At 33.5% G+C, this 144,179-nt stretch overlaps 2 protein-coding genes across 2 annotated transcripts in view; both read right to left on the bottom strand.

Moving 5' to 3' along the window:
- Window positions 1-36,653, bottom strand: part of LOC134840307 (uncharacterized) — a 107,917-nt gene extending 71,264 nt beyond the window's left edge. The window contains exon 1 of the mRNA XM_063856059.1: window positions 36,108-36,653. Within this exon, the coding sequence (XP_063712129.1) occupies window positions 36,108-36,298 (191 nt within the window). The 5' untranslated portion in view covers window positions 36,299-36,653. The remainder of the gene's footprint in view (window positions 1-36,107) is intronic.
- Window positions 36,654-50,446: 13,793 nt separating this feature from the next.
- Window positions 50,447-109,489, bottom strand: LOC134840232 (galactosylceramide sulfotransferase-like). The gene is made up of 6 exons (XM_063855969.1): window positions 109,271-109,489; window positions 76,993-77,285; window positions 75,607-75,701; window positions 75,069-75,132; window positions 54,803-55,030; window positions 50,447-51,105 (listed from the first exon to the last, which is right to left on the bottom strand). The coding sequence occupies exons 1-6, from the start codon at window positions 109,287-109,289 to the stop codon at window positions 50,485-50,487; spliced, it is 1,320 nt and encodes a 439-aa protein (XP_063712039.1). The 5' UTR covers window positions 109,290-109,489; the 3' UTR covers window positions 50,447-50,484.
- Between the last annotated feature and the right edge of the window lie 34,690 nt (window positions 109,490-144,179).

Here is a 144,179-nt window from a genome sequence, read left to right as displayed (position 1 = left end):
TTCTGAAATTGAACAAATTTTTCCAAAGTTTAAGATTATTCAATAGATGTTAGAAGGTAGTCAATCGGATCATTCAGTGAGAGAAGCTTTATTAAGTTTTGTCGACACATCAGATTCAAAAGAAAAAGCAAAACCAAGTAAAACGAATATCGAATAAACAAAACCTGAAAACTAATGACATAAGGGCAAGGAAAAAGTTAACTACAAACCAAAAAACGAAAAACTTTAAAATGATCCTATTTATATATATATATAACACTACAATACAAAATAAATACAGCAAAACAGCTTCAGAAGGTGAAGGTATGCAATAGAAGCACAAAAAACTTTCACAAAACAGCAGATACAAAGAATGGGACAACATGGAACAAAAAATTTTGTGTATTTTTTCGCTAAAAACTCATTTTTGATACCTAGATTTGATTGTCCTCAAAACCGGTGTCCTCAAACAAATTTAAAAACTACAAAACACACTAGCCATAAATAAAACAATCATTAACAAGTGTTGCTCATCAAAATCCTTATTTAAACCAACAAAGAAAAAAAATACCACTACTGAAACTAAAAACTAATGAGAAACTATGGTAACCGAAGCAACCCGCCATAAAATTACATTTGTTTCCCGCCATAAAAAAAAACATCTTAAAATTCAGTCGGTTATGATCCTGTTCTTAAAATTTAATCAGGATGGTTTCGTTCCCAGCTTGGCAGTTAGCAAATCGTTCCAAGTTGGATTGAGTCGTGATATTGATTGATGCTATTAGTCTGAATAAAGGTTTGATGTTTGCAAAACTTACCATTTTGTACTTTTCACAGATTATGGGTTAGTGTTTATTGAAAAAAAACTCACAAAATTATTTTTTTTTATTCGTCTCCGGATTTGAATAAATTTTCTCAACGCTTAACATTATTGAATGGAGTTTGAAAAGTAGTAGTCATTCGAATCATTCAGGGAGAGCAGCTTTGTTAATTTATGTCGGCCCATCAGATTTCAAAAAGCAAAAGCGGAGAAAACGAAAATCAAATAAGCAAAACCTGAAAACGAATGGCATAAAGGCAAGGAAAAAACTAACAACAAACCAAAAAATAAAAGAACCTTAAAATGATCTTAACTTTTACCTAAATTAAACCTTTTGAACTTAATAGATCATCAAGGCTTTCCTTGGATCTCCATTTCACTTTTATCTAAACTAATTTATATATCATTAAAATAATTCTTGATCATCAAGGCTTATCCTTGGATCTCCCCCACACACTTAGCATAGTGTCTAACGACCTAAAACTTCGATTCACTATCCAACCCTTCCTATGACCCAGGGCTAACAGAAATTTTTCAATAACACTAACCATTCTAATTAGGATAAACAGTGAAGAACTTCGGTTATTCTTTCTTCACTTGATCCCCCCTCTTACCTCAGCCAGGATAGTACTTAAACTTAGTAAGTTTAAAATAGTATCTAACAAACTACTTGTGTTCTAATTATACCTGAACCTTGTGAATCGATTTACTATTCTCCAACCCTTGAACACAATCACTACCCCTAAGTAAGATTAAGTAAGTTAACACCTTAACTTAGACTAGTCACCAGAAAGTAACAATCATTCTCAGGAGTCGATATATACTTTTCTCTCCAATCCTAAAAAACAAGACCCAAGTTAGGCTAAGCCGAAAAAATTGTAAGAACTAACAGTTTATGCATTAAAAATCAATAATCCAAATATTACATCCGTAATCCTAAACCTTATGTCACTAGACAATTTAGGAAATAAGCAAACAATCATATTACACAACTGTGAAATAAACAACGAGAAAAATGATCTCGTAATCACTCCACACAGACAGTCAATAGGATATATTAGAACCAAACGACAAACAATCAAACGAAAAATTTTAAGCAAACAAAGACAAATTACACGAAAAGGATTTTCAAAACAAAGAAACGCATTCTCCGAATCCTAGATAACTGATACCTAGATTTGATTGTCCTCAAAACCGTTATCAACAAAAAAATTTAAAAACTACGAAACACAATAGCCATAAATATAACGATCATTAAAAATTGCTACTCATCAAAATCTTAATTTTAACCAACAAAGAACAAAATACCACCACAGAAACTAACAAAACTATCTAGAAACTATGGGCAATGAAGCAACTCGCCATAAAATTTACATTTATTTCAAATAAAATGACTACAACTGACAAGTTAGTACTCATCCTATCATAACATTAACCACAGCTTTTTGATCAATCAGTAGTTAAGTCATTCTTGTTTTGTATAATATATAAACTGAGCCATACAGCCGCTGGCAGGGCCTCAGAATCTAGAGCATGGGTTAAATTTTGTCTAAAAGCAGAACAAATCAGCTCGGTCTAAAAGCAGAATAAAACCTACCTAGGGTGCTGTTTAGGGTGTTTGAAGTAGTTTTGACTCGAAAGCTCGATAAAAGCTGGAAACTTATATACAATTTTTTTTCGAAAATCTCTCCCACACGCGCTTTAAATTACAAAGCGATACTATTCGCCATCACTAACACACTGCTCGGAGCTGAATTTTTGTTCCAATTTTTGAAGCGAAAGTAACGGAATATTTGTGCTCGGGATGGGTTTTTTTACTTCAGACAAGTTTCGACTTTTAAACTAGCCATTTTTGTCGGAATTTTTTATATCATTCAAAAGTCATTGTTGTCTTGAGCCTAAATTTGAAAAAATATTTCAGCTGTGATTATTTTTCGTAAACTTATGAAAAAGGTTTAAAGATTGCCATTCTGACCATTTTGACCAATTTGTGACAATTAACGCGCAATATAATCCGCGCTATTAACGAGTAAGCGGAGAGTTAATCCGTCTTAGAAATCTTTCCAAATTGGTTGAAAAAAGTTTATTTGACATAATTGATTTATTACAAGGAGCGAAATCTATCCTTTTACACTTTAAACGACGTTTGGGGTGATGATTTTCATTTAAAAATTTCAAGTTTTAGAAGAAAAAAAAATTTCATTTCGTTTTATTTCAATTAATTTTTAAATTTTATTAGTGCTTCATAAACCTTAAAAGGCAGTTGGAACATTCAGGGCTTCGCCCCGATACGAGCAGTCTTGTCATTACATTTAATTTTATAATGTTATTACTGCTCCATAAAATCTTAAAAGGCAGTCGAAACATTCAGGGCTTCGCATGTTTGTATTTGAGCTTAGAGTGTCCATACTTGTTAGATCATTGTCTGTTGTTGCAAATTGTTATGTTGAAGACAGGTCGAAGTAAAGCAGATGAAAAAATATTTCGAGCACAATTGAATCGTTGCTTTCTTCGACAGTGAAAACTAGACGTAATTGTAACAGGCAAGCTGAAAAGGGGTAAGATGACACAATGTAAGTAATAACAGGTGGTGTGGAGCCTGATCCAAACTATATATTATTATTGGTTATAAATTAGATATTTTATCCCTATAAAATATTGAAGACTAACCAATCATACTCTATCTAACTAACAACCCATTTATTTGTAAGTGATGAAATTACTTGTAGTTTCAGCACCAGAGCATTCTGAATTTAACTTGCAGCTTAGTTGCCATTTCCAAGAGACCAACTCGTAACTAACCAGTATACTCTAGATCTATTGAGACTAAGAGATAAAAGACTAAGATTAAGATCGGTATTAGACTAAGAAGTTGCACGAATCTATCCGGCCGAAAACAAGATAGCGTGACGAGCAAACGGTGTACCTTATCTGAAATTACTCTGTGAGTTAAACCATCCGTTCCAACTCATCTGGTGCGACCATAAGTCTCGAATAAGACATTTAGGAATAAAATAGCTTAGAGCTAACCAAAAATAGATTAAAATTAGACAAACATTCACAAAAATGTTACAAGACAATAATTTAATTGAAATGTCTCTACGACTCAAAAGATCAGAGCCGTCATTCCGAACAATACGAGAACTCCCCGGTATTGGAAGAAGACCTCGAACAAGAGACAATATACGACTACAACGGAACTTACCCATAAGTTTCATGGTCGTACGGCAAAAGCCAACGCAAACTGTCATTTTTAGAGTATTATTAGCAATGATGTTACATTTTCATTTACAGGCATAGTTTCATTGAAGAAAATTCTTCACCGATAATTACAGGCGCTAAACCTATTATTGTACAATAATAATTGATAAAATCTCCCCCACACACTTAGCATAGTGTCTAACGACCTAAAACTTCGATTCACTATCCAACCCTTCCTATGACCCAGTACTAACAGAAATTTTTCAATAACACTAACCATTCTAATTAGGATAAACAGTGAAGAACTTCGGTTATTCTTTCTTCACTTGATCCCCCCTCTTACCTCAGCCAGGATAATACTTAAACTTAGTAAGTTTAAAATAGTATCTAACGAACTACTTGTGTTCTAATTATACCTTAACCTTGTGGATCGATTTACTATTCTCCAACTATTGAACACAACCCTTGCCCCTAAGTTAGATTAAATAATTTAACACCTTAACTTAGACCAGCCACGAGAAAGTAACAATCATTCTTCGAAATCGATATATGCTTTTCTTTCCAACCCTAAAAAACAAGACCCAAGTTAAGCTAAGCTGAAAAAATTGTAAAAACTAACAGTTTATGCATTAAAAATCAATAATCCAAATATTACATTCGTCATCTTAAACCTAATGTCACTAGATAATTTAGGAAATAAACAAACAATCATATTACACAACTGTGAAATAAACAACGAGAAAAATGATCTCGTAATCACTCCACACATACAGTCAACATTATATATTAGAACCAAACGACAAACAATCAAACGAAAAATTTTAGGCAAACAAAGACAAATTACACGAAAAGAATTTTCATAACAAAGAAACGCATTCTCCGAATCAGAAACAAGTCATTTACAAGAACTTTATAGATAAAAAGACTCAATAAATAAGTATTACCCAGTTAATGATACATTATTTTTTTCTGACTCAGAAACCACATCACATTCATCAATACAAGGAAAACGAAGAAAAAAAACACATACAAAAACAGACCAGTACGATTATACAATTGGAATCAACCAAAAAAATACACAGAAAGTTACAAATTGACAATCATAAAGCACAAAAAAGAGTCAATATGAAGAAAGTGAAGATGAAAACTCCATCATTCCATTTATAATCACTTCCCTCACTGATGATAGAGGACAACCAAATTTTTGTCAAAATTTAAAAGCAAATTTATTTAAAACGAGGAGTTAGTCCATGCGCAGCAGAATTTCCAGAAGTAAAAATCAAAAGACAAATTGTCGACCACTACCTCAAAGGAATATGTACACCAACACAACACACGGAATCTAAACCATAGAATTACAGAGCACAAACAAATTTCATGGTCGGTATCTACTTCAAACAGACGACGTAGATATAGACTTTTCAAAAGTATTCATAAAATACATAAAAAATATAAAACCAAAATTCACAAAGAGTAAATTCAATTTTTACTAATGAAGTATTTCGAATAATTTATAGCTATTTATCTATATTAGAAAAACCAGAATCCTAAGGAACTTCACCAGTTCAAACATCAAAACATACAACTGTAAGACACAAAATCACGATATTTTCCGAATAATTAAATACAATCCGTGAAAATTTAACCAGTAACGACGGTTCACAAAATGTTAAAATGTTAAACACGATTTACAAAAAATCTTAGCATGGTTTATCATAGATTATTTCGCACATAATCTTGATTTAATCTCACAAGCAAAAAAGAATTTCAGACCCCAAAATTCAACAGATGATTAGCAGAAGATTCAGATTATGTTTAGGACTCTGAATGGTCTCATACATTATTCATTAACATACCAACAGATATTTCAAGTCAAGCCATTGGCACAATATCTATAAACAAAGACTATTTTAAGGTATATCCAATCACTACTGATTCAACACCTTTAAACTATAATTCATTTCTACCCGATAGAACAGGCAATAATAGTTTAAATTCAACTGTCTCACAACAAGCAAGTTTAAATGGAACTAGGAATCTCACACAACAAGATATTCAAACATCATCACATTTCACAAATGAAGAAGTAGTTACCACAGTAGTAACAACAGCACAACAAAGTATCTCACCAATACATCCAAATCTTACAACTCCAAGACCAAAAAATCCAATCTTACCACAAGTAACACAACAATCTACGGTTAAGCCCACCATTGAACCAAGATACCCACATGTGAGTTATCAACTATTTAGACCAATGATGAAACCGATACAAAAACAAAGAACATTCACTAAAAATAACTTTGCAGAACACAATTATAATTATGAAATTAGACCGCAAAGATCTAAATCTTTTCGCCCAAATAAAAAAACTCGAAATCATATATTTTCACAAAGACAAAATTTTGGACAACCAATAACAAATTCAGTAAATTCTCATGACTACACACGCAATTCACTACACCAAAGTGAAAACTATCCATTTTTTCAACAGAGTAAAAATAATGAACAAAACCAAGGTAAACACAATACACCTTACTATACACCTAATTATCTATCATCAAATGATGATGATTATTATCAATCAGATATTTTTGCACCATATACACAAGAATACCGTGCAAAACCACCTCGACCAAATCAAGCATCCCAACATACAAATTTTTACTCACAAAACCTAGCTAATACACAAAATCACTAACCATTGCAAACGCAAAACCCAATCTATACACATCATATCAACCAATATTAAGGCAAAACCCAATTAACACAGATTATTATCAACCAACACAAATGCAAAATGAAATCTCACCACCCTATTATTTACAACAACACAAAATCACAAAAAGTCAACTCACAAATTTTTCACAAATGCCAAATGCCGTAGAATCACTACAGATGACTATGAATCCATACCTCATGGGTGGATCATCAATACAATCAAACAAGCCTTTGACGGTATTCACTGGCACAGATCCTGATTATTCTGTAGAAGATTATTTAAATGCATTCACAGCAAATTTAGTTTTAAACATAGGACCTGAACCCATAAATACGCCACTTCACCAAAATTGGATACATAGACGAACAGCGTTAATACAAACCACGATTGATGGCGCAGCTCAAAAATGGTTTTCAGTTCTACCTATAGAAATAAAATCATATTGGAAAAGATTCACACAAGAATTTTCAAAAATGTTTGATTCAGAAAGGAACAAACAACATCAAAGAGTTTTATGTAATGAAATTCGTAGACTACCTAATGAAACGATCAAACAACTAGCAGTAAGGATCGAAACACTAGTCCGAAAAGTATATTCACAAAATACTCATGATTATAAAAACACAAAAATGAGAGAAATTTTAATGATGACTCCAACACCTCAATTACAAAAAAATTCAATTAAAAAGAGAGCATCACATCCTTCCTCAATTCGAGAACCAGATCTAGATTTGAGAAAACTAGTAGATAAACTAGAACAAACAGAAATCACTATGAAACTAGAAGAAACAGAAAACCTCAAATTACTGTACGTTAATAATATTCAAACTACAACAACACAAATAAATAATATACATAATTTAGACACAGATTTATCCAAAAAAAATCACTGAATTTCTGAATATATATGAGAAAAATCCAAATTTTAAAGGTAAACCATCATTTACAAGATGGTGTAACTATTGCCAAAGATAAGGACACAGTATTGCTGAATGCAGACAAAAACAGCAAGACAATCAAAATAAACCACAAAAGTACAAAGAACCAAATAAATCATTCTATCAATACATGAAAAAAGATCAAATGTTGCCGAACAAAAACATTCATAGTAACAATAGCCCTAGAAAACCACTACCAAATGGCTCAAATCATTCAAGAAATCAATCACCTTATAGTTCTAACTACAGAGTTAGATCACCAGGTACACGAAATTCGCGAAATTCCTCACAAAATCGTTATAGTCGATCACACAGTAGAAATACCCTTTTAACGAAATAATTATTCACAATCAATTTCAAACTGACAGAATTACTCGATTGATACCAGTTCTCATTCTTATCCTAGGAACAGACCTTATTCAAAGGATAGATCAAGAGACTCATCATACAATAGACATAGACAAGTCCACCAGTACGACAAAAACCAAAAAAACAACATCTCCATATATTAGACTTTGAATTTAGACCGATTCATAAGTTTTTTAGAATAACAATTTCTTCCATAAAATAGATGAAAAACTCAAATTCCGATTTTATTTCTCTACACGTGTATAACAGTTCACCATACAAAATCAACTTACTTTAGGACTCTTAGGATATTGCAAAACTAATGCAACAACTTTTCCCACAAAAGAAGTAGCATACAGAGTGAATAATATATTACAACTACTAGATATGTGTCAATCAACAATTCTCGATGAAGAACTATCAAAAAATAATATAATAAGTGATGAAAAAAGGAACACAAACCATTTCAAAAAACACCTTATTTTCAACCAACATTCAAAATATCACACTATACAGAACTACAACAAAAATTCTTGACAATGTTCAATTTTCAACACTCCCAATTAACACAGAATGAATTTGAAAAATTAGCCGATTTACTTTTAAGATATCCAACAGTTTATGCAACATCTTAATTTGACGTTGACTACGTAAATTCACTACTACATTTACAATTGAAACCTGACGCAGGTTTCAAAAAACAAAGAGCAAGTAAAAAACCAATTCATTTACATGACAAAGTCAATAGACTACTTGTCATTCTAGATTAATACGAAATTATATCTCCAGTAAATAAAGGAGAACAACCAAAAAGAAACACCGTTATTAACCCTGTTTTTATCCTCGCCAAAGGAGAATCATTAAAAATAGTTCTAGATGCTAGTTACCTCAATTCACTAATTGATGAATCCAAATGTAATTGGCCAATAGAACCAAGCCAAATAATTTTAACAAAAATAAACGGTAAACATTTCACAACCGCTGAGATGAATAGTGCATATAACCAAATGCCACTAGATGAAAAGTCACGACGATTAACCGCAATTCGTTATGGGAAATCAACAAAACGATTTTAATCGATTAGTCTATGGCATATCCATAGGACCAGCAGATTTCTCAGCCTTCATAGGTAAAACTTTTAGACCACTCATACTTAGTAAAAATGCAATTACATTTTTAGACCATGTTTTCATGCAATCACAAACAAAAGATGAATTGTTCATAGTTCTAGAAAAATATCATCAAACTCTACAAAACGAAAACATGAAAGTAGCCCCAGATAAATCACCTTTTTTCTTAACACTCGTAAAATTTCTTGAACACATCATAGAAAAAGACACTATAAACACACTGAAATCACGAAATGATGCAATTCAAAAACTCCGACTACCATCAAATAAAAAGAAAATCCAAGAATTTCTTGGAATGTTAAACTTCTTAAGTAAATACGTATATAAAACGCAATCAAACTTAAGACCATTTTATAACATTCTTAGACAACAAAATAATTTTGAATGGTCAACAGAACATCTAACACGATTTGAAGAAATCAAAAACTTCTCACAGAACAAATTTCAAACACAACCCCAGATCCAAATCAACCATTTTATGCAATGTGCGATGCTTCAAATTTTGGCATCGGAGCAGCATTATTACAATCTCCCAATGGCACAAACAAAATGAATCTTATATCAGTAAAATCTCGCCTATTTACACAAGCTGAATTACGCCTCTCTACCCTTATGAGAGAGTGCACAGCTATCATACACACTTTTACAGAATATGAATTTTTAATACTTGGATCCAAACATCCAACAGTTCTCTTTACAGACCATAAACCTATCATATTTCTTTTTACACAAAAATCGAATCCAAACCATCGACTTTATAGATTTCAACTAATTTTAATGAAATTTCCAAACTTACACAGAGTATGGACAGCAGGAAAAAACCTTGAACTACCTGATACTCTTAGTAGAAAAACACCACCTGAACTATTAACAAGAAAAACAACAGTTGAAATACCACAAAAAAAAAATTTTTATCTCGCCAAAGATGAAACTTCACCACGATTAGAATGTAAATATGCAGTAAAATTTGTCATAGATCAATCACAAATAAACAATCTACAACATTTTCTACTCTATTTAGATTGTCAAAACAATCATTATGAGTTTGATTTATTAGGAACATCTACATTCAAGCCAATTCCGTATTCATATTGGATCAAAAATAATACTCAACAAATACGACTTAAGCAACAACCACATGAAAGGTACCCATTCCGTTTAATAGAAAAGGAAAACCTAACTGATACCATAAATCTATCAGGATCGCTACCAAGCGATTCAAAATACACGATAAATCAAGTTTTTGATCTTCATGACCCACTTGATACAATACCCCTATCAAAAATATAAGTAGAAAACATTTTCCTACCAACAACTGGAACTATTACAAAAATACCAAAATCTTGACCCCGTCATCAGACAGCTAAAATTATGGCACAAATACAAAACGAAGCCAACAAAAGCTGATACCACAATCTTAGGAAACAAAACACTCCTTAGATACTTCTGAAAATTCAAAAAAACTACTATACGTGAAAACACAGACATTTTAGAATATCAAACACCTGATTTTAAAGTACCATGTCTACTCTTAAGTACGATGTTAATAGCATTCAATACTTCACATACCCTCCACACTAAAGGACATTCAGGATCAGAAAAGACAAACTCTAACTTTATCCAAAAGTTTTATTTTCCCAAAGCACCAATTTGGATCAAAGTATTATGCAATGGTTGTAAAATATGCCAATTAAAAAAAACCCTATCCAAATCAAAATTGTATTAACATAGGCTATAGAGTATCCGGTCCGCACCCTATGTATTAACATAGGCTATAGATTTCCCAATGTATTAAGATAGGGAATAGGTTTCCCAATGTATTAAGATAAGAGGTTTCAGATGGTAAGATGATAAGTTTTTTTTTTCGGCGCCCGAATTTCCCATGTATAGCTTTCCGTATGTATAAGAAATTCCTTGTAGGGAATTAGGAACTCATTAGGGAATAGATTTCCCTATGTATTAAGATAGGGAATAGGTTTCCTATGTATTAAGATGGTAAGGTTTCAGATGGTAAGTTTCAGAAAAAATTTTGGCGCCCGAATTTTTTGAACTCGATTTTGCCGATACTTGCGTTTCTTAGCTAGCTTCTACGGTTTAGATGTTTTGATTATTGTTTTATAGGTTTGATTCAACGAGAAAAATATCTAAAGCTATACTGAAACCTAACGAAACTTCGAGAAAAAAGTCATGTTTTTTGAAAAAAAAATTGGTTTTTGCGTGGAAATTTCTAGTTTTTTTTCGCAAAAATTTTGGCTCGCATTATCTAATTGGTAATTAATACTGTCTCATTATGTGTAGGTTTAGAAATTAAGGTTATGTATTCAGTTTAATTGTACATGGTAAGTCAATGTTAAGAGTTTTTGTTCAAAAACTTGGAAATTTTGTCACAAAAATTGAAAATTTTTCATAAAAACTTTAAAACACTATAAGTTTTATTGTAATTCGATCTAATTTATTGGATAATCTTACTTTCTATCTACCTGAATTTATGCCGAAACTTACTGAAACTTCAAAAAAAAATCCAATTTTTGGAAAAAAAAAATGCAAAAAATTCAAGTTTTTGGGAAAAAAATACAAAAATTTCAAAATTTTCGGAATAAATTGCAAAAATTTCAAAATTTTTGGAACAAACTGCAAAAATCTCAAGATTTTGGCTAGTTTTTTGTTGCTTCTGATCTAATTGAATAAAAAGTAAATACGTTTACAGTTTAAAATTAAGCTCAAATTGTATTTCAATTGGCATCATGTTGAGACACTGATACAAAACTTTGAATAGAAATATGGATTTTTGCAATTTTTTCAAACAAAAAATTGAAATACGATAAATTTTAGCATTATTTGAGCAACAAAGCGGGTTATATAATGCTCTCAACATTAACAAGAGAGCTCATAAAAGCTGAATTGAAATTGAAACTTGTGGAAGATAGTGAAAATAACCGTAATTTTCAAGAAAGTAAATTAAAAATTATTCAAATTTGTCAAAAATTTTCCATTTTCAACCTTTTAATTGGATATTTAACTAATTTTTTGTCCAATTCAGGGAGAATTGAAATAGGACTCTCAATACAAATGAACATTAAGAGCAAAATTCCATAAAATTTCTAGATTTTTGCTCAATGATTAACCCAAATTTGTACAAAAATTACAAATTCAGAGAAGTTATTCACCTTAATAGTACAAATTTTCAGATCAATGATGAAAAATGAACAGTTAATTGCTACAATTGACTAAAAATGAGATAAATTTTTATTAAAAATTTATTCGATATTGGCTCAAATTCAACAAAATCTTCTTCATAAGTGATGATTATCTCTCTGTTGCTTCTGCAACATAATTTTCACGATTTTCCGTAGAAATGTTCTATTTTTAAAGGTTATTCTTACTTTCGGCTTAATACATGGTTTCGCTAATGAACACACTTTGCAGGAAAATTTAGTCAGAACTGGAGAATTTAGGGGGAAAATAGTATCAATCGAACGAACAATTTGCTAGCAGAGATGAAATTAGAACTGATACCGTCTAATTATTTTGATAAAAATTGTAAATGTCTTCCTCAAGTTTCCCTCGTTAGGTGCTACAGTAAACTATTTAAGCAAAAATACAACTTTTGGGATAAATGTCTATCACTTTTCTGGAAAAATAGTCATTTTTTCATGATTTTCTGTAGAAATGCTCTATGCTTTAAGGTTATTCCTGCTTTCTACTTAATACATGTTTTCGCTATTGAACACACTTTGCAAGAAAATTTAGTCAAAACTGGAGAGTTTAGGAGGAAAATTGTATCAATTGAACGAACAATTTGCTGGTAAAGATGAAATTAGAATTGACACCGTCTGATTATTACGATAAAAATTGTAATTGTCTTCCTCAAGGTTGTCTTGATACAGTAAATTATTTAAGCAAAATTACAATTTTTGGGTCAATAAATATCGTTTTGCTTGCAAAACAAATATTAAATAGCTTTTTTTCTTATTTATGAGGGACTTTTTCTCAAAAATCTCCAAGTGAGAAAGAATCGGTGCTGCTTAAAACATTCAAAAAAAATGTAAAAAATGAGAAAATAAATATTTTTACAATTTAAGAACAAATTAGGAGCACATTTATTAGTTATATTCTGAAAACCTCCGGAAATACGCAAAGGAACCTAGTTTCTAACATCTACAATATCTAAAAATTTTTAAAAGAGCGCGTCTCAAAAAATGATTTAGCAAACGAAATCAAAGTGCAAACTGGAACAATTGTGTAATTTTCGGATTTTTATTAAGCAAAAGAAAACTCTATCTAGTTTAAAAAAATTGTGAAATGTAGATCTTAAAAGCTGTCTTTGCTTTATGCTTCATGTACTTCTTCCAAAAGATGTCGGATTGAGTTTGTTTTACAAAAATTATCCTCAAAACATCTGATTTTTCATAAAAAGTTACCTTATATATCAAAGGATAACAAACTTTTCTAATGAATTACACATAAATACCAACCTTTGACCCTTTTTATGTCGGAGTTTTTCTCAAAATATGGTTTATAAGCTAAATTTTAGTAAAATTATCTCAAAATTCCCAATGAATTTAATTGAGTTTCTATCTCATTTTCTCAGTTTCTGCTTCATCTTCTATTTATCAAATTAATTCAATTTGAACAAAAAATATTATTTGAAAAATGAATTTTTGATGGAAAATGTATCTTTTCAACGAACGTTCAACAATCTGAAGCTGAATTAATACCATGAATCCTTTGCGAAACGTCTTCAAATGATTTTCTCTTCTTGATAATTTTATATTGCTGTTTCAACTCTGAATTTCGGTTTTGAAGTAAATTTTTGGTTGAGAATGATGTATATTATTATCTTGAAATTTTCAGATGTTAGCAGAAAATACATATTTTCCAGGACAACTATCACTTTCTTTTCTGAATCGTAGAAAAAAAAGCAAAAGAAAACCATAATTCTTAGTAAATCAATCCCCAATATCTGCTACGCTCTATTCTATGATTACTCTTACAAGCACTAAGCAATAAAATTTTAAAATGGTTACTAGGTAAAACCTTTCAATAAATCAATGTTACATAAATATCCAGTTTTTTTTTAAAATTTCATCAAATACTTAAGCACTCCTTAGCGTATGTGATTCACTTTTACTACAAATTTATCGCAACAAAATCCCCGCAAGCTGGCAACCCATGGAGTTTTCACAGTAGATGGAAGATTTTCGGATCGATTTCCATTGAAAGTTTCAAGACAATTTGAACTCGGTTGTTGCTGGTTTTATCATCAATCAGAACCTTTGAATATGACAAAACAACAATAATGATGATAAAACTGTAAATTTTTTACTAGATGTTTTTCAAATTTAGTGTATAGTCTTTTCAGATTCAGTAAAAATTATTATCAAAGTATTTTCTACTATGTTTTAATTAAAAACATATCAGTTTTACCTTCTCTTGGAGTGTGTTTTGAGACTACTGAGCACATAATTCAACATTATGTTGACAATGCTTCTTCTTGATATGATTAGTAAGTTCCTTGCTGCTATATGTATGAAAGTTACAATTGGAACACTTTAAAACGTCACAGTGCTTTCGATGTCTTGATGCGTGTAAGCGAGTGTATTCTCTTCCACATCAAGACTTGCAATTCTTTCGTTTCTATTCAATGACGTCATCTCAATAAGTAGAAGAAGAAAAAATGGGCGATTTAGAATGTCCCACATTTTTAGAAAAAAAAATTGAATAACTTCAAAAAATGAATAAAACTCAATAGTAAAAGCAAATTTACCAACCAATTGCTTTTAACGTGAAAAAAATCAGAATGGATTTACTATTTAGTCTAGCTGAAATTAAATTTATCCAATCTAACCATGGAGTTTTCAAAAGTTTTGCTATCAACCAATCAGAGTCGAGCATTAATTATAAGGAAAATTTTATCTTTTCTGATATCAACCAATCAGAATCGACTTTCAATGTTCATGGAAATTTCAATAAATTTTATGTCAACCAACCAAAACTGAGTTCTACATCTCATGGGTCTTTCAACAATTTCAATATCAAATGATCAGAATTGAATATTCTTTTAGTAACACAACAGATTAGAATCAAGCCTTTTGTAAAAGTGAACTGTTTATTATTTTAAAAAAAACTTAAACAATATTTGAAAAATTTCTATCAAAAAACATCTGAATTTTCTCGATTTACTTTACAAGAAAAAAGGAAAAAAATCCAATTGATTTTCTTATTGATGAAATAGATGTTGAATCTTACTTTCTTCACAATTTTTTGGACGTTTATGTTGTCCAAAATAGAGTTCTCTGACTAAGTAAAGGACTCTTCAGAGAAACTTACTCAATCAAAGAGTTTACTTGTGATCCACATATTGCGTGTCAAAGCTTCAAACTTACGGTTGAATTACACATCACAAGGAAAGAAATTTTGTTTATTCTCGAGAATTTGAAAATAATCAAAAAGTCGTACGATAATATATCAAAAAGTCTTTTTATCTCCTACTCAATACCCAAATTTGTAAAAACTCCCCAGCAAAGTTCTTTATTCCTTCATTTCTTTAAGGATTTTCAAAGTTGAAAATCCTGCTTGATTCGATTTGGAATCAGATTTCCAGAGATTTGCTTTGAAAAATTCATCAAATTTGAGTTATCCTCCCAAATTTACATCAAAATCAAAGAAATTGACTATCTACTTTAAAATCAAGAATTTCTCATTGATTACATAAAAAAATTCAATTATCTTGATGAAAAACTTTGTAGCGATGCTACTTGTTCGCTATTCTTTTGTTACTAATATCAGCAAAATTTCTTATTTTTAAGGTAAACAACATTTGGTCATTTTTTGCTGCAATTGATTTTGTGTATATTTTTACTGATTTGGAAGGTTTAAGTCTTTAAACATTTCTCTGATTGAATACGACAACTAGAACAAAATAAACATTTTTGTGAGTGGAAACGACAATATCCAAAATGGAGCTTTGTTTCCGATTGGACACGACTTTTATCCAAGAACGCCATAAAAGGAAGCTGAAATCTGATTGGACACGACTACAATCCAAATAAGGAAAATCAATTCTGATTGGTCAAACCCACACATTCGAGTTGAAGGTACCCCTAACTCCTAACTAAAAATCATTTTATTTTCAACTTAACTACCGTCAACTACCTCCTTTCTCAGCTCTAACTACCTTAATTTCAACTTATCTTCCGTCAGCCACCCTTTTATCAGCTCTTTCTTGTTTTTACTCTTTAACTCAGTTTATTGCTCAAAATGATCTTCTCAGTGCAAAACAGCAACCTTATGTACTCTGTAGAATTTTCGCAGTACAAATTCAAGTGCGAGAAACAGTCTCTGGAGTTTTTCTGGCACGAATGGACATCCCAATCCAAGTCTGGCACATGGTGGAAGTGATGCGAAGGGATTTTAACGAACATCATATGACACAAGTACCCATGACAGAGAACCAACTTGAAGAAATGCAAATGATGGAGGAAGTTTCTGATCATGTGGGAATGAACTATCCCGAGATTCCGGACTCAATATTTGTGGCTCAACCAGTCGACGACTTCCTCTTTCTTTGGGAGGTGGAAGGATCAGACGAAAACCCCATCACAATAGATGAAGATGAAGGTTTCTCAGAAACAATGACACCTCCAGCTCCACAACAACCACCAGCAATGGAACCTCGTCCAGCTCTGCGTTCTATAGAGTACCTCCAGAACTCTTCTGCTGCTCGACAGCTCTTTGATTAAATGTTTTTGTAAATAAAGGTTGTTTGGTATTGACTTCGTTTTCTTTAATTAATTATTTTCTTCAATTTCATTTTAATTATGAGAACAGATGAGAGGTTCAAGGTAAACCATTGAAAAACAATTAGAACTTAATTTAGAGCTCCGAACTAATTTTTGCACACATATTCGGAAAAACACTAAAAAAATTGTACACAAGTAAAAAGTTACCTAATGGTTTTTGCATCATTTACACACTTTTAACACTTTGTAGAAAAAATTTAAACACTTTTCGCATTTTATCGAAAAAAAGTAAAAATTTTTTCGCATTTTGTCGAAAAAAGTGAAACACTTTTCGCATCTTGTCAAAAAAAATTGAAACACTTTTCGCATTTTATCAAAAAAAGTGAAACACTTTTCGCAGCTTGTCAAAAAAAGTGAAACACTTTTGGCATCTTGTCAAAAAAATTGAAACATTTTTCGCATTTTGTCAAAAAAAATTAAAACACTTTTCGCATTTCGTCAAAAAGATTGAAACAATTTTCGCAATTGTACAAAAAAAATGAAACAATTTTCGCATACGCTTCAAAAAATTGAAACACTTTTCCCATCTTGCCGAAATAAATCATTACAATTTTTCTTGCACAGTTAATTGCTAATCTTTATGAAACTTTTATTCAAAATTATATCCTTCAAAAAACTAATTTTTAAATGTCTGTTGATCAGAAACAATTGAAAACCAGGGTATTAGAAGTTTTCTAAGCAATAAGTCAACATGCTTTTTACATTAAAGTTTTGCGTTTTTTGCCTTATCATTTACAAAAAAAAAAAAAAATTCAACGTAATTTTTGAAAAAACCAAGAAAAACGTGCATTTTCCTAAAAAACAAATTCTTAGATAGATATACGTAAAAAACGTTATTTATAATGATATGTTAAAAACTGTTCAGGCTAGAAAAAATTGTTTTTGACAAAATTCTTGTAAAAAATATTCAATTATCTTAAGAAAAACTATTTGAAAAAGCCATTCAGAGGGTCTGACATGATTCCTCTACAGAGCTAGGAAGGTAGCTTTTGAATTATTTAGGTAATAAAAAAGTAATTCTAGCTGAGAAAATGACGTCATTACACTTTAACTTTTATAGAACAGTAAAAGTTGTGGAATATTTCCACCAGAAATTGACGTCACTATTCATTAAATTCTAGAATCTTCTAATTTTTAGAATCGACAGACTAAATCCTTGAATTTTATAAGAAGTCATTACACATTAACATCCAAATTTTTCTCAATCTTCAAAATTCTAGAAATAATCACTAAAAATTAACCAATCAGAATTCCAGAACTAACTCTAAGGTGATGACGTTGATTAAAAAATTTGTGGATTTTAGTTATTTTGCTAGTTCTTTAAATCTAAATAAAGATACGCAACCAGGGTTGTAAATAATAGGAATAATTTTCAATGAAATTCTTCCCTTTTGAAAAATCTTTGTCAACAAAAAATTCTTATTTTACAAAATCCTTTATAAACAATTAAAGTCAATCAAGTGTTGCAAAATTTTTGGAGTTCATTTTTTATGAGAAATTCAGCAAAATCTACAGGTGAAAAAATATTTATTTCATTTCAATTGAAAATCTCCCACAGTTCAGTTCATTTTACCGACATGAGAAGAATTTTTAGAAGAAACTGAAATCTATCTCAAACTTTGAAACCAATCATAATAGAACGGGTGAGTTACTGCATCCAGTTTGAAATTGGCACCGAAACTGTCAAAATTCTCAAATTTAATAAAATGTCCCAAGCTAGTGAGCAAATTATAATAGATCTTTCGGAATGGAGAGAACTCGAGAGTAGAAGAGTTAGGGAATTTGGAAAAGAATTGGCTATGTCTAAGTCACCTTCGAGAAAAAAATACGGGTTTTCATATGATTCAAATGAAAAATACTTTGATGAAGTTGTCGATCTGGGATACGGAAATAGTTTTCGTTTGCTTACAAGTGAACATTTACTACAAATGACTATTTTTGAAAAAATGGTTGAATTTGACATCTTCTACAGAGATCCGAAGGAGTGTTTCAGTCCCTTAAGAATTTCCCTACATGATTGGCGAAAAATTGAAACAATTTGTGATAGAAGGTACAAGAAAGAAAAATTGAAGGTTCAACAGGATAACTTAGCTCTGTTTAGAAAGAAACATGGTGTGGCACATGAAGAAGAAAGTGACAAGGACTCGAAAATTAACTCAATTTTTGATTTTTTACACATTTTTTCAAGTTTCCCATTGAATTTAATTTTTTTTTTATCATTTGAATAAAGTGTTCCTGAACTAAAGCTTAGTTTTTAAAGATTAATCAGTATAAATTTTTAAGAGCACATTTGAAAACAATTGATTATTTTATCACAAAGTTTACATAATCACTATGCACAGAACCATGACAATCAATAAAGCAATCAATAATCTTAAACAAATCAGATTCATATTTTGAGTTTTGAATTTTTCGAATTCTATCCAGAAACGCTGAACCAAGAGTTTATGCGGAAGCCAGTTTCTGGTTGGAACATAAATAATGTCTCTTGAATTTTTTCCGAATTAGACGTTTCTTTGCAATACTATGCAACTTTTCGGCTCCTCTCCATCGTAAGTTATGTTGAACAGCTCGTCTAAGCTGATTGAAAATTTCTCCGCTTGACGTAACAATACTTGAATAGAATCTGTGTTTGAACAAATTGTAAAGACAGTCAATTTCTTGATATATGTATACTTATTTATCTAATCTCTGAAAAATTTGGCTAAGAGATATTCCTACTAAAACCAAATGGAACTTAGAATTTTCCAAAGAACATAAAGAATTGTGGGTAGAGAAACAATAATCCTGTGTTACTATGTATTTTTCGTAAAAATCACTGGTAACGGAAATAAATAGCGATTTTTTACAATCATCTGAATAAAAGCTGGGAAGAGCTTGACACATAGCAGCAGCCATTGGGAAGAATGATTTTTGCTGAGAATTGTGGATTTATATAGAAGAAGTAACGCCTACGTGATTTCGGTATATGTAAATTTCATACAAAACATTCCTTATTTGGTATTACTTCCATAAATGGAAATCATGATGAGTCATACATTTACTTCAATTTTCATTTAATCTCAAAATCATTTTTCTCATTTCTCTTGATCTGATCAGTCTGTTCTTCAAAAATGTGTTCAAGAAAAGACACTAGTCCCAATTATATTGAGTTTTCAAAAAATCAAACAAGAATTGGGAGATTTGTTTGGTTCCAAAAATCCTACAAGGGGAAATTTTATTTTGAGCCCTGCTTTCAACTATTAAACATTAACGATTTGGGACAATTTGAAAAGTCCCAACAAGTCTATCTTAGTGAAAAAGAAAGTGAAGCATTATCGACACTCCGGAATACTGTTATTCACGATGCCGAAAACCTTGGACTCGTACCTATATATGAAGCCAAACCTGGCAAAGAATCAACTATGGATCAGGAGCTGGAGATCTGTAATAGAGTATATGAAATAGCAACATACAACATAAGGAGGGTGTGTGTCACAATCAAGAAGTACAATATTAACAAACCTCCCTACATTCAGATTCGACTGTTCACCGCAAAAGAGAATGAAGCAATGAAACAAGTTGCCTATGTCAACCATACTTTGAACGAATTCAAAGAACTGTCCCAAATTTTGGGAGACTTTTTGTTTGTTGATAATTGTTAGCCTCAGTAATGCTTTGTGATGTTTTGTATATTGGTTAATTGAAAAAATGTTGGTTCAAAGCTATTTTTTGTCACTGAAGTTCACATTTAGAGCTGGGATATCTGAGGAAAAGTCAGACAAAACATGAAAATTTAATCAAAATTGACATAAAGCACTATCCAATTATCAATAGATTTTCCAGTAATATTTTAGGAAATTACAGAAAAATTTATTTAATTAATGCTTTCATCAAAAATTGAGTAAAATTTGTCTTATTTGAACAACATTACAAACAAAATGTATAGTTAGCTGTAACATTATCATTATTTTTCGAAATTCTGAATTTCATTGGTTGTTTTCAATGGCCTTAATTTGAGGTTTTGATTGGCTGCATGAATTAACTTAAAACTAATCAGTCTCTAAATAAGGGAATTACATTTAATTTTGGTTACAAAATAAGTAAAAATGGTTCAACAAATCGAGTTTTTTCAAGTTTCTTTGTTAATTTCAGTAAGAAATTTGTTTCTATCAAAAGCGTTTTCAATGTTTGAAATGAACATTTATCAGATTTTAAGGTTGAACTACTACAAAAAACAAAAAGAGTGGTGGACAGATGACGTCGATGGAGATTGTATTAGTTTTAACTTGTATAGAAACACAGAAAGTTTAATAATTCTGTTAAAAAGATGGAGAGGAGATTTCAGAAAAGAAGAATACTGCCAGATTTATCAACTATGATTTTATTTAGAAGAACTAACTCAAATTGAGTGGTCGATCAGTAAAAAAAAGAATGGAAGATTCTTTGAAACAAATATTGAAGATAAGGAACATCATTTCGATTACTGTTTTGAATTTGATACAAATGCAAAATCTAGAGTTGTCAGATTATCTTTTAATCGACTATCCAAATTTAAAAAACTTCCGGTTGTTTATATTACAATATACCAGAAAAAAACCACAAAAAAGTAAATTTTGGTAATTTCTCTTTTCACTGGTTAGAAATAGAACAAATTGAAAAAATTTTGATTTAAATTTCAAAATTTGAATTCAGCATCAAAAAAACAATATAAACCAGACAAGAAATCTCATTTATCTCACTTTGGTGTCAATTGTATATGTTAGTTAGTTATGTTAGAACAATTCAATTAAATCGATTGATTGGGAAGTTTCATAAACATAGTTTGGTTCTGATCTACAAAGTATTTTAAAATCTGTGAATACTTCATTCTGATTGGTTATTACCACAAATACTACCTGTGAAGAAATCCTTGATATCTACAAACGATAGCAAAACTATTGTAAAACCCATGAGAAGTAGAACTCAGTTTCGATTGGTTGTCATAAACTTTATTAAAAATTCCATGACCATTGAAGCTCGATTCTGATTGGTTGATATCAGAAAAAAATAAAAATTTCCTTAAAATGAATGCGCAATTCTGATTGGTTGATAGCAAATTTTTGAAAACTCCATGGTTAAATTAGATGATTTTCATTTCAGCTAGGCTAAATAGTGTATCTATTCTGATTTTCTTTCACGTCAAAAACAATTGTTCAAGACATTTGCTGTTTTTATTCACTTTTACTCATTTTTTGAGCCTATTCAACTTTTCTTTACTGAAAATTTGGGACATTCTAAATTTCCCATTTTTTTTCTTTTTCTTCCTATTGAGATGCCGCTACTTAATAGAAACAAAAGAATTGCGTGTCTTGAATGTGGAAGAGAATACACTCGCTTACACGCATCAAGACATTGAAAGCACTGTGACGTTTTAAAGTGTTCCAATTGCAACTTTTATACATATAGCAGCGAGGAACTTACTAAGCATATCAAGAAGAAGCCTTGTCATTATAATGTTAAATTATATGCTCAGCAGTCTCAAAACACACTCCAAGAGAAGGTAAAATTGATATGTTTTTAATTAAAACATAGTAGAAAATACTTTGAATCATAATTTTTTACTGAATCTGAAAAGACTATACACTAAATTTGAAAAACTTCTAGTAAAAAATTTACAGTTTTATCATCATTATTCTTGTTTTGTCATTTTCAAAGGTTCTGATTGATGATAAAACCAGCAACAACCGAGTTCAAATTGTCTTGAAACTTTCAATGGAAATCGATCAGAAAATCTTCCATCTACTGTGAAAACTCCATGGGTTGCCAGCTTGCGGGGATTTTGTTGCGATAAATTTGTAGTAAAAGTGAATCACATACGCTAAGGAGTGCTTAAGTATTTGATTAAATTTTAAAAAAAAACTGGATATTTATGAAACATTGATTTATTGAAAGGTTTTACCTAGTAACCATTTTAAAATTTTATTGCTTAGTGCTTGTAAGAGTAATCATAGAATAGAGCGTAGCAGATATTGGGGATTGATTTACTAAGAATTATGGTTTTCTTTTGCTTTTTTTTCTACGATTCAGAAAAGAAAGTGATAGTTGTCCTGGAAAATGTATTTTCTGCTAACATCCGAAAATTTCAAGATAATAATATACATCATTCTCAACCAAAAATTTACTTCAAAACAGAAATTCAGAGTTGAAACAGCAATAAAAAATTATCAAGTAGAGAAAATAATTTAAAGACGTTTCGCAAAGGATTCATGGTATTAATTCAGCTTCGGATTGTCGAATGTTTGTTGAAAAGATACCTTTTTCCATCAAAAGTTCATTTTTCAAATTTTTTGTTCGAATTGGATTAATTTGATAGATAGAAGATGAAGCAAAAACTGAGAAAATGAGATAGAAACTCAATTCAATTCATTGGGAGTTTTGAGATAATTTTACTAAAATTTAGCTTATAAACCATATTTTGAGAAAAACTCCGACATAAAAAGTGTCAAAGATTGGTATTTATGTGTAATTCATTAGAAAAGTTTGTTATCCTTTGATATATAAGGTAACTTTTTATGAAAAATCAGATGTTTTGAGGATAATTTTTGTAAAACAAACTCAATCCGACATCTTTTGGAAGAAGTACATGAAGCATAAAGGAAAAACAGCTTTTAAGATCTACACTTTTTTTTTAACTAGATAGAGTTTTTTTTTGCTTAATAAAAATCCGAAAATTACACAATTGTTCCAGTTTGCACCTTGATTTCCTTTGCTAAATCATTTTTTGAGACGCGCTCTTTTAAAAGTTTTTAGATATTGTAGATGTTAGGAACTAGGTTCCCTTGCGTATTTCCGGAGGTTTTCAGAATATAACTAATAAAGCTGCTCCTAATTTTTTTTAAATTGTAAAAACACATTTATATTCTCACTTTTTACGTATTTTTTTGAATGTTTTAACCAGCATCGATTCTTTCTCACTTGGATATTTTTGAGAAACGTCCCTCATAAATCAGAAAAAAAACTTTTTAATATTTGTTTTGCAAGAAAAACGATAGTTATTGACCCAAAAATTGTAATTTTGCTTAAATAATTTACTCTATCAAGACAACCTTGAGGAAGACAATTACAATTTTTATCGTAATAATCAGACGGTGTCAATTCTAATTTCATCTTTACCAGCAAATTGTTCGTTCAATTGATACTCTTTTCCTCCTAAACTCTCCAGTTCTGACTAAGTTTTCTTGCAAAATGTGTTCAATAGCGAAAACATGTATTAAGCAGTAAGCAAGAAAAACCTTAAAACATAGAGTATTTCTAGAGAAAATCATAAAAAAATGACTTTTTTTCCGGAAACGTGATAGTTATTGATTCCATAAGTTGTATTTTTCCTTAAATAGTTTACTGTAGCACCTAACAAGGGAAACTTGAGGAAGACATTTACAATGTTTATCATAATAATCAGACGGTATCAGTTCTAATTTCATCTCTGCTAGCAAATTGTTCGTTCAATTGATACTATTTTCCTCCCAAATTCTCCAGTTCTGACTAAATTTTCTTGCAAGCAGAGATGAACGAACGAACAATTGAACGAACAATTTGCTGGTAAAGATGAAATTAGAATTGACACCGTCTGAATATTAGAATAAAAATTTTCTTGCAGTATTTTTGCTTAAATAGTTTACTGGAGCACCTAACAAGGGAAACTTGGGGAAGAAAGCATTGATTTTTTCTCACCTGGATATTTTTGAGAAAACGTCCCTCATAAATATTTGTTTTGCAAGAAAAACGATAGTTATTGACCCAAAAATTGTAATTTAGCTTAAATAATTTACTGTATCAAGACAACCATGAGGAAGACAATTACAATTTTTATCGTAATAATCAGACGGTGTCAATTCTAATTTCATCTTTACCAGCAAATTGTTCGTTCAATTGATACTATTTTTCTCCTAAACTCTTCAGTTCTGACTAAATTTTCTTGCAAAATGTGTTCAATAGCGAAAACATGTATTAAGCAGAAAGCAAGAAAAACCTTAAAACATAGAGCATTTTTAGAGAAAATCATAAAAAAATGACTTTTTTTCCAGAAAAGTGATAGTTATTGATTCCATAAGTTGTATTTTTCCTTAAATAGTTTACTGTAGCACCTAACAAGGGAAACTTGAGGAAGAAATTTACAATGTTTATCATAATAATCAGACGGTATCAGTTCTAATTTCATCTCTGCTAGCAAATTGTTTGTTCAATTGATACTATTTTTCTCCCAAATTCTCCAGTTCTGACTAAATTTTCTTGCAAAATGTAATCAATAGCGAAAACATGCATTAAGTAGAAAGCAGGAATAACCTTAAAGCATAGAGGATTTCTACAGAAAATCATGAAAAAATGACTATTTTTCCAAAAAAGTGATAGATATTTATCCTAAAAATTGTGTTTTTGCTTAAATAAATTACTGTAGCACCTAACAAGGGAAACTTGAGGAAGACATTTACAATTTTTATCAAAATAATCAGACGGTATCAGTTCTAATTTCATCTCTGCTAGCAAATTGATCGTTCGATTGATACTATTTTCCCCCTAAATTCTCCAGTTCTGACTAAATTTTCTTGCAAAGTGTGTTCAATAGCGAAACCATGTAATAAGCCGAAAGTAAGTATATTTTTTAAGAATAGAACATTTCTACGGAAAATCGTGAAAATTATGTTGCAGAAGCAACAGAGAGATAATCATCAGTTATGAAGAAGATTTTGTTGAATTTGAGCCAATATCGAATAAATTTTTAATAAAAATTTATCTCATTTTTAGTCAATTGTAGCAATTAACTGTTCATTTTTCATCATTGAACTGAAATTTTGTACTATTAAGGTGAATAACTTCTCTGAATTTGTAATTTCGGTACAAATTTGGGTTAATCATTGAGCAAAAATCTAGAAATTTTATAAAATTTTGCTCTTAATGTTCATTTGTATTGAGAGTCCTATTTCAATTATCCCTGAATTGGACAAAAAAGCAGTTAAATATCCAATTAAAAGGTTGAACATGGAAAATTTTTGACAAATTTGAATAATTTTTATTTTACTTTCTTGAAAATTACGGTTATTTTCACTATCTTTCACTAGTTTCAATTTCAATTCAGCTTTTATGAGCTTTCTTGTTAATGTTGAGAGCATTATATAACCCGCTTTGTTGCTCAAATAATGCTAAAATTTATCGTATTTCAATTTTTTGTGAGAAAAATTTGGAAAAATCCATATTTCTATTCAAAGTTTTGTATCAGTGTCTCAACATGATGCCAATTGAAATACAATTTGAGCTTAATTTTAAACTCTAAACGTATTTACTTGTTATTCAATTAGATCAGAAGCAACAAAAAATTAGCCAAAATCTTGAGATTTTTGCAGTTCTTTCGAAAATATTGCAGTTTGTTCCAAAAACTTTGAAATTTTTTTTGCAATTTTATCGAAAACTTTGAATTTTTTGCTTTTTTTCTTCCAAAAATTGGATTTTTTTTGAAGTTTCAGTAAGTTTTGGCATAAATTCAGGTAGATAGAAAGTAAGATTATCCAATAAATTAGATCGAATTACAATAAAATTTATAGTGTTTTAAAGTTTTTATGAAAAATTTTCAATTTTTGTGACAAAAACTCCAAGTTTTTGCCCAAAAACTCTTACCATTGACTTATCATTTACAATTAAACTAAGTACATAACCTTAATTTCTAAACCTACACATAATTTACCAGTATTAATTAACAATTAGATAATGCGAGCCAAAATTTTTGCGAAAAAAACTAGACATTTCCACGCAAAAACCAAATTTTTTTTCAAAAAACATGATTTTTTTCTCGAAGTTTCGTTAGGTTTCAGTATAGCTTTAGATAGTTTTCTCGTTGAATCAAACCTATAAAAAAATAATCAAAACATCTAAACCGTAGAAGCTAGCTAAGAAACGCAAGTATCGGCAAAATCGAGCTCAATAAATTCGGGCGCCAAAAATTTTTCTGAAACCTACCATCTGAAACCTTACCATCTTAATACATAGGAAACCTATTCCCTATCTTATTTAATAGGGAAATCTATTCCCTAATGAGTTTTTAATTCCCTACAAGGAATTTCTTATACATACGGAAATCTATACATGGGAAATTCGGGCGCCGAAAAAAAACTTACCATCTTACCATCTGAAACCTCGTATCTGAATACATTGGGAAACCTATTCCCTATCTTAATACATTGGGAAATCTATAGCCTATATTATTACATAGGGTGCGGACCGGATACTCTATAGCCTATGTTATTACATGGGGGTCCGTTTATTACAGGAATATCTCAGATGTATCATTAACGGAAATGATACCCGATATACTGAATGGTCAGCAGATGAAACAATTATTTCCACTTTCATATAACTCACAAAATACAACAACATTAGGAATGTCACCATATGAAATGGTATTCAACCAAAAACCATGTAAAACAATAATGTTTACAGCAAACGTCCATAAAAATGCACAAGGTTATTGTAAACCAAACAAAGATTCAATTTGTTATAATCTACCACTGCATACCCATGATGAAGACCACTTTCATCATCCACAAACTTTAAAATTAGCTTCCAGTACCCACACTGAATGGATTTTAAATAAAGATAAAAAACACAATGAAATTTATCAAAAAATAACAAAAAAAATTGCTACAAAGACAAAACATAATACCCAAATAAATTCACGCTTTACACCAGCAACAGAATTGAAAATAGGAACATTTGTTTTAGTCCCCAATTTTACAACACAAAAGCAATTTCTAAAAATTTACAACCACTCCGAAAAAGACCATACCAAACAATTGAGAAACCCACTGATGTCACATACAAACTGATTGACACAAATAAAAAAGAAATTATTCAACACCGCAATAACCTATTACCCTATAACCCAAAAGAATATGCACTCCGTGAATTAACACAATCATATTCTTTCAGAGGTTTAAAAATTGTTCAAAACAATTGAGAAACTAAATTGAATCACCACACCGATAAACAAACAAGCTCAAAATTAGATCAACAAAAATAAATTGTTAACCAAACATCCCCAAAACAAAAAACACGAATATCTCAAAAAGAAAGAAAAAATAGGAAAATGACAGAAAAAAATTCTACCACAAGATCAAAAAGAAAAATCTCAACATAGAGAATCATCACGACTCAGAAGTCAACCACGAAAAAATTGTAAAACCTTCATTCCACAATCTAAAAAATTGAAGAAAAAAGAATTTAAAAAATAACTTTCATTTCCGTTTTCCATCATCTTCTTTTAATTATTTTGAACAATCCACATTTTCAAAAAAACATGCTGAAAAACAATCGAACAGATCTAGTTCAAAATCAGCTAATAGAAACCATCCCGAATAAGACACTTTATTTATAGCAATACGATTTTATTAGCCGACACATATTCACCTCTAGGCTTATCTATAACTGTAACTTCAAGACCTCCAGGTCAAAAATAAGCAAACTGCTACAAAATGACAACTAAAATAATTATAATCTCAATATTACAACCCTCCCCTATCAAGCAGTACAAAGATAAACAATATTTTCCCAACTTAGCACTCATAAAACCCTCAAGCAAAATTATTAAATTATCCTAAAGAACAAAAAGCACATGATCATTTAGCCTAAAGTACGAATTTTTCTTGGATACCCCCAATTATTACATAAATAAAAACAAAACTACGAAGATCTCCCCGACATCTCAAAATAACCCCTCAACAACTTTTGACGAAATCCAATCCACTTGTCAAAAAATCAATAAATAATCCGACCGCACTGGAATTTCGCCACAAAAAATTTTTAAAAATTCGGCAAACCAAATCACTTCCTAAATGTTTCTCTCAACAACGGTCTCTAAATTCAAACAAATATTTTCAAACCTTTTAATACCCCTTTCAAATCTTCGACAATTTTTTACAACATTTTAACTAATATCATAGAAACCCTATTCATACTTTTCATTATATTTTACAATCTGATTTTAGTTTTCTACTCAATTTTTGAAGTAAATATATCCCTTTTCACAATACTTGATAACCTCCTCAGGTACGATAATTTCATAACTATTTAAATGTTTCGTAATATATTTAGTAGAACAGATATCTTTCTACTATTTGTTATTTTTCTCACATTTTTAACATCACTGATTATGACAAAATGTAAATGTATACAAAAGGCAACCATCACATTTGCATTAGCCACTATTCTCTTGTTTCTTTTCATTGAAGAATACTGGAACAAACATAAATTTTCATCATAAAAAACGTCAATCAAAGAAATTTTCCAAGCTTGCTAATCAACAACCCCCACCACAGTCCCCACCAACAACGTCCCAAGAAAATCCAACAAAACCCACAAGTACCAAGAGTCCCTATTCATCTACACGCTTTTCTTTTCAAGAAAATCCATGTACTTTTGAAGAAAGACACGCACGATTATCTGAACTATTAAAACCAGTTGTCCGCCAAGCAACTTTAAGTGATCCACAATACGAACCAACATATAATATGTACCCACACCTACAACAAGATTTTAACAGAGTAAGACACATAAGTCAAAACCAGAACACACTCAAAATAAATAGACAAACTATACATCCAAGACGAAATGGAAATTTTTATACCCCCAGAGTTCGATTTAACATACCTCAATCACCAACATCAAGTCCCTTAGACCTTTCAAGTAGCACATTACCAGAAACACCTCCAACTGCTTCACAACAAAGCATTTCAAATATTCCATCTGATTACTTAGGTTCAACCCCTACAACAGAATAAATTAGAGAAAACCCTTTTAAGAACCCAACAACCACAGAACGCCCTCCATATTGGGTGACAAACAAATACCCTCACGGTGAACCAAATTTAGTAAACAACCCAGTTGACATTTCTTTCGGTACAACACTATCTACATTACCCAAAACACTTTCTCTTCCCTCAACACCTTCTTCAAGCCAAATATCACCATCAATTTTTCCCCTAAATTTCCCTACCAACCTTGACTCACGATATCAAGAACAATCATCTCAAAATATACCACTACGATTAGATCGGAATACATTCGTAGCAACCCCACCATTATTTGCTTAACATCAGGCAAGTAATAGATTACACAACTGGGAATTAAACAGATTACAATATCGACACGATTTTAACAAAAATAAACAAGTTTCCCGAAGAAACCTGCACAGTTTTTCAAGAAGCAAAAATACACGCTGGAATGATCAAATTTCACCAAAAATGTTTTATCGAATCAATCCCATATGAAAATGTAAACACCGACCAAGTTAGATCTACAAACCACAAATTTAGAAACATCCACAATATAGAAAACAAATTAACACGATTTCAAATATATCCAGAAACAGAACTTGCTTGTAAATACAACAAGCCACTTTATAAAACACAGTATTCAGAAATTTTGTCGAATACGAAAATGGTTTCGACAAGAAAACAGGACATTTAACCGTAAACCCAATGGCCACATCTCGCTCACTTACCGACGAAAATCCCTAAGTTTTAGTAAATTTTCAGAAAAACACAGGACACATAAAGTACGCAATTACAAAAATTGTCACTTATGAACAGAACACATTTTGGCGCAATTCACTATGATATACATTTAGATATGAAACTAAACTACACAATAAGCAGAATTTTTAAAGAAATTTTACTTTCAGAATTAGAAACACTACACCAACTATGTGAACTTGAAAGAACACAAATTTTACAATCACTAGCACTAGCAGTTCTAAAAATACCATATGCAGAATATTTGTTATCCAGCAATAGATCAAATTTATTGATTATGAAGGAAACATCTTATGGTATTACACTTGTACCAAAAAAGTATCACCTTTATACGTTTTTGAAGATAAACGATGTTACAAAAGAACCCCATAAATTTACAAATATATAGTTTTTTTTTTTTGAAACACTCTCACGATGAACATATTTTGGGGCTACAGCAGTACCATGTGGATCAGAAAATAGCCACAACGTTGTACATTTAAATCCCGATGAAGATAAATACTATCTACTTACACCATATTCAACTTTTAATGCCGAAAGCATAAGAGCTATAGCCCGAAACCCAAATGTCGATTTACAATCGATAGGCATCTATTCTAAATCCGTCATACAACACCACAAACGTACACAACAATTTCAAGAAAAAAATACAAAGATGGACCTATTCAACGACAATCAGTAGATCAGAAGTTACGAAAACTTGCAGAAACAGCAGGATTTTCAGACATTTACGCAAAAGATTCCAGTGGATATTTTAAAGACATAAAAGATTTTATTTATCTAAACGGCGGAAAAAATCGACCACAGGATAAATCAACAATCAATATTTTTAGTTTTTTAAATTTGAAAAACGAAATTTTAGCCTTTCTAGGATGGCCATATTACATCTTAGAAAGATTGACAGTATTATACGCAATGTTTAATTTTATTGGATTTATTTTTCTTTATTAAAAGGAATTTATTACACATGCGCGATCCAAACACAAGTCAAAAGACAAGCGAGCGTAGCACGCATACTTTTTGCAGGATTTTTCAGAATATTTAAAATGCTTTTATACTATAAGTATACTATACTATTTTTATACTATTTTATACTATAAATAAAATACTTTTAGATGCACAAATAAAAGAATACAATATAAAATTATCAACTACACCAAACACATATGACGAATCACATAATAACACAAATACATTACCTACAGCACCACAACTCCCAAGTTTAAGTCGTAACCATCCATTATCACTAGTACCACGGAATTTCAGAAACTTAGCACTAGCAAACATCGCAAATTCAAGACCAAATCATATACAAAGTCCAATTCAACACATTGTAACACAATAATCTCAAAATGACGATACATATGAACAAATAATCGAACAGCCACATACAAGAAGTTTTCAATCTCAGAACAATAATTTTTTTAGCCCACAATGAGCCGACAATTTGGATCCCTTCACCGTTCCATTTCCCACCCAGCCAACCTCCAAAACCCAATTCCCATCATCCCTTTTTTTGCTTTCCCGCCACCTGAATCACCCCATGTTAACACATCGTCCGGCATGGATTCTGACACTAATTCAGACATCACCGTTTTTAATACAATTTACCAATTTAATAACTCAGAAATCGAAACCCCAGACGAATTTGCAAACTCCGAATCCAGCCCACCAGCATTTTCCCAACCCCTTTTCGACCTTTTCACTCCCAGTCCACAAATGCTTCCCCTCATCCGTTTCACATATTTCCCAAGCAACTCCGACATACTCCCCCTTTACCAATGACCATTCCAACAACGATTCCCCAGAAACCACACAAATTTCACAAGAACTAGATAATCTAATAACACTTCAACAACAAATACAACATCCTCACACTCTAACTATTCACCAATTATCATCAAACATAACATCATCAAACCCATCAACTCCTACACCCTCTTCAGATTATACCCCTTCTTTCGATCAATCCTCAACATCAACCCATTCATCATCCACAAATAACCGTGCATATAGAACGTTCAGAAGAAAATTTTCTAACCACCCGCTTCCCTCCACACACGGAGCAGCCCGCGATTATGTAAGCTACCCTGACCACACTAATACTCCAGCCTTTCTCCAAACTTCCCTACCCCTCTTCCCTCAATATACCCTTAGTCATTCCAACCCTCACACTGAACAACCCCACTATGTCAATGAGCACGTACTAATCCCTACAATTCACTTGACATCATTTTATTATTTCTCCAATCCACTATGTATACCACAAAATAACACACCTCACGAAATTTAAAAAAGTAAAATTGACTTTTTTAGACTAACCACAGCACTAACACCTAGACAGTTTACTCACGTAGGATATAGAAAGCTGCTAAAAACTTTCACTGCACCCCGAGCTAATGATTATTCTATTGAATATTATGATCACAAAATCCTCAGACCTAACCAAGACCAATTTCTCGACAAAGATAAGTTCGCTAACCCACAACTAACAGAAAAATTGTTCATCCAAACACCCTACATCTTTACACTAAGCTCACTAGACAAAAAACAACCACCTTATTTCCGAAGCACTAATCGACATCCAGGCTTATGAATCATTTTACGATAACTTTAAAATTTTTTCTCACTCAAAAAGAACGAGATCTGCACTGTTTACACGACATCATGTTACGAACTAAACAAACGCACACTTACTCATATTATAGATTCATTCAAAATCATTTTAATTTACACACACCTTCACGACAACCCCACCATCGTTTTCAGTTTATTAATTCAAAATACATTTCACCATTTTTCTTAAAATTCGCATACTGTATTAAAGACACTAACTTCCAAGGAATCCTCAGAAGTTATGACCCTATAACCCAAATGTAAATATTTTGTCCACTCACCAAGACCTTTAATGCAGAAGAATCCCGACCCTTCATTGTCCCGCATGAACATATTCAACCTATAGAGATCCCAATATTAGAATTCATTAACAATACTAAATATAATCACAAGCTTTTTAACCTCATTCAACACACCAATCACTTGTTTTCTGTAGGCACCGAAGAACTAAACACCATAAAAGCACTTCAACTGCTATGGTCACTACTCGAAACTAAAAACATCATTCGCATATTAGCAAAATTACTAACCACATCAATTTCAATTCACGATATCTTCCCTCATGGCTTCTTCCCCGATAATTAGGTAAGTATAAATTAAATAATTTACACTAATAAATTCAAAACAGACTAACCATTTCTTATTAAATGTTTCTTCATTAGTCTTTACATCAGCATCATCCACGAAAACAGAAAACAGAAATAAAAATTGCAAACTCTTTTATACATTATAAACTTACTTTTCAAATAGCAAAATCTTTCATAATTCATAAACTTTTATGAACTAACAGCAATAAATGACGCAGTAAAATTTTCTCTCCACAGCAATAAACTCATCTATAAATTCTTTTCCCCAATGTAGTAAACCTAAATACATTGAAAAAAATTTAATAATTTCAATCCCCTCAAGTTAGTAAATTTAAAATTTTCAGCAGTTAAATTATACAAATGTCAGCTTTACTAACCTTTTCAAGAATCAATCGCACACAAATTTTATCCACACTCGCACAACTCGCCCACGACGAATTGTTTAAAATGATGATTTCAAGTTTCAACTTTCACTGATAACAACTCAAACTAATAATAACAAGTTTCAAACCGGTTGGAAAGGAATTATATAATAATCCCAACTAACCAACACAGCTTACAAACACAATGAAACACAAACTAACAGCATGACTAAGAAAAGAAAACCCACAGTACCCAAACTGGATTAAAACAGCTTAAAAAACCGATAATTTATTCTTTTGAAGACTTTTGATAAGGCAAAAAAAGAAAGCATAAAACGCCAAAAAGTCGAAAGACAAACCCAAACCAAACAAATTGATTTTTAAGAAAAGGACAAAACTAAAACAACAAAAGGAAAAAACCAGAAACAAACGCGACACAAAAAGTTAACACAAAACAGGACCCCAAAAAAAACCAGCATGAAATCATACCCTCACTCCTGGCCTAACCCACCAGAAGAGGACGAAGTCCTGAGCATGCTTAATAGCCGGCCTAAACCACCGTGCTAGAATCCACGCTTTGTGACCAACTCCTTAATTTTGATAAGAGGTACTCAAGTGTGAGTAACTCTTTTAAAATAACTGAACTAAAAATAAAAGCTTTTGCGATACAAACTAATAAAAAACCATAACTAAAAGAAGGACTAACGAAACATTTAATTATGTAAAATATATATTGCAGTAATATAGATCATACAAAATTACGAAGACGAGCATCAAGCAGCTAAGACGAGCTCATCACGCATAACCTACAGAATGGCTAAACACAACCGATATGCCGCTCACAACCACAACTCAAAGGATTTAAAGTACGATTTGACTCCGAAGCAAAGGAATTCATTGAAACAGACCAATGACCACCTCGATGTTCAAGTATACGTACAGATCCGTGTTACAGGGCATTTCCTCCAACTCGAACTTCACGCCATTCCTAATTCAGATCGAAACATAGTTCTCCACACCGATCAAGAACAGACGATCATAACAAACCATCTTGAAATCAGACTGATTTTGTTAACGATCTAAGTCATCGTTGAAGGACAAGATGAAATCTACGATTCCAGTTTCCTGGAGCTTCCTCCTCCAAGAATGGAAAAGAAATGATGCTCGCGAAACACGAACAATCAATCATCCATCCTCCCCTACAGAAATAAGTCAAAGAAACAAAAACTCTGTAAACCCCGGATAAGTGGAACCTGATCCAAACTATATATTATTATTGGTTCTAAATTAGATATTTTATCCCTAAAAAATATTGAAGACTAACCAATCATACTTCATCTAACTAACAACCCATTTATTTGTAAGTGCTGAAATTACTTGTAATTTCAGCACCAGAGCATTCTGAATTTAACTTACAGCTTAGTTGCCTTTTCCAAGAGACCAACTCGTATCCAACCAGTATACTCTAGATCTATTGAGACTAAGAGATATAAGAGTAAGATTAAGATCGGTATTAGACTAAGAAGTTGCGCGAAGGCCGAAAATAAGATAGCGTGACGAGCAGACGGTGTACCTTATCTGAAATTACTCTATGAGTTAGACCATCCGTTCAAACTCAGGTAATGCCCTGTCAGCGTCAAAACGCGGGTAATTTTTTACTAACAGTGGGGATGGGGAAGAGGAAAAACACGTTTAATCGAATTCTCAACTTATATGTGACTGTCACTATTGATTAAAATATTTAATAGCGAAACATCTGGTCCAAATAACGCGTTCCTAGTAGAGAAACATTTCACTTCGTACTTGAAACTGCATGTTTGAATATGAGAGAGGAGAAGATATGCCGAAAAAATCTTTCTATTGGAATTTGTCATTTTTTAACCAAAAACTACCTCAGATACTTACAAGAACTGTTAGAACATTCAGGGCTCATAAGTTTAAAGGGCAGTTGAACATGCCTCGATGCGAGCAGTGCGTTTTTACATGTGGTTAAGAATCTGCAGCACTTTACTCGGACGGTATATGAGCTGTACTGTAGTGTGTGTGTCACTGTTGTGTACTGACTTGGGACTTTTTCTGTGTTTTCTCAGGAGTGAGTATGTGGAGAGTGCACTGAGGATGAAGCAGATGAGTTGACTGCACACCATCACAGGGAACACGAACGACTCCGAGTAGCGCACTGCCCTGCACAACACCCCAGACTCCTCCTGTCCCATTTGCCCCCCATCGCCCACGTCGTAGTCCTCATGCGCCATCGCACTACAACCTTTTCGATTGTTTATTTATAAGATAAAACAGCAATATTTAATTTTTTTGGAGATCAATTCAATTTATGCACTTTCTATGCGACAATGAGAAACACTAATCGTTTCCTGATCGGTATAGAAAGAGGAAACGACTGTAGTTTATGTGATCTTGGATGATTTTGAATAATGAAATTGAGTCAGAAAACTTAGTCGAGATCTATTGTAATCAGTAATTGATGAAATGGCTTGCGCGAAAGTATAATATTTTCCTAAACTATTGAACGTTCTTGACTGAAAAGAGATATCAGTTCAGAAGGTCAATCGGAGAAGTTCTCAATACAACAAACCAATCTCGCGCCTGCTTCTGCAGTTACTGATCAACTGCGCAAATATTGAGGTCACTTTGCATCCTTCTCATATGTCCGCGTCTTGAATGATATGCAAGTTCTCTCTTATCAGCTGATTGTTGACCTTTTAGCTCTTTCGTGTATTTCTCAAACCGAGCCAAGTGTCCTGCCATTTTGCTGTATTTTGAAAACTCCATTTAGGTTCAGTTCTGAAAATTTTTAGAAATTGTATTATTCTCGCTAAAAAAACTGATGCATTGAGAAAAAATATAGATGAAACAAATTTCAAGCCACTGAGGAGTTTTGCTTAAAACTTATCAAACATTGAATAAAAAGCGACTTTCAATCCTTTCGAGGTAAAAAGAACTTTTGTTTCATAGAAAATTTAAAATTAAGACTTTTAATTACTGTCGCAAAATTTTTAAGGAAACTTTCGAAAGGTTTTGAAACGTGTTTTTTTCTAGGTCCAATACTCATCATAAAATCGATATCATCCAAACAACAAGTTTCAAAATCTGAGGGCATTCAGTTTTTTATGTTGGAGTATAAAAGAATAGTAGAAAAACCTTATTTCAACGATGTTTGTCCTTTTAGAGATTGTATCAGGAATTTAGGCATATTACTGCAGCTTAAAAATTACGAAAAATTGAGAATTGTGAAAATTAAGAAAAAAGAAGAAAAAAAAGACAAAAAGAAAAGAAAGGAAAAAAGAAGCTTAAGAAAAAAAAATATGATGATTTTTTTTCATTGATTTTCGCGTTTCTCACAATGGTTGAAACAAGAAGACACTATCAGGCAAACTAGAGAAGCTTTCAAGTGAATTAGTATGATTGCGGTAAACGGTCCATCAGATTTGCTGCAAGGAAAATGATAGTATAGAAGGACAAAGCCTCGAGTGTCCCGACTGTTCGTCAACTTGTCTCAAATAGTTTTAGTACAGAGATTTTGAAAAATTTTGTCCTACAATGTAACCTTAGAGATTGGCATTTGACTTGTTTAGGAAATTAGTATGACCAGCTAGCTCGATCGACTTTGAGCAGTTTTGAGTGCGAGACAATTCGCCTCGCAAAACTAATTCGCGTCATACATTCAAATATAAAAACTTTCAAATACCCTTAAATGAGTCCAGACATGGCCACTATGATTTTTTTAAAAACCCGAAAACACCACAAACAGTTCTTTGCATTTTAAAAAACATTTAACCTCTTGTAGTCCATATCCTTTTTGGTAAGAACTGTTCTCATAAAAACTTTTTGTTTGCTTAAGTTGGTTTGAACCATCCTAAACAAACACTTCCTTATTTCTTTTCAAAAATCTCAACCCTTGCAATTGATAAAAATTTTAAAAAAACACTAACAAAGTGAAAAAACTTTGAAAAAATTGAAAATTACTCTGCAACCCCAGCTTTTTCAACTTAGATTTTTTGTTAAGAATCAGAGTTAGAGCAACAAAGATCAAAGGCATGGTTTAGAGACTGAGACATATTCTGAGGTTTGAACTAAGGATTGAGAAGAGGTAGTGATTGATGAAGAATGAAATGAGAAAGTGAATATCAATGACATGACAAAATGAGCATCACAAAGTACCAGTTAATAATTACCAACTTAATAAAATGTTTGTGATCTGAGTTTAGTCAGTTTTGACTGCTTTAATCAGTTTTTGCCTCCAAACTGATTCGTTTCAATTTCAAATATTCTGTCAGACTTTGGGATGGTCTGCCTCCAACACTCCAACTCAAGCTGAATTGGCTTTGTCTAAAGTCAGACTGCAACCCATCAAAGTCCAACGATGTTGGTCCAACTTAGCCTTGCTCTGGGTTTTCGTCAACAATTCAGCTTCATGATCTCATTAGGGCAATACTGGAGTTCAACTGTCTCAGCTTACACTCAATCTCGAAGAAAGTGGTATTTTACATCGATTTGCTTCGTTCGCTTCTGCATCACAGGAATCTTGTACATCTTGATTCCAGAATCTTTTGATTTGTACAGCGCTGGTTTTCATTCTTGATGACTGTTGGCCCGTCATAAATCACGCCGCCCATCTCATCGATAAGTGATCGCAGACAAGGCGCCTTTTGAAAAGCTGCTGCCCCTGCTTGGTACTCAGCCTCACTGGTAGATATAGCTTCAGTTGTTTGCTTCTTGCTGCTTCAACTAACTGCTGCTCCTGCTATCTGCAAATGAAAGTTGTAGCCAAAAATTTTTGGGGATGTCAGAATTTGCGGATGATCAAAAGAGTCTTGCATGATCAGTGCCTTTCGTGTAGCACAAATTTAATTCTTTGCTCCCCTTCGGGTAACAAAGAAACCTCTTTGCAGCCACCCAGTGCACCCTTTCCAGACTCTCCCGGAAACGGGAGCGTTGCGTCACAGAAGTTAGGGTATCTGGGCTTGTTTGATTAGCTATGTATAATAATGAGCCCGCAATGTCTCTGTAGTACACAGCTTTCATGGACACTGCCTCTGCTGACCCAGCTTCAGAGCAGTCCTTCCTTGACTGTTGCTCGTTGATTTACACTGCTGTGCCTACTTGTTTGCAGTGAGATAGGCGCAACTCATAGAGACTTCGCTAGTGAAGTACACTTGACTATCGCCGCCGTTGATCCCCTCTCACTGCTCCCTGTACACTGTTTCTGTTTGAGGAGAGTTCGGGAATTACAAGGTTATCTTTTACCCCCAGAGCCAGCAGTATCCTCTTTGTTTTGCATTTGTATGGCGAGCAAACGTCTAATTGAGGTCAATTTCCTACTTGAACCCTTTTACTACATATCTGGCGTCAACCGCTCCATTTGTCTCATCGCATCTCTCTTCACAGCAAGTGACCATTGTCCAGGAATAAGTTTTCAGGATCGTGGTCTAGGAAGTGTCCATGTTCCCATTGCATCTAGAGTTTTTTACTCTAAAGCCATCGCTACCAGCCACTGCTCCTTTTGGTTCCAGTTTCTGCTTCTAAATAGCTCCTTGGCTGTTAGATTCCAGTAACTTAAGCCAGTACTTATTGAAAGGGTGTGTTACTTGTCCTCATGAACCTCTGCATCTACTGATTCCTACTCAACCTGATCAACCTGATGATCTTCAGTAGCCCCACTGAAAATGCTGTATTAACCTCAGTTGGTGCCCTTGCCGCTTCCCTCGTTAACGTCGTGTTTGGTTGCTCATTAGCAATGCATCCGCCGATTGATAGCTTCAGGCTTTGTAATGATTCAATTTCAACCATAAACTCATCTGGAAGTTTTTTCTTTGAGTTTCACGCTTCTTGCTCACACCACTTGTCTTGTCTCTAGATCCATCAGCAAGTAGGTTTTGCTCTCTTCGTCCTAGCCAATGAACTTGTTTTTCTTGCCATTTAGATTCAATTTCCGTCCATTGCCTCGATCTAGATAGAATGCCAGGCATCCAAACATACGCAAGCAACTTAGCTTTAATGTTTTCCCAGTAGTTCATCTCCGTCGGTGAAAGGCGTTTCTCATTGCTGGATGTGGGAAATGAATTGCGAACCCTCACAGATGTCAATGTTGCTGCTCGCAACCAGAACATCTTCGGTAGTTTTGCTTCTGCCAACAGACATTGACTCATCGCGATGACCAATTTGTTGTGGCGCTCTGTTGTTATGGGGCATAGTGAACTATTGCTTCACCTGGGATTCTCTTCAAAAACTTTTATAATCGTTTGACGAAATTTCATCTCCATTATCAGTTCGCAGGCCTCTTGGTGCCCCATGATCAGCTATAAACTCCTGAAACTTCAGTAGAGCATCACTCACCAGGTACTAGAGCATAACCAGCTGGCGGAAGTCGTCGATAAAGCTCAAAGCATAGCGTGCACCATGCACACTCGGTACTTCAAATAGTCAATGGATGTCACCGAAGACCCGTTTCCCCAGTGCCAATGCTTTGCTGCTAATCTTCATAGACACTGCTTCTTCATGCATCGTGCAAACTAGATGCGCGCTGACAAATGACAGGCAATGAAAGATTCTACCGATTGAGGTGCCCCACGCCCCCGAGTCGGTTCAACAAAGTTACATCACTGATATAGCTCTTTGTCTTCGTCACTAGTGTTATCAGATTCCTCCTAAATTTGCACTCAGAAAGAAAAACTTGCCGCGTCGCCTCACAGGTAGCTGTGCCCTCTCTGGTGCCATTAGTTCCCAAGCATCAGCGGTGAAAACGAAACTTGACCCACAAGCTTGTGCTGAGCTCACTTTCATCAAGTCCACAGTGCAGCCCGGCACAAACAGCACCTTGTGAAAACTTTAACTTACACAGCATCATGGCAGTACCCGATTTCCACTTCCACTTCCACTGATATTTTGCCTTCAATCCTTGACAAAGTGCCATTGCCCTTCTGCTTCTGCAAAGTTGTCCCTCCGTTCCAGGTCTCAAAGCTAGAAAAAACAGCCCTTTCGCGCACCACATGATCAGTTCACCCCGTATCCACAATGATGTCGTCTCTCTTCATTGAAGTTGTAGCACAGCAACTGAAGAACCCTGTCCTCCCCTGCTTGCACTCGCTTGTAAAAAATCCAGGTTGCCTACAATTGAAGCATCTTTGCTTCTTTGCTCCTGGCTCACTTGACCCGTTCGACCCACTGCATCGAGCACTAGATTTATCTTTGTCCTTTTTGATTTTGCAGTCTCTTGTTTTATGATTTTTTTGACTGTATGCATACCAGCCATTACTTGACACTCTTTTCTTTTTCCTATGTATGAAAAAGAATGGCTCTGTATGAAAGCCATCTAAAGCCATTGGTATTAAAGTCATATAAACCTGATTCAATGTTTTCCCATAGTTCATCTCCGTCGGTGAAAGGCGTTTCTCATTGCTGGATGTGGGAAATGAATTGCGAACCCTCACAGATGTCAATATTGCTGCTCGCAACCAAAACATCTTCGGTAGTTTTGCTTCTGCCAACAGGCATTGACTCATCGCGATGACCAAATTGTTGTGGCGCTCTGTTGTTATGGGGCATAGTGAACTATTGCTTCACCTGGGATTCTCTTCAAAATCTTTTATAATCGTTTGACGAAATTTCATCTCCATTATCAGTTCGCAGGCCTCTTGGTGCCCGATGATCAGCTATAAACTCCTGAAACTTCAGTAGAGCATCACTCACCAGGTACTAGAGCATAACCAGCTGGCGGAAGTCGTCGATAAAGCTCAAAGCATAGCGTGCACCATGCATACTCGGTACTTCAAATAGTCAATGGATGTTACTGAAGACCCGTTTCCCCAGTGCCAATGCTTTGCTGCTAATCTTCATAGGCACTCCTACTTCATGCATCGTGCAAACTACATGCCCGCTGACAAATGACAGGCAATGAAAGATTCTACCGATTGAGGTGCCCCACGCCCCACGAGCCGGTTCAAGAAAGTTACATCACTGATATAGCTCTTTGTCTTCGTCACTAGTGTTATCAGATTCCTCCTAAATTGGTACTCAGAAAGAAAAACTTGCCGTGTCGCCTCACAGGTAGCTGTGCCCTCTCTGGTGCCATTAGTTCGCAAGCATCAGCGGTGAAAACGAAACTTGACCCACAAGCTTGTGCTGAACTCACTTTCATCAAGTCCACACTGTAGCTCGGCACAAACAGCACCTAGTGAAAACTTTAACTTACAAAGCATCATGGCAGTACCCGATCTCCACTTCCACTTCCACTGATATTTTGCCCTCAATCCTTGACAACGTGCCTTTGCCCTTCTGCTTCTGCAAATTTGTCCCTCCGTTCCAGGTCTCAAAGCTAGAAAAAACAGCCCTTTCGCGCACCACATGATCAGTTCACCCCGTATCCACAATGATGTTGTCTCTCTTCATTGAAGTTGTAGCACAGCAACTGAAGAACCCTGTCCTCCCCTGCTTGCACTCCCTTGTAAAAAATCCAGGTTGCCTACAATTGAAGCATCTTTGCTTCTTTGTTCCTGGCTCACTTGACCCGTTCGACCCACTGCATTGAGCACTAGATTTATCACTGTCACTTTTGAATTTGCAGTCTCTTGTCTTATGATTTTTTTGACTGTATGCATACCAGCCATTACTTGGCACTCTTTTTTTTCCCTATATATGAAAAAGAATGGCTGTGTGTGAAAACCATCTAAAGCCATTGGTATTAAAGTCATATAAACCTGATTCAATGTTTTCCCATAGTTCATCTTCGTCGGTGAAAGGCGTTTCTCATTGCTGGATGTGGGAAATGAATTGCGAACCCTCACAGATGTCAATGGTGCTGCTCGCAACCAGAACATCTTCGGTAGTTTTGCTTCTGCCAACAGACATTGACTCATCGCGATGACCAATTTGTTGTGGCGCTCTGTTGTTATGGGGCATAGTGAACTATTGCTTCACCTGGGATTCTCTTCAAAATCTTTTATAATCGTTTGACGAAATTTCATCTCCATTATCAGTTCGCAGGCCTCTTGGTGCCCCATGATCAGCTATAAACTCCTGAAACTTCAGTAGAGCATCACTCACCAGGTACTAGAGCATAACCAGCTGGCGGAAGTCGTCGATAAAGCTCAAAGCATAGCGTGCACCATGCACACTCGGTACTTCAAATAGTCAATGGATGTCACCGAAGACCCGTTTCCCCAGTGCCAATGCTTTGCTGCTAATCTTCATAGACACTGCTTCTTCATGCATCGTGCAAACTAGATGCGCGCTGACAAATGACAGGCATTGAAAGATTCTACCGATTGAGGTGCGCCACGAGTCGGTTCAACAAAGTTACATCACTGATATAGCTCTTTGTCTTCGTCACTAGTGTTATCAGATTCCTCCTAATTTTTCACTCAGAAAGAAAAACTTGCCGTCTCGCCTCACAGGTAGCTGTGCCCTCTCTGGTGCCATTAGTTCCCAAGCATCAGCGGTGAAAACGAAACTTGACCCACAAGCTTGTGCTGAGCTCACTTTCAACAAGTCCACACTGCAGCTCGGCACAAACAGCACCTTGTGAAAACTTTAACTTACACAGCATCATGGCAGTACTCGATCTCCACTTCCACTTCCAATGATATTTTGTTCTCAATCCTTGACAACGTGCCATTGCCCTTCTGCTTCTGCAAAGTTGTCTCTCCGTTCCAGGTCTCAAAGCTAGAAAAAACAGCCCTTTCGCGCACCACATGATCAGTTCACCCCGTATCCACAATGATGTCGTCTCTCTTCATTGAAGTTGTAGCACAGCAACTGAAGAACCCTGTCCTCCCCTGCTTGCACTCCCTTGTAAAAAATCCAGGCTGCCTACAATTGAAGCATCTTTGCTTCTTTGCTCCTGGCTCACTTGACCCGTTCGACCCACTGCATTGAGCACTAGATTTATCACTGTCACTTTTGAATTTGCAGTCTCTTGTCTTATGATTTTTTTGACTGTATGCATACCAGCCATTACTTGGCACTCTTTTTTTTCCCTATATATGAAAAAGAATGGCTGTGTGTGAAAACCATCTAAAGCCATTGGTATTAAAGTCATATAAACCTGATTCAATGTTTTCCCATAGTTCATCTTCGTCGGTGAAAGGCGTTTCTCATTGCTGGATGTGGGAAATGAATTGCGAACCCTCACAGATGTCAATGGTGCTGCTCGCAACCAGAACATCTTCGGTAGTTTTGCTTCTGCCAACAGACATTGACTCATCGCGATGACCAATTTGTTGTGGCGCTCTGTTGTTATGGGGCATAGTGAACTATTGCTTCACCTGGGATTCTCTTCAAAATCTTTTATAATCGTTTGACGAAATTTCATCTCCATTATCAGTTCGCAGGCCTCTTGGTGCCCCATGATCAGCTATAAACTCCTGAAACTTCAGTAGAGCATCACTCACCAGGTACTAGAGCATAACCAGCTGGCGGAAGTCGTCGATAAAGCTCAAAGCATAGCGTGCACCATGCACACTCGGTACTTCAAATAGTCAATGGATGTCACCGAAGACCCGTTTCCCCAGTGCCAATGCTTTGCTGCTAATCTTCATAGACACTGCTTCTTCATGCATCGTGCAAACTAGATGCGCGCTGACAAATGACAGGCATTGAAAGATTCTACCGATTGAGGTGCGCCACGAGTCGGTTCAACAAAGTTACATCACTGATATAGCTCTTTGTCTTCGTCACTAGTGTTATCAGATTCCTCCTAATTTTTCACTCAGAAAGAAAAACTTGCCGTCTCGCCTCACAGGTAGCTGTGCCCTCTCTGGTGCCATTAGTTCCCAAGCATCAGCGGTGAAAACGAAACTTGACCCACAAGCTTGTGCTGAGCTCACTTTCAACAAGTCCACACTGCAGCTCGGCACAAACAGCACCTTGTGAAAACTTTAACTTACACAGCATCATGGCAGTACTCGATCTCCACTTCCACTTCCAATGATATTTTGTTCTCAATCCTTGACAACGTGCCATTGCCCTTCTGCTTCTGCAAAGTTGTCCCTCCGTTCCAGGTCTCAAAGCTAGAAAAAACAGCCCTTTCGCGCACCACATGATCAGTTCACCCCGTATCCACAATGATGTCGTCTCTCTTCATTGAAGTTGTAGCACAGCAACTGAAGAACCCTGTCCTCCCCTGCTTGCACTCCCTTGTAAAAAATCCAGGCTGCCTACAATTGAAGCATCTTTGCTTCTTTGCTCCTGGCTCACTTGACCCGTTCGACCCACTGTATCGAGCACTAGATTTATCACTGTCACTTTTGAATTTGCAGTCTCTTGTCTTATGACTTTTTTGACTGTATGCATACCAGCCATTACTTGGCACTCTTTTCTTTTTCCTATGTATGAAAAAGAATGGCTGTGTATGAAAGCCATCTAAAGCCATTGGTAATAAAAACATATTAACCAGATTCAATGTTTTCCCATAGTTCATCTCCGTCGGTGAAAGGCGTTTCTCATTGCTGGATGTGGGAAATGAATTGCGAATCCTCACAGATGTCAATGTTGCTGCTCGCAACCAGAACATCTTCGGTAGTTTTGCTTCTGCCAACAGACATTGACTCAGCGCGATGACCAATTTGTTGTGGCGCTCTGTTGTTATGGGGCATAGTGAACTATTGCTTCACCTGGGATTCTCTTCAAAATCTTATATAATCAATTGACGAAATTTCATCTCCATTATCAGTTCGCAGGCCTCTTGGTGCCCCATCATCAGCTATAAACTCCTAAAACTTCAGTAGAGAATCACTCACCAGGTACTAGAGCATAACCAGCTGGCGGAAGTCGTCGATAAAGCACAAAGCATAGCGTGCACCATGCATAGTCGGTACTTCAAATAGTCAATGGATGTCACTGAAGACCCGTTTCCCCAGTGCCAATGCTTTGCTGCTAATCTTCATAGACACTGCTACTTCATGCATTGTGCAAACTACATGCTCGCTGACAAATGACAGGCAATGAAAGATTCTACCGATTGAGGTGCCCCACGAGTCGGTTCAACAAAGTTACATCACTGATATAGCTCTTTGTCTTCGTCACTAGTGTTATCAGATTCCTCCTAAATTTGCACTCAGAAAGAAAAACTTGCCGTGTCGCCTCACAGGTAGCTGTGCCCTCTCTGGTGCCATTAGTTCCCAAGCATCAGCAGTGAAAACGAAACTTGACCCACAAATTTGTGCTGAGCTCACTTTCATCAAGTCCACACTGTAGCTATGCACGAACAGCACCTGGTGAAAACTTTAAATTACAAAGCATCATGGCAGTACCCGATCTCCACTTCCACTTCCACTGATATTTTGCCCTCAATCCTTGACAAAGTGCCATTGCCCTTCTGCTTCTGCAAAGTTGTCCCTCCGTTCCAGGTCTCAAAGCTAGAAAAAACAGCCCTTTCGCGCACCACATGATCAGTTCACCCCGTATCCACAATGATGTCGTCTCTCTTCATTGAAGTTGTAGCACAGCAACTGAAGAACCCTGTCCTCCCCTGCTTGCACTCCCTTGTAAAAAGTCCAGGTTGCCTACAATTGAAGCATCTTTGCTTCTTTGCTCCTGGCTCACTTGACCTGTTCGACCCACTGCATCGAGCACTAGATTTATCACTGTCACTTTTGATTTTGCAGTCTTATGACTTTTTTGACTGTATGCATACCAGCCATTACTTGGCACTCTTTTCTTTTTCCTATGCGTGAAAAAGAATGGCTGTGTATGAAAGCCATCTAAAGTCATTGGTATTAAAGTCATATAACCCTGATTCAATTAAAGTTTTTTAATTTTTTATTTTCAAAATCTTACCTTTCTGATTACAAAAATGCTTTTCAATTATGTTTTTCCTTCACAAAAAGTGTAGTTATTTTTTTTCTTTTGTAAGTATAGACATTAGCCGAAAAAAATTAATCATAGATTCCGAAAAGATAATCTCGATCGGAATCCCAATTAGGGCAAGGAAACCGAAGCTTTTCGAAAAATCGCTTTTCCTATGGTAAGAATTACGAGCTACATGCAACAAGCACAGCAAAAAGTGAAGTGTAACTTTGAATATCATAAAGAGAAAAAATCATAACTTCAAAACCGTTTTTCAAAACCTTTATTAAACAAATTTTTGCGTTTGAAAAATGAATGAAATAACAACAAAAACAAGTTGCCTTTACAAATTGAAGGAAAATTGAAAAGAGATGTATAAAAAGATCCCTTTACTTATTTCTTACCAATGTTCTGCTGAATCAGCTCAGTTTTTAGAAACATGGGATGAATGAGCTTACGTTTGGAAAAAAAGCTGATTGAAGATTCGATAAGCTTATAAAATTTTTCTTCGTCCCTGTTGGATGCATATTTAGCTACAGACTTTTGTGGAGTATTGCATTTTATACATTCAACTGAACATTCAACTAAGACAAAAATGACTAAGTGAGCCCAATTGTTTCAGAAACTTTTCTCATTCATCCCCATTTTCTCGTTCAAACCTTATTACAAGTGATCTGAACAAATATACTTCATAAGGACTGGTAATACAAAGGTGAAACAATTAAATTTTTGGCTTCTAGGTGATAGGTTTGAGTCACAGTTTTTGATCCCAAATTTTGGTCTCAAGCTCAAGTTGCCACTAAAAATGGTGCAACCGGTCACACTCTGCGTACTGGTTGGCTCTCTGTGCATATTGGGTCACGCCGTTTGCGCCATTTTGACTTGATTGCAAAGCTTGGACATAAAACCTCGACCTCGACCCGGAAAAAAAATCAAACAGCTTTTTATGCTGTGCTGTATCTCGTGGAAAAATGCGATCAGCTAAAACTAAGACGGAGCAAATGGCGGAGCAAGCTTTTTTAAAAGATAAAGAAAAGACTATCCTCCGTCAAAAAAAACAACCATCATCTGTTTGGATCATATCACATCAAAGTTTGGAACACAGAAAGACCAAGTATCAAACTCCTAGCCCCATAGAGTCTAACTAACCCATCCGGCCGTAAGTTAAAAGATTGACAGGTAGGCGGCGCTTAAAAACTGAAACTATTCAAATTAATAATTTATCCTTTTTGCCTTACACCAAAAGAAAAGCATTAATTGAAATTGATTATCTTGAACTACTCATTTTGAGAATATGAAAAAAAATGTGTCACTCAACTTGCACAAAAGTTCGGATATAATCAAAACTCTTAGACTTTCTTTCGAGAATTGCGCAGACTATGTTCAGACTATGCTCTCTCTATTTTCAGATTTTGCGCACTATTTTTTGAGACTTTGCGCACACAGGTTCAGATTTTGCGCAAACTGTGTCCAGACTTTGCGCCGATAATGTTCAGTCTTTGTTGAGACGCTGTTCAGAGTTTTTACGGACTATGTTCGGAATTTTTACAGAAAATGTTCAAATCTTGAGCAGACTATTTTTAGACTTTGCGGATACATTTCAGACTTTGTAGTCAATTTTCAGACTTCAATCAGAAATTTTTCAAATCTTTCGCAGAATATGTATATTTATATATATCAAGGATAGCCGGTTGCTGCGCAAGTGGCGCAGAAATTTTAGAACACATTCTTAAAAAACTACCAAAACAAACTATATAAATGTATACCTGATGGTATTTGGTTTTGCGTGGAAAACAAAAAGAGAGAGAGAGAGAGAGAGAGAGAGAAAACTAAAACATACCCAAATACAAATTCCTCCACAATTTTCAAACGGTCGGAACAACAAGCATTATTAATAGTTCATAAATTTCGCAAATTAATTGGGCTTCAAATGTTTCGAGAGCCGTCGGCAGTCAATATAACTCCCTCTCAACTAGTCTCAAGTAGTTTTGGCTAAAAATAATTTTGATAACCTATAAATTTTGGATTGTCAATGACGAATAGTAGGAGCAAAAATCGTATGCAGAATAAAATGACAGTTTTTTTATTCTATTCAATTTGGAACAACGATGAGCGCAGTTCAACATTGCAATTAAAATGAGCACATCTCAAATTTACCCAACCAAAAAATTTAACAAAAAAAGATATCCCGACTTTGCAGGACGCAAAGTATTTTATGCGAATTGGCTTGACCAAAAGTTTTCTTCGCGACGCACAAACACATCGTATATTGTAATTATTAATATCCAACTATCAGTTTTTACCGCAGTTAGACTATTGCGAGAAGCCCCGCTTAGAAAACTGAAGAATTCAGGATTCATACTAAAGAAGTCAAAACTTTCATAGTTAAATTGTTCTGAAACTGATTGCATCATTTTGCATCATAAACATATATACATTACGATGATATATTCAGGCTCAGAAATGATTTTAAGCTGATTTGATGCACGCTATTTGGCCTTATTGTGGTACCTTTAGTTAGAAAAAAAATCATTCTGTACTGCGGCTAAGGTTTTCTGTCGGGTAAGAAATAATTCTGTACTGCATCATAAACATATATACATAACGATGATATATTCAGGCTCAGAAATCATTTAAAGCTGATTTGATGTACGCTATTTGGCATTATTGGTGATACATTGACTTAGAAAAAATCATTCTGTACTGCCGGTAAGATTTTCTAAACAGTGAAACAAATGCGCGCCTGTGATGTGTGAACTAATCGAAAGCTGTTTTCAGAGACGTCGGCAGTCAATATAAATAATTATTTTTATACTATTTACAAAATCTTACCGGCAGTACAGAATGATTTTTTTCTAAGTAAACGTACCGTCAATAATGCCAAATAGCGTGCATCAAATCAGCTTAAAATGATTTCTGAGCCTGAATATATCATCGTTATGTATATATGTATATGATGCAAAATGATGCAATCAGTTTCAGAACAATTTAACTATGAAAGTTTTGACTTCTTTAGTGAGGATCCTGGATTCTTCAATTTTCTAAGCCAGTGTTATCGCAATAGTCTAACTGCGGTAAAAACTGATAGTTGAATTTTAATAATTACAATACACGATGTGTTCGTGCGTTTCGAAGAAAATTTTTGTTCAAGCCGATTCGGACAATATACTTTGCGTCCTGCAAAGTCGGGAGTATCTTTTTTGTTAAATTTTTTTGTTGAGCAATTATGAGACGTGCTCATTTTAGTCGCAATGATGAACTGCGCTTATCTTCGTTCCAAATTGAAAAGAGTAAAAAAAAAACGGTCAAATTTTTCTGTATACGATTTTTTGCTCCTTCTGTTTGTCATTGGCAATCCCAAATTTAAAGGTTGTCAAAATTATTTCTAGCCAGAACTACTTGAGACAAGTTGAGAGGGATTTGCAACATTCAAGACTTTGCTCTGATATACCAGCAGCATTGTTATTCTTTACGAGTGATTCATATTTAAGATATTTCCTTTCATCTATAATTTCGTCAATGTTTTCTAGGAAAAAAGGAAATTGTTCTGTCCGATTGAAACCACTGGAGTCACAAAAATTCCTATTATAAAAATAGGAAGGGCGGGGTTTGATATCCTGGTCATAAAGTGTGCTCGTAGTCAGGTTTGTAATTTTCCACCCTGATCATGAGGCGAAGTCCACCATTGAGTATTGGGATCCCTGGAGTATCTACGCTCCATTACATCCTCAACATACGCTATCAAATCGCTCTTCATTCGCGCGCAATCCATGGCAGAAAAGGTTATGCCATCAGAGTCATAGCGGGTTTCGATATAAGTTTCATTGAACTCTTTCCCATTATGCTCCATGCACCATTTGCTGATTCTAGCCTTTAATATTTTGAATTCATTCAGTTGTTCCTCAAAATGTTCAATGCTTTCCATGTCTTTGTGCAGTTTTTGAAGCGCTTGTTTGTAAAGAAGAAAATCGAAAGGTGAAATTAATTTGTAGTTTATCCTGCGCTCAGCCAGCACACTTTGGTTTGTATGGTCGAATGAGTACTTGGCCTGATTCACAGGCACGTAGACAACATCCGACCAGTCCCAGCAGAGTTTGTTCTTTAGAACAACTAAACTTTCGTCTAAGTGTTCGGCAACTACGATGGCTGTGAAGTTGGACATAATCTGTTTCACATAAGAATCGAATGCCTCACTTGAGGTCAAGTTGCCAGCTCCGAAATCAGTCATCATGGGGTTGTGAATGTTCCACTGCACATTAAGCTACAACATTTTAGATTTTGGTTAACTAAACTTTATAAAGAGCGATTGAATTTGAAATATAGACACTTTTGAACTTTGAAAATAGCACCACCCCATTATGAAGGGTTCCGCCGTGAACCACTGGTGTGCCTTTTTTTAAATTAAACTGCTGATCAGCCTCAACAACAGCAGCCTTCCATTGGAGGTTGGGTCGGAGGAAGGGGAAACGAGGTCTGGGGAAAAACATGTAATTTTTGAATCCAAATATGTAATTTTTTGAGAACATTTTTTGACGCAGAAGCTTGGCTGAGGTTTTGGCTGATCTAAATCCTTAAATTTAACAAAATGTTTGAGTTTCCAAAGAATTTTTTGGCTTTTTATTAATCAATAACTTTATAAAACATTGGATAACTATCCTCCTTTTTGGTGCTTTTTTACCTTGTAACGAATCTCATCCCCACCTTTTTGCAAAGGGGAAAATAATCGAAAAGATCCGGTTCAATATGCAAAAATATAAAAAAATGAAATACAGTGCTGATTTAAATTAACCGGACAAAACGCGTTAAACTTGAAATTTAAAACGCGTTTTTCTCAAATTGGTTGAGTTTAGGAGAAAACTCATGAAGACAAAAGTTGTTTAAAATTTTAGCAGAATTAATATGATGTAATTTGTTTTGCGAAATTCGGGCCCAAAATTTTACCCGAAAAATGGGTCATTTTGGCTTTTCTAAGTTTCTCAAAAATTACGCAAAAAATACCCAATCGATCACAGACATAACTTTATCAAAGTGAGCTTCTTACAAAGCCCAAAAAAACAATTAAACAATTCAAATCGTTCGAAATTTGTTTTTTAAAAAAATTTGATAATTTTTATAGTAAAAACGATCTTTTTTGTCTATCAAACAGAAATAAATTAACTTATACAAAGTTTTGGAAAATATATCCTGCTTTAAATTTGTTGGGCTACGTAAGAAGCTCACTTTGATATAATTATTTCTGATATAATATCGATTGGGTATTTGGCGTGATTTTTGTTTAACTAGAAAAAACGCCAAATGACCCATTTTTGGGGTAAAATTTTGGCCCTAAAACAAATTACACAAAATTAATTTTAAACAAGTTTTTTCTTCATGAGTTTTCATTTAAGCTCAACCCATTTTGAGAAAAACGCGTTTTAAATTGCAAGTTCAGCTCGTTTTGTCCGGTTAATTTAAATCAGCACTGTATAAGGTAGAAGAATTAACCTGGAATATTCATGCAAGAATTTTGTACCTTGTAACGAATTCAACCCCCGCCCTCACAAACACACACCTTTTGGCAGAAGGGGGAAAAAGTTGAAGAGATCCGATTCATAATCAAAAATTTAAAAAAAATGAGTTATACGGCAGAAGAATGAATCTGCAAAATTCATGCAAGAATTCAACCAGATTGTGTTTTGTGAACCACTACACAGAAAATATGAAGTTCTTAATTTTCTACTTACGAGCTCAAAACACAAAATCTTAGATAGAATTGCAAGGTTTTTAATAATCTGCCGTGTAGTTACGTGAGGCGACAGTTCGTAACAAAGGACAATTCAAACATTCAACCTCTCGCCGGATGTAAGCGAAGGGGAGAGAAGCGGAGGAAGCGTCTTCTAATTCGCAACGCCTTGGTACGAATTGTCGCTTGTTGCGAGTTACCGCGCTACTGCTTAGTTCAGAATGAAAAACCTTCAAAGATGTTTGCTATGGTATTTAGAAACGAAAAAGACTACTCGTATCATGGCAAAGCCTTGATTGTTCCGACCGCCTTTTAAGGTTTATGAAGCTGTAATAACATTAAAAAATCAAATGAAATAAAACAAAATGAATTTGAATTTTTTAATGAAAATCATCCCCCCACACGCCATACAAAAGGATAGATTTCGCGCCTTGTAACATATCAATTATGGCAAATAAGCTTCTTTCAACCAATTTAGAACGATTTTAAAGACGGATTAACTCTCTGCTTACGCGTTAATAGCCCGAAGTATATCGCGCGTTAATTGTCCCAAATTGGCCAAATTGGCAATCTTTAAACTCCCATAACTTTACAAAAATTGATCACAGGTAAAAGATTTTTTCAAATTTGAGCTTAGGACAATATTACCTTTTGAATTAAATTTTAAAAAATCCGTCAAAAATGGCTAGTTAAAAAGTCGAAACGTGTCTGAAGAAAAAAACACCCCGAGCATAAATATTCCGTTACTTTCGTATCGAAAGTCGGAACACTAAGTTAAAGTTTTTGCGATCAGTTGGTTTTTAGCGCTATTTTTAAACTCTAGTTTTCATCGTCGCCAAGTATGACCTCCAAAAAATGACATTCAATTATATAAATATACTCTAGATTGAAGTAACCTAATCAATTGCGTTTTAAAAATTCAACTTTTATTGAAAACCCTTGGTCATGAAAAATATATATTCTTTCCACAATATAGGACGTTTCAAAATCTAAAATACATAAAAAATTACCTAAATGAAATGTTTAAATTGCACATTATTCGAACATTCGAATATATTTAAACCAATAGTACAATTTGTAAGAGTTGCTGTTTATTTCAACCAATTCTGGTCGCCATTTGTCGCCAATTTGAGTCTTTATTATTTGATAAAATTAGATATAAGGGAGTTTTGAATCAAACCATTAAAAACTATCAAATTTTTGAAAAGCAATGTATTTTGCGGTATATGGGATAATATGCGCTTAACAAAGAAAAGATCTACTGCCGAGCATCCTGAAGGCTGATCTAAATTAACAATTACTTAAGTATTATATCTTCAGTTACATTGCAAACAGTTTATTATTGTTCCGACTTTCGATACGAAAGTAACGGAATATTTGTGCTCGGGGTGGGGGTTTTTTTTCTTCAGACAAATTTCGACTTTTTAACTAGCCATTTTTGACGGAATTTTTTTATATCATTCGAAAGATATTGTTGTCTTGAGCTCAAATTTGAAAAGATATTTCACCTGTGATCACTTTTCGTAAAGTTATGGGGGTTTCGCGCTATTAACGCGTAAGCGGAGAGTTAATCCGTCTTACAAATCGTTTCAAATTGGTTGAAAGAAGCTTATTTGCCATACTTTATTTGTTACAAGGAGCGAAATCTATATTTTTGTACTTTATATGGCGTGTGGGGGGGGGGGGTATTTTCATTTAAAAATTTCAAATTTTTCAAAAAAAAATTTCATTTTGTTTTATTACTTTATTTTTTTGATGTTATTACTGCTCCATAAACCTTTAAAGGCAGTCGGAACATTCAGGGCTTCGCCCTGATACGAGCAGTCTTATGATTACTCTCATGGGTCGTGCACAGTTTCGTCATACCCTTTTTTAGATCGGGCAACCGCGCAGAATTTTCTTAGTCTTGCAAAGTATCCGCATACCTCTGTTCGATCGCGCAAGTCACGCAAAAGTTTTTGGTCGAGCAAAGTCATACACGTTTTGGGTGACTACCGTTGCGACATTTTCATTTTTATAGAAACGGCGCATATCGGCCCGAAACGAGTCAAGAATTAAGAATTCAAACCAAAAATTTCAAAAATCTCTTTAAACAGCTACGTTAAAGTTGTCAACCTCTATGCTGCTGAAAACTATGGTAACAGTGGTCCGTAATTTCGGACTGTTCGCAAAGCAACCAGCTCAGCTGCTGGTGATAATAACACGACATTTATTGCAACTTAATCGTTAGAAGTACCGATTGCCACGTGCTGTTGTGTGGGTTGTACTCTCGGATGAAGAAATCGAATGCATTCTTTTCGGTCACATTGGGGAAGAGTGATTTGACTGAGTCGGTCATCTGGAAAAAGTTGAAGTAGGACTGAAATTGGGCCAGAGGCTCCCTCACTAAGCCCACCAGATCAAATGGATGCTCCATCAGTTGACTCCAGTGCTCAAAGTTGTACACGCAATGGAGTGTCATCATCTGCAGATAAATACAAATTCGGCACCTTTTCTGAATAGTGCTAAAGAGTAGCTTCAGCATTTTAATCGGTCAAAAACTAGTGCTTTTCAAAATACATCAGATTTTTTAAACAATTTTTTATGAGTCGGATGACGAAAAAAGACATTTTAAACAAATATGATGTTAAGATTTCGGATTGAAAAGCTAGCTTCTACAAGGAAAATTTTTCTGAAATTGTCTATTCACTCTTTTTAGTTTGCGTTTTTAACAGTTTTAACTTTTTGAAAAACGTTTTTAAACTTTTTTTAGCGAAATACTTGCTACTAAACGCGAGACTCGCATTGAAGTATGTCTATCGTATTCAGGTATGTCTTTTTTGAGCAGATTTTGTTGCTCAGTTTCTAGTTTAAACGTAATTAAAGTCACGTAAAAAAAGTTTGAAAATTTAGGACATGCTCGACCTTTGTTTGGACTTGCTCGAACTATGTCTTCGACTGTGCTCGACCTGTTTGTCGAATATGATTGACCTATGTTCTGACTTTCTCGACTTTTCAGTTCATTTTTTGTCATGATGCTGGAACTGAAAATAAACTATAAAAATATGTGAAGTGCAACTCTCCGGCAATAAACACTTTTTTCAATTTAAATCATTTAGTTTTGCTTTTATCCTTCTTACTAAACTGAACTGAAACTGTTAATCTGAAAAGTTATATGGAAAAAATTGTTTGAACTTACTTTTTCTTGCCGTTGGAACATTTCTATCTCAAAATATTGAAATATTTCATCTGAAACTTCTAGTTTTGCGGTAAAAAAACTCTCCTCAAATGATTGCTTCTGATCGCAAATTTCAGAGGCCTTTCATGAGCTGATTATTCAGCCCATTTTCCAATTGAAATTTAAGTAATCTCTTCAAAAACAAATAAAACGTAAGAAAATTTCCGCTGGGCTCGACCTCGACCTAAGGTTTGACCTGGCTCAGCCTATTTTCCGACTATGCTCGACCAAACTCAGAAAGTTTTTGACTGTGCTTAACCTACTTTCTTAACTTTCTGGATCAAATAGCAGATTTTTGGGTTGTTTCGACTACGGTCGACCAATTCCGTTATCTTCTTGACCAAAGTCGGGTAATTATGACTGTGTTTGACCTATGTTTTGACTTCGTTTTTGACTTGACACTGTGAGTTATGTCCGATGTGGTTAACTCATAGAGTAATTTCGGATAGGGTACACCGTCTGCTTGTCACGCTATCTTATTTTCGGCCGGATAGATTCGTGCAACTTCTTAGTCTAATACCGATCCTAATCTTACTCTTATACTTTCTAGTCCCAGGGTGTTTAACTAGTCTCTGCTAGGCTCAAAAGATCTAGGGTATACTGGTTTGTTGCGGCTGCTGAAGTTCTCTTGGAGAGACAATTAATTTCTAAGTTAAATTCAAATCTCTCTGGTGCTGAAATTACAAGTAATTTCAGCACTTACAAATAAGTAGGTTGTTAGAGATGGATCATGATTGGTTAATATTAAATACTTTACAGTGGTAAAATATCTAATTTATCCAATCATAAAATATAGTTTAGATCAGGTTCCACCCATCCGGGTTTTACAGAGTTTTTTAGAATTATCTTTCTGCAATTCAAAGGATGGATGATGAGCGTTGGTATTTGGCGAACATCGTATTCTTGTCCGGTTCCTCTTGTTAGAGAAGTTCCAGGACGCTGGAGTTAGTAGCATCAATCGTTGTGTCTTCTTGTGACAACGACTGTGTTTCCCAACGAAATCAATCTGATTTCAAAATGGTTTGCTATGACGGGTTTTTCTGTATTATGTAGAGAACTTGTTTTGTGTTCAACCTCGTCTGGGAATGGCGTGGAGATTGTGCGTGAAGGGGATGCCTTGTAACTCGGATCTGTACGTATACTTGAACATCGAGGTGGTCATTGGTCTAGTTCAATGAAGTCCTTTTCTGCGAAGTCAAGTCGTACTCTAAATCCTTTGAGTTGTGATCGTGGACGGCATATCGGTTGTGGTTAGCCATTCTTGTTTTTGTGTAATGGGATCATTTTGTCTTTGGATGTTCGTCTTTGATGTTGTGTGTTGATCTATATACTGCAAGGTACGATTTACATTTTATAAAATTTTTATGAGTTCATTTTTTAATTATGAATTTAGTTAGTTGTTTTCACAAAAGCATTTTGTTTTAGTTCGGTTATTTTGAAGAGTTACTCACCCTTGAGTACCTCTTATTAAAAATAGAAGTGTGGTCACAAAGCGTGGATGTAGCGCGGTGGGTTAGGCCGGCTATAGAGCATGCTCAGGACGTCCTCTCTGGTGGGTTAGGCCAGGAGTGGGAGTATGATTTCGTGCGGTTTCTTTGAGAAGTCCTGTTATGTGATAACGTTTTATGTTGGGATTGTGTTGGTCTTTCTTATGTTCCTTTGGTTGTGTCCTTTTTTCAAAAATCAAATTGTTTTTGTTATGGGTTTGTCTTTCGACTTTTTTGTGTTTTATTATTTCTTTCTTAGACTTTATAATAGTCTTCAAAAGAATAAATTATCCAGTTTTAAACTGGGTTATTCCGGTTTGGGTACCGTTGGTTTTCTTTTCTTAGTCATCCTGTTATTTTATGATTTGTGGTGTTTAGTAAGCTGCGTTGGTTAGTTTGGTTTAGTATATAATTCCTTTCCAACCGGGTTAAAGGAAAGTTTGAAACTTGTTATCGTGTGTTAGGTTGTTGAGTGTGAAAACTTGAAACTGAAATTCATTATTTAAACAATTCTTCGTGGGCGAGCTGTGCGAGTTTGGATAGAATTCCTGTGCGAATTAATGAAAATATCAAAAGGTTAGTACTGCATTTTCATTTTATCAATTTATTACATAGATTTTCAATTTTACTGCTAGTTTTTCTGGGGGAAATTTAAAGTTATAAATTTTCATCATACTTAAATTTACTGTTTTATGGGGGAATAATTTATAAATTAATTTACTACATTTGGTATAAATTTTATCAGATTATCTTGTGGAAAATATTAATGAAGTTTAGAATAATTTTAACAAGTTTTTATTTTTTATTTTTCTTTTCTGTTTTTTGCAGATGATCGTGGTATGAAGACTAAAAATCTAAAAAAACATGAGTAAAGAATGGTTAGTTATTAATTTAAATATATTAGTGAAGAATATTTGTAAATTATACTTACCTGTTAATCGTCTGGGAAAAAACCGTGGGGGAAGATATCGTGTATCATGTCTAAATTTGTTAGTAATTTTGCTAGTATGCGAATGATGTTTTTAGTTTGGAGCAGTGGCCAAAGCAATTGAAGTGCTTTAATAGTTTTTAGTTCTTCGGTGCCTACTGCAAACTCATAAGGTGTGTTTTGAATGAGATTATAAATTTTGTGATTGTATTTGGTATTGTGAATAAATTCTAATATAGGGATTTCTATAGGTTGGATAAACTCATGTGGGATAAGGAAATGTCTGGATTCTTCGGCATTAAAGGTCTTCGTGATGGGACAAAATATATACATTTGGGTTATTGGGTCATAATTGCGGAGGATGCCGTGGAGGTTAGTATCTTTGATGCAATAGGTGAAATTTAGAAAAAATGGTGAAGTGTACTTTGAGTTAAGAAAATGAAAACGATGGTGTGGTTGTCTTGATGGAGTATGTAGATCAAAATGATTTTGTATGAAGCGATAGTATGTATATGTGTGAGTTTGTTTAGTGCGTAACATAATGTCGTGTAAACAGTGCAAATTGCGTTCAAATGGTGCAAGGAAGTGGCAGGCAAAGGGGATTAGTAAAATGGTAATATGCTGTCCAATGAAGTGTTGGCATTAAAACATGTTCATCTACGAAATTGCGTGTGTCATTAGTATCGTTAGGTGTGTTTAATTTATATTGCGGAAAGGAGGGTAAGGTGATTTCAAGAAAGTTTTTCGTGTTGGTGTGTTGCGGGCGATTAATATATTCGCAGGCTGTTCCTGGTTTGGTCGGGAATGGATGGTTTGGGATTTTTCTTTTAAAAGTGCGATAAGCTCGGTTTGTGCTAGTTGATGATTCGGTGGATGTGGATGATTGTGCTAACGATACAGTATAGGCTGAGGAGGGTGTAGGAGTAGGTGGGTTTGAGGATTCTATTGTGGATGAAATTTGATTTATAGTGAGGGTGTTAGGGTGTATTAGCTGTTGTTGTAGGGTGATAAAATTATCGAGTTCTTGGGAGATTTGGGGAGTATCGGGAGAATTAGATGATCGGTCGGAATGAAATGGAGAATAGGTTGGGGTAACTTGTGAAGCATAAGAGGGAGTAGAAACAGACGGGAGTGGATTATTGAGTGGGATCGGTTGAAAAGGGGGCTTTAAAAAAACTGAGGAATTGGTTTGAAAATTATTGGATGGAGATGGTTCGGAGTCTGCAAATTCGTCAGGGGTTTCTATATTAGGGTTATTAAGTTGTGAAATGGAGTATAAAACTGAAATATCTGAATTAGTATCCGAATTCATGCTTGATGTTATATTAATAGATGGAAAATCGGGTGGCGGGAAAGCAAAAAGTGGGATTATTGTGATTGGAGTGTTGAGGTTGGTTTGATGGGAATTTGAGCGGTGTAGGGATCCAAGTTGTCGGCTCATCGTGGGCTAAAAAAATTATTATTTTGAGACTGAAAAGCGGTGGTATGAGGTTATTCTATAATTTGTTCATATGTATTATCATCTTGTGAATGATGTGTCATTATATGTTGTATGGGACTTTGCGATATGTTTGATCTAAAATTTGGGTTATGTGTTATTGCTAGGTTTCGGAAATTACGTGGGACTAAGGATAATGGATGGTTATGTGATAGGGGTGGCAACTGTGGTGCTGTAGGCGTTACTTCTATGTTATTATGTTCTTCGTTGTATGTGTTCTGTGTTGTCGCTATTTTTGTATTATATTCTTTGATTTGTGCGTCTAGAAGAATTTTGTTAATTGATGATGAAAAAGTTCCAAAGAATCCTGCAAATAGTATGCGTGCTACACTTGCTTGTCTATTTACTTGTGTGTGTATAGCGCATGTGTTATAGATTCCTTTTAAAAGTGAAAAAAGAAATCCTATAAAATTAAACATTGCGTATAGAATAGTTAATTTTTCTAAGATGTTATAGGGCCATCCTAGAAAATCGAGAATTTCATTTTTTAGTGTAACAAAGCTAAAAATATTTATAGGTGAAATATCTTGTGGTCTGTATTTTTCACCGTTTAGATATATATAGTTTTTAATGTCTTTAAAATATCCGCTATAATCTTGTGTATAGATATCTGCAAATCCTGCGGTTTCGGCAAGTTTGCGTAAGTTTTGGTCAATTGATTGTCTTTGTATAGTGTCCATTTGTGTTAATAATTCCTGGAATTGTTGTGTTCTAATGTGGTGTTGGATATCGGATTTTGAATATATTCCAATTGATTGTAAATCAATATTTGGGTTACGAGCAATAGCTCTGATGCTTTCGGGTGAAATTTTTTTGAGTGATTGCATTAACGTGGAGTATGGGGTAAGAAGATAATATTTATCTTCATCAGGGTTCAATTGTACTACATTGTGGCTATTTTCTGATCCACAAGGGACTGCGGTATCCCAAAAATATGTTCGTCTTGAAAGTGTGTCAACAAAATGTACTTTATTTTTATAAAAGATAGGGATTCTTTTATAGCATCTTTTATCTTCAAAAACATATAGTGGTGACACTTATTTGGTACAAGTATAAAACCATAAAATGTTTCCTCCGTAGTCTAGAAAATTTGATCTATTTCCTGATAGTAGATATCCTGCGTAGGGTATTTTTAACACTGCTAGTGCAAGTGATTGTAGGATTTGTGTCCTTTCTAATTCGCATAGTTGGTGAAGTGTTTCTAATTCGGAGAGTGACATTTCTTGAAAAATTCGACTAATCGTGTAGTTTAACTTCATATATAAGTGGATATCATAGTGGATATTACCAAAATAAGAATTATTCATTAGTGATAGTTCTTGCAAACGTGTGCTTCTAGTGTCATGTGGCTTTAGATGTCCACCAGGTTGACCATTACTTTTGAAAGTTAACTGGTATATATGATGCTCCTTCGTGTAGAGGGTGACCTGTGGCATAAGGGTCAATTTTTATTTTTCCAGTGGCCATGTCGAAACCTTTTTCGTATTCAACTAATATTTCAGAATATTGTGTTTTGTGAAGTGTATTTCTGTATTTGCATGCGATTTCTGTTTCTTGATATATTTGAAAACGTGTTAATTTATTTTCTAAATTATGGATATTTCGAAAATCAGTACTTTGTTTTCGTGATGGATGGACTTGTTCAAATGGAATTGATTGTAAAAAATATTTTTCGTGAAATTTTATCATTCGAGCGTGTATTTTTGCTACTTGAAATGTTGTACATGTATCTTCGGGAAACCAAACAAATGTTGCTTGTGTCCGGGTTGTAGGATCACAATAACTTTGATCGTTTTTACAAGGTAGTCTAATTCCTTGATAGATCGTTGTGTTGTCAGATAAATCTCGTGTGAGTTGTATTTTTTTCGAGTTGTATTTTCCAATCGAAAAACATTATTTCTTGATATCCTTTATTTTTTGTGTCTGCTTTGCAGTTTGATGGATTATTTATGCCAATGTGTGGGATCCAGTGCTTATCGTGTATGTCATAAGTTAATCTTCCGTGTGCGCCGTTGTATGGATATTTTTCATCTAGTTTTATATGTCCTTGATATCTTTCAAGTTCTGCTTGATGTACAGAATCGGCAAAGATTTGAAAATATACTATTTTTCTGTCGGTGTTTTTATTTCTTGTGATGTTTAATCTGAGTAGCTGGTCTTTACAATCATCAGGATTTAGATGTAAAAGTCGTTCTATATTACTTTGGTAGAATGATTCGTGGTCAAGTCGGTTTTTATTTCCGTTTGAAACTTGTGAACAATGTACTTTCTTTTCGGAAAATGTTGCTGTAAATTTATATCCTATGACTGTTGTTGCTCGGGCTTTTGAATATAGTGTCGCTATTATATTTGTAGTTTCTATAGCTTGTGGTTCTGTTTCGCATTGTGATACTTGATTTATTGCATATTTGTGTAGTGTTTTTTGTTCATTTTCTTCACAATCGTAATGTGTTACTAATAAGTCTTGGGGTCCTGTGCGGGGAGAAGGATTTATGTTCTAATCGGAGATTATTAGAAAAAGGAGATGAAGAAATATCAATATTTTTAGAATATACATGTGTATGATAATCCTGAGTACGGGTTATAAAATGTGATGTAACCAATTGTCTTTTTGGTATGTCTCTCGTATTTATATTTTACTTCAGTTGTTATAAATGGTGGTGGTAGCGATTGAGCTGTTATATTTGGTGGGTTTAATGGGTAAGGATGTTGAGCAATGTTGTTTAGTTTAACCGTGATTTCAGTTTTTAATTGTAGACTATTTTGTTGGAGTATTTGGATGTTATGGTCACGAATGTCTTCGTGGATGTCTTGTCTATACTGTAGTTTATGGAGTGCCCAGTTGTGGAGTCGGTTACTTTCCGGGTGTTGTCCAAATAATGGTGGGGGTGCTGTGAACGTGTTGCAATCTAATCTTAAAGGGATATTTGTTGATGATTGTTCTCGATATCTAGCGTCGAGATTATTTGGAAAATTTTAGGGGAAAGGCGTCGGTGAAATCTGGCTTATTGATGGTGTTGACGGTAGTGATAATGTTTCTAGTAGTGATGATGATGTTGTTGTATCCGTAGAAATATCTATTGGGTCATATATTAAATTTGGTTCACCTTGTGTGAATGATTGTGTTGTCCAATATGGTAGTCGTGATGTTTGGTTTGGGGGGTTAAAGGGATTTTCACGTATTTGTTCAGATGTTGGTGTTGAACCTAAGTAATCTGAGGGTATACTTGAGGTGCTACGTTGTAAAAGAAGTGTAGGGGTTTTGAAAATTTCGTCCTGTAATATGCTAATTGGGTTTTCTGGAGTACTTGGTGATGGGGATTGGGGTATATCAAAATAAACTCGTGGGGTTTGAAAATTTCTATTTCGTCGTGGATGTATAATTTGTCTATTTATTTCAACTGTATTTTGGTTTTGACTAAAATTTCTTATTCTACTTAATTCTTGTGGTAGTGTTGGGTACAAGTTGTATGTTGGTTCACTTAGAGGTGCCTGTCGCTGAACTGGTTCTAATGGTTCAGATAAGCGAGCGTGTCGTTCTTCAAAAGTATATGGGTTATCTTGGAAAGAAATTCGTGTAGATGTTTGGGGATTTTGGGTAGTTGTAGGTATTGTCGGGTTTTCTTGGGACGTTGTCGGTGAAGACTGACTCTGTGATTGTTGGTTAGCAATTTTTGAGGGTTTTTTGATTGATTTCTTTTAGTGAAAAAAATTATGTTTATTGTAGTATTCTTCAAGAAAAAGATTTAAAAGGATTGTTGCTAAGGCAAATGTTATGATTGCCTTCTTTATACATTTGCATATTGTCAATATTAGGGTGATAAAAATGTTACAAAAATTACAAATAGTAAAAAAATATCTGTTCTACTAAAAATGGTTCGTATCATTTAAATAAATTTTGGGTTTTCGTACCTGTGAATATGGTCAATGACTTGGGAAAGTTGGAAATATATTTCAAATAGGGAGTAGAAAATTAAAAAAATATTGCAAAAAATGATTAAAATTATTATAAAAGCTTCAAAAGTATCAAAGAGAAATATGAATAAAAGTTTAAGTATTGTTAAAAAGTTTATGAAAATGTTGAAAATTGTGTTGACTGATCGAGAGAAGAGCATTTAAGAAAAGGCTTCTTGGTCGAATATTTTTTGTTGTCTGGGGCAATTTTCAAGTGTGGTCGAATTATTTATTGATTTTTTGACAAGTGGGTTGAGTTTTGTGAAAAGTTGTTTGGGGCGAATTTTATGGTGTTCAGGAGGTCTTCTTTTACTTTATTTTTATTTGTCAGGTGATCTGGGGTATTTTTGAGATTTTTGTACTTTAGGCTAAATTAATATGGTTGTTGTACTTTTACTTTAGGCTAATTTAACATTTTTGTTTGGGGGGTTTTTGAGGTCTGAGTTGGGAAAATATTGATGATCTTTGCGTTATTAGATAAGGGAGGGTTATGATATTATGGTGGTATTTATTTTAGTTGTCAAGTTTTAGCAAGTTCCTTATTTTTGACCTGGAGGTTGTAAAGTTATAGTTATAGATATGCCTGGAGTTTAATATCTTTCGTCTAATTGGTTTGTGTTTTAGTTATAGAAGGTGACGGATTGAATGAATCCTATTGGCTAATTTTGAACTAAAATCGTTGCGTGTTTTTCAGCATGTTATTTTGAAAAATGAAAGTTCAAAATGTTTCAGAGGTGCAAAGATTATTAATTTTAAAATTAAAGCTGTTTTTGAAATTCAACTTTCTTTAATATTTTAGATTGTGGGATGAATGTTTTGTAGTTTTTACGTGGTTGATTTCTAAGTCGTGATGACTCTCTATGTTCTGATTTCTCGACTTGATCTTGGGGTATAATTTTTTCTATCATTTTTCTGTTTTTCCTTTCTTTTTGAGGTATTTTGTGATCTAGCTCTATTGTATTGTTTTGGGTTGTAGTTGGTTTTTTATTTTGTTTTTCAAGGTGAATGTCGTTTTGTTCATTTATTTCATTTTCCGTATGTGGGTGATTTTGAGTAACTTTTAAACCTGTGAAAGAATATGATTGACTTAGTTCGCGTAGTGCGTATTCTTTTGGGTAGTAAGGCAATAGATTGTTTCGATGTTGAACACTTTCTTTTTGGTCTGAATCGATGATTTTATATGTTACGTCAGTGGGTTTGGCAATTATTTGGTATGGTCCTTTACGAAGGGGTTGTAATTTTTTAGAAATTCCTTTTTGTGTTTTAAGATTAGGTATTAAGACAAATGTTCCAATTTTTAAATCTGAGGCTGGTGTAAAGCGTGAATTTATTTGTTCGTTAATGTTTTGCCTTTGTAACAATTTTTTTGTTACTCTTTGGTAAATTTCATTGTGTTTTTTATCTCTATTTAAAATCCATTTGGTGTGTGTACCGGAGGCTAATTTAAGGATTTGTGGGTGATGAAAATGATCTTCATCATGCGTGTGCAAACGTAGATTATAACAAACTGAGTCTTTATTCGGTTGGCAATGACCTTGTGCATTTTTATGAGAGTTTGCTGTAAACATAATTGGTTTACGTGGCTTTTTATTAAAAACCATTTCGTATGGTGACATTCCTAGAGTTGTCGTAGTTTGTGAATTATATGCTACGGGAAATAATTTTACATCTGCTGACCATTCTGTGTATCTTGTATCATTTCCATTTATGATACATCTAAGATATTCTTGTAGTGAACGGTTCATACCTTCGACTAAACCGTTTGTCCAAGGTGCATGAGATGTACGTGGTTTGTGCTTAATGTTATATAAATGAAATAGTGTGATGATTTCATTATTTATGAATTCTGTACCGTTGTCTGTAACTAAAATTTCGGGTAGTCCGAATTTTGCTATCCAGTGTTCATAGAGTGTTGTGTAAGCATAATAAGCGTTACAAGGTGGTACTGTGTTGAGTGCTACATAATGAGTAAATGCGTCAACAATTACCATAATGTAGGAGTTTCCTTCAGAAGATGGTCCAATTGGTCCTTTTGTATCGAATGAAATACGGTGGTTAAAATATAAACTTTGTCCTTTAAAATCTTGTTTTTGTGCTATTTGTTTTTGATTTGGATAAGGTTTATTTAGCTAACATACTATACAATCATTGCATAGTACTTTTATCCAAATTGGTGCATTTGGGAAAAAAAATTTGTGTAAAATTTGAATATGTTTTCTCTGATCCAGAGTGTCCTTTAATGTTTTGTGTATGTGAAATGTTAAAAGCTATTAGAATCATACTTAGAGGGAGACAGGGAACTGTAGAATCATTTGAATGATATTCTAGAAGGTCTGTGTTTTCATTAATTGTTGTATTATTAAATTTTCGAAAATATCGGAGGAGTGTTTTATTTCCTAAAATTGTGGTATCTGCCTTTACGGGCTTAGTTTTGTATTTGTGCCATGATTTTAGTTGTCTAATTACTAGGTCAAGATTTTGATATTGTTTCAAGATATTAATTGTAATTTTATCTGTTGGAGGGAGAAAAATGTTTTCGATTTCTAATTTAGATAAAGGAATTGTGTCAAGTGGGTCATGGAGGTCAAAAACTTGATTTATTGTGTATTTTGAATCATTTGTTTGTGGTCCTGATAGAACTATTTTATCAGTTAAATTTTCTTTTTCAATTAACGGAAAAAGGTCTTTTTTATACGAGTGGTGTTTTATTCGTTTTTGTTGGGTGTTATTTTTTATCCATTGTGAGTATGGAATTGGTTTGAAAGTTGATGTTCCAAGTAGATCAACTTCGTAGTGATTATTTTGGCAATCTAAGTAAAGTGGGAAGTGTTGTAGATTTTTTATTTGTGATTGTTCAATGTCAGTTTTTACTGCATATTTGCATTCTAGTCGGGGTGATGTTTCGTCTTTTGCATGGTAAAATTTTATATTTTTTGGGTATTTCAACTGTAGCTTTTCGTGTAAGTAAATCAGGTGGTGTATTTCGACTTAATGTATCCGGTAATGCAAGATTCTTTCCTGCTGTCCAAACTATATGTAAGTTTGGTAATTTCATTAGTAATATTGAAATCTATAAACTCGATGATTAGGATTTGATTTTTGTGTAAAGAGAAAAATGATTGGTTTATGATCTGCGAATAGAACTGTTGGATGTTTTGATCCAAGTATCAGAAATTCATATTCTGTAAGTGTATAAATTATAGCTGTACATTCTCTCATTAGAGTTGAGAGTCGTAGCACTGCTTGAGTGAATAATCGGGAATTTGCTGATATAAGGTTCATTTTATTTGTACCACTGTGTGATTGTAGTATTGCTGCGCCGATGCCAAAATTTGAAGCATCGCACATTGCATAGAATGGTTGATTGGGATTTGGGATTGTATTTGAAATTTGTTCAGTTAAAAGTTTTTTAATTTCTTCAAATCGTGCTCGATGTTCAGTGGTCCATTCAAAATTGTTTTGTTGTCTGAGGATATTATAGAATGGTCTTAAATATAATTGCATTTTGTAAACGTACTTGCTTAAGAAATTTAACATTCCAAGGACTTCTTGGATTTTCTTTTTGTTTGTTGGTGGTTGAAGTTTTTGAATAGCATCAATGCGTGATTTTAATGGAGTGATTGTGTTTCTTTCTATATTATGTCCTAAAAATTTAACTCGTGTTAAAAAGAAGTGTGATTTATCGGGGACGGCCTTCAGATTTTCGTTCTGAAGTATTTTATGATAGTGTTCTAAAACTGTAAACATTTCTTCTTTTGTCTGTGATTGCATAAAAACATCGTCTAAATAGGTGATTGCGTTTTTCTTGAGTATTAGTGGTTTAAAAATTTTGCTCATAAAAGCTGAAAATGCTGCTGGTCCTATGGATATTCCATAGAATAGGCGGTTGAATTCATATTGTTGATTTCCAATAACAATTGTGTTAAACGTCATGATTGTTCATCTAGTGGCATTTGATTGTATGCACTATTCATATCTGCGGTTGTAAAGTGTTTTCCGTTTATTTTTGTTAAAATAACTTGTATTGGTTCAATAGGTCAATTGCATTTTGATTCGTCTATTAGTGAATTGAGATATCTAGCGTCTAAAACTATTTTTAATGATTCTCCTTTTGCTAGGATGATAACAGGGTTAATAAATGTGTTACCTTTTGGTTGTTTTTCTTTGTTTACTGGTGAGATAATTTTGTATTGTTCTAAAATGTCAAGTAATCTGTTTACTTTGTCATGTAAATGAATTGGTACTTTACTTGCTCTTTGTTTTTTGAAAACTGCGTCAGGTTTTAACGGGAGATGTAGTGATGAACTGATTTTTCCAACATCGAATTTTGATGTTGCGTAGACTATTGAATTTTTTAACAGTTGTTTTGCTAGTTTGTCAAATTCGATTTGTGTAATTTGCGAGTGTTCAAAGTTAAACATCGTTAAAAATTGTTGTTGTTCTTTTGTGTAATTTGTTATATTGAATGTTGGTTTAAAATATGGTGTTTTTGTGAAATAATCTGTGTTCCTCTTTTCATTGCTTATTATATTATTTATGGATAGTTCCTCGTTAAGAATTGTGGATTGACAAATATCTAATAATTGGAGTATATTATTTACGCGGTATGCTTTTTCATGTACGGGTGATATTGTAGCGTTTGTTTCGCAATATCCTAAAAGTCCTAAGGGTAATGTTACTTGATACGGTGTATTGTTATACACATGCAGCAAAATGATGTCTGAATTCGTATTTTTCAAATATTTTATAGATGAAATCGTGATTTTGAAAAACTTATGAATAGGTTTAAACTCAAAGTCTGACATAAAGAATTGTTGTTTATTTTGACTTTTATCATATTGGTGAACTTGTTTTATTGAAAAGTTATATAAATTTCCTGATAGTGGTTTCAGGTGTTTCCGTTGTTGGTTATAAATTGGATAAAATTTTGAAAAGAATGGTGGTTGTTTAATTAATCTTTGAAAAAATGTTAGAGCTGTATTTTTTGTTTTTGTGTACTTATCTTTGATTAGTATTTTACTATTCAAGATGTTGATTGTTGGTATATATTTAGATATAAATGGTATACCAATGGTATTGTGTTTAATATCAGTGATATGAAATATTTGATTAAATGGTTTGTTTAGAATTTTATTTTGCTCCATTGTTCTTGTGGGGAGGAGGAATAATTGGACTTTTCCATAATTTACTAATGTTGATCCTTGTGCTGTTGCTAGTTTACTAGAGGTTGCAAGGGGCGTTAATTTTGGATGTAATGTTTTGATTTCATTCCATGTGGGAATGTTAATTATGTTTGATTCTGCTCCTGAATCAATTAAAAAATCAATTTCAAGATCTGGTGGTTGAAATTCTTTGTTTCTTGGACTTTCTAAGAGAAATGGTATTGTCCAAATTTTTTCTCTGGGTTGTTCTTTTTGTATATTTTGATAAATATGATTTGTGTTTAAACATTTTGTTTTGTCATTTTCATCGGGTCTATTTACCGTGATAATTTCGTATAATTCTTGTGCAGTTTGTGTAGTATTGATGAGTTCAATATAATAATTGTGAAGGAGTTCCAATTGATTTTCATTGATATGTGATGTAAAACGTTCTTCATATATAATAGGTTCGTAGTCGTTTTCGACTGTTATCATGTTTACGGCGATGGTATTTTCTGTATCACTTTCTGTGTCTGATGATCCACAGTTTATTTGATTTAGTTGTAGTTCGTTATTTCCTGTGTCATCAATACCTGGGGGGTCTGATGTTGGTTCTTCATTTGACTCTACTTGATTAATATGTCTTTGATGTTTTGGTGTACTACTTCTGTATCGATGTTTAGAATTATTATAATGGTTATTATTCCTATGTGGTGATTGGGAATAATTTCTATATTGATTATTATAACTTGAATTTCAATTTTGTGAATTATTCCGTGATCTGTTTTGATAATTGTCATTTGGTTTGTGATGGTTTGATCTGTTATATGAGTTATTTCTTGATCGATTGATCGGGTAATTCTGATTTCGATTGTTCGAATAACTTCTATTTCGATCATGTGAATAGTTTCTACTTCTGTTATATGATGAGTTTCGTGATTGATTATTGGAATAGTGTTTATTTCTTGGATTTGATTGGGAATTGGATCTAGAAACAAATTGTGTTGCATTGGAATTTGATCTCGAATAGTTATTTCGACTATTTGATCGATTATAATTATTTTGTGAAGAAATTTGTGTATTTCTTCGTTCTGGTGATCTTCCTCTATAACTTGAGTTATATGGTGATTGATTTCTTGTGTAATTGGTGTTGTTCGGAAGTGGTTTTCCTGAACTGTTGTTACTGTATACATTTTGTTTGGTAGATTTTGATCTTTCTTCATATATTGATAGAATGATTTATTCGGTTCTTTATACTTTTGAGGTTTGTTTTGGTTATCTTGTTGTTTTTGTCTACATTCGGAAATACTATGGCCGTATTGTCGGCAATAATTACATCATTTTTTGAAAGATTGTTTGCCTTTAAAATTTGGGTTTTTTTCATAAATATTTAGTATTTCAGTGATTTTTTCAACTAGGTCTGTATCTGATTCCTGTATGTTATTGATATGTGTAGTGTTTGTTTCAATTCGATTAACATATTGTAGTTTTAGATTTACTGTTTCCTCAAGTTTCATTGTGATTTCCGCTTGCTCTATTTTGTCTACTAGTTTTCGAAAATCTAAATCCGGCTCTCGAATTGAAGAAGGATGAGATGCTCTCTTTTTTATTGCTATTTTCCTTAATTGAGGTGTTAAGGTCATCATTAAAATTTCTGTCATTTTTGTGTTTTTATAGTCATGTGTATTTAATGAATATGCTTTTCGAACTAGTGTTTCGGTACGTACTGCTAATTGTTTGATGGTTTCATTTGGTAATCTGCGAATTTCTTTACATAAAACTCTTTGGTGTTGTTTATTTCTTTCGGAGTCAAACATTTTTGAAAATTCTTGTGTAAATTTTCCAGAATGATTTTATTTCAATAGGTAATACTGAAAACCATTTTTGAGCTGCGCCATCTAAGGTTGTTTGTATCAACGCTGTGCGTCGATGTATCCAATTTTGATGCAGTGGTGTATTAATTGGTTCAGGTCCTATATTTAAAATTAAATTTGCTGTTACTGCATTTAAATAATCTTCTACAGAATATTCAGGGTCTGTTCCTGTGAATACCATTAGTGGTTTATTTGATGTTATTGATGATCCACCCATAAGGTATGGATTCATTGTCATCTGTAATGATTCTGCGGCATTTGGCATTTCCGAAAAATTTGAAAGTTGATTTTTTGTTATTTCGTGTTGTTGAAGGTAATATGGGAGTGGTATTTCATTTTGCATTTGAGTTGGTTGATACGAGTGCATAGTCATTGGGTTTTGTGGTTGTATTGGTTGAAAAGATTGTGTGTTAAATGGATTTTGTATATGCTTTTGTTGTGGATGTTGTACATCTGTTGGGTTTTGTGGGTAAGTTTTCATATTTCGAGATGGTTGAGATTGTCGTGGTCTTTGTGTGCGATATTCTCTAGTATATGGTGCAAAAATATCTGTTTGGTGATAATCATCTTCATCGGATGATAAATAGTTTGTATTAAATGGTGTATGTTGGTTATTTTTATTTTGTTGGAAGAATGGGTAATTTTCAGTATGATCCTGTGGAGGATGTGAATTAGTTCGAAAATTTACTGAGTTGGTTGTTGTCATTGGGTTATCCCAATAGTGAGAACATGCATGATTATGATTAGTTTTTTGTGGGGGATAGTTTGTTTTTGATGAATGTGCATAATTATAATTGTGTTCTGCAAAAGTGTTTCTTGTGAACGTTCTTCGTGGTTTTGATGGTACTGTCATAGGTCTGTATGTTTGATAATCCATATGTGAATATTTTGGAGCAACCGAAGGTTTAACGGTTGATTGTAAGGTTACTTGTGCCAGTGAATTATTTGTATTTCTTGGTGTTGTTAAATTTGGATGTATTGGTGAAATACTTTGTTGTGTAGTTGTTGTTGTTTGGACAATTTCTTCATTTATGAAGTGTGATGGTGTTTGAATATCTTGTTGTGTAAGATTTCTAGTTCCATTAAGGTTTTCATTGTGTATGACGGTCGAATTTAAACTGTTATTTCGTGTATCAGGTAAAAATGTATTGTAGTTTGATGGTGTTGCATCAATGGTTAGTGGTACTACTTTTACATAATCTCTGTGGTAAGATATTGTACTTATTGCTTGACTTGAGATTGATTGTGGGATATTTATAAACGCAGGATGAGACCATTCAGTGTCCCAAACGTAGTCTGACTGTTCTGTAATGGCAGTATCATCATTTGAATTTTGAGGTCAGAAAATTTTTCTTGCTTGTGAAATTAAGTCTATATTATGTGTGAAATAATCTATTATAAACCATGCCAAAATTTTTTGTAAGTCATGTTTTGTGTGTTGTGAAACATCGTCTTTAGTGAAATTTTCTTTGACTATATGTAGAAAAATTGAAAATAATGTGATTTCCTGTCGTACTTTTGTATGTTTGGATGTTTCAGTTGGTGAGATACTTTGAAATTCTGTTTTTTTTAATAAAAAAATATAGGTATATATTATTGCAAAAACTTCGTTAGTGAATATGGAGTTTGCTCTTTGTGAATTATGATATTGTATGCTTTTGATATATTCTAAGAATACTTTTGAAAACTCTAATTCAAGATCGTCTGTTTGAATTACATATTTACGATGATTCGTATTTGGTGTGCTGAATTCTATGGTGTAGATTCCATATTGTTGTGTTAAATTACATATATCTTTCAGATAATGATAATGTTCAATAATTTGTCTTTTGATGTTTACATCTGGCAATTCTGCTTTGCATGGGCTGATTCCGGGTTCAAACAAATTTACGAGTAAATTTTTGCAAAAATGATGTTGCCCTCTATTATCGGGTGCATCTATGAGGAAGGGGTAAACCTCTTCGTCATCTGGACTATCGTCACTTTGAGTGTGGCTCATTTTTTCGTTTAATGACTGTTAATATATAACTATCGATGTGTCTAATTGGATGATTCCAATTATACAAGTGTACTGGTTTGTGTTTATATTGCTTTTTTATTCTTCTTTTTCCTCTTTTTGATGAATTTGAAGTTGTTTCTGTATCGGAAAAATATATTTGATCGTGAATGGGACAATTTTTATCAATCGATTCTTTTAATTTGTAGAGTTCATCTAAATTGCTAGCTTCTGATTCTGAAAAAGCGTTTCTATTTTTTGAAAATCTTTTCCGTGTGATTTGTCTTTGTTTGTTTATTATTTTTCTTTTTATTGTCAGTCGTTTTGTTCTAATGTATCCAACTGTTTGTGTATGAGGTGTGATTACAAGATCGTAGTTTTGGTTATCTATCTCACAGTTGTGTAAAACATTGATTGTTTATTTCCTAGATTTTTGAATGACATAAAGGTTTAGGATGAGGAATGCAAAAAGTTGTTAGGTGATTTCTATTTTCTTAGACTGTTAGTCCTTACGATTTTTTGGTTAGCTTAACCTGGGTCTTTTTGTTCAGGGTTGGAGAGAAAAGTATATCGATTCCGAAGAATGATTTTGTACTTTCTCGTGGCTAGTCTAAGCTAAGGTGTTAACTTACTTAATCTTACTTAGGGGTATTGATTGTGTTCAAGGGTTGGAGAATAGTAAATCGATCCACAAGGTTCAGGTATAATTAGAACGAAGTAGTTCGTTAGATACTATTTTAAACTTACTAAGTCTAATATTTATCCTGGGTCTGGTAAGAGGAGGGTTCAAGTGAAGGATAAATAACCGAAGTTCTTCACTGTTTATCTTAATTTGAATGGTTAGTTTTATTTAAAAAATTTCTATTAATCTTGGGTCTTTTGGAAGGGTTGGATAGTGAATCGACGTTTGAGGTCGTTAGACACTTGCTAAGTGGGTGGGGGAGAACAAAATTGTTCTTTTTGATCCAAGGATAGGCCTTGATGATCAGGTTTTTAATTTAGTGAATTAGAAAATTTATTAAGATCCAAGGATAAGCCTTGATGATCTGATTTTAAAATTAAGTGAATTTAAGTTTAAAATGGTTTAAATTTATTTTAAAAAAAGATTTAGTTTTTTAATGATATTAGTGAGCTTATGATTGCTGTTATGTTTAGGTGATGAAGCTGGGACAACAGATGATTTTATGATTACTAACAATTTATTGTCATGCTACTAATTTTTATTTTCATTTTCAATAAATATTTTTCAAACATGTTTATATAAGACTGCAGAAATTAAGAAAACGATCTGAGATCTTTTTATCAATCGTTATTGTATATTAATAATTTTGTTTAGCGCTTGAAATGATCATGAAGATTGACTTCAAAATTTTATGTTTGCAAATGAAAATCTAAATTCATTGCTAATAAGATTCTAAATATAAAAGTTTGTGTTGGCTTTTGCCGTACAATCATAAAACTATATGGTAAGTTTCTACTTTGTCGTATGTCGTCTCTTGTTCGAGGTCTTCTTCCAATTCCGGGTAGTTCTGTTATCGTTCGGAATATCGGCTCTGATCTATTGAGTCGTAGAGACATTTCAATTAAATTATTATCGTAAAACATTTTTAAAATGTTTTGTCTAAATTCTAATCTATTTTTGGTTAAATCTAAGCTATTAAGGTCTTATTCGAGACTTATGGTCGCACCAGATGAACTATGTCCGATGTGGTTAACTCATAGAGTAATTTCGGATAGGGTACACCGTCTGCTCGTCACGCTATCTTATTTTCGGCCGGATAGATTCGTGCAACTTCTTAGTCTAATACCGATCCTAATCTTACTCTTATACTTTCTAGTCTCAGGGTGTTTAACTCGTCTCTGCTAGGCTCAGTAGATCTAGGGTATACTGGTTTGTTGCGGCTGCTGAAGTTCTCTTGGAGAGACAACTAATTTCTAAGTTAAATTCAAATCTCTCTGGTGCTGAAATTACAAGTAATTTCAGCACTTACAAATAAGTGGGTTGTTAGTTAGATGGATCATGATTGGTTAATATTAAATACTTTACAGTGGTAAAATATCTAATTTATCCAATCATAAAATATAGTTTAGATCAGGTTCCAACTGATTCTCAACCGCGAAGCAGTAGCACTTGCTCAATTTCAATTTTCAAAATTCGATGTTGCAATCAATCAATTGATAATACTCTTATACCTATTAAGAGTGACTTTTTCGTAATGAAAAAATCAGTTTTTTAAATTAAAAAGAATTGAGGGCATCGAGGTGAAATATCAACTTACAGCCATTCCAGCGTAATTTAATTAGAAAAAAAAATTTTGTTTTTGTTGACCATGGCGAAAACAACGGTACTCAGAACAGTGCGGGCTTGTCACACAGAAATCAATTATTCAGCAATTTGTTTCCTGACCTGAAATTTTTTCGACAATCGTCGAGAAGGCAGCCCCACATCGAATGTAGCCTCTTTGTTAAACCTGAAGCAATTATTTTGACAAAATGATATCTATATTCAGTCTAATAATAGAAATCAGCTGATTTCTTAAAACACTGAAAATTTGATTTTCGATTTATTGATTTTTTGGTTGGAATTTATGGACAAAACTGGAACTGAGCAAAGATATACCACAAAGCAGTTGTGTTGAAAAAATTTTTAAAAAAAATTGCAAAAAGTATTGCAGAAAACCAAAAAAATAACAGCAAAAATAAAAAACAAAAATAGCAGATTTGAAATGAACATTTCGAAGTTCTCATGGTTTTGACATTTCTCATTTGAAGATTCAAATTTTTATTATTTAATTACTTTATAATTGTAATACTTTATCACGTTTTATTTCAAACTGGAGTGGTAAGGAAAGACAACTATAAATTTTCTTAAAGTAAGTTCATTTTATTGTATTGGTAAATTTACCCCACATGGTAAATTTAAGTTTCCGAACAAGCCTACTCACTGTGCAATTGTTCCTCCAAACTTTGAAAACATCACCTCTAGTTGGTTTTTATCTGCAAATCTGAGCATCATCGTTGCCATAAGATCACTGAAGCACTAGAAGAAACAACTCAATCAAAACCCACAAAAAATCAACTGAAAGAACATTTGGTTACAGCGCATAATAGAGGGTTTAGGGATCGGGATGCCCCCTTTTCCTCGCAGGGACTCTAATACCCTAATCACTTAAAGGACTTAGATATTATTTTAGGACATTCATTTTTGGCCGGCTGACCCTAAACATTTGTTTCAAAAGGCGCCTTGATCAACATTATATGCTGACTTAGAGGGGCGAATGAGAAGCAAAAGAAAATTTGCCGACCTTAAAAAACATCGACCAAATTTAAACAATTTTTGTAACCCCCACCCTCCTCGAGAAAATCCTAGCTCCGCCACTTTGACCTTATCGTTACAATATTTGTGAGCGACAATTGATTTTAAATCAGAATGTCATTTTTTAGACGAAAACCCATTTCACATTCTGTTTGTTGAACGAAGCTCTTGCTCGCAAAACTCAAGAACGGTTTCTACCGCCTGGAAACTTTCAAGTAGTCTCGCGTCCTCATACACTGTCATTGCCATGCCAGGAGACCAAACACGCAATCTGACGTTCTCAAAAATAATGTTTGCATAGCAATAGGGCTAGGGGAATACCCTTTTTGACAGGATTCTTACATTTGCTTATTCAAAAATTACAAATTACGCCAATATTTTAAACTGGATTTTTTAGAGGAAACTGAGTCCGCTAAGGTTTACTAAGATAGAAAGATTACGTAGAATTCACTAGGATTCCTCCGCAGTTGAAAATCCGATTGCCACTTAATTGTTTCTTGCATCTTGACCATAAATCGCAGATGATAAAAACAGGTGTGCAGTATTTGAAAAACTGGAAGCGTTACGGATTACCATCAAAATTTTCAAACAATTTGGTTTGCCGAAAACATCTGTCTTTCTTGATACCTTCATATCTTGATTAAAATATAATCGGTGCCTTTTTAGAGTATTTGGATTGAACAACTGACAGAGGTGACAAAACTTGATGGTTCATTCACATTTAACTTTTTTCATCTTTTACCTGTTCCTTTTTACTATTTAAAAGAGATCACCGATTTTCTACTTCTTTTGATTTAAAAAAAGCTCCGAACTAGTTGTTCCAATAAGTTTGCAAAATTTACCTGAACTTGCCTTAAGTTACCTTTATTTTTTAAGGTAAAAATTTACCTGAAGTAATTTCAGGAAGACTTGAGGTAAATTTTACCTTTTATGACTTAAGGTAACTTTACTTCAACTTTTTTTAGATTGTGGGACGAGTAGTCGTTCTTTTTCCATAAATATTTCTGTTGCTTACCTTGTGTGTTTTCAACATGGCTATTTTTGTCTTCACTTGGCAAGAGATCAGTTGCTTCTGTGTCCCGTTGGCGCAGACAGTAATGTTTTTTGCAGGAGGCTCCCTCTGCCCTCCGATTGACCAATCGGTTGAATATGATTGGTTAAAAAAACTGGGAAACCAAGCGGGTTTGAGGGCCAAATTGTTGGAAATCTGATAACTGCGAAAGCCTATATTCATTATTATAGTGACAGACAGAAAGAACAGCGTCATCAGAAGCAGTCGCGATTGCATCGTCGTGGGTTTAATTTTCCCTAAATTAATATCAACACAAACAAATATCTTCAAAAACCTATCTTAAAAAGGTTCGAAATGTTCTCGATGAACAACGCTTCTAAAATAACAGAAACCATGCCTGCCTTTTCAAGGTTCCGGACTAGGTCCCACCAGAGTCAACCAAGACGGATTAAACTTACAATCAAAGTTGTTTGGATGAAGTTTCGCATTTAAAAAGCCAGCTAAAAAACTATGAACTGAATGAAAATCGGGTTACTACAGAAAAAATTTACGAGCTGAGTTATCGGAAAATCGACCATGAGAAGGGAGAAGAGGTGTTTTAACGGACAATGCAATACAAGACAATCAAATAAAATACCAGATGGAGCTGGGATTTTTGTTTAGATTTTTTGGTTTATGAGAACAACACTTTTTTTTGAATAAAACGTATGCTCAATTGATGTTTTCTCGGCAACTCTGCTTTAAGAAATAGAATAATGTGCTAATGAGGTTTAAATGCTCCGACTCGCGAAGAAAGTGCAGAATATTTTTGCTTGGTGTCGTTTATTATTTAGTCAGAGTTTTCGACCTATAACTAAGTGTTTTTGACTTTGTCTAGCTTTGATTGTTTTTCCTAAAGTTACGGGGGTTTGAATTTTGCTAAATTGGCCATTTTGGGATAATTAACGTGCGATATTTTGCGGCCTTGTAAGATATATTGCGGGCTTAAGTAAGAGGCAAACTATTATGTTTCAAATTTAATTGAGGCTAGCAATTTCATCCTATTAACACAATAAGAGACGCTAAACACATCCTTAGTATTTTACATAGCGTGTGGGAGGATAAAATGAGGAAAGACTGGACTGAAGTGCAGTCGGAACACTCAATGCTTCGCCCTGATTTAAGAGCACTCTCATCACGAGGCCAAACTGTGCATTTTGTGAATTGTAGGCCGATTCCGCAACAGGCAAAATTCAGATTTGTCGCGGAATCCGCAACATTGCTATTTTTTTAAATCTTCTTTGCTGTTTTGGATTCCAGGGACAAATAGCTAAAACACTGTATTGCTCAAAATTGCTACAAAAACAGACAGTTTTGCGGAATCCGCAATAAAAGGCGTGGAATCCGGAATCAAATTCTGGAATCAATGAACAAATAATAACATATGTTTTTGGTAAACTTAAACTGTCGCGGAATCCGCAATTGTAAGTTGAATCTGCTTACATTTGCGGAATCCGGAACAACTACTTATATTCGCTCGTTGCGGATTCCGCGTCAAAATCATTGTGCCGACAAATTTTACGTTACAGGTATTAGAGAGGAATAATGTGCAAAAACTTGTGTTTGCCGCTTAAGTTTTTGTTACGAATTGTTGCCACTTACAAATTGTCGCCTGTTTCGAATTCACGAATTCTTGCCTCAGGGGAAATAACATGTAAGGATCAATTAAGTTGTTTTCATATGCCGCTGATAGTTACTTTATGTTTTATGCTCCTTGAAATCAAAACTGGAAAAGTATTCGCTAAAATATGATAGAAAAGAATTGTAACCTAAACAAATTGTGGAAACTACAGCACAAGATACCAAGTTAATGAGGAATGTTATTGCAAAACAAAATTGCTACAAGAAAATATTTTAACCGAATACGTTTTAGCAAAAAAATATTCGAAATCAGTAAATGTTTATGATATATCATTGACAAAATATTTGGTTGTCTCTATCAACACTGGCTGATAATCGTGCTAAAACTTGCGAATAGTAACCCTCTGAAGACTGGAAATTTTTTTTCTTTTTTTGCCTGGATATTGTATGCGAAAAAGTCGCCAGTTAGATGAACTGGTGACCTGTCTTGCCTTAAAAAGTGGACAGCGCGATGACAGTTTTTTGCAATCTTTAGATAAGTTACCCTGATAAGTTACCCTGACTTTTTGTATGACTCGCGAAGAAAGTGCAGAATATTTTTGCTTGGTGTCGTTTATTATTTAGTCAGAGTTTTCGACCTATAACTAAGTGTTTTTGACTTTGTCTAGCTTTGATTGTTTTTCCTAAAGTTACGGGGGTTTGAATTTTGCTAAATTGGCCATTTTGGGATAATTAACGTGCGATATTTTGCGGCCTTATAAGATATATTGCGGGCTTAAGTAAGAGGCAAACTATTATGTTTCAAATTTAATTGAGGCTAGCAATTTCATCCTATTAACACAATAAGAGACGCTAAACACATCCTTAGTATTTTACATAGCGTGTGGGAGGATAAAATGAGGAAAGACTGGACTGAAGTGCAGTCGGAACACTCAATGCTTCGCCCTGATTTAAGAGCACTCTCATCACGAGGCCAAACTGTGCATTTTGTGAATTGTAGGCCGATTCCGCAACAGGCAAAATTCAGATTTGTCGCGGAATCCGCAACATTGCTATTTTTTAAAATCTTCTTTGCTGTTTTGGATTCCAGGGACAAATAGCTAAAACACTGTATTGCTCAAAATTGCTACAAAAACAGACAGTTTTGCGGAATCCGCAATAAAAGGCGTGGAATCCGGAATCAAATTCTGGAATCAATGAACAAATAATAACATATGTTTTTGGTAAACTTAAACTGTCGCGGAATCCGCAATTGTAAGTTGAATCTGCTTACATTTGCGGAATCCGGAACAACTACTTATATTCGCTCGTTGGGGATTCCGCGTCAAAATCATTGTGCCGACAAATTTTACGTTACAGGTATTAGAGAGGAATAATGTGCAAAAACTTGTGTTTGCCGCTTAAGTTTTTGTTACGAATTGTTGCCACTTACAAATTGTCGCCTGTTTCGAATTCACGAATTCTTGCCTCAGGGGAAATAACATGTAAGGATCAATTAAGTTGTTTTCATATGCCGCTGATAGTTACTTTATGTTTTATGCTCCTTGAAATCAAAACTGGAAAAGTATTCGCTAAAATATGATAGAAAAGAATTGTAACCTAAACAAATTGTGGAAACTACAGCACAAGATACCAAGTTAATGAGGAATGTTATTGCAAAACAAAATTGCTACAAGAAAATATTTTAACCGAATACGTTTTAGCAAAAAAATATTCGAAATCAGTAAATGTTTATGATATATCATTGACAAAATATTTGGTTGTCTCTATCAACACTGGCTGATAATCGTGCTAAAACTTGCGAATAGTAACCCTCTGAAGACTGGAAATTTTTCTTCTTTTTTTGCCTGGATATTGTATGCGAAAAAGTCGCCAGTTAGATGAACTGGTGACCTGTCTTGCCTTAAAAAGTGGACAGCGCGATGACAGTTTTTTGCAATCTTTAGATAAGTTACCCTGATAAGTTACCCTGACTTTTTGTATGACTGTTTGTTTAAAAAAATCACAAATCACAAATTTGCAAAAATGAAGTTCAGCAACAGCATGAGGAAAATAAAAAAATGATGTCTGAAGTCCAGATTGCAGGTGCACTATGTCTCAATCAAAAAGTTGAAAAACATCATCGTGACCCTTAAAAGTTATTGTTTTTCTCACTCGCTCAGTCGATCAAGTTGAAACTTTTCGTTTTTTATCAAATACTCTCCTTCTAAAAAAATTGAGCACATAGTGATCGAGGTAAGTTTCTGATGCTTTTTCTTAACTTTATATATCTGAACACATAAGTATTTTATATCTAAAAACACAAACTCTGGTTTTTTTTCAATCCTTTTCACTTATTTCCTCGACCAGTTTTATTTATCTGTGTTCATATAAATATCATTTAAACTCTATGACTAGATTAACTATGGTTAAAATTAGTGATAACAGTTAGCTCGAAACTTATGCTTAAACTTAGATACTAAGAAAAACAAAAGTTTCCATCAACCATCAAGAGCAATTGTTACTTTTGTTTAAAAAAAATTGTTGTGTTTTTAACAGAGAATTACCCCTTAAAAACTATATATATTTTTCGAAAATCAAAACATTTAGCTGAAAAAATTTCTAAGTTTTCGGTAGTGAGTTTCCGTTGTTCCGTTTCCAACTTTAGAAATATTTAAGACAGATGTGGTCTATCTTTGAGACGCGCAATCTAATCTAATTGACCGCTTTTTCGCCAGAGACACCCAGATAAAGTCAAGAAAATCAATATTTTCCCTATCGCTAAAGAGTCTACGACAGTTTTCTGTTAAAATTGACACAGAAATTTCTAACTCTTTGTTTTTTATAGATTTTCAGTATCAAATAAAAGGAAACGTTCTCCTACGAAGCCGGCAATTTTAAGCAAACAATTTCGGCAAACTAAATATCTACTTTTCGAACTAAAACAGTTTAACCAATATTGATCCATTAAATTGTTTGTGGTCTTATTGTTTCATCAGAAAATTCCAAAAACGCTCTTAAAACAAAAAAAACTTTCGGTTTTTTTATGAACAAGGATTTAGGAAATCCTGTATATAAACTAATTGTACACTAAGCAATTGATAAATTAATTTCAACCATCATACTAATAAGCAAAGCTATGCGAAACTCAGACTCAACCTTAATTTCTTATAGTGCAATCGCGCTTTTTTATCGTTTCCACCATTTCCGAGTTTTATCCTCTAACTTAACCAATTTTTTCCAAGGCTGATTGTCTCATCAGGGAAAAACTTTTTTGACCCAAAACAGGGAAGGAACTGTTTAAACCCAAAAAAAAGAAATTAATTAGTGTTTCTTTTGTAACTAATTTTTTAACCGACTTCTTATTGGGAACATAATTTTAGCGAACTTATGTTAATTTTAAGATGAAATTACAAAAAAAATACTTTAAATAAGTTTTGAAAAGTTTGAACAAAAACTAGCCAAAAATTTGGACAAAAAAAGCCCAGTTTAGATAAATAAACTTCCAAGAAAGTGCTTTATACCAATTTTCCCTCAAAGTAAACCCAATTAAACTAGACTTTTTTAACGTAAAAACATTTACCAAAAATTGGTCATAATAAGCTCAATTATCATAACCTATAAACTTTTAATTCATTTTGATTTGAACCATTTTTAGTCAAAACAAATTAAAATTAGAGACGAAAAGCAAAATAAATTAAAATAACCAAAAGCTGATCAATTTGAGTATGTTGATATTAAGTGAAAGTCAATTAATTTAACTTTTCCCCTTTCTGATAAAAACTAAACCGATTAAAAGAGATAAACTCCAAATTACTTTTAAATTTACTCAAATTTGGCCAAAAATCCGTTTAATTTAGATCACAAGCAGACTAGTTCAAACTAGTCCAATTTTACTTTAAAATTGCCCAATTGAAAGACATCTACGCTAAAATTATTTCAAAATAGCCCAATTTTGTTCAATATTTTTCGAATTGATGTAAGAAACAAAAACTTAGGCTAGAAATAATCAAAGTTTTGACAAATCACGCTCATTTAAGGCAACTACAAAAATATCAGATAACATTAATCCATTTTTGTCGAAGTATGCTCATACAAGTTAATAAATTAATTAAATCTGAAAACAAACAAGCTTTCGACAAAAAAGTTTTCTTAAGGTTTCTAAAAAATTCTCTAAGAGAAATTATCTTTCAACCGAGCCTGGAGCGCTAGCTCTATACAAGATGTTTTCTATCAAAAATTCAATGATAAACTGCGTAAGGCCAGAAGCTTATTTTCTTTAGTCGTTTTCATTGCAAACGTAGTCGGTTTAATGACAAAAAAGTCATCTCAAAAAGTCAAAGAGGAGAAATACATTGAAGTTGAGGAAAAGACTTTCAAAAAGAGGACAACAAAATTGAGTTTTAACCTTTGATATATTCCGTAGCTACTGTAAAAATTAAGCAAATAATTGAAAGCGAAGGCCTTGATTGCTTTCGGGTTCGTCTATATGCAAATAGAGAAGCTAATAGGTTCAATTTGAAGTTCGCTTAGACACAGAGTTGCAGAAAGCGAACCAGCATAGTATTATTTGGAAGGAAACTTCATCTTCCAAATTTTTTAAAGTTGCTTGTTTCAATTATTATTCCAGTCACAAAAACAGGCTGACAAAAAAATGAGAGCCATTGCGCCGCACACTTATTTTTACCTTGCTGGTGCAAAATATAGTTGCTAATACGTGATGCCATTTTTCATGCTAGCGATAAATGAAATAGTGGGGATTTGTAGCCTTCGAAACCTCAATAATATTCGCTCCTCAACAATATGACCAAGTTTGATAACGATTCGCCATTAATTAAAAAATTAAAAATGCGCATGGAATTAGGTTTTAGTCTGCTCAAACACTCATCAGTATAATAAAAGTTGATAGACTCAGAGGCTTTTGAGACCAAATAAAGACAATTTTAGAAAATTTAATTTTTTGAAAATTTAAGAATAATCTTCAACAATTGGTCTACGTGATGATTTGGGAAAAACCCTTTGAATAGTACAAACAGGTATCCTTGAAATGTTTGCCATATTTATTCAAAATCAGGAACTATCGAGAGAGATATATGAGCAAGTTTTTGAAAAAAAATTGCTAATACAATGCTCAGCTTTAAAATTTTTTTTTTAAAGAATCAATCGATGTCAATTTGCCGCTTGATTCTAACACACTAATCGGGTTCGACTAGTGTGAAACAAAATGTCTACATTTGCTGTTCAACGAAACAAGATCGACTTAAAAAACTCTCCAATATCAATGAAGAAGCAATCAAGCTCAAAAACACATGCGCTCATTGCTCTCAAACTAACCAAGATTTTGCGATTCAACATTACACAATAGATATCACTTCGAAATAAAAAGATAAGTTGTTATCAAACATGACAGGTTCTTAAGATAGATTGTTTCTCATTTACTTCAGTTTTGTTTTTTCAAAATTTGCTGATTCGACCATATCAACAGAACACACTGTATGTCCTGAATTAGTGTCTAAGAATGACATTAACCCAGTGAACGAAGAGGCTTTTTGGGCAAGCAATGTCTGATGCCATTCTTTTTTCCCTTTCATCTGGGTGGGTTTGTGTGCTTGAGAAAAAATCTTGCCCGGAAAATTACTTTAGAAACAAGAACAAGTAAATATCAACTTCGCAACTGCGTTTCTGAAGAAAATCAGTTATGTTTTTTTTGTGTAAAAAACAAAAAGCCTCTTTTAGCAGATTATAGCAGACAAAAAAAAACTGTGAAATAACTTTAACAATGGTGTGCATCCGGGTAATAGATTGGAAGCTGTTAGAAAAAATAAACAAAGACGGAGTCAGCTCACGAAATAGCAGGGAAAGCTCCAATGCATGTGCGATCACTGGGAAGAAAACGAGCAAAACCCCAGCAAAATGATAGCAATCTACAATCAATGATGACAAACACCAGAACAAACATCTGTACAAGCACACCCAAGGTGAAGTTCAAATGTCGTCCTGAGAATCAAAAGAAAAACGATTGAAGGCATGGCAAGAGAACGAAAAAAAAAAAGGAAGAAAGATAAAACTTGAAAGTGGAACCAAAAACACCACTTCTATTCTAAATATTTTTTCATCATTTAACTAATATACTTCATAATTTAATCAAGTAAAAAGAAACTAATGAAGATGTGTGTATCAAACGATTTTCTATCTAAAAAAGGAGGCCACTCGTATTGCAATCACTAAAATAAATTAAAGGTTGAACTAAAATTTTAAATTTTGATTGCAAGTCCAATTGAAACAATGCTTTCATTGTCTCAATTTCCGACTCAATTTTTTCCCTGCTTTTGGCCTGTATACTGAAAACAAGTAATTTACCAAATAGGTGTTCTGGTTCACTGGCTTGCCTCGAAAACTAGATGGCGCGGCAACAAAATCGCATTTTTTTGCAATTCTAACAAAAGAATTTGAACTTGTAAATAGTTTTTTTGTTTCGATCACGCTGATTTTTTATTTAAGCAATCGCTCGATCGATTTTAAACATTTTCCTACTTTCTAAATTTTTTTTTTCTTTACAAAATCTATTCTGATTCTCTCAACGTTCAAAAACTAACAGAAATGAGAATCTAATTTTTTCTTTTAATTTAATTTATATATCTTAACCTAAAAATCCCAACCCCATTTTAGTATTTAGGACAGTTGTTCCACCATTATAAGTCATTCATTATTATTGTTTATATAACTCTTTCAATTTATCAACTCATATAAATATCGTTTTATTTCCTGGACTGGGTCGACTCTAAGCTACGATAACATCTGCTATGAGACTTATGCTTTAATTCAATCACTAAGATAAACAGAAGTTTATATAAACGACCGTTGTTTTTCTGCTAGAATGCTTTTGCTTACAAACTTGAAGCATAAAAAATTTTGATGAAACATTAAAACTTACCAATTAAAACTAAGGATTCCCGACACAATGTTTGTGCTCTTCTAGTTTTTAGTTAGCCACTTCGAACAAGATTTTTGATACCATCTAAAATTCAGTGAAGTCATGCATTCAAGTTTACAGATATTTTACCTGTGATTTGTTAGTAAAAACTATTTGGGCTTAAAATTTAGCATTAAGGCTAACTTAATGCTAAGGCGGTTATTTATTCCGCTCAAAAATTTTTCATAATTGAAATGTGGAACTTTTTTGCCTTAATGATACGTTAATCGACATTAAAAAACATCACTTTGAACATGGCATACCGTGTTGATGTTTTCAAACACCATTTCAATGACAGACAGAACATTCAGGGCATCGCCCCGATACAAGCAAACTTATTTCCTTAAATAATCACGTTGAAGCAATGCCTCGTTGACTTACGCAAAAAATCACAAGAACTCAGAGAAGCGTCTCGTGTAACCGTCAGTTCTTGCGAGTCCAAGAAGCCTCTATATCAGCATCGCTGGTTCGCGCTCTGAATTAGTAGAGTATGTAGTTTTTCTCAGGCGACTGAAGCCATCTACAGTTCCTTGACACTTTGAACTTTTTTTCGTAAATGAACGATTAATTTTTAGTGTAAGTTTTGTTGAAGTACCATGCAGAAATAGTCGAAGGATCAAAAAATGGGAATTTTTTTCAGTTCAGCTTTTCGATTTATCCATTTGATTATCATTAACGCTCACGCTTTAACGTAAAAATTGCTCACAATCTGCTAGCAAGTTGGAACATTCTCTTTTTTTTCAGTTCTTAAAACATCTTAAAACGTTTAGGATTGTACTCTTTTCGGGTATTTCTACTTATTCCGCCCAGGCATCAATATTTCAACATCTTGAATTGGAAATAATTTGCTTCAATCTGATTGGTTAAAATTAGCCAATCCATCTCAAATGTATTGTCTACAATTTTAAAGAAGCCGAATATTGGCCTTAAACTATAAAGAAGCCGAAGAATTATAAAGAATTATAAAGAAGCCGAATATTGGCCTTAAATGAAGAATGCTAGGTGAATTACTCAAAATTATTTCAAATACGCTCCAAAATTTTACCCAGATTGGAAAAAAAAACAGCTCGAGCGAAAAAATGAACACCTTTGTATGTGCTCAAAATTTGGCTTTGTACGAAAACATTTTAGGAATAAAGTCCTTTCATTTGTATTAGCCAAATCCAAATCAACCAGTGCATCAGTATAAAGGAGGCATTCAACAGTGGCTAAGTACATCTTTTTTGTTAAAGAGCGAAAGTAGGCTTTTTTGTTAAAGAGCGAAACTGACATTTTGCTGAATTAATTGTTTGGTCGAAAAAATTTATGACGCTGCGCTTGAGAATTTTTGTTTCGAATTTTCAATTTTCGTCGATTTGAATTAATTTACTTGTCAGTGATTTTGGATAAGTAAAAACAGTATTCAAAGCATTTTTCTGCTCTGTTGAAGAACATTTTGAAATTCGGCATTGTTGTACTTCGGCTCTGTTGTACTGTCCCACTTAGAGCGCCCTTTTGCTCAAAATTGTCTCAAAACGTCTCAATTTAGTTTTTGCTGATCTGGAACCTGATCCAAACTATATATTATTATTGGTTATAAATTAGATATTTTATCCCTATAAAATATTAAAGACTCACCAATCACACTCCATCTAACTAACAACCCACTTAATTCTAAGTGCTGAAATCACTTGTGATTTCAGCACCATAGCATTTTGAATTTAACTTACAAACTAGTTGCTTTCTCCAGGAGACCGACTCGTAACAAACCAGTATACTCTAGATCTATTGAGACTAAGAGATATAAAAGTAAGATTAAGATCGGTTTTAGACTAAGAAGTTGCACGAATCTATCCGGCCGAAAATAGGATAGCGTGACGAGCAGACGGTGTAGCTTATCTGAAATTACTCTATGAGTTAGAAACCCATCCAAACCCATCTGGTGCGACCATAAGTCTCGAATAAGAACTAAAGGAACAAAATAGCTTAGAACTAACCAAAAATAGATTAGATTTAGACAACAACATTCTCAAAATTGTTACACGACAAAAGTTTAATTGAAATGTCTCTACGACTCAATAGATCAAAGCCATTATTCCGAACAATACGAGAACTTCCCGGTAGTGGAAAAAGACCTCGGACAAGAGACGATATACGACTACAACGGAACTTACCCATAAGTTTCATGGTCGTACGGCAAAAGCCATCACAATCTTTTGTATTTAGAGTTTTATTAGCAATGAATTTAGATTTTCATTTGCAAACATAGTAACTTGAAGAAAAATCTTCACCGATAATTACAGGCGCTAAACCTGATATTGTACAATAACGATTGATAAAAACATCCCTAGTCGTTTCCTTAACTCTGCAGTAAGTTTAAAAAGATATCAAGAAAAAAAATGTTTATTGAAAATAAATGCAAAAATTAATTAATAAACATTCAAATTATTAGTAATATAAAAATCATTTGTTCCTCTCAGCTTCATCACCTAAAACATAACAGCAAATCATAAACCCACTAACATCATCAAAAACTAATATACAAAATTTTTAATCAAATAAACCTTAATTTAATTTGTAAAGGTCTATCCTAATTCTTATTTCCATTTAACTTAAACCTTTTAAACGTCACAGATCATCAAGGCTTTCCTTGGATCTTGAATTCACTTTTATCTGAACTAAATTTATTTTCAATAATTTTATATTTTGATCATCAAGGCTTATCCTTGGACAAATAGAACAAATTTGTTCTCCCCCACACATTTAGCAAAGTGTCTAACGACCTCAAACGTCGATTCACTATCCAACCTTTTCTCAAGACCCAAGACTAATAGAAATTTTTTAAATCACACTAACCATTCCAATTAGGATAAACAGTGAAGAACTTCGGTTAATCATCCTTCACTTGACCCCCCTCTTACCAGACCCAGGAAAAAATTTAAACTTAGTAAGTTTAAAATAGTATCTAGCGAACTACGTGTGTTCTAATTATACCTGAACCTTGTGAATCGCTTTACTATTCTCCAACCCTTGAACACAATCACTACCCATAAGTAAGATTAAGTAAGTTAACACCTTAACTTAGACTTGTCACCAGAAAGTAACAGTCATTCTCAGGAATCGATATATACTTTTCTCTTCAACCCTGAAATATATGACCCAAGTTAGGCTAACCGAAAAAATTGTAAGAATTAACAGTTTAAGCATTAAAAATTACTAATCCAAACATTGCATCCGTCATCCTAAAACTTATGTCACTAGACAATTTAGGAAATAAACAATAATCATACTACACAATTGGCAAATAAACGAAAAAATTATGACCTCGTTTTCACTCTACACACACAGTCAATAGGATATAATACAACAAAACGACAAACAATCAAAAGAAAAATTTTAAGCAAACAAAGACAGATTACACGAAAAGATTTTCCAAACAAGGAAACGCATTCTCCGAATCGGAAACAAGTCATTCAGAAGAACTTTACAGATTAAAAGACTCCGTAAAAAAACTATCAGGTTAGTGATACACTATATTTTTCTGAATCAGAAACCACATCTCAATCATCAATACAAGGAAAACGCAGAATAAAAACCACATACAGAAACAAACCAGTATGTCTATACAATTGGAATCAACCAATAAAACACATAGAAAGTTACAAATTGACAGTCATAACGCACAAAAATGAGTCAAAATGAAGAAAGCGAAGATGAAAACTCCATCTCCCCAATTTTAATCAATTCTTTCACCGATAATAGAGGACAAACACAATTTTGTCAAAATCTAATAGAAAATTTGTTTGAAAGAGGAGTTAGTCCATGCACAGCAGAATTTCTCGAAGTAAGAATCAAAAGACAAATTATCGATCACTACCTCAAAGGAATACGTAACCTGACACAACAGTACGGAATCTATACCATAGAAATACAGTCATCAAGTAAGTTTCATGGTAGATATCTACTTCAAACAGACGACGTAGATATAGAATTTTCAAGAGTATTTACAGTATACATAAAAAATATACAACACCAAAATTCACAAAGAGCAAATTCAATTTTTACAAATGAATCATTTCAAATAACTTATAGCTATCTATTTATACTAGAAAAACCAGAATCCCAAGGAACTTCACCAGTTCAAACATCAAAACATACAACTGTAAGACATGATATCGCATCATTTTCTGAATAATTAAACACAATCCGTGAAAGTTTAACAAGTAACGAAATTTCACAAAATGATAAACACGATTTACAAAACATCTTGGCATGTTCTATTATTGATTATTTCACACAAAATATTGATTTAATTTCACAACCAAGAAAAAGTTTCAGACTTCAAAATTCAACTGATGACACTGTAATAGCAGAACAATCAGATTATGTTTGGGACCCTGACTGATCTCATCCACTATTCTTTAACATACCAAAAGATATTTCAGGTCAAGCAATTAGCACAATTTCCATTGACAAAGATTATATTAAGGTATATCCACTCACAACTGACGCAACACTTTTAAATTATAATTCATTTCTACCCGATAGAACAAAAAATAATAGTTCAAACTCAAGTCTCGTACAACAAGAAAACCTAAATGGAACTAAGAATCTTACACAACAAGATTTTCAAACACCATCACATTTCGCAAATGAAAACGTAGTTACAACAGTAATAACAACAACACATTAAAAAATTTCACCAATACATCCCAATCTTACAACTCCAAGACCTAAAATCAACCTTACCACAGGTAACATTACAATTTAAGGTTAAACCCACCATTGTCCCAAAATACTTACATATGACTTATCAACCGTTTAGACCAAAGATGAAACCAATACAAAAACAAAGAACATTCACTAGGAACAACTTTGCAGAACACAATTATAACTATGTAAATAGACCACAAACATCTAAACCTTCTCGTCCAAATACTCAAAAACCTTTAGTTTCGCAAAGACAAAAATTTCAACAACAAACAACAACTTCAGTAAAATTTCATGACTATCCACGAATTTTGCAAAACCAAAGTGAAAATTATCGATTTTTTCAACAGAATAAAAACAATAAACAACAAAACCAAAATAAACATAAAACACATTTTTATACAACTAACTATTTATCATCAGATGATAATGACTACTATCAACCAGATATTTTTGCACCATATACACAGGAATACCGTGTACAACAACCTCGACCAAGACTAGCATCTCAAAATACAAATTTTTACTCACAAAAATTAGCTAGTACACAACCCTATCAAACAATACAAATACAAAACCCAGTTAACACAGATTATTATCAACCAACACAAATGCAAAATGAAATCCCACTACCTTATTATTTACAACAACATGAAATCACAAAAAGACAACTTACAAACTTTTCACTAATGCCAAATACCGCAGAATCACTCCAAATGACTATGAATCCATACCTAATGGGTGGATCATCACTAACATCAAGTAGACCATTGATGGTATTCACCGGTACAGACCATGAATATTCTGCAGAAGATTATTTAAATGCAGTCACATTAAATTCAATTTTGAATATAGGACCTGATCCCATAAATACACCAATTTACCAAAATTGCAAACATAGACGCCCAGCGTTAAAACAAACCACACTTGATGGCGCAGCTCAAAAATGGTTTTCAGTTTTACCTATAGATATAAAATCAGACTGGCAAATATTCACACACGAATTTTCAAAAATGTTTGATTCAGAAAGGAACAAACAACATCAAAGGGTTTTATGCCATGAAATTCGTCGACTACCAAACGAAAAGATCAAACAACTAGCAGTAAGGATCGAAACACTAGTCCGAAAAGTATACTCACTAAACACTCATGATTATAAAAACACAAAAATGACAGAAATTTTAATGATGAATCTAACACCTCAATTACGAAAAATAGCAATCAAAAAGAGAGCATCACATCCCTCCTCAATTCGAGAGCCAAATTTAGAATTTAGAAAAATAGTAGATAAACTAGTTTCTCAGAAATCACTATGAAACCACCATGAAACTAGAAATCACTATGAAACTAGAATAAACAGAAAATTTCAAATTACAATATGTTAATAATATCCAAACAACAACAACACAAATTAATAATATACTTAACTCAGAAACAGGTTTACCCAAACAAATCACTGAAGTTTGAATATATATGAGAAAAATCCAAATTTTGAAGTTAAACCATCATAAAAAAATAGTCTAACTAATTTCGAAGATACGGACATAGCATCGCTGAATGCAGACAAAAACAACAAGACAATCAGAATAAACCACAAAAGTACAAAGAACTAAACAATTCATTTTATCAATTCATGAAAAAAGATCAAAACCTACCAATTAAAAATATTCACAGTAATAATAGCTCTAGAAAACCACTCCCAACAAGCTCAAATTTTTCAAGAAACCAATCTCCTTATAACTCTACTTACAGAGGTAGATCATCAGATCAAAGAAGTTCACGAAGTTCCTCACAACACAAATATAGTCGATCACACAGTCGAAATACTCAATATCGAAGTAATTATTCACGATCAAACTCAAATAGAACGAAGTATTCGTTTGATACCAGTTCCCGTTCCTGTTCTGGGAATAGACACTATTCAAATGCCAGATCAAGAAACTCATCGTACAAAAGACATAGAAATTATTCCAACAATAGAAACAGAGGTTATTCCAATAATCGAAATCAACGATATAATAATCGATCACGAGATTATTCAAACATCAGATCAAATCAACAAAGTTCTATTTATAACAATTATCAAAATAGATCACGAGAAAATTCACAAAATAGGAATTCAAACTATAACAATATACAAAGAAATCACTCTCAATCACCTAATAGAAATAACACACGTTATCCAGATTCTCAAAACAAGTATAGAAGTACTACACCAAAACATCAGAGACAAATAATTCAAGAACAAACAACTGAACAAACAAATTCAGACCCCCCTGGTATTGATAACACAGAAACTACTGAATTACTATTAAATCACATTAATTGTGAATCTACAGAGAGTGAAAGTGATACAGAAAACGCAATTTTAGTCAACATGATAAAAGTTGAAAATGGTTATGCAACCATTACATATGAACAACCTTTTTGTTCAAATATCTACGAAAATCATTAGGAATTACTTTTAGACTATCACACTAAACCTAGAAGTAGTAAAATATCAATCAAGCAAATGGTAAATGATGTAACGACATTACACGAACCTGAAAAAGAACAAGTACCATGTTCTAGTACAAATCTTATTTACCAAAATATACCAAAAAACCACCAAAAGAAAAATATTAGACAATCCCCTTTCTTTTAGAAAATCCAAAAAGTAAAGAATTTCAATCACCGGACCTTGAAACAGATTTTTAATAGACTCTGGAGCAGAATCGAATATCATTATGATTCCAACTTGGAATGAAATCAAAATTATACACCCGAAATTAACACCTGTAAAAACAGCCTGTAGACTAGCAACAGCACAAGCCTCAACCTTAACAAATTATGGAAAAATTCAATTTTTCCTCGTTCCCACTAAAACAATGGAACAAAACAAACTCCTACATAAACCATTTAAGCAAACCTTCCATATCACAGATATAAAGCACAATTTTAATGGAATTCCATTCATCACAAAATACATACCAACTATTAATATACTAGACAGCAAAATTAATATAAAAGATAGATATACAAGAATGCAGAACACTGATTTAACGTTCTTTCAAAGAATGAACAAACAACCACAATTCTTTTCAAAATTTTACCCCATCTATAATAAAAAAAAAACATCTTAAACCACCCTCAGGATACAATTACGAATTTCCGATTAAACAAGTTCACCAATACGACAAAAGTCAAAATAGACACAATCTCTATATGTCTGACTTTGAATTTAGACCAATTCACAAATTTTTTAGAGTAAAAATTTCATCCATAAAATGCATGAAAAACTCAACCTCCGATATTTTTTCTCTACATGTTTATAATAATTCACCATACAAAATCACCCTTTCTTTAGGACTCCTTGGATATTGTGAAACCAAAGCAACAACTTCCCCTACAAAAGAAGTAGCATACAGAGTAATTAATATATTACAACTACTAGACATATGTCAATCAACAATTCTCGATGACGAATTATCAATAAATAATATAATAAGCAATGAAAAAAGGAACACAGTCTATTTCACGAAAAACACCTTAATTTCAACCAACATTCAAAATATCACACTATACAAAACAACAATAAAAATTCTTAACAATGCTCAATTTTCAACACTCTCAAATAATACAACATGAATTTGAGAAATTTGCCGATTTACTGTTAAGATATCCAACAGTTTATGCAACATCTAAATTTGACGTTGGAAAAATAAATTCAAAAAACAAAGAGCAAGCAAAGTACCAATTCACTTACATGACAAAATCAATAGATTACTTGACATTCTAGAACAATACGAAATCATATCTCCAGTAAAAAAAAAGAAAAACAACCAAAAGGAAACAACTTTCTTAACCCTGTCATTATTCTCGCTAAAGGCGAATCACTAAAAATAGTTTTAGACGCTAGATACCTCAATTCACTTTTTGATGAATCTAAATGTAATTGGCCAATAGAACCAATTCAAGTAATTTTAACAAAGATAAATGGTAAATACTTCACAAACGCAGACATGAATAGTGCATGTAAACAAAGGCAACTAGATGAGCAATCACGATGATTAACACAATTCGTTATTGGAAATCAACAATACGAATTTAAAAGAACATTCTATGGAATATCCATAGGACCAGCAGCATTCTCAGCATTCATGAGCAAAATTTTTAGACCACTCAGACTCAATAAAAATGCAATCACATACTTAGACAATGTATTTATGCAATCACTAACAAAAGATTAAAAGTTCTTAGTTCTAGAAAAATATCATCAAATTTTACAGAACGAAAACATGAAAGCAGTCCCAGATAAATAACATTTTTTTAACACGCGTAAAATTTTTTGAACACATTATAGAAAAAGACACTATGACCCCACTGAAATCACGAATTGATGCAATTCAAAAACTCCAACCACCTACAAATAAAAAGAAAAACCAAGAAATCCTTGGAATGTTAAATTTCTTAAGTAAATACGTATATAAAATGCAATTATACTCAAGACCATTCTATAATATTCTTAGAAAACAAAAGAATTTTAAATGGACAACAGAACATCAAACACGATTTGAATAAATCAAAAAATTTCTCACTGATCAAATTTCAAATCATATTCCAGATCCTCATCAATCATTTTATGCAATGTGTGATGCTTCAAATTTTGGCATCGGTGCAGCATTATTACAATCCCAAAATGGAACAAATAAAATGGATCTTATATCAGCAAATTTTCGCCTATTTACACAAGCTGAATTACGACTCTCTACTCTTATGAGAGAATGCACAGCTATCATACACACTCTAACAGAACATGAATTTTTGATACTTGGATCAAAACATCCAACAGTTTTATTTACAGACCACAAACCTATCATAATTTTTTAAACTCAAAAATCAAATCCAAACCATAGAGTTTATAGATTTCAACTAATCCTAATGAAATTTCCAAAGTTACGAAGATATACAACACCTGAACTACCAACAAGAAAAACAACAGTTGAAAAACCACAAATTATCAAATTCGATCTCGCAAAAGATGAAACTTCACCACAATTAGAATGTAAATATGCAGTAACAATTGACTTAGAACAATCACAAATAAACAACCTATAACATTTTCCCCTCTATTTAGATTATCAAAACAACCATTATGAAGTTGATTTGTTAGGTACATCTACATTCAAGCCGATTCCATATTCACAATGGATCAAAAATAATATTAACAAAAACGAATTAAACAAGAACCACATAAGAAGGACCCATTCCCTTCAATAGAAAAGGAAAACCTAACTGATACCATAAATTTATCAGGACCGTTACCAAATGATTCAAAATACACGATAAATCAAGTTTTTAATCTACATGACCAACTTGACACCATACCCCTATCAAAAATAGAAGTAGAAAACGTTTTCCTACCAACAACTGGAATTATTACAAAAATACCAAAACCCAGACCCCGTCATCAGACAGATAAAATCATGGCACAAATACAAAACTAAGCCAACCAAAGCTGATACCACAATCTTAGGAAACAAAACACTCGTTAGATACTTCCGAAAATTCAATAATACTACTATACGTGAAAACACAGACATTTTAGAATATCAAACACCTATTTTTAAAGTACCATGTCTACTCTTAAGTACGATGTTAATATCATTCAATACTTCACATACCCTCCACACTAAAGGACATTCAGGATCAGAAAAGACATACTTAACTTTATCCAAAAGTTTTTTATTTCCCCAAAGCACCAATTTGGATCAAAGTATTATGCAATGATTGTATAATATGCCAATTAAATAAACCCTATCCAAATCAAAAACAAATCGCAGAAAAACAAGATTTTAAAGGACAAAGTCTATATTCGAATCACAGAATATCATTTGACACAAAAGGATCAATTTCACCATCCTCAGAAGGAAACTCATATATAATGGTAATTGCTGACGCATTTACACACTATGTAGCATTTATTCCAGTACCCCATCGAAATGCTAACTAGGCATGTACAACACTCTACGAACACTGGATAGCTGAATTCGGATTACCCGAAATACTAGTCACAGACAATGGCACTGAGTTTATTAATAACGAAATAATCCAGTATGCCACTTATATAACATTAAACACAAACCACGTACATCTCATGCACCTTGGACAAATGGATTTGTCGAAGGTATGAACCGTTCATCTCAGATGTATCATTAATCGAAATGATACACGATACACTGACGGGTCAACAGATGTAAAATTATTGCCCTTATCATATAATTCACAAATTGCAACAACACTAGAAATGTCACCATATGAAATGGTTTTTAATCAAAAACCACGTAAACCAAAAAAGTTCACAGCAAACGCGCATAAAAATGCACAAGTTTATTGTCAACCAAACAAACATTCAATTTGTTATTCAATAACTTAACATTACAAACCCATGATATAACATTCAATAACTTAACATTACAAACCCATGATGAAGACCACTTTCATCATCCACAAATTTTAAAATTAGCTTCCGGTACACACACCGAATGGATTTTAAATAGAGATAAAAACCATAACGAAATTTATCAGAAAATGACAAAAAAATTGTTACAAAGACAAAGCATAAATCATCAAATCAGTTCACGATTTAAGCCAGCAGCAGATTTAAAAATTGGAACATTTGTTTTAATTCCCAATTTTACAACACAAAAAGGAATATTTAAAAAGTTACCACCACTCCGAAAAGGACCATATCAAATGATTGATAAATCCACTGATGTAACCCACAAACTTGTTGACACAAGTAAAAAAAAACTGTTCAACATCGAAATAATCTTTTACTCTATTACCCAAAAGAATACGCACTCCGTGAATTAACACAATTATATTCTTTCACAGGATTAAAAATTGTTCAAAACAATTCAGAAAATGAACTGAACCAACACACTAATGAACAAATGAATTCAAAAACAGACCAACAAAAAGAATTAGTTCGCCGAACATCCCCTAAACAAAAAACACAAACATCTGAAAAAGAAAGAAAACATAGAAAAATGACAAAAAAAATCCTACCACAAGATCAAAACAAAAAATCTGAACATAGAGAATCATCACAATTTAGAAGTCAGCCAAGAAAAAACTATAAAACCTTCATTCCACAATCTAAAATACTGAAGAAAGTTGAATTTCAAAAATAACTTTCATTTTCATTTTTCATTATCTTCTTTTTAGTTATTTTCAGCGTACACATTTTCAAAATAACATGGTGAAAAACACTAGAATAGATCTAGTTCAAAATCAGCCAATAGAAATCATTCCGAATCACCGATTTTTTTTATAGTGACACGATTTTGTTAGCGGACACACATTCACCTCTAAGCATAACTATAACTTCAAGACCTCAAAAGAGAGCAAACCGCTACAAAATGACAACTAAAATAAATACAATCTTAGTATTACAACCTTTCCTTATCAAGCAAAACAAAGATCAACAATATTTTCCCAACCTAGAACTCAAAAACACTCCAAGCAAAAATATTAAATTAGCCTAAAGAACAGAAAGCACATGATCATTTAGCCTAAAGTACAATTTTTTCTTGGACACCCCCAATTGCTCCATAAATAAAAACAAAAATAAGAAGACCTTTGCGACACCTCGAGATAACCCCTCAACAACTTTTGACAAAACCCAACCCACTTGCCAAAAAACCAATAAGTATTTCGACCACACTCGATTTTAGCCACAAAAAAATTTAAAAAGATTCGACAAACCAAATCTTTTCGTAAATGTTTCTTTCAACAACAGTCACCAAATTTAAACAAATCTTTTCAAACTTTTTCACTAATTTTTCAAACCTCCTAAAAATTTTAACAATAATTTTAACCGATTTCATAGGAACTTTAATAATCTCTTCATAATCTTTTGCAATCTTTATTTAATTTTCTACTCCTTATTTGAAGTATACATCTCCCTAAGAAACCTTAAAAATTCTTTGAATAATTTTTTGCAACATTTTTATAATTTTTTATTCCCTATTCGAAATATACATATACCTTTCCAAAATTCTTGATAACCTCCTCAGGTACGATAATTTAATAACTATTTAAATGTTTCGCAATATTTTTGATAGAACCGATGTTTTTCTACTATTTGTAATCTTTCTCACATTTTTAACATCACTCAAAATGACAATATGTGATTTTATTAAAAAAAAAGCACTCATCATATTCGCATTAGCTACCATTCTTTTATTTCTTTTTATTGAAAAATATTGGAATAAACATGAATTTTCATCATAAGAAATTCCACTCTTAGAAATTTTTCAAAATTGCTATTCAATAACCCCCAAACACATCAACAACCCCCACCAACAACGTCCCAAGAAAATCCAACAACACCCACAAGTACCCAAAATCCCTGTTCATCTACACGCTTTTCTTTTCTAGAAAATCCATATACTTTTGAAGAAAGACACGCACGATTATCTGAACTATTAGAACCAGTTGTCCGCCAAGCAATTTTAAGTGAACCACAATACGAACCAACATATAACATCTACCCACATCTACGACAAGACCTGATCAGAGTAAGACACCTCAGCCAAAAACAAAACACACTCGAAATAAATAGACAAATTATACATCCTAGACAAAACAGAAATTTTCAAACTCCGAGAGTTCAATTTAATATACCTCAATTGCCAATATCAAATCCATTAGACCTTACTAGTAGCACAATATCAGATACACCTCCAACCGCTTCTCAACAAAGCACTTCAAATATTCCATCTGACTACTTAGGTTCAACCCCCACATCAGAACAAATTAGAGAAAACCCTTTTAATCCCCCAGCAACCACAGAACGTCTTCCATATTGGGTAACGCACAAATACCCTCACGGTGAACCAAATTCGGTAAACAACCCAGTTGATGTTTCATTCGATACAACCTTATCAAAATCACCCGAAACACTTTCCCTTCCTTCAACACCTTCTTTAAATCAGATATTACCACCAACTTTTCCACTAAACCTTCCTACAAATCTTGATTCACGATATCCAGGACAATCATCTCATAATATACCACACTGATTAGATTGGAACACATTCGTAACACCCCCACCATTACTTGGTCAGCATCAAGAAAGTAGCAGACTTCATAATTGGGCACTAAATAGAATACAATATCGACACGATACCCACAAAGATATACAAGAACATAACATCCAAATACTGCAACAAAGCAGTCTCACACTAAAATTCGAACTTACAGTAAGACTAAACAACATTGTTCAACATCCATTGTTCAACATTGTTCAACATCCAGCTCAATTTTTACCTCCCCATTTATAACAACAGAAATAATCTATAAATACGATAGATATACAAAAAAGACAATCGGATATATAACCTTTTATAACCCATACTCAGGATTATCATACACATGTATATTTTAAGAATTTTCAAATTTCAACACCTTCTTTTTCTTTTTTTTCCGAACCACGCCAGAATCCTTCTCGCAGAGGACCTCAGGATTTATTAGTAACACACTACGATTGTGAAGAAAACGAACAAAAAAACATTGCACAAACATGCTATAAATCAAGTAATACAATGTGAATCCGAACCACAGGCTATAGAAACCACAAATGTAGTAGCTACATTATACTCAAAAGCTCGAGCAACAACACTAACAGGATACAAGTTTACAGCCACATTTTCCGAAAAGAAAGTACACTGTTCACAAGTTTCGAACGGAAATAAAAACAGACTAGAACATGAACCTTTCTATCAAAGTAACATCGAAAGATTACTACATCTCAGCCCTCAAGGCTGTAAAAACGAACTTAAGCGACTAAACCTTACACCAAACACAGGCGCAAACAGAAAACTTCTAAATTTTTAATTTTTCCCAGACATAGCACATCAAGCCGAACTTGAAAAACACCAAGGCCACATACGACAAGATACAAAATTCCCCTTTCATGGAGCACACGGAAGATTAACATATTATCTTCATGATAAAAATTGGATACCACGCATTGGAATAAATAATCCCTCAAATTGCAAAGCAGACACAAAAAATAAAGGATACCAAGAGATAATGTTTTTTGATCGGAAAACACAACTTGAAAAAAAAACAACTTACACGCGACTTAAAAGACGATACAATTCTTCATCAAGGAATTAGACTCCCTTGCAAAAACGACCAAGGATATTGCGATCCTACAACACGCACACAGGCAACCATTGTATGATTTCCCGAAGAAACCTGTACAGTTTTTCAAGTAGCAAAAATACACGCAAGATTGACTAAATTTCACTTAAAATATTTTATTGAATCAATTTCATATGAAGATGTAAACCCTGACCAGATCAGAAATGTAAATCATAAATTTAGAAACATCCACAGCATACAAAATAAACTAACACAATTTCAAATATACCCAGAAACAGAACTTGCATGTAAATACAACAAGCCAATTTACAAAACACAATATTCAGAAATTCTTGTCGAATACGAAAATGGTTTTGAGATGAATACAGGAAACTTAATCGTACACTCGATGGCCATAACTCGCTCATTCACTGATGAAAACTCTTACGTTTTAGTAAACTTAAGACAACAGAACGAATTGGGGGAAAATAAAACCACGAGATACAGAAAGTACACAATTACAAGAACTATCACTTATGTACAGCACACATTTTGGCGCAATTCATTATGACATACATTTAGACATGAAATTAGATTACACAATAAGCAGAATTTTTCAAGAAATGTCATTATCAGAATTAGAAACACTACATCAATTATGTGAGCTTGAAAGAACACAAACTCTACAATCACTAGCACTAGCAGTTCTTAAAATACCATATGCAGGATATTTACTATCCGGAAATAGATCAAACTTTATTGATTATGAAGGCAACATTTTATGGTATTACACTTGTATCAAAAAATATCACCTTTATACGTTTTTGAAGATAAACGATGTTATAAATGAATCCCAATATTCTACAAAATTAAAGTATATTTTGTTGATACACTTCCAAGAAAAATTTATTTATGGGATACAACAGCCCCATGTGGATCAAAAAATAGCCACAAGGTTGTACAATTAAATCCCGACGAAGATACTATCTACTCACACCATATCCAACCCTAATGTCACCACTAAAAATACTATCTACTCACACCATATCCGACACTAATGCCACCACTAAAAAAATTTTCACCTGAAAGCATTAGAGTTATTGCCAGAAAGCCAATTATCGATTTACAAGATTGGCATCTACTCAAAATCAGACATACAACACCACATACGTACACAACAATTTCAAGAACTACTTACAAAAATGGACACTATGCAACGACAATCAATAGATCAAAACTTACGTAAATCTGCAGAAACAGCAGGATTTTCAGATATTTACATACAAGATTACAGCGGATTTTGAAAAAATTAAAGATTATATTTATTTAAACGGTGAAAATTACCGACCACAAGATATATCACCAATCAACATTTTTAGTTTTGTAAATCTAAAAAACGAACTCTTATCCATTCTAGGATGGCCCTATTACATCTTAGAAAGATTGACTATATTATACGCATTGTTTAATTTTATTGAATTTATTTTTTCTTTATTAAAAGGCATCTATAACACATGTGCAATACACACACAAGTAAATAGACAAGCAAGCGTAGCACGCATACCTTTTGTAGGATTTTTTGGAATATTGTCCACATCCATCAATAAAATACTTTTAGATGCACAAATAAAAGAATACAACACAAAAATTTCGACTACACTAAACACATATGACGAATCACAACAACATACAAACACATTACCCACAGCACCACAACTACCAAGTCTAAATTGCAATCAACCATTATCGCTAGTACCACGAAATTTCAGAAAATTAGCACTCGTAAATATTGCAAATTCAAGACCAAATCATATACAAAGTCCGATTCAACACATAGTAACACAACAATCTCCAAACGACGATACACATGAACAAATAATCGAACAACCACATACAATAAGTTTTCAATCTCAGAACAATCGTTTTTTAAGCCCACGATGAGCCGACAAATTTGCCATCCAGCCCTTCGCCGTTCAATTTGCCATCCAGCCAATTTCCAAAACCCAATTCCCATTATCTCACTTTTTGCTTTCGCGCCACCTGAGTCACCCCATATTAACACTTCACTTGGCATGGATTGTGACGCTAACTCAGATATCACCGTTTTCAATACAATTTCCCAAATTAAGAAATCCGACATAGAAACCCCAGACGAATTCGCAAACTCCGAACCCAGCCCATCAACATTTTCTCTACCCCCTTTCGACCCATTCACTCCCAATCCCAGACTGATTCCACCTCTACCATCTCTCATACTTCCCATGTGGATCAAAAAATAGCCACAAGGTTGTACAATTAAATCCCGACGAAGATACTATCTACTCACACCATATCCAACCCTAATGTCACCACAAAAAATACTATCTACTCACACCATATCCAACACTAATGCCACCACTAAAAAAATTTTCACCTGAAAGCATTAGAGCTATTGCCAGAAAGCCAATTATCGATTTACAAGATTGGCATCTACTCAAAATCAGACATACAACACCACATACGTACACAACAATTTCAAGAACTACTTACAAAAATGGACACTATGCAACGACAATCAATAGATCAAAACTTACGTAAATCTGCAGAAACAGCAGGATTTTCAGATATTTACATACAAGATTACAGCGGATATTTTGAAAAAACTAAAGATTATATTTATTTAAACGGTGAAAATTACGGACCACAAGATATATCACCATTCAACATTTTATAGTTTTGTAAATCTAAAAAACGAACTCTTATCCATTCTAGGATGGCCCTATTACATCTTAGAAAGATTGACTATATTATACGCATTGTTTAATTTTATTGAATTTATTTTTTCTTTATTAAAAGGCATCCATAACACATGTACAATACACACACAAGTAAATAGACAAGCAAGCGTAGCACGCATACCTTTTGTAGGATTTTTTGGAAGATTGTCCACATCCATCAATAAAATACTTTTAGATGCACAAATAAAAGAATACAACACAAAAATTTCGACTACACTAAACACATATGACGAATCACAACAACATACAAACACATTACCCACAGCACCACAACTACCAAGTCTAAATTGCAATCAACCATTATCGCTAGTACCACGAAATTTCAGAAATTTAGCACTCGTAAATATTGCAAATTCAAGACCAAATCATATACAAAGTCCGATTCAACACATAGTAACACAACAATCTCCAAACGACGATACACATGAACAAATAATCGAACAACCACATACAATAAGTTTTCAATCTCAGAACAATCGTTTTTTTAGCCCACGATGAGCCGACAAATTGGATCCCTTCGCCGTTCAATTTGCCATCCAGCCAATTTCCAAAACCCAATTCCCATTATCTCACTTTTTGCTTTCGCGCCACCTGAGTCACCCCATATTAACACTTCACTTGGCATGGATTGTGACGCTAACTCAGATATCACAGTTTTCAATACAATTTCCCAAATTGAGAAATCCGACATAGAAACCCCAGACGAATTCGCAAACTCCGAACCCAGCCCATCAACATTTTCTCTACCCCCTTTCGACCCATTCACTCCCAATCCCAGAATGATTCCACCTCTACCATCTCTCATACTTCCCATGTGGATCAAAAAATAGCCACAAGGTTGTACAATTAAATCCCGACGAAGATACTATCTACTCACACCATATCCTACCCTAATGTCACCACAAAAAATACTATCTACTCACACCATATCCAACACTAATGCCACCACTAAAAAAAAATTTCACCTGAAAGCATTAGAGCTATTGCCAGAAAGCCAATTATCGATTTACAAGATTGGCATCTACTCAACATCAGACATACAACACCACATACGTACACAACAATTTCAAGAACTACTTACAAAAATGGACACTATGCAACGACAATCAATAGATCAAAACTTACGTAAATCTGCAGAAACAGCAGGATTTTCAGATATTTACATACAAGATTACAGCGGATATTTTGAAAAAACTAAAGATTATATTTATTTAAACGGTGAAAATTACGGACCACAAGATATATCACCATTCAACATTTTATAGTTTTGTAAATCTAAAAAACGAACTCTTATCCATTCTAGGATGGCCCTATTACATCTTAGAAAGATTGACTATATTATACGCATTGTTTAATTTTATTGAATTTATTTTTCTTTATTAAAAGGCATCTATAACACATGTGCAATACACACACAAGTAAATAGACAAGCAAGCGTAGCACGCATACCTTTTGTAGGATTTTTTGGAATATTGTCCACATCCATCAATAAAATACTTTTAGATGCACAAATAAAAGAATACAACACAAAAATTTCGACTACACTAAACACATATGACAAATCACAACAACATACAAACACATTACCCACAGCACCACAACTACCAAGTCTAAATTGCAATCAACCATTATCGCTAGTACCACGAAATTTCAGAAATTTAGCACTCGTAAATATTGCAAATTCAAGACCAAATCATATACAAAGTCTGATTCAACACATAGTAACACAACAATCTCCAAACGACGATACACATGAACAAATAATCGAACAACCACATACAATAAGTTTTCAATCTCAGAACAATCGTTTTTTTAGCCCACGATGAGCCGACAAATTGGATCCCTTCGCCGTTCAATTTGCCATCCAGCCAATTTCCAAAACCCAATTCCCATTATCTCACTTTTTGCTTTCGCGCCACCTGAGTCACCCCATATTAACACTTCACTTGGCATGGATTGTGACGCTAACTCAGATATCACAGTTTTCAATACAATTTCCCAAATTAAGAAATCCGACATAGAAACCCCAGACGAATTCGCAAACTCCGAACCCAGCCCATCAACATTTTCTCTACCCCCTTTCGACCCATTCACTCCTAATCCCAGAATGATTCCACCTCTACCATCTCTCATACTTCCCAAGCAACCCCGACAAAATCCCCCCATACCAATGAACGTTCCAACAACAATTCCCCAGAAACCACACAAATCTCACATGAACTAATTGACCAAATAACCCTACAACAACAAATACAACACCCTCACACCCTAACCATTCATCAATTATTGTCAAACAGAACATCATCAAACCCACCTACTCCTACACCCTCTTCAGATTATACCCCTTCTTTAGCTCAATATTCAACATCAACCCATTCATCATCCACTACTAACCATGCATATAGAACATTCAAATAAAAATTTCCTAACCACACGTCTCCTTCCAAATCCGGAACAGCCCGCGATTATGTAAATCACCCTGATCACACTAATAATCCCGAATTTCTCCAAACCTCCTTACCCCTCTTTCCTCAATATACCATTAGTCATTCCAACCCTCACACTGAACAACCTCACTATGTCGATGAGCATGTATTAATCCCCACACTTCACTGGACATCATTTTATTATTTTTCAAATCCACTTTGCTTACCACAAATTAACACACACCAAGAAGTAGAAAAAAGTAAAATGGACCTTTTTAGACTAACGACAGCACTAACACCTAGAGAATTTACGCATGTAGGATATAAAAAACTATTAAAGATTTTCACCACACCCCGAGCTAATGAATATTCCATCGAATACTATGACCATAATGTCATCAGACCTAACCAAGATCAATTCCTCGACGAAGATAAGTTCGCTAACCCGCAACTAACCGAAAAATTTTTCATCCAAACACCCTACATCTTTACACTCAGCTCATTGGATAAAAAGCACGATCACATCATTTCCGAAGCATTAATCGACAACCAAGCTTATGAACCATTTTATGACGAATTTGAAACCTTTTCACTAACCTTCCACTTCCTCACTCCAAAAGATAGAGATCTGCACTGTTCAAACGACATCATGTTGAGAACTAAACAAACGCATACTTATCAAAATTATTTTAATTTACACACACTATCACGACAACCCCACCATCGATGTCAGATTATTTATTCTAAATACACATCACCATTTTTTCAAAATTTCACCTACTGCATTAAAAATACTAATTTCTAAGGCATCCTCAGAAATAACGACCCAAAAAACCAAATGTATATATGTAGTCCACTCACCAAGACCTTTAATGTAGAAGAATCCCGACCCCTCATTGTCCCGCATGAATAAATTCTACCTGTAGAAATCCCAATAGAACTCATTCACAATACTTAATATAATCACAAGCTTTTTAACCTCATACAGCACACGAATCACAAAATTTCCATTGGCACTGAAAAACTAATCACCATCAAAGCACTTGAATTGCTTCGGCCACTGCTTGAAACTAAAAATATCATTCGCATATTAGCAAAATTGCTAACCACGTCAGATTCAACACACGATATCTTTCCTCATGGCTTCTTCCCCGATGACTAGGTAAGTATGAACTTAATAACTTATAACTAATAAATTTGAAACAAACTAACCATTTCTTATCAAATGTTTTTCCTTTAGTCTTTAGATCACCATCATCTACAAACAGAAAGCAAAAACGAAAAATTTCAAACTCTTTTATAAATTATAAACTCTTATTAGCAAACCGCAATGAATGATATAAACCGTAAAACTTCTTCTCCACAGTAGTAAATTCATCTATAAACTCTTTTCCACAATGTAGTCAATCTAAATACAACGAAAAACATTTAATAATTTCAATCCCCACAAAGCATTAAATTTGACGTTTTCAGCCGTAAATCTATACAAATGTCAGCAGTACTAACCTTTTCAAGAATCAATTCACTCGCACACAAATTTTATCCACACTCGCACAGCTCACCCACGACGAATCGCTTAAAATAATGATTTCAAGTTTTAACTTTCACTAATAACAACTCAAAACTAAAAATAACAATTTTCAAACTTTCCTTTAACCAGGTTGGAAAGGAATTAATTAATAATTTTAACTAACCAACGCAGCTTACTAAACACCATAAGCCACAAACTAACAGCATGACTAAGAAAAGAAAACCCACGTTACCCAAACCGGATTAAACCAACTTAGAGAACCGATAATTTATTCTTTTGAAGACTATTGATAAGTCTAAAAAAAAGCATAAAACACCAAAAAGTCGAAAGACGAACACAAACCAAACAATTTGATTTTTGAGAAAAGGACACAACCAAAACAACAAAAGGAAAAAACCATTAACAAACATGACAAAAAAGGTTAACACAAAACAGGACCCCATAAAAAACCAGCATGCAATCATACTCTCACTCCTGGCCTAACCCACCATAAGAGGACGTCCTGAGCATGCTTAATAGCCGGCCGAAGCCACCGTGCTAGAACCCACGCTTTGTGACATAATCCTTATTTTTGATAAGAGGTACTCAAGTGTGAGTAACTCTTTTAAAATAACTGAACTAAAATAAAAAATTTTGCAATAAAAACTAATAAAAAATCATAACTAAAAGAGGAACTAACTTAACTTTTATTTATGTAAATTATATAACGCAGTAATATAGACCATACACAATCACGAAGACGAGCATCAAGCAGCTATGACGACCTCATCACGCTCAACCCACAGAATGGCTGATCACAACCGATATGCAGCTCACAATCACAACTCAAAGGATTTGAAGTACGACTTGACTCCGAAGCAAAGGATTTCATTGAAACAGACCAATGACATCTTGATTTTCAATTATACGAACAGATCCGAGTTACAAAGCATTCCCTCCAAATTCGAGCTTCACGCCATTCCCAAATCAGATCGAAACACAGTTCTCCACACCGATCAAGAACGGACAATCATAATAAACCATTTGGAAATCAGATTGATTTTGTTGACAGTCTCAGTCATCGTTGAATGACAAAACAACCTCGATGATTCCAGCTTCCTGGAACTCACACCTCCAAGGACGGAATAGAAATGGTGCTCGCGGAATACAAACGATCAATCTCCCATCCCCCATTACAGAAAGAAGTCAAAGAACTAAAACTCTGTAAATCCCGGATGGGTGGAACCTGATCCCAACCATATATTATTTTTGGTTATAAATTAGTTATTTTATCCCTATAAAATATTAAAGACTAACCAATCACACACCAATCACAACCCACTTATTTGTAAGTGCTGAAAACACTTGTGATTTCAGCACCAGAGCATTTTGAATTTAACTTACAAACTAGTTGGTTTCTCCAAAAGACCGACTCGTAACAAACCAGTATACTCTAGATCTATTGAGACTAAGAGATATATGTGTAAGATTAAGATCGGTATCAGACTAAGAAGTTGCACGAATCTATCCGGCCGAAAATAAGATAACGTGACGAGCAGACGGTGTACCTTATCTGAAATTACTCTATGAGTTAGAAACCCATCGCCACTCAGATCCTAAGTAATAATTTTTGTGGCTTTAAAGGGGTATTTACGAAGAAGTGTCTTTTAAAATAAATTGTCCGCTTCGTTGAAAGACGAAACCGGTTCATCCAAACAGATCAGTTTCACTGTATCTGGTGAAATTTTTTCATCTCATGGCCAAAATCTTACGACCGTGTCGCGACTCAGTCTCAGATCATGTCGCAACTTATTTTTAGATTATCCAGTCTAGTTTCCAGAACATCGCCACCAAGATACGGTAACGCAGAGTTTGTCCGCGACTAAAAAACCAAGTCCTGGTTAAAGATTTTTGATTGCGGGTTCAATATCGGTACGACCGCTGAAATCGAAAAATTGGTCGCGCAAGGAAGCAAATGTTTTTGTTTGATTAAATTTTTTGTCAGAGCACTCTTTGAAACAATTAGTTCAACTCTCTTTTTATTTGAAAGTTCTTTATTTTTTAGACAAATAGCTTAAGACTTGAAAGTTCTCAAACTGCACAATGCTTTTGTATTTTACGGGAAATGTTTAAGAAACACTCCAGAATAGTTCCCAGAAAAGTTTGTACTAACCGTTTAGGAAAGCCCCCATAGCAAGTAAAATTCCTGTTTTGAGTTTTCCGTGCTCAAGCACTCTGTAAGTGTATGCCTAAGATCTTTTTGAATTGACCAATAACGGTTTGGTACAAGCCAGTTAAAACATCCAGAAGAATATTAAAAATTGAAGCAAAGTCTTTTCTAGTGCGCATATTGATGAGGCGGAGCAGATTAAATGAGAAGATCAAAGCTGATTTCAAATCGAAACATATGACAATATTACAATTTAAGATAAAGAAGATGATGCAGCTGAAGATATCAAGGATCGACACTCTCAAAGTCAATCAAATGATGGATAACTTAAGAGGATCATTGACTGCTTATTCTTGTAACTCTTTGCAGCTTTTAGTTTTCTAATACAGCTTTGATACCCTTCAGTCGTTTTTTAAAACGCATAGATACTCATTCATTTATAGGTCAAACACTGTGAAAAAAGACAGTAAAAGACAGGCTCATTTTTATATGAAGTAAAAAAAAACTTGTTGATTTTTTCTAATTATGCCATTATTGGCAGGAGGGGTCAGAGTAGAATAAACAAACACAATTTTAGCAGCAATTAATTTCAGCATTGTATCCAACACTTATTGGACCGAAATGGTTTGGCTTAGGTTTTTCAGTTTTTGTTTGAAAACTTCTGATGATGGTATTAATTGAATCATCGTCACAGATAAAACCTTCAACAACATTTACAATTGAATTTGTGGGAGCAGAACTAATCTTATATAAAAATGAAATACACTCGAATGATCTTTTGCGCCTCTTGTCAAACCCCGGCCAATTTAAAGCGAATATATTGTTAGCGAAAACTTCAACCAATTAGATTTTAAGAAGAACAATACTGCTCGTCACTTGGCGAAACCTCGAATATTGCGACTGTCTTTACCCTCCAGAAAAGTGCACGTATTTGTCGTCCAGTAAATATTAAGAGGACTTAACAGCTTGCCGCATTTGAACTTTCAATGATTACTTAGGTGACAAAAGTAGAAAAATCTTAACCTTCCCGCATTGCGAAAACTAAGATTGCAATCGATTATCGCAAGTAAAATCTACAGTTCAGCGAGCTAGTTTAATTTTATGCACTAAATAATGGATTTTTTTGGCTATCGAAATTGATTACAATCGATTGCAATTTATACTTACTTTAATCGATACGATAGTTACCAAAATCCATTTTTAAGTGCATTGTTTGGTACAAATTATAAAAAGATTTTATACAGATTTTATACAGATTGTATGCACATTATATACAGATTATATACCCTTCAGAATCCATTGTAATTTCGTTTCAATTTTTTAGAAAAAATTTCGAATTGAAAAAAAACTTTTGTTACGTGTCTTGTTTTAATGAAAATGATCAAAATTGATAAACCATTTGATTTTCAATTTGATTATCAATTGATTAACCACTTTCTTCATTTATTACATATGTTTTTGCCCAAACTCTTGTTTATATTGATGAATTTCATGATTTTATTGCACATTTTTGTGACCCAGTCTTGTTTATATCGATGATTTCCTTGAAATTGTGTCGTTTATTTTGAATTCAACTTTTGTTTTGAGTTTTCAAACAGCATGCTACTAAGAGTAAAAAATCATTTTTTTAGACAATATAATCCATTATTTAGACAACATAATCGACTTTTTGGGTCCTTAGAAAAAGCATTACAGTCGATTATAATCGATTTTAAGCAGATAATATACAGATTTTATACCGCAAAAAAATCCATTTTCTAGACTACAAAATCGATTTTTCTGAACTGTAAAAAAATCCCTATATTCTTATTCATTTTAATGTCTAAGTGGATTACATACGATCGATTTTAAACTAGTAGAAAATCTGTATAAAAATCGCTTATAATCGATTGCAATCTTATTTTCGCCAATGCGGGTTTCTTATACTGAATTTATAGGTGCGCAAATATCTGCTGAAATTACTTAACAAGGCCCCAACTTGCTTTTTCCCGATACTGAGCCACAAGCACAAGTGTTGAGCCTATATAATACTGTAGCTGTAAATATTGCATCACAATAGCAAAAAAAATTATGTCTCATTTTTGTACTTCATAATTTTTAGTGGTTATTTAAATACAAGTTGTTTTCAATACAGCTTTTTTTTGTGACTTCTTTCTCATTTTACAAATACAAATATGTGGGTTACTGAAACCGTTTTTTAGTCATAGGCAGCAATATTTTTTCGAACCAATGTTTTCCCGGTTTTTTGAATTTTCACTGCATTTCACTGTAACGTTTCAAAATAGCCGGATAAAATAAACGAAGACAAAATTTTCCCTCCCATCGAAAACAATGACAAAATTTGTTTAAAATGTGCAAGCACTTTTATGATTAAATTCATTTTGCAATTATTGCGACAAAAATGGCACCACAAATATGGGTATGTTCAGTTTTTTGAAAAAGAGAGAGGAAACGAGCTCTTTTGCAAATATTCTTACATCAATTTAACATTTTTTCTTCCTTAATTTCGATTTAGTCATGTGAACCAATTGAACTTCTCCTTTTTGTCGTCGTTCAATTGATTTGAAATTTTGCAAAACGTTTTGCACCTTAGATGTGCTTAAAAATATCAGATAAATTTTGCTGTTGTCAAGTTTTTTCCAAAAATAACCAACTGTGAGAAAAAAGTTTTGAAATTTTTTTCTTTGTTCATTTGACCCAGTTATTCTAAATCAAAACTGTTCTTTTAAACTCGTTCATCAGAAAATGCCTTGAAAAATTGAGAAAACCGTAAAAATCTGCGTGAATAAAAACAAGATTGCTCGTATGAAAGCAAAGCTTTGAAAGTTCCGACTGTCCAAAAACTGGTCTCGAATAACTTGTAATCAATGAAATGTTGACAAACTATGAACTTCAAACTGAATATTAAGAATCGTGAATGAACAAAAAAACTGCACCTATATCACGGCAAAGCCCTGAATGTCTATAATTGTTTCCAAATCGAACAGTTTTTAGGAGAAGAATATATTGAAAAACTATAAAATTATGATAATATCTAATACGACCAATTAGCTAGCCTGAATTCAATTTGGAACAATTTTTTTGTGCGGGATAATTCTCCGTCCATGAATATTTCGTGTTACAGTCTCGGCATTATGAACAAACTCTTCAGAACGCGCATAGTTTAGTTCAGAAAATGGCAAATTGGCAATTTTCAAACCCCAGAACTTTACAAAAAGTTATCGAAAGTGAAATAACTTTTTTCATTTGAACTCAGAAAGTCGATATTTTCATTGGGGTAGAAAAAAATTCTGTTAAAATTGTTTTTTCGAGCGGCAAAAAATGTCTGAATAAAAAACCAAACTGATCATCAATCTTCAGTTTTCTTCAAAAGTCGGAACAATTAATAAGACCAATTAACCTATCTCAATTGAATTTGAATGGATTTTGTGATGCGGTGTAATTGCAAATTGCGCGTGAGTAATTAACGTGAGTATTGCGCGTTAAGTTTTCGGGATCAAAGTATTTCTGCGCTCTTATTAGATCAATATATTGATCCCCCGAGGATATTAGTTTTGAGAATAGGTCTGAGACAAAGAAAACCCGAGCATATATATTCCTTACTTTCTTCGAAGGTCTGAACAAAAAAAAACAATCAAATGACCTTAACATTTTTAAAAAAACCTTTTCATCTTTTTTCACTTTTTTGCAAAACTATAACTTTTTGGTTTTTAAATTTTACTGCGCTCTTATTAAAATTTAACGATAAACCTGCTAATTTTGCCTTCTTACTAACTTCGACTACTTCAAGAAAAACAAATGTTCTTCTTAAATGTTCTTCTTAAAGTTTCCCATCATGCACAATTTTGATGTTTTTGCCTGGTTAGCGTTATTGAGGCCACTTGATGTTTTTGAATTCTTTTTTAAATCTCATGTTTTTTGTTTATTTAATAACTGCTAATTTGTTGCTGTTTTTTTTTGTTCCAAATCTACGCGACTTCAAAGTTGTTGGTATAATGACCTGACAGGGTTGTAGATAATAAGAAACCAGTTCGAAACTAGTAATTTAATTTATATTTTTTTCGCTGTAAATAATTTTTACTAACCAATCTTGATTCATGATTAAATATCACTCTAGCTTTGTAAGATTGAAAACGTAGTGGTTCAGACATGTAAAAATAAATATTGTTTCTTTTTCCCTCTATACTTGCGATAAAATCAGTATATCTACTGAGAATAAGAAAAAAATTGATATAAGAGTAATAATGGGATTGGTATTGGACTAAGGTGCTGCTCAAGCCGATCCAGCCAAAAACAGATAACGCGAAAACCAGACGGTGTACCCTATCAAAAATTACTCTATGAGAAGGCCACCCCAGACTCAAACTCAGTTGGTGCGATCAATGAACCTAACAAAATTACAAGTATAGTGAAGCCGAGTCAAAACTGAAGTCAAACCTCCATCACAAAGCGACTGAAACCAAATCTGCATGGCAAAGCAAAAAATTAGACAGGAACGACGACAATTGTCAATAAAATATTTTTGCAGTAAAATCCAAAATTACTATATTAACTGTATCAAATTGAGCGTAATTTTGAAAATTATGTGGTCTTTTACATTTGAGTTGTATATTAATAATCTAATAAGCTAACGGTAATATAAAAATCAATACTGAAAAAAGATCCATAAAATTTTAAAAATTTCAAAGATTTCAAATTTTTTTTGAAAATCCACTTTAATTTTTTAAATTAGTCACAAAACACAAAAAACACAAAAAATATAATTTAAAATTTAACTGTCATTGGACATCAGCGTTCATTGAGTTCTTTTGTCCCGATTTTCTTGTATAAAACATTCAATAAAAAACTTTTAAACAGAGTAGCCCATGAAGTTTCGAAATTTTTACTAAATTTAACTTTCTTTTTCCAAAAACAACTGAAATTTTTTTTACGATCATCAAGCGTTCTCCTTGGATCTTTAAATTTGAAAATCAAATTTTTTTCAAACACAAAATCATCAAGGCCTCTCTTTTGATCATAATCTGTAAATTTTTTGCTTTTAATTTTTTAGATCATCAAGGCTTTTCTTGGCTCTTTTCATTCAAGTTCAACCCTTGAAATCAACCCCTCACTTTACCTAACTGTCTAACGACCGATGGCGTCGATTCACGTTTGAACCCTTCAGATTACCCAGGACTAAATGACAAATTTTCCTTCCGAAGCTCACCATTCAAATTAAACTAAACAATAAAGAACTTCGGTTACTCATCCTCCACTTGATTCCTACCTCTTTTTTGATGCAGGATTAAAACAAAACATAAAATTATTGAGCTATGAAAAAGTATCTAACAATCTATTTGTGTTCTAATTAAACATGATTAAAAAATACGACAAAAAATTCTCTAAGATGACTCTATCTTAGCAGCTGTCAAGCAACCAGATAGTGATTCATCAAGAGGAAAAGTACAATTTTGTCACAGTATCATCACGGACTTATGGTCTATGCAAAAAGGAGTTTTCAGAAAACAAAGACAGTCATTTGACCACTATTTACCCAACCTATGCAGGTTCACCTCCCATTATGGAACAAATACATGTGAAAATTCACAACCGAACCCAAATCATGGTTTTCCATCCCATAAGGTTTAAAGAGATGACATTGAGATTAGTTTTTCAAAAATTTTCATAGAAAACATCGAAGACATACAACATCAAAAATTACAACGAGCAAAAATCAGTTTCCACAACTCAGGTTTTTGCAAAAGTTTATCGTTACGTCTCTATCTTAGAATGAAATGTAAAATTTTATGCATCACATATACAAACAACACACAGGCAATTGTAAAACATCAAACAAACTTTTTTCAAAAACTTTAGATAAAGTCCGAGAAAACCTGATCTTCAACAATTCTCAGCATGGTTCATAATTGACTACTTTAAACACAATGAAGACCTTATAGAGCAATCTAGAAAACAAATTCTCACAAGTTTCGATGTTAAAACTATTTTATCCGATTATTCAGACTGTGTATGGAACCCATAATGGTATCAAAATATTTTTGTTTACTTAACAACCGCATTTTAAAGCTCAGTAATTCAAACTTATTCAAACCAAGAAAAATATTGACGAATCATCTGATTAGCAACAGATACCACACCTTTTCATTATAACACAGTTTTTCCAAAAAAAAAACAGACAATAATTTTAAACTCAGTATTCATACATGCAAATTATAAATGAACAGAACAATATAACAAAATTTTAAAAAAATTTCAATCCCAGTCAAACTTTCAAACAAAAAAAACTGTCAAAACAACGCCAGTAACAACAAATTAAAGTAGTTCACCGAAACACTCCATAATTACTACGCCACATAATAAAATTATACCACTCCAGCAATCGAAGGTGCAGTCAACAGCTAACCCAGTCCCCTTTGGTAGCAATTCAGCTATGGATTCTCAAACATACAGACATTTATCCAAAAAAAACGTACTTTTAATAGACAATACCATACAGGAAACCTTTTTCAAACCATAACTATGACTTCTTGGCAAATAATAATTTTTTTTATCACTTAGCAGATCAAGCTCTAAAAAACTTCAGAAAACTCAGACCATACCTATTATCAACAATAAACCAAAAACACAAAATCACAATCAGTTTAATTTCATGATAGGAAGAACATCCAAACAGATTATTCTAAAAGTTATCAATTTTTTCAGCAAGACAGAAAATCAAAACTCTTTTTCAGGAGATGAGTAAGATTTTCGTAAAAACCAACAGTCACCACATGGTTTTAAACACGTGCAAGGTAAATGCACAATTAGGGAACAACCAGACTTTTTCGAACCATAAAAGGACACAAAAAACTGGAAACGTAGACCTAAATACCAAGTAAAACCAAATCCGGCCTTTTCAAAATTACCACTACAAAATTGACCAACAAACTTAGAAACTCAAAGCAAAATAAATCAAATACCAAAATATTTATAGTGAGACAAAACCAGTAGGCATCAGCTCGCAAATTTCACTCAAATACTAAAAACAGCAGAATCACTACAAATGATAATGAATCCATACCTTAAGAGTGAATCAACTACCACATCAAATAAACCCTCATATGATTCCACAGGAACAAATCAAGAGCACTTGTTGATAATAAATTTACAAAAAATAATCGCAGGTGAAATATTTTCTTTCATTTGTACTCCGAAAGTCGATATCTTCATTGGGGCAGAAAAATGTTTGTTGAAAAATTCTAATTCGAGCGGCAAAAATTTTCTGAATAAAAATAGCACACCGAATATAAATTTTCCAAGTTCTTCAAAAGTCGGAAAAATCAATAAAAACAACAATTAACCTGCCGCAATTGAGTTTGAAACAATTTTGAGAAACGGCTTAATTTGCCACGCGAATAATGCGCGTGAGTAATTAACGTGAGTAAGGCGCGTTAATTTTTCAGGATCAGAAAATTATTGCGCTCTTTTTGGATTTATATATTGATCCCCCAAGTCAAGAAGTTTTGAGAATAGGTCTGACAAAAAAATAACCCGAGCATATATATATTCTTTACTTTCTTCGAAAGTCTGAACAAAAAAACATTCAAATTACATAAAAAATTAAAAACTAGAGATGATAAGAGGAAAATTTATTTTGAAAACACCCTGCAGTAAAGGCTGGTTAAGCAAATAGATCAACATTATCATGGTTAACATAAAAATTTCTTTATATTACTTAAAGTAATAAATAGGGTAATTTTTTTACCTTTTTCGTAAAAGTTAAACTTTTTGGATACTAAAAATTTAACTAAAACTATTTTTTATGAAATTATTAGCAAGTATTTCATCAATTTTTGAGTTATAGACCAGTTGAAACAATGAGAATGGTTTCATTAGTTCGCTGGATAAAAACAAAGACATACATTCCAATTACTAAGAATTCTATAGCAAACCTTCCCGGGATGACCAAAAATACTAGTCATACAATTTCCATTATTGGAAAAATGCTAGTCATACACTTTCCATACAATTCCATACGTACAGAAAATTGCATGAAAGGTCTATGATTAGTATTTTTTTATACATTGAAATTGTATGACTAGCATTTTTCCATAAACCAAAAATAATGTTTTTTACATTTTAAGTTCTCAAAATTTTTTGGTTGTGTTCAAACGAAGTAACCAACATTTTGGCCGTCTCGCATTAAAAATGCATTGAAACAGCCTGATATGTGTTACTTCTGTCGCAGACAAATAATATAACGAAAGTAATGAACTTTTAAATTTTGGCAATAATTTTCAAAAATGATTATTTCTAAAATTCGAATTTTTTTTTACCAGACATTTATCAAGGCAAACAAAAACATGTCATACAAAAGAAAGAGGAGTTTTAAGCGTTTTTGAAAAAAGTTATGAAGAGAAAAGGAAAAAAAATCCAATATTATTATATCCAGGACTACGTTATACACACAAAAAATTAAATTTTGCATGCAAAATTTTTTTTTCAAAAAATGTTTGTTTGAATACGAAAATCAATTTGCGGTTGAAAAAAAAAAACGCAAAAAAGTTTTAGGGGCAATTTCAAAAATACTTTTGTCGTCGCCATCAAAAAAATGCTATTCATACAATTTCCATATATGGAAATTGTAAGACCATTGTTTGTTTTTCAGAAAACAAAACTAAAAAAGCCAAAGTTTTCAGTCGTAGCAGCCCAAAAAACGCTTAAATGTTAAATGTTTTGCCAGCAGTTGAATTGATTGTTCAAAGCTTTTTTTTCACGAAAAAAATTTTAAAAAAATTCTTATCATACAATTTCCATATATGGAAATTGTATGGTTAGCATTTTTTTTCATACCATTTTTTTCATTTTTTTATGAAGAGATACCAATTTCGATACCAAAACAACTATAAAATACCTTTGAAATTCGATTAAACTCATTTTGCAAAAATGTATGAAATTTGTATGACTAGCATTTTTCCATAGACTAAGTGTACTAAATTGTATGATTACCATTTTCGGTCTATGGAGGTCAACCCGGGTTGTAAGCGCATAAATGAATGACTGAGAAAACACGAGCAATTAGGTTATCATTATCTGAATTAACCTAAAATTTTCATCATCACATTTAAAGTAAAAAAATAACGTTATTTTTTTAACCTTTTTCACAAAACTATAACTTTTTGGATTTTAAAAATTAGTGCGCTCTTATTTGAATTTACCGACAAACCTACTAACTTTGCCAATTTTGACTACTTCAAGAAAAACAACAAGTAGTGATATCATTTTAAATGCCTTTGGTTAAAATGCAGATTTAGAAAATGTTTGAAGAATTTTTTTGACTAGCAAAAACTGGCCTGAGCTTTTTTTGGTTTTCAGATTGATTTAGACGGAAAATGTTGAATTAAGACGAACTATCGGACACTCCACTTCATCTCGGCTAGAATTGGAATGTTATTTTTGCGAATTTTAATTCTTTTGTTCTCACCTATTTCAGTCTCACTTTACACAAAAGAAATGGCAGTAAATTTGGAGAAGAAAAACGAGAACCTGTTTTGAAAGGTTGTCATTATTCTTTTCATTTAGATGTTGCCTTGACAAGTTCTTTTTGTTATTGTTTGCTGTCGCATCATTCGATGCTACAAGCACAAGAAACTGGCTAATCATTTTGTTTTTAAATGTTCCAAGAATGTGCAATTACAATGTTTTTGGCTGGTTGACGTTATTGAGGCCACTTGATGTTTAGTAATTTTTGGTGTTTTTGTCTATTATCATCACTGCTAAATTTTTGCTGCTTTTTTGTTCCAAATCTACGCGACCCCAAAATTTTGGTATGATGAACTGGCAGAGGTGTAGAGAATAAAGAACCAGTTTAAAACTAGTTATTTTGTTTTTCTTTGCTGTAGAAAAATTTTACTAACCAATCATGATCCATAATTGAACCTCACTCTAGCTTTGCAAGGTTCAAACCCTAGTGCTTCAGAAAATTAAAAGTAAAAGTTTTTTCTTTTCTCCTCCAGCTTCACGATAAAATCAGTACATCTGTTGAGACTAGGAAAAAATATATAAGAGTAACAAATGGATTGGTATTGGACCAAGGAGTTGCTCGAGCATATCCTGCTAAAAACAGATAGCGTGACAAACAGGCCGTGTAATTTATCCAAAATTATTCTATGAGAAAACCACCTGGACCTAAGCTCATCTGGTGCGACCAACGAATCTAATAAAATTATAAGTCTAGTGAAACCGAGCCAAAATTTTACTAAATTCAATTTTCTCTTTCAAAAAACAACTTAAATGAACTGTAAGATCACCAAGGCTACTCCTGCGAACTTTATTAATACTAACCTTATTATGATTATTTTTCCAACAACAAGATACTCGAGGCCTCTCTTTATCTGTAAGTTTTTTCTTTTATTCTTCTAGATCAACGAGGCTTTTCTTGGATCTATTCAATCAATTTCAACCTTTCGAAATCAACACATCCATTTAATTTAGTATAAAACGACTCAGGGTGTCAATTCACGTTTTAATTTTTTTTAGTACCAGGATTAAATGACAGTTTTATCTTCGGAAGTTAACCATTCATTTAGGCTACTCATCCGCCACTTGATTGCTATCTCTAATTTGATCCAGGATTAAAACAAAACCTAAAAATATTAAGATATGAAATTGTATCCAACAATCTATTTTTGTTCAAACTATGCTCCAACCTAGTGGGTTCATTGAAAATTCTCTAATCCTCGATCTCATATCGATCCCCTATTAAGTAAGATTAAGAGTACTTAAAAGCTGAGAACTTCACTCGTTTAAGAGCAAAACACATCATGCAATAGAATTGATCTACTCCCTCCCCAACCCGTCTTGTCACGACAAACTTAAGACCAAAAAATTGAGGATAACAAACACAAAACTATGGACTAACAGTTTGGGAGATAAGAACAATTACTAATTGGATTTCGCATCAAATAAAAGAAACAAACGAGCAAAAACTTATTCAAAATTTTTTCGCTCATAAGTAAACTTTTTTCTGAACTGATTTCACTGTTAACGTAAGATGACAGTGATACATTAACAGTAAAATCAGTTCAGAAAAAATGATTTGAGAGTAGGACAAACTATTCTGCGATGACTCTATCCTATCAACTGTCAAACGACCAGATATCACGAGGACAAGTATAGTTTTATCACAGTCTCAACACAATCTTATTTTGCAAAAATTATAGTCCATGCAAAAAAGACTTTTCAGAAAAAAATCAAAAGACATATATTTGACCAACACTTACACAACCTATGCAATTTAACATACAATTATTAAGTTTTTGCAACTGAAACTTCACCAGCGAACCCAAATGCTGCTACTTCATCCCATCAGGTTTCAACAGATGACATTGAGATGAGTTTTTCAAAATCACAACGAGTAAAACTCAGTTTTCCCAAAAAGGATTTGCAAAAAACTATAAATACGTCTGAAACATTTTTTGAAACATTTTTTGCATCACCACCACAAGCGAGACACATGCAACAGTTAAAAAATAAATATAGCTACTTTCAAAAACTTTGGATACAATCCGAGAAAACCTGATAAAAACTGATTTATCCGCTCTAGTCAAACTTGTTCTTCATCAATTTTCAGTATGTTTTATAATTGAACACTTTAAACACAATGAAGACCTTATAGAGCAATCTAGAAAACGAACTCTCATAAGCTGTGATGTTAAAACTAGTTTACCGGATTAATCAGACAGTGTGTGGGATCCTGAATGGTATCATGATATGTTTATTTATCTACCAAACGCATTTTCAAGCTCCGCAGTTCAAACAAACTCAATTCATGAGAAATATTTACAAATCGTCCATTAACAACGGATACAACACCAATTTATTACAACACAATTTCTCCAAATAAAACAGACAAAAATTGTTTAAACTCTACAATCATACATGCAAGAAATAATTGAAACGGATGAACAAGAAATGAAAAAAAACTTATAAGCCAATTACATTTTACAAACAAAAAGAACTGTTACAACAACGCCAGCAACAACACAACAAAGTCTTTCATCTATACAACCCATAATTACTACGCCAGAGTAATCAAATATATCGCTCCAGCAATCAATGATTCAATCAACAGCTAAACCAATCCCATTTAGTAACAATTCGTCTATGGAACATCGAACATAAAAATCTTTGACCACAAAACGTACTCTTAATAGACTATACTAAAAAACAATTTTTTTCAAATCTTCACTATAATTTTTATTCGCAAAAAAAATAAAACTGATCCATTAGCAGATAAAGCTCAAAAAAACTTCCCAAACCTCAGACCATACCCAATACTGATAAAAAACTAAAAAAAAGACATATTCCCAAATAGTCAATGTTCACGTTAGGAAGAACATCATAACAGCTCTTTCCCGTGATTATTCATATCTTCATTAAGACAAAAACTCAAAACTCGTTCTCAGAAGACGAAGAATGTTTTCCAACAGTCACCATGGCTCTAAAAACATGCAAAGTAATTGCAGAGTTGAGAAAAGACCAGATAATTTTGAATCATATAGAGACAAAAAAAATGAACGAAGAAGACCTAAATACCCAGTAAAACCAAATCCCGCCTTTTCAAATATACCAGACAAAACCGACTGATTATCCAAAATCACAAACTCGAAGCAAAAAAAAAGAAATCAGTTACCATAATAACTAAAACAACACGAAATCAGTTGGCATCAGCTCACAAAATACACTCAAATAACAAAAACAGCAGAATCACTACAGATGACAATGAATCCATACCTTATAGGTGAGTCATCAATCACATCAAACAAACCATCAATAGTTTCCACAGAATTAAATCAAGAATACTCTGTTGAAGAAGATTTGAATGCCGTAGCAGCAAGTCTAATAGTAAAAATAGGGCGAGAAAGTATGAACACATTTCTCCATCAAGTTTGAGTTCATAGGCGCATATCACTAGCACAAACAGCTTTCGTTGGAGCAACTCAAAATAGAAAATTTAGTTTTACCAATAGAATTAACGTCCAATTGGAAACACCTAACACAAGAGTTTTCAAAATTGTTCCTTTTCGAGATAAACAAACAACATCAAACAAATGTTTATCAAAAAATCCGCAAAAACCGAAAGAAATAATCCAGCAATTGGGCGTAACAAAAGAAACATTGGTAAAAAAGCAGTCTTTAAATACACTTGGCAGAAAAATATAAAGTTGGCAGAAATTTCAATGATGACCCTAACACCACAAGTACCAATAGTAGCAATCAAGTAAATAGAATCACATCTTTCATCAATTTCTAAATAAAAGTTTAACTTGTAGTAAGCTTGTAGACAAATTGGAACACGCAGAAATCACAATGAAAATAAAAGAAAGAGAAACTTTATATTTACGACAGCAACCCGAACTTTAATGAAAACCCTTCTATCAAAAAGTAGTGTAACAATTGTAGTCCTTGCGGACAAAGTATCGCCGAATTTTGACAAAAAAGCCAGATAGATAAATTTCAATAACCAAAACTTACAGATCTAAGTAAGTCTTCTTAACAGTACACAAAAAACTATCAAAATTTATCACGAAAAATCTCTAATAATTGCAGAAATGAAAACAATTTTCATAATATTAGAATCTCCCAAAAATTCTTATAATATTTAAAATAATAAAATCTTCCGAAATTTTTGATAGTCATCACATTGTAAAAAGAATTCCCAAAACTCAAACCGACCATAATGAATTCACGTGAAAACACCCCAAAACATCATTCTAACCGAGTACGAAACAACTCTGAAACAACCCCCAATCCCCCAGGGATTTGTACAAATGAAAACCTGAATCTACAAATAAATCACTTTAAGCATACTAATTCAATTGTCGACAGCGATACTAAAAGTACATTTTAGATTGACAATAAGAAAAAAATTATTAAAAACCCCCATTTAATTTAAACTTTATTAAAACCTCACCACGATAGAAACGCCACTAAACTTGAAAAAGTCAATTAACTGATACAATTCTTTTACAGATATGTTTCGTATTACAAACAAAAAACATCATAAGAGTTCCAATTGTTTTCAAACATATACCAACATCAATATATTATTTATAATAACATAAAAAATAAAATAAAATAATATAATAATAAAATTAAAACAAACACGCAAAACAATAAAATTTACAACAAGGAAAGGAAGCTTTTGAAAACCATTAACTAGAAATTTGTTCGAATTTCCAATGGCTCATATAAACCAAAACCACAATGGTCAAACCACAAAAAAACTATACATGTCGGACTTTGAAATCCGTCCGGTTCATAAGTTTTTATCGCCTAACAATATCAACAAAAAAAAGAGTAGAAAACATACCCCCAGATAACATCGAACTACATTTATGCAACAACTCACCATGCACAAAAACACTTGCTTTAGGTTTTCTAGGATGCTCTGAATCAAACATCACGCTATATTCGCTCACAGAAAGAGCATACGGAGTAAAACATATACAAACATTTTTACACATCAATCCAGAAAACTAAAAGAAAAACTATCTATAAACAACATTATCAATGGACCAAAAAATACAGACTATTTTACAAAAACATCATATTCAAACCCACATTTCAAGCTACGGAGCACACACTAAAATAAAAATTTTTTTACTAATTTCAATTTTCACAAAAAACCAGACGAACTTGAAAACTTAGCAATTTTACTTTCATATTATTCCAAACTAAACGGCCATCAAAATTTAATGAAGGAGAAACTCGCTCTCTAGTACACTTACCATTACAACTAGACATAGTTGTTAGAAACAATGGGCAAGTTGAGTAGCGATACATTTACAAGATAAAGATTTAAAAAACTTTAGAATATTCTTGAAATATAAAAAAAAAAATTACCGGCAAATAAAGACCAGGAACCAAAAGTCATAAGTTGTTAAACCCAAGTATAAAACAAGCAAAACATGAATCATTAATGATATTTCTAGATGCTAGATATTTATTTTCACTCATTGACGAATCCAAACAAAATTGGCCGATTGAACCGTTACATTTAATTCTCACAGAGCCTAATGGAGAACACTACACCACTGCAGACTTGGATAGGACTTATAATCAAGTTTTTCTAAATGAACATTAAAAGCGATTAACATGGTTATTTTTAAAAAATCAACAAAAAAAATTATCAGTTTATTCTAAGAAACATTCATAGGACCAGCAGTTTTTTTCAAAATTTCTGAGGAATTTATTTTGACAACTAATTTCAAGTAGAAAAACTAAGAATATAACTAAGTCATGAAAGGGCCTGGAATTTTTTTTTGTTTTTAGATTAATTTAGACGGAAAATGATGAATTTAGACGAATTATCGGACACTCCACTTCATCTCAGCTAGAATTGGAATGTTATTTTTGTGAAGTTTACTTCTTTTTTTCACCTATTTCAGTCTCACTTTACGCAAAAGAAATGGCAGTAAACTTGGAGAAGAAAAACGAGAACCTGTTTTGAAAGGTTGTCATTATTCTTTTCATTTAGATGTTGCCTTGACAAGTTCTTTTTGTTATTGTTTGCTGTCGCATCATTCGATGCTACAAGCACAAGAAACTGGCTAATCATTTTGTTTTTTTGTTTTTAAATGTTCCAAGAATGTGCAATTACAATATTTTGGCTGGTTGACGTTATTGAGGCCACTTGATGTTTAGTAATTTTTGGTAAAACTCATGTTTTTGTCTATTATCATAATTGTTAATTTTCTTGCTGTTTTCTTGTTCTAAATCTGTGCGACTCCAAAATTTTGGTATGATGACCTGACAGAGAAGTAGATAATAAAAAACCAGTTATTTTATGCTGAAAAATTTTACTAACCAATCATGATCCATGATTAAATCCCACTCTACCTAGTGCTTCGGAGAATTAAAAGTAAAAATTGCTTTCTTTTCTCCTCCAGCTTCACGATAAAATCAGTATATCTATTGAGACTAGGAAAAAAAGATATAAGAGTACCAATGGATTGGTATTGGACCAAGGAGTTGCACGAGCATATCCTGCTAAAGCAGATAGCGTGACAAACAGTCCTTGTAACTTATCCAAAAATACTCTGTGAGAAAGCCACCTGGACCCAAGCTCATCTGGTGCGGTCAACGAATCTAATAAATTTATAAGTCTAGTGAAACCGAGGCAAAATTTTACTAAATTCAGTTTTCTCTTTTAAAAAACAACTTAAATGAACTGTAAGATCACCAAGGTTACTCGTTCGAACTTTATTAATAATAACCTTATTATGATCATTTTTCCAACAACAATATCCTCGATGCCTCTCTTTATCTGTAAGGTTTTTCTTTTTATCTTCTAGATCAACGAGGCTTTTCTTGGATCTATTCAATCAATTTCGCATTCAAACTTCATACAAAAGACTCATACAAAAGACGTTATTTTACTCCGAAGCGACCACAACATCAATTTTAAGAAAAACTCAGTTTTTCCAAAAGAGGTTTTGCAAAAAACTATAAATACGTCTCTATCTTAGTTTCATTTGAAAAATTTTTTGCATCACCACCACAAACGAGACACATGCAACAGTAAAAAATTTAATTTACTTACTTCCAAAAACGTTGGATACAACCCGAGAAAACCTGATTAACACTGATTTATCCGCTCTAGTCGAACTTGTTCTTCATCAATTTTCGGCATGGTTTATAATTGAACACTTTAAATACAATGAAGACCTTATAGAGCAATCTAAAAAACGAACTCTCATAAGCTGTGATGTTAAAACTAGTTTACCGGATTAGTCAGACCGTGTGTGGGATCCTGAATGGTATCATGATATACTTTTTTATCTACCAAACGCATTTTCAAGCTCCGCAGTTCAAACAAACTCAATTCATGAGAAATATTTACAAATCGTCCATTAACAACGGATACAAAACCAGTTTATTACAACACAATTTCTCCAAATAAAACAGACAAAAATTGTTTAAACTCAACAATCATACATGCAAGAAATAATTGAAACGGATGAACAAGAAATCAAAAAAAAATTATAAGCCAATCACATTTTACAAACAAAAAGAACTGTTACAACAACGCCAGCAACAACACAACAAAGTCTTTCATCTATACAACCCATAATTACTACGCCAGAGTAATCAAATATATCGCTCCAGCAATCAATGATTCAATCAACAGCTAAACCAATCCCATTTAGTAACAATTCGTCTATGGAACATCGAACATACAAATATTTGAACACAAAACGTACTCTTAATAAACTATACCAAAAAGCAATTTTTTTCAAATCTTGACTATGATTTTTTTTTCGCAAAAAATATTAATTCTGATCCATAAGCAGATAAAGCTAACAAAAAACTTCACAAATATCAGACCACACCCAATACTGACAATAAACTAAAAAAGGCATATTCACAATCAGTCAGTGTTCACGTTAGAAAGAACATCAAAACAGCTCTTTCCCGTAATTATCCATATATTCATCAAAACAAAAAATCAAAACTCGTTCTCAGAAGACGAAGAATGTTTTCAAAAAACCAACAGTCACCACATGGCTCTAAAAACGTGCAAAATATTTGCAAAATTGAGGAAAAACCAGATATTTTTGAACCATTAGAGACAATAAAAACGAACAAAGAAGACCTAAAAACCCAGTAAAACCAAATCCCGCTTTTTCAAATATACCACGACAAAACCAACTGACCATCCGAAATCCCAAACGTGAAGCAAAAAAAAAGAAATCAGTTACCATAAAAAGTAAAACAACACGAAATGAGTTGGCATCAGCTCACAAAATACTCTCAAATAACAAAAACAGTAGAATCACTCAACAATTACGTGAGACTCACGGTGAGTCAACAATCACATCAAAGAAACCATCAATAGTTTTCACAGAAACAAATCAAGAATACTCTGTTGAAGAAGATTTAAATGCCGTAGCAGCAAGTCTGATAGTAAACATAGGGCGAGAAAGTAAAAACACATTTCTCCATGAAATTTGCGTTCATAGGCGCATATCACTAGCGCAAACAACTTTGGTTGGAGCAACTCAAATCAAAAATTCAGTTTTACCAATAGAATTAACATCCGATTGATAACGCCTAACACAAGAATTTTCAAAATTGTTCAATTTCGAGATAAACAAACAACATCAAAATTGTGTATGAAAAATTCTGCAGAAAACCGAAAGAAACAATCAAGTAGTTGGGCGTAACAAAAGAAACATTGGTAAAAAAGCAGTCTTTAAATACACTTGGCAGAAAAACATAAAGTTGGCAGAAATTTCAATGATGGCCTTAACACAACAAGTACCAGTAGTAGCAATCAAGCAAATAGCATCACAACTTTCATCGATTTCTAAATAAAAGTTTAACTTGTACTAAGCTTGTAGACAAATTGGAACACGCAGAAATCTCAATGAAAATAAAAGAAAGAGAAACTTTATATTTACGACAGCAACCCGAATTTTAATGAAAACCCTTCTTTCAATAAGTAGTGTAACAATTGTAGTCCTTGCAGACAATGTATCGCCGAATCTTGACAAGCCAGATAGATAAAGCCAGATAGATAAATTCCAATAACCAAAACTTACAGATCTAATTAAATTTTCTTAACAGTACATGAAAAACTATCAAAATTTATCTAATAGAAAAAATCAAAGTATTGTTAGTTCAGGAAAACCACTAACGTCGAAGACTAAAAATTATAGATGATAGTAAACATACAATGATCTTAAGTCAGACAAACTTAATATTACAAAACGCAAAAAAATTTCAATTTGTTCTAATTCTAATAGATACAAAAGTCAATTAAAAAAGCAGTTAGACAAGAGCAAAATCAAGAAGAAAAAATTATTTTAACTACAGTAGAAATCGGCCATATTGAAAAAATTGTAACAAAAACTGCAAAAATGACCGTTCTAGGAACTATCTACTTGATCGCAATAGACATTGTTGAAACAATGATTATTAAAATAATTCAAATAATAGTGATCACGAAAAATCTCTAATAATTGCAGAAATGAAAACAATTTTCATAATATTAGAATCTCCCGAAAATTCTTATAATATATAAAATAACAAAATCTTCCGAAATTTTTGAAAGTCATCACATTGCAAAAAGAAGTCCTGAAACTCAAACCGACCAAATGAATTCACATGAAAACACCCCAAAATATCATTGTAACCGAGTACGAAACAACTTTGAAACAACCCCCAATCCCCCAGAGATTTGTACAAATGAATACCTGAATCTACAAATAAATCACTTTAAGCATACTAATTCAATTGTCGACAGCGATACTAAAAGTACATTTTAGATTGACAATAAGAAAAAAATGATTATAAAATTTTATTAAAACATCACCACGATAGAAACGCCACTAAACTTAAAAAAGTCAATTAACTAATAAAGTTCTTTTACAGATTTATTTCGTATTACAAACAAAAAACATCATAAGATTTCCAATTCTTTTCAAATGTAAACCAACATTCAATATACAATTTATAATAATATAAGAAATAAAGTAAAATAAGATAAAAATAAAATTAAAAAAAAAACACGCAAAACAAAAAAATTTACAACAAGGTGATGTCTTCTTTGTATCAAAAACCAGAATATAAAGTTAGATAGTTTTAGAAAGGTATCACCAGATTCTACAATCAGAAGACATAAAAGCAGCCCCAGATTAGTCAGGTTTTTCCCTATCAGGAATGAAATTTATAGGAGGTGTAATAGATAAGGTATCACAAGAATCACTTAAAAATCTAGGAAAAACGCAATTTTAAAATTACAATCACCATCAAATAAACAAATTTGCACCAATTTTTAGGCATGCTAAAATTTTCTAGTCAAAATCTATACAAAATGAAGTTTCATCTCGACCATTTTAAAATAATTTACGCCAACAAACGGAAAATTGAACAACATAAAACATTTGATGAAAAAAAAAAACTTATAAGCGAGCAAATATCAAACACAAGTCCAACCCCAGATCAACCATTTTATGCTACGTGTGACGTTTTTACTTTTGGAGTAGGCGCAGCGTTCTTACAGTCACATCAAGGAACAAATAGAAAGAATCTCAAGCCCGCGAACTCAAAATTACTCGTTCAAGCAGAATAAAGACTCTCTATACTAATGAAAGAAAGTACAACATCATTTACAACCTTATCAAAACATGGGTTTCTAACATTAAGATAAAAACATCCAACAATCACGAATACAGACTACAAACCGATAAGACTTATTTTTTCACAATAATCAAATTGTGTTAACACTTTGTTTTTAACCGCTTTTCATAACTTCCAATCCACAAATTTAAATTACGTACTGGTTCAGAAATAACATTTGATAAAACTATACCAAAGTTTTACTTTCCAAAGACACCATTTTAAAATGAAATACCTTGCAATGAGTGTTTTTATGCCAGATAAACACATCATTTCCTAATGAAAAACAAATAGCAGAAAAATTAAAATTTAGTTTACAAAGTTTTAATCACCGAATATCATCTGAGACAAAAGGCCAAATATCACCGTTCTTCGAAGGCATTTCCGGTTTTATGGTAGGTGTAGACGCTTTCACAACTTTGTTTAGTTTTAAACCATGTACATCACTGTTACGCATATTGAGCATACACAACACTTTTTGAACATTGAACATCTAAGTTTGGGTTACCTGAAGTTCTAGTTACAGTTAATGGCCTTGAACTTATAAACAGCAAAATCATTTTCTTATGCCTTCATACAATATAAACCCAAACCAACAACTTCACATGTTCCATGGACAAAGGGTCAATTGCAGGTTGAATCGCTCAATAAAACAGTATTTACTATGTAATAGTAACAGAAATTTAAAAAAAGTATATGATAACAGAATTTTATCAAATGGTAAGGTCTGCTACCGAATGGTAACCAGCATACAATTCACAATTTACCACAGTTTTGCTTTATCAAACTACAAAAATTTTTTGAACCAAAAATCATGTAAGCCAATAATACTTACAGCAAATGCATTTAAAAACTCACAAGGATATTGCAAGCCGTCAAATGATTCATTATCCTAGAACTTACTATCTGATACACACGATGAATTTCATTTCGATCACCAACCAATTTTAAAATAAACCATGGTACTGAAGTTGAATTGATTTTTCAGCAAGACAAGGAAACATAATGAAATCTATCAAAAATAAGAAAACACTATTACGAAAAAAAAAACATTTATATGCAAATTAACTCTCACTTCACACCAGATTCAGACCTAAAAAGTGAACTAAAACCAAATTTCTTAATACACAAAATAACTTCCAAAAAATTGAAACTACTCCGGAAAAGACCCTATCAAGTTTTTGACAAATCAACTGATATCACTTAAAAAACATTTATCAAAATAACAAAGAATTAAAACAACGGAGAAAAAGTCTTTTAAACTAGCATCCAAAATAGTAAGCTCTTAAATATCTAACACAAAATATACTTTTTTGAATGACTTTATATCCTTGCTTGAAACAAATGAAACAAATCCCCCCAGCAAAATCAATAAAACCAGAACCACATTTAAAAAAATCAAACCACGCAAAAAGCAAACGCCACACCCAATAGTACACAAAAATGGTAAATTAAAAAAATTTAATTAAGTCAAAATTTAAACCTCTCCCGGCAAGTCTCAGAAAAACCAACAAATTAGTATCAACTCATACTCCCAGAACACTAAAACATGAAATAGCTAAATTAGACTACAATAAAATTTTCTAAAAAAATCCCATGACCTGAAGCCAAAACATTGCACAAAAACGCCTGCTTAATCAATTAGTAACAAACAAGAAAAAAACAACAACAAAAAAACAAACTTTAAAATTCCCCTCATTGAAGTCCACTAAGCAAATCCAACATGCCTAAAAACAAATTTGTGCTTTAGGGAACTGTTGAAAATAAATAAAACACTTTCCGAATGCGTGATTTTGGAGAATATCTACTTCCTTTTAAAAACTTTTCTAAATCCTTTCTCTTTCGTTTTCAACAATACTTTTCCGAAATGCCTACTGGTTTTTCAAAGACTCTAATTTGCCTCCGCAACTTCCCGTATGCAAAATGTGTAATTTTTACCCATTCATGAGCCCATCGAAGAAACCCGACCCATAATTATCCCTCACGAATTTATCCGAAATCCTAATACTGGAAATTAACCATGGCACCAACACTAATCACAAACTTTCTTAAATCAAAGAATAACCTACTCATGAAAATTCAAATCCCCATGAAGGACTAATAGGTACTTAAATTTGCTTGGCCACTTTGAAATGTTACTTTGAAACTAAGTAACTTTATGAACTTTTACTAATTTTATTTTGAAAGATATCAATTTTCTTATAAATTTCTTCCTTGGCTTTCAAAAATACGAAAGGAAATTAAAAATTAGAGAAAAGTTTTACCATTCATTCAAATTATGCAGTATAGTATTCAAAAAAACATAAGCTTAAGCGATAAAAAGTCAATTAACTGATACAGTTCTTTTACAGATATATTTCGTATTACAAACAAAAAACATCATAAGATTTCCAATTCTTTTCAAATGTAAACCAACATTCAATATACAATTTATAATAACATAAAAAATAAAATAAAATAAGATAAAAATAAAATTAAAAAAAAACACTCAAAACAAAAAAATTTACAACAAGGTGATGTCTTCTTTGTATCAAAAACCAGAATATAAAGTTAGATAGTTTTAGAAAGTTATCACCAGATTCTACAATCAGAAGACATAAAAGCAGCCCCAGATTAGTCACGTTTTTCCCTATCAGGAATAAAATTTATAGGAGGTGTAATAGATAAGGAATCACAAGAATCACTTAAAAATCTAGGAAAAACGCAATTTTAAAATTACAATCACCATCAAATAAACAAATTTGCACCAATTTTTAGGCATGCTAAAATTTTCTAGTCAAAATCTATACAAAATGATGTTTCATCTCGACCATTTTAAAATAATTTACGCCAACAAACGGAAAATTGAACAACATAAAACATTTGATGAAAAAAAAACTTATAAGCGAGCAAATATCAAACACAAGTCCAACCCCAGATCAACCATTTTATGCTAAGTGTGACGTTTTTACTTTTGGAGTAGGCGCAGCATTCTTACAGTCACATCAAGGAACAAATAGAAAGAATCTCAAGCCCGCGAACTCAAAATTACTCGTTCAAGCAGAATAAAGACTCTCTATACTAATGAAAGAAAGTACAACATCATTTACAACCTTATCAAAACATGGGTTTCTAACATTAAGATAAAAACATCCAACAATCACGAATACAGACTACAAACCGATAAGACTTATTTTTTCACAATAATCAAATTGTGTTAACAATTTATTTTTAACCGCTTTTCATAACTTCCAATCCACAAATTTAAATTACGTACTGGTTCAGAAATAACACTTGATAAAACTATACCAAAGTTTTACTTTCCAAAGACACCATTTTAAAATGAAATACCTTGCAATGAGTGTTTTTATGCCAGATAAACACATCATTTCCTAATGAAAAACAAATAGCAGAAAAATTAAAATTTAGTTTACAAAGTCTTTCTTTTAATCACCGAATATCATCTGAGACAAAAGGCCAAATATCACCGTTCTTCGAAGGCATTTCCGGTTTTATGGTAGGTGTAGACGCTTTCACAATTTGTTTAGTTTTAAACCATGTACATCACTGTTACGCATATTGAGCATGGACAACACTTTTTGAACATTGAACATCTAAGTTTGGGTTACCTGAAGTTCTGGTTACAATTAATGGCCTTGAATTTATAAACAGCAAAATCATTTTCTTATGCCTTCATACAATATAAACCCAAACCAACAACTTCACATGTTCCATGGATAAAGGGTCAATTGCAGGTTGAATCGCTCAATAAAACAGTATTTACTATGTAATAGTAACAAAAATTTAAAAAAAGTATATGATAACAGAATTTTATCAAATGGTAAGGTCTGCTACCGAATGGTAACCAGCATACAATTCACAATTTACCACAGTTTTGCTTTATCAAACTACAAAAATTTTTTGAACCAAAAATCTTGTAAGCCAATAATACTTACAGCAAATGCATTTAAAAACTCACAAGGATATTGCAAGCCGTCAAATGATTCATTATCCTAGAACTTACTATCTGATACACACGATGAATTTCATTTCGATCACCAACCAATTTTAAAATAAACCATGGTACTGAAGTTGAATTGATTTTTCAGCAATACAAGGAAACATAATGAAATCTATCAAAAATAAGAAAACATTATTACAAAAAAAAAACATTTATATGCAAATTAACTCTCACTTCACACCAGATTCAGACCTAAAAAGTGAACTAAAACCAAATTTCTTAATACACAAAATAACTTCCAAAAAATTGAAACAACTCCGGAAAAGACCCTATCAAGTTTTTGACAAATCAACTGATATCACTTAAAAAACATTTATCAAAATAACAAAGAATTAAAACAACGGAGAAAAAGTCTTTTAAACTAGCATCCAAAATAGTAAGCTCTTAAATATCTAACACAAAATATACTTTTTTGAATGACTTTATATCCTTGCTTGAAACAAATGAAACAAATCCCCCCAGCAAAATCAATAAAACCAGAACCACATTTAAAAAAATCAAACCACGCAAAAAGCAAACGCCACACCCAATAGTACACAAAAATGGTAAATTAAAAAAATTTAATTAAGTCAAAATTTAAACCTCTCCCGGCAAGTCTCAGAAAAACCAACAAATTAGTATCAACTCATACTCCCAGAACACTAAAACATGAAATAGCTAAATTAGACTACAATAAAATTTTCTAAAAAAATCCCATGACCTGAAGCCAAAACATTGCACAAAAACGCCTGCTTAATCAATTAGTAACAAACAAGAAAAAAACAACAACAAAAAAACAAACTTTAAAATTCCCCTCATTGAAGTCCACTAAGCAAATTCAACATGCCTAAAAACAAATTTGTGCTTTAGGGAACTGTTGAAAATAAATAAAACACTTTCCGAATGCGTGATTTTGGAGAATATCTACTTCCTTTTAAAAACTTTTCTAAATCCTTTCTCTTTCGTTTTCAACAAAACTTTTCCGAAATGCCTACTGGTTTTTCAAAGACTCTAATTTGCCTCCGCAACTTCCCGTATGCAAAACGTGTAATTTTTACCCATTCAAGAGCCCATCGAAGAAACCCGACCCATAATTATCCCTCACGAATTTATCCAGCCTGTAGAAATCCTAATACTGGAAATTAACCATGGCACCAACACTAATCACAAACTTTCTTAAATCAAAGAATAACCTACTCATGAAAATTCAAATCCCCATGAAGGACTAATAGGTACTTAAATTTGCTTCGCCACTTTGAAATGTTACTTTGAAACTAAGTAACTTTATGAACTTTTCTAATTTTATTTTGAAAGATATCGATTTTCTTATAAATTTCTTCCTTGGCTTTCAAAAATACGAAAGGAAATTAAAAATTAGAGAAAAATTTTACCATTCATTCAAATTATGCAGTATAGTATTCAAAAAAACATAAGCTTAAGCGATAAATTAAAGTTTCAGTAAAATCGTCATTGAGTCCTAAGTTTTAGAAAAACTTACCTTTTTGATCTGTAAAATTTATCTATCTCTCCTAATTGTCCCTCAATTTGCCCGCGCTTACATCAACTGTATTTAATCGTTATTAGTTCTTTTCATAAAAAGTAATGAATTATTGAACTTGAGTTTCGCAAACCACTTGTAACAAATCTAAACTGTTTTCACAGCATTCTATCTTTTCCTGAACCCATCAGAATAGGATTTAAATAACCAACGCAGCCTATTTAACCACCGCATAACCAGCGCTGTACCGAATTAAACGAGAAAAACCCACTATTCTGAAAAAAGATCAAATGGTCAAAAAATTGTTTTGATAGAATAAATTAAACTGGACTTTGATTAGGCCCACATACATTTTATCAAACCTCAAATAACTTTAAGAATCACAGATTAGCCATTTTAAATAAATGTACACAAACATTAAATAACACAGACAAAACACAAGATATATAAAAAATAAAAGTCATAATCAAAACAACCCTTTAATCACAAATGGTTTTTCGGCATACTTCCAAAACTGGCCTTACCAACCAGTAGAGCTTCTTGAGCATGCTCTATAGCCGGCCTCACTCAGCATGCTAAGCCACGCTTAAAACCGATCGCGGTCTATTATGCTGAGAGTGGCTCCGTGTGAGCATTTCTTTAAAATAACCAAACTACGACAAAATTTCTGCCAAAACAACTCACTAATTCATAACTAAAACTTAAATCATCAAAAAACAGTAAAAAATTTACAAACTTTATTGTTTTAAGAGCATATTTAAAGAGCAGCAAGACGGAGATGATCACTCGATTCTGCCGTCTCAAGTGTCTCTGGATAAAATGTATGAAGTTGATGAGCGAAGAAAAAGAGCCCGTTGAATTGAAATAATGACCAGCTCGATGTCAAACTCTACATTAATATCTTTTTCAATTGAAACTTCTTTCAGAAACAGAAATAAAATTTTATCTGGTACGTAGTTTTTCTGTGAAATAAAGAATTGACTCCCAACAATCACAAAAAACTTTCAGCATCGTATGTAAATAGCAGGCACTACAAGCAACTCTCTCACAAACTCTTAAAAAATTGAATGAACCCGCAATTTTTAAGACTCTCCACACCCTGGATGGGTGAAGCCAGTTTGAAATTAATTATTGTTTTTATGTTTTATTTCCAAGTAAAAAGCTTGATTCTAACCAATCAAGATTGATGACTAAATCGTTCTTCATGTGACATTCGGCAAAAATGGTGAAAATGCATGACGACATCGAAGTTTTATTGATAGCAGCCGAGTGGAAAAATTAAGAGTTTCGATGAATGAATTGGGAGAGGTCATTTTGGAGCGAAGAAAATAATTTTAAAATTTGGATTTAGGCGTGCATAGCGCGCAACATTTCGAAGAGCGGAAGAGCATTCCTAATTGTAACGAATGTGCAGCTACAATCGTTACGGAGCAGTTCCCGAGACTTCGGAGCGGTAGTGGGTAGATTTTGCTACCCTTCCGTGGCCATGGCAAGACAGGTCTCCAACATGATTCAAGAATCCGGAAGTTTCTTGAGAGGAGACTGAAACTGAGTTTTTAGCAACTTTTAGCTTCCTGGTATGTCCTGAGTTGAATTTAATTAACACCTAATTCATTTTTCAGAATAAAGCTACGAGTTGAGGGAAAGGGTTGATCCATTACCGATATATATGATGATTCTTATCTACTGAACAAAAACAATCGTAATATGATAATAAGTAGTAGCCCTGTTTTTAGGAGTGACCTTGTGGTCTGGGGAGACTGAGACCCAGCCATGAGCTCACTATTTTTGCATGTAACTAAGTTAATTTGTGCGATCTGGCCGATAGCCTTAAATAGTAACGATCTTGTCAATCGGATGCTAATGAACCATACATAGAACTGGCTTTGGTAGAGACGGTTAAAAGCATGTGAATCTAAATTTAGAGGCTAGCCAGTCGTTTCATAACCTAGCTTTTTTCCGTCGGTGTCAACCCTCTACCTTTATGTTTTTATGGCGCTCCTGGGTGTTATTCTTTTGGCATGACGATCAACCAACCCGTTAACAAGCACTCCGCGCCGAGCGGATGCTCTAAATAAGGCCCTCGACACAGGCCCGGACGGTTGGTTTGGAACCCGGAAGCTTTCCGGATTCCAGGGTTTAGTTTTTTAATCCAGTTAGAAACAACAATTCACGTATCGTAAAGGGCGGGGGGATCGGCCTTCCCGTCGTTCTCAGAGCGGTATGTGAACAATTTAAGAATATACAAGAAACCAACAAAAAGAAGTATAGTACCCAAGAAAAAACCAAAAACATTTAAAAAACCGAAAAAAAAGAGGAAAAAAAACAGAAAATCAGTAGAAATCAATCCCCCAGACGAGATGTGATCCAACCCTCCCGTTTTTTGTTGTTAACTATTTTGTTATCACGGGAATTTATATCAAACAGGATCGTTACGATCATTATTGTGGCCCGTTTCTGGTGCCGGTACTGTACGGTTGTTTGAGTATTTAAGCACGTTAATGCTAATTTGCGCTCAACCCGGAAGGGTCTCTAGATAAGAGCGGAGACTGATCCCGCAAGCAGTGCAAGGAGCAGCACGAAGGGTTTCAAGGACAACAATAATTGATTGTTGCGTGTCGTTAACAAGTCTTATATCCCTTTTGATAGAGAAAGTAAGATGTCAATCTGTGGGGAGCTCGACAGTTACTGCACTGTAGTGACCTCAAACGAATTGCGAATTTCCGAGTTAAGCACCCTAATTAGGATATTGAACTGACACGATGGGGTAAATTATTGTAATCCATACTATTCATACTGCTAGTATTAGTATTCCCATATAGTTTTTTAGCGAAACAAAGCGCAAAAAGAACGGTTTTTGGGGTCAAAATAGTGATATTTTGATTCCCCCACAATTCGCGATTTTTGAGATATCGATACTTTCTGAAACTGAAAAAAGCGCTAAATTGGTGAGCTTTATCGTAGCTGCACTAATACAACTATGGAACCGGTTAAATTTAGTTCAGACGTGGTTGGAACTAATTGGGTGACGAAATCCAATTTTTCGAGATATTCGAAAAAACAAAACGCCACAAAAAGAAAAAACATCGAAGTTTTTGAGCTAGGGTGATATAAATTGTTGTTCGGACAAAATACACTAGTGAATCGACAGGTTTTAAAACCCGTTTGCCAACAACATTCGTGGCCCCAGTGAGATCGATTTTAATGTGTTTGATTAGGTGGATTCATCAATCTGCAGGGATCCAAATAGCTTTGTTTTTGGCAAATTCTTCAACTGGATTGCTTTAGTTAGAAATTCTAGCATATTATTAGAAAATTTTTGGCCTTTTGAGCTCGAATCATTTAGTTTTAGACCAATATGGCAAGAATTGCGAAAAAAGCGGAACCTATAAGTTTGAAAATTTTTGAGTTTGTATAAAAAAAGTTTTGCTTCATAACTTTGGAAGAAATGGACCGATCCAGTTCATCTCGGTACCATTAGAACAAAAATCAAATAGACATACTCAAAAAACAATTGTTTCTTGAAAACAGCAAGCATAGAAAAATGTTTAGATTGTAAATTTTTGGAAAGCCCTTATACCTCTGCCAAACGTAAGCGACGGTTAAATTAGGCTTTTTTCGTTGTTCTCGACAATAAGGAAGGGTTAAGAGGCCTAGAAAATGACAATCGACTCAAGAATATGCTGATTATAAGACCCCCTCACAGTTAAGGAAAGTTGTTAATTGAGCAGCTTAGTTTCAACTTGGAGGGGACTGAAGCCCAAAAAAAACCTTCCTAGCTAATTGATTTTGCATAATAGGCTCTATGACTGTATCCGGAAGGGTCTCAGGTATTTTTTTTATCAACTCGGAGGGGTCCTAGTTTTGCCAATCCGGAAGGGTCATATTTTGACAATCCGGAGGGGTCCCAAATCGGATGGGTCCTGTTTTTCCCCACTCGGAGGGGTCCTAAGTTTGCCAATCCGGAGAGGTCCCATTTCGTAGGGGTCCTATTCTTACCAATTCGGAGGGGTCCTAGAAATATTTTTTTATAAAGAACGCAATCGCAGTAATCCTAACACGTTCGTAGACGAAAGTAAGATACAAAGTGGATAGTATTAAGATAGTAGGAAATAGCAGACCGAGAAAGACAGAAACCAGTGACTGAAAATTTGAAAAAACTGTAAAGAAACAAAAACAGGTCTAAGCCCGGATATTCGCCCTTCTAGGTCTAAACTGAAGACATAATTCGACACTGATTTATCTGGATTGAAATCCAATTTTTTTTGGAACGGTGGTTGCCTTGAGAGTTTTAGTAGGTCCAGCTCGGGCAATCCGAAGGCAGATAGATAATATAGAGCTCGGTGGGTGCAATAGCCGCCCACTTGAGAAAAATACTGCCTTGAAGTTTTGTCTATTTAGTACGGCACTAAACAGGGAATGTTTTTTCTTTAGAACAAGTTCGACTAATAAATTGCGACAGACCAAGTGCAATACACATATCTTTTTTTCTGTTATTTTTATCAGCTGTCAATTAATAAAAACGATAGCAAGCGAGTCGAGCGTAAAAGCAGTAAGAAGCGACAACTTAAGATGATTTTGAACAAGTGGAAAGGACCGAGAGGACTCGGAACAAGAAAGGGAACAAAATTTCAGGCGGAATGTTTGGAACAACAAAACGCCACAAAAAGAAAAAACATCGAAGTTTTTGAGCTAGGGTGATATAAATTGTTGTTCGGACAAAATACACTAGTGAATCGACAGGTTTTAAAACCCGTTTGCCAACAACATTCGTGGCCCCAGTGAAATCGATTTTAATGTGTTTGATTAGGTGGATTCATCAATCCGCAGGGATCCAAATAGCTTTGTTTTTGGCAAATTCTTCAATTGGATTGCTTTAGTTAGAAATTCTAGCATATAATTAGAAAATTTTTGGCTTTTTGAGCTCGAATCATTTAGTTTTAGACCAATATGGCAAGAATTGCGAAAAAAGCGGAACCTATAAGTTTGAAAATTTTTGAGTTTGTATAAAAAAAGTTTTGCTTCATAACTTTGGAAGAAATGGACCGATCCAGTTCATCTCGGTACCATTAGAACAAAAATCAAATAGACATACTCAAAAAACAATTGTTTCTTGAAAACAGCAAGCATAGAAAAATGTTTAGATTGTAAATTTTTGGAAAGCCCTTATACCTCTGCCAAACGTAAGCGACGGTTAAATTAGGCTTTTTTCGTTGTTCTCGACAATAAGGAAGGGTTAAGAGGCCTAGAAAATGACAATCGACTCAAGAATATGCTGATTATAAGACCCCCTCACAGTTAAGGAAAGTTGTTAATTGAGCAGCTTAGTTTCAACTTGGAGGGGACTGAAGCCCAAAAAAAACCTTCCTAGCTAATTGATTTTGCATAATAGGCTCTATGACTGTATCCGGAAGGGTCTCAGGTATTTTTTTTATCAACTCGGAGGGGTCCTAGTTTTGCCAATCCGGAAGGGTCATATTTTGACAATCCGGAGGGGTCCCAAATCGGATGGGTCCTGTTTTTCCCCACTCGGAGGGGTCCTAAGTTTGCCAATCCGGAGAGGTCCCATTTCGTAGGGGTCCTATTCTTACCAATTCGGAGGGGTCCTAGAAATATTTTTTTATAAAGAACGCAATCGCAGGAATCCTAACACGTTCGTAGACGAAAGTAAGATACAAAGTGGATAGTATTAAGATAGTAGGAAATAGCAGACCGAGAAAGACAGAAACCAGTGACTGAAAATTTGAAAAAACTGTAAAGAAACAAAAACAGGTCTAAGCCCGGATATTCGCCCTTCTAGGTCTAAACTGAAGACATAATTCGACACTGATTTATCTGGATTGAAATCCAATTTTTTTTGGAACGGTGGTTGCCTTGAGAGTTTTAGTAGGTCCAGCTCGGGCAATCCGAAGGCAGATAGATAATATAGAGCTCGGTGGGTGCAATAGCCGCCCACTTGAGAAAAATACTGCTTTGAAGTTTTGTCTATTTAGTACGACACTAAACAGGGAATGTTTTTTCTTTAGAACAAGTTCGACTAATAAATTGCGACAGACCAAGTGCAATACACATACCTTTTTTTCTGTTATTTTTATCAGCTGTCAATTAATAAAAACGATAGCAAGCGAGTCGAGCGTAAAAGCAGTAAGAAGCGACAACTTAAGATGAATTTGAACAAGTGGAAAGAACCGAGAGGACTCGGAACAAGAAAGGGAACAAAATTTCAGGCAGAATGTTTGGAACAAGGAGTCAAAAGGCCTCTGAAGACAAAGGGACAATGCTGGAAGAAGAGATCCACCCGAGTCCCGCTCATGACGAGAACTGGGCGAATTTTGAAATGGAAGAAAATGGGAATAGAAGGTTGACGAGTGAATCTACTCCCGTAGACAAGGCCACGACTTCGCCACTTCGACCGGGACTCTTCATCGAGAAGAGCTGTCGGAACCGTCCGAGATTTAGACTGAAAATGCAACAGCAGCCGGATCTTCCATTGATAATACCATGATGCATGGGGTAACAGAGAAAGCGGTAACGTCCTCCTCGTTTTCGGAACGAGTCAAGAACACTTAGGGAAATTTTTTCCTTTTATTATGGGAATGGGATTAGGTGATGAAGTAGACACCCAAGAAGAGGAGGAGAGCAAGAAAAAGTTGATGACTATGGGTCTCATGTAAGCCTGAACAGTTCGACCCACAAAAATGAGGCATCCAAAAACATTGAGACTGGCTATTCGGCTCGGTTTGGTGCGGTCAGCGCCATAAACAAGACCATCGATGAAATACAACAGTCAAGAGAGTTCATGACCATGAACAACTCGGAAGTGCAATCTGGAAGGAATTCGAACACAAGATTATGAAGAAACATCGAGACAGAGAGGTAAACCTCGAGTCTCGACCAGCACCAAACGGCCTGGAAGAGTGAACAGAGGTCATTGAATGAGTGAACTAGAAGGAGCAGTTCATGTTGAGAGAAAACCTGCGGGAAAGAACAAACGCAACAAACAGGAAGTCAGAAGAAGCAAAACACGCTTAAAAGAAACGGTGGATAAATATTTGGCAAGAACTTGTCGCGAATGACGCGGGAGGCTAAGGAAAGAAAGAAACGATTGAGAGGTAATCTGGAACAACTACGAAGTCAGCGAGAGCAGACTCATGGGACTCTTGACACAAGAACAGACACAATGATGGAAAGACGCACTCAGACTATCATGGAAAGGCTGGATGATCTCCTGGGAAACAGGAGCGGAACTGGAAATAGAGGAGTACACTCGGGAGAGGCTAACAAGGAGCCGAGAAGGAACTTCAACGAACATCCTAACAGAGGAAGGACTTATGAATCCACAAAAGGATGGAGTAACTCATCCAGCAATTCCACCGGAAATAAAAGACCAAGTGGCCAACGAATACCAGACGAATTTCTAGTGGCAGCAGTCTGACCTCGACCGAACGACCTATGCGAGACGCAAAAGCGACTGGGAGAAACGATTCCACTAGCTGGAGCCACTCAGATCAAGGAAGATCTCAACCCAGGGACTCGGACAGAAGGGAAATTCCAGAGCCTCAATCAGAGGGTAATAACGATCATGCGGGACGTTCACGTGATGCAAGGGCAATGGTCACAGCGTTTGAACCTCTGAACAGGTCCTTGGAAACTTTCCTCACGAGGTTATCTGAACGCATGGACAAGTGAACGCATCGTTTTGGCTAAGGGTGCAAGGACACCAAGCGATGATTCGCTTCGAGAAACGAAGGCAACGTGAAGACGAAGCCATAGACACGTTCTCAATGACTTAGAAATGCTTAGAAGGCGTAGTCAACTGGACGATTCAAACAGCAGGATGAATCGGCAGTAGCCTAAACATTCATAGATGGTGTGAAGAACGACGAAGACGAACTTAGGACAATGTTAGCAACGCATTACACACCTCTTTCAACCAATGCGCCTACACCGGAGAATTTGCGACTGAAATCAAATGAGTATCTGTTCTGAAACAGTTATGGCAATTTTAACAAGGGACTGCAAGTCCTTGGAAGGCTGGATGATCCCCTGGGAAACAGGAGCGGAAACAGGAGCGGAACTAGGGTAACAACTTGTAGAAACCTATGGACGATATGGACAAGAGACGCCAGACCATCATGTATCAGCATGCCCAGCCTACAAACAGAGCATGGAGGCGATCAGTTTTAGTCTCGAAGATGAAGCTGCTTCAGAAATCGATCATGAAGATTTCATGAGAGGAGTAATTGCAAAATTCGGTCCCAGATGTTTCCTTTGCAACTTGGAGGACATATTTAATCCAGATTGTTCACAATTTTGGGATGATGTGGCAGACATCAAACGCGCAAGAGATAAAGAAGCTTTTTCAGGTTGTAAAGCCAGCAAGGCACGCGTGATGAGCAAGGTCGAAGCCCGGAGGCAAGAAAAACCGCAAGAGCTGGCTACGAAGAAAATGCAAACCGTGCTAGAAGAAATGAGTGAACCAGAGCCTGGAACCGCAGCTAACGACTTTAATATCGACTATAAAGCAAGATGCCCTAAATAGAGTCCAATAGGAATAGGTGACAAGGGAGATAGAACAAAAAAACAAGCTCGAACTCCAAAACGAGAGAAATCAAGAGCAGTTCAACGCCTTTGAAGCATCTGAGGATGAAGAAATGAAGGCACCGAGTAGTTTGAGCAAGAATTTGAATGTGATTTCCGGTCAAACAATCGGGATGGTGCCACAAGGAAGCACGATACAGTCAAAAATCTCAGTAGTGGGACAACAGGTAATCATGAACCTAGGTGAAACTTAGGAGTTCACCTTGATGCATTTGGATATAAACGCGGATTATCTGAGACAGGCAGAGTCACGCACTGAATCGAGAGCTGGGCGAGCGTTTTTAACAACGGGTGGCACCAGAATCAAGAACTTCACGGGCGCTACGTGGAAGTCTACTGACCATATCAAGTGATGCTAAACGTGGACAGGATTAGCATTTACACAAAGACGAACGTCACAACAGACAGTGACCAAACAAGGCAAATGTTTTTGGGTCAGGAAGAACTCAAGGTCCGTAGAATCGGTCATGACGCCATGATGGAACAAGATGCGGTATACATTGGATACGAAGCGGATGCTACTGCTTATCAGCTAGACACAGATGAAAAAAAAGATCGGAGTAACCGGACTTCTAGATACATGAGCAGTAGCCGGTGTAATGTCGATAAAGACATGGGAAAGGATGGGCTTCAACAAGGAGGACCTAATACCGACGAATTTAAGATTG

Source organism: Symsagittifera roscoffensis, chromosome 2 (genome assembly GCF_963678635.1).
Source record: "Symsagittifera roscoffensis chromosome 2, txSymRosc1.1, whole genome shotgun sequence".
Classification (NCBI taxonomy): Eukaryota; Metazoa; Xenacoelomorpha; order Acoela; family Convolutidae; genus Symsagittifera; species Symsagittifera roscoffensis.
The sequence above is the reverse complement of the archived record's forward strand: the minus strand, read 5'-3'. Positions and strand labels throughout refer to the sequence as shown.

What these genes read in the sequence shown, in the direction of transcription:
- LOC134840232 (XM_063855969.1), bottom strand. An exon ending in CCATGTTGAAAACACACAAG is followed by an intron (nt 75,702 to 76,992) that starts GTAAGCAACAGA and finishes TGTTTCTTCTAG; the next exon opens with TGCTTCAGTGATCTTATGGC. An exon ending in GATTGTCGAAAAAATTTCAG is followed by an intron (nt 55,031 to 75,068) that starts GTCAGGAAACAA and finishes ATTTATCTGCAG; the next exon opens with ATGATGACACTCCATTGCGT.